This window comes from Athene noctua, chromosome 1, assembly GCF_965140245.1.
Source record: "Athene noctua chromosome 1, bAthNoc1.hap1.1, whole genome shotgun sequence".
NCBI classification, from domain to species: Eukaryota; Metazoa; Chordata; class Aves; order Strigiformes; family Strigidae; genus Athene; species Athene noctua.
This window is the reverse complement of record NC_134037.1, coordinates 169,322,763-169,466,941: the sequence shown is the minus strand read 5'-3', so window position 1 is coordinate 169,466,941 and position 144,179 is coordinate 169,322,763.

The window sequence follows — 144,179 nt, the reverse complement described above, 5'->3', positions numbered from 1 at the left end:
TCCATTTCCCTCCTTTCTTTGCTCAATAGGATAACCAGCTGGTACGGACTAGCTGCAGCTCAGCTCAATTTGGGAGTAAATATTTGGGTTTTAGCTGGGTAAATGAGAGCGCAGCACTACTTTCTTCCCAGCTGCCATGCAGCCGCATGCCATTCATGCTCACAGTGGGGTTTCTGCAGGTCTTTGGCTTCCAGAGTCACATATTAATAGTGGAATGCCACCTTGCATTGGAAAAATGTATAGCTGTGCTCAGATATGCCTAGAAAGGAAAAGTTGGTTTGACTGTGCCGGACAGTCATTTAACGCAATGACTGCAGACAGTGCTCAGGACCCGATTTGCAGCCCGTACACTGTCTGTGTAAGTGTAGTCCCAGGGAGGAGAGGAGGTGGCTTCCAAAGCAGTGGAGTGCCCACAGAGCAGAGACCAGCCTGTGGCTGAGGGCTTGATATTGAATTGTGGCTTCTTTGCTCCCAGATAGGAACACATCAAGTAGAGGTAGGAATGTGTTATATTTCTGTGTTCTCATAGGACTACCCTTTAAGGATGGTGGAGATGTCCTCTCTGAGCCTTCAGGCAGTCCTGCAGTGGATGCAAGGGGTGGGGAAAGTGCTAGTGCCAGCTAAGGAGCCCAGGTCTACCCATTGGGGGTAAGACCATGGCTGCACAGGTTTTGTTGTGTTTTGCTCCTCTTCTCTGAAGTGTGGGAGTCCTGTGGAAACCTTTGGGAACTCTTTGATGGGGTTTAGGCCTGAGCTGGTCTTGCCTTGTTTCTGTGTGCTCAGAGGAAGAACAAAAATGAATTACCTGGACCTTTAAGGCAGATTCTGTATTTTTTGCATAGGCCTTTCTGACCAGCAGCAGACTGAAGAGTAAAAGCACTCAGTGCACCTACATGGAGACAAGTGGCTCAGTTCCCCTGCCTCAGTGCCCTTCTCTGAGACTCCTGGTAGGGAGAATCCATTCTATGGATGCTCCTGGCAGGGCCATTTGTTTCCTGCATGGGCACAGTCCATCAAATCAGCACTGTCATCTTGCTGCAGAACATGGGGCCAGGAGCAAACTAGTCCTGCTTCACCACTGAAGAAGAGCAAGCTTTCTGAAAAGACATAATTAAATTTCCTTTCCATACAGTCAGTGAAGAAGATTTTACCTTGGGAAGAAAGGAAAACTATTCTTTTGTTAGCTTTGTCCAGAGACAAAGAAAATCTTTGAGGTGTTTTCTGACATGTGGCTTCTGTTAGGCTTCAGCTAGCTGAGCTGTTTTCAAGAGCACTGGAATGTAGTTTCAGCAATAGTCAGTCAACAGAAGTGGAGGCAGTGAGGATATTCTGTTGTACAGAAGTCCTGGATGAAACCACATACGCTGTGGTTAAGATGTCAAAGAAAACAGATTTAATATATTAATGTGAATCCTGGGAGCTGAACTACTGGAATCTGGTTCTGCCCTGAATGATGGAAAATTGGAGCCATTGCTGGATGGGGGATGGTGCTTTTCAACTCCAATTTCAGACAATTAACTCAAACTCATCTGATGAACCTTTTACCTTGCTGATGAAAAAAATTTAATTTCCCACCATTTTTTAAATTTACTGCTCAGAATGCAGAAGTACTAAATTAGAGATACAGCTTTTGCTTTAAGCCAGTGTAATCCTTTTACAACCGAAATATTCTGTTATATAGTATTTTGACCACACCGTGTGTGTGTGAATTTGCTATCCATAATGTATTGCTTAAAATTTATATTTGCCTGTTTCAGGACAAATCTGTTAAAAAATTCTAAAAAGAAATTACGCAAAATAAAGCAATTTACACTTTATTGTCCTGGGTGGAAAATGCTTGAGTTCTATTTCAAAGCACTTTGGAAGGAACCAAAATGGTTCAGTGTCATATTACTATGGCGTAATTTTTTATAGGCTAGTTAAATTATTTTCATGAGACAAAAAAACCCCTTTACACTAACAGTACTATATTTGCAAAGGAACGAACAGTGTGCTAACATTGTACTGACATCATGGAAGCACACTGCTCTGAATGAGCTAAGTTTGGTCTGGGCCAATACAGAATAATGACTGATGTTTTGATAACACTTCAGTGGCATGCAACAAGGATTGTTATCTCTGCCGCAGCAATGAGTGATTGCTGAAAATCTCAGCAGAGAAGAAAAAAAAAAAAAAGGCAGCATTTTTGGAAGTATTCTGCTTTTCCCAAAGATTGGGAGAGCGAACTTAAACTAAGGGCAAAGATCAGTCTTTATGAAGGTGGAGGTAAACCCTCTGTTCAAAGTCTGCTCTCAACTTGCTGAGAAGATTCCCATTGCTTTTCAGTTTTTGGACCAGTCTGTATATGAAAGAATTACTTTATTCCTACCTCTGGTGTGAAGACCATTGAGAAGTCTGCGTGAGGGAACTTGGCGTCATCCTGCTGGTACCCATGAGTATACTTTTCTGAAAAGAGAAGTTCCTGTTCTATATTGTCTCCTAACAACAAAAATCCCTGAAAAGATCTGGTCCTCCATGTGATGTAATTTGCTTATACAATAATTTTCTTCTGAATGAAGCCAGGAAAGAGTTTCTTGTTATATTTCAAGGAAGTTAGGCAATGTGTAGAGTGAATATGTCAAATAATGGAGTTCTAGCGTATAGCAATGAAGTCAACACTAATAAAAGTTTGTTGGCTTTCTAAAATGGTCTTGTGCATTAGAATGTCAAATGCTCTAGGACTTATAATGCAAGAAGACAAGATGTTTCCAAGGCAATGAGATGAGGCTAATTGAAATGTCAGATAACACGAGTTTAGATTGTTTGAAACAGATCTTTATGTAAGATAGTAAGATCTTCATTAGAGGGCCACAAACTTAAGTTTTTCATAAAAAATAATCTTAACAATTTTTTACATCAAGTCTGATCTCTGCTGCATACATATTTGGATTGATATATCAAAATACATACTGCCTTTAATGTTCCTGCCAAACCTGAGCTGTGATGCATGGAGTTATTCCCTACTTGGAGGGATGCTTCTGTAAAACTTAGCTAATAAAAATGTGACACAGCCAGTGACTGATGTCTGTTCTCCCAGGGTGTGTTAGCATGGGACAAACACAGCATACACATCCTCTTCTTGACACTGAAAAATGAGACGCATCTAGTAAAAAACACAATATATGCTCTAATGATCTTGCAGTGACCTTCTTATCATCTTTCTCCCTCCTTACACACCTTTCTCACCTCTTGACTCTTTCCCTTCCTTCCCTTGTAGGCTCTGAGCCTACAATTCATCTTGCAATGAGGTCCCTGCTGCTTACTGAACATGTCCTGCACTTGCACACAGGCCCCTGGCAGGGTCTGAGCTTCCTCTGTGGGAGATCTCAGACTGCTTTTTGCCAACTTGTACCATAAGAGGACAAAGAAAAGAGCTTGTCCTGGTAAAATAAAGATATCCTTAAAAAATCGAAACAAAACTCAGCAATGAATCCAAATCCCAGTTCTGGCAACCTGGTAGTTTGACAGTGCCAGGCGTCAGCCCACTATTAGTCTTTTTCTGGCTAGAGATGACAGATCTCTGTTGACAAGCTGTAGGACTTATTTCAGGAGCTGGCACCTGGCTCCCTGGCATGTCCCCCTGACGCCTGTGTCATGCTCCTTGGAACTGCCTTTGATTCTGCAGAGGTTACAGCTGGAGCGAGCTGTTTGGTGCTCCCCAGCCCACCTGCTTGGGAACCTTGCTATTTATTTCCATGATTATGTGCATGCTGTCCCCAGGCCCGTCTAATGCTGAGCAGAGCCTGCAGAGCTGGCAGAATGGGTGTCCCAGTGCTCACACGCATGGAGCACAATGTGGAGGTTTCTCACCTTTCACCAGGGGGCTGGAAGGTGCTTTTGCCTCTGTCTTAGCCTCCCTCTCCTCCTGCATCCTTCTACACTTTTTCCCCTGATCTGTTCGTTCTCGTCCTTGCTTGGTGTCACAGTCAGTGTCACAGGACCACTGGGTGCCTCCCCAAAGTGTGAGTCCTCTCTCCATCCCTTCTTGCAAAAGGCCATGGCATCTGATCTGGAGCTTTCCTGCTCCCACTGCAAGAAAATATTTCGCATTTTAATATCTTTACACATTTTTAGAAATAATTTATGTATGAACATACACAGTGCTTAGTAATCATTTCTCAGATGAATGTGGAATTTTTCTAAAATTAAACTATCATTCTTTTCTCTTCACACTTGGCTGTCATATCTTTCTTAATGCAAATCAGTCATTGACTAGAGACACCTACTGTAAGAAGCTATTTTAGCTGTCTGATCAGTTATAAATTGATTTTTAAAGTGAAGACCGTTTTGGGGGGAGATAAACTGGGATTGGTAGGGAATGGAAAAAATAATTCAAAGGGGAAGTTTTGCATGTGAATGTAAGTGACTATTTACCTCTATCTCAGAGCAAAGACTATAATCCAGGAGTCCTACCTCTCTTTCCTCCTGCTTTAACTCTTAGAGCCCAAATCCTCCACCCACTCCAACCCTATACAATGCAGAGCCCCTGGGAACCAGAAGTGGGTACCCCAGGGCAGAGCCCACGGCAAACATATTTTCCATTTCAGTCTCCATTTGATACCAGGCAAAAGGAAAGGGGGAGATTATCTCTGAAGGAGCCTGGCTACTCTTCTGCTCTGAAGCAAGTCCCTTAATGCAGGAATGAAAAGGCAGCTGTTATGGTTAGTTTCAGAGAAACCTTTCTCCACCGCAGTATTTCCCCCTGCTATGCTTCAAGTACTCATCAGAGGGAATATTCACATTTTCTGAGCAAAGAAAATGGCTTTGCTACAACAGTAGTGCTCGCACAAAACAAGAGCAAATCAGAGAAGATTAACTGGGTGCAACTTGGGAAGCTGGAAAAATGGTAGCTGTTGTCCAGTTTTCATTTTTCTGATCTTTATTCTTCAGGGCCAGCTCTGATATTATGTGCCGGGGCTTAAACAAGGAGCTTAATTTTTAAGGCATGTCTGACTTCTCTGTTTGCATTTTTCTTTCTGTTGCTTGCACTGCCAGTTCTTAGTATGTAATTAAAAATATGCAAACAGTGGCTGAGTTCTCAAATGAATTCAGTTTGAGTGAACATGCTTACAAACTTTAATGCTTGCATGCTGTGCCTACAAGAATATTGGGTAAGAGTCAATTTTTAAGCCACACAGATAAATAAATATAGAAATCAACTTCTACCTAGAAGTACTTCTGTGCTTTGCTGGTTTGTTAAACCATTTCTTTTTCCCTGATAAATTACAGCTAAGCAACACTATTCAGATTTTGATTCTTTATGATCAATCCACCTTGCCAAAAACTCTGAATGCTGTTAATCAAATACATTTGAACAAACAAATGCATGTAACAGTTGCAGCATGCTTGTAGATATTCAGAGAGCAGAAAAAGAACCTAATAAATCAAATCAATTACAAATCGCATGTTTGCTGCATAGCTCTGTTGTCCCCTGAACATTTGTAATTGGGAGCTCAAAGCCAAACATCCTTTGTTACTTTAGTAAAGTTTAGAGGCATGTTTGTTTAATGACTAGACTTGTGATTTCTCAGATGTGAACAGGATTTTCTAATATGCTCCATTTAATACAAAATGCAGGGCAGTTATAATCCTTCTCTACACTTGAGTTCGAAACAGAGTCCTTCAATCAGATTGCCGTTTTGGAGTGAGGCCAATTGCTAAAGAAAGTAATTCTTCCTTCTCCCCACCCTCCCTTTCACTTATTAAAAGATACCCCTTGCCTGGCTTCTAATGAAGGTCCCTGGGAACCCAGCAGTGCAGCCTGCATCAGCAGGAAGGTGTGATGCCTTTGGCAAGGCTGTGTGGCATAGCCAGAGCCACTCTGTCCTACCACACTGTAAGGGGAAAGATCTTCCAGGTTCCTTGATAGCTCTTCACATCAGCTGTACTCGAAGCTGTATGTCATCTGTTTACATCTTTGCTGTAACCTATGAAAGTCTGTTTTATTAAGAATTCAGCACTGGTGCCTGGGCTACAAGTGAATGCAAATACATGATTTGGGCATAACTGCACAGGAGCAGTTGCAGGGGGACAGCCTAAGGGCTTGCCTCTCCACTGTCCTGTTTTACAGCAACAACCAGTGAGGCGAGGAGGGCTGGTCCTGCTTGTTCCCCTGAATCAGGAGACAGATGTGTCATTTGCAGCTGGAGAGGGAAGGACGCCTCTAGGTCCATTAGCTGTGCACTGTCCTGTGAGGCAGGAGCCAAACCCCCACTGCATCCCACACTCTCACCACACAGCATGGTCCACCTGGAAGTCGGTCATGCCACCTCTAGGATTTCTGTCACACTGATTGACACGGCATGTTTTGACTGTCTCATGGGTACCCTGTGGACACGGGGTGCCTCTAGGCAGTGCAGTACTGCAAATCGAGTTCCCACGTGTGTCTTCCATGTCAGGGCTGCCCCTCTGCTTCACGTTCTTTCTCCTCCTGTTTTGGGAGACAAAGACTTGCATAGGCTGAGAGTGTGCTTCTTGTGACCTGGGACCTTGACAAGCTCATGCATGGAGGTCTGCCAAGTCACCTGCCTGCAGCAGCCTCCTCTGCCTGGCTTAGCTGGGTGAGGTGCTGCAGCCTGAGGGCTGGAAACGGGTGGATGTGAATGCTTCTCAGGTCACACACTGCACTGTCCCATGCTCTGCCCAGCCTCTGCCTTTCTGCCATTGATTTCTTCTTGGCTGCTAGGTTGGAGACCAGGATGTTCATGTGATTGCAGTGATGGGTCTGCAGCTCCAGTCCAGTTGCTGGCAGTCAGGCCCTCTGCTACATGTACACACATATACATATACACATTGGTCTCTCTGGGAGCTTGTGCAGACCTATGGTCACTCTAGTATCTGACTCTCAAACACCTGGTCTGGTTTTCAGCCCCTGACCTATGGGTTCCCTGATAGCTGGCTCCCAGATCCCTTATCCTACATTCACTCACACAGGACTGATGTTCCCTAGTGAAACACAAACACCCACTGGCATCTCCAGTTGCTGGCACCCCAGGCATATGGGTGCTCTGACCCATGGCCTGATTCCTGCTGCTGCACACCCCCCCCGTACACACACACACATGCACACAGAACAGACTACCTCACCCAGGAAAGCAGCTAGAAATGCAGTTTAACTAGAAGACTGTGGTGATCAGGCACAGGGCATGACCAAACAAGTATACTGACCAGCAGCCTGTTTACATGCAACTGGATCCTTTTAAGCTCTTAACTCTGTATTTTTCCACACTTATTTCTTTGCAAGCAACCTTCACCCTTCTGTTCTTGCCTTTGGTCTTTACCCTTAATATCCCATACGTCTCAGACATTCCCACTAACCCTTTTAAAACATCCTGCAGTAAGTTATACACCATTCCCCAAATGCTCATCTCATGAGTCCTGTATACCTGCAGGCAGTAACCCCACCCAGCCTGCAAGGCTGTTTGGTGAGAGCACCTCCCCCAGACTTCTCTGACTCCTGAACCACGGCCAGGCTGTCCTCTGCTGAGGTCCCTGGGAGTAGCCAGGTCTGGGTGCTATTGGGCTTCCTCTGCCTGGTACTGTCCTCTGCCCATCTCCAGGCCTTTGTGTTTACAGTGATTAGTGCAAAATAACAGTTCCCACCACTGTAAATCTGGGTGGCTCTTGGAAGAGTAATCCCTGAGTGTCATTAAGTAATCCCTGAGTATTAAGTGTCAGCAGATCCACAGTTTGATCTTCAGAAATAGCGTGAATTCTGAGTCTTCCATGTTCCTTTAATAGACTTCATCAGTCAACAGAGTTTTTACAGTCACATGTGGAAAAAATAATCTTCTAAAGCATATTTACCACTATTTTTTAGGAAGTCACGTTATGAGGCTAACAAGGAATGTGAACAGCATTTAAATACTAAGCAGGCTGGGACATCATGCATCTCATCCAGTAACTTGGGAGAGGAAGACAACCCTTTAGTCTCGGTAGGCAACCTACCATCAACTTCTCAGCAGGATTTTGTGCTACTACTAAATGTTCTTCCTTCTGTGCACAGGATAGCGCATGTGAGCAATGTTGATAGCCTTCAGGAGGTGACTGGGGAGGATACCTTGTATTATATAAATGGAGTTGTTGTTCTAGATCCAGAAAACCTATAATTTATTGCTGTGAGATGCAAGCAATGAACACTTGACACCAGAGACAGCCTGCAGGGTTAGGGATAGGATGAGCCCTCTCAGGTTACAGACTAGCAGAGCACACCAGGGATGTAGTGCATGCAGGAGAGTGCCTGGTAAAGACATTCATTTGTCGTCATTTTAAAAGCAATCCAGTAATACAAGGTTCAATACTCCCATCTGGAAAGATGTTTTGGGAAGCCATGGTTGTTCAGACCACCTGCCCTCCACCGTCTCCCCTGCAATAGGGAGGGACATTAGGTACCAACAACTCTGGAAATACTGGAGCTGCCAATGTAAATGTTTTTGATTAAACTCTTTGCGCAAAGGCCGTGTACGTAAATGCACAGGGTACATGGAAACATTCCTAGGATGGTGACTTCAAAACCATTTGCAATCTTCTGTTTACTATTGGCAAATGTTTCCAGGAGACATGTTTGTAAGGAATATGTGTAGAATTTGGCACCATAGCTTGAGGTGCTATCCAGCCGCTGCTGAAGGGATGGCATAATACCTGTGTTGTCAGGCTTGACACAGTTCGAGATGAAGCACTTTAGACTGGCATAGAATTAATTCCTTTCTTGACTACAGAATAGTCATGTTTGATGTTGCCCACTTGGAAGAGATGCTCAAATGGATCAATGATGGTTTTGATAATATCTGCTAAGAGCATTTTAACTCAATTCTTTACAACTACTCGTTTTTATAAATCATGCATCAAAGTATAATACAGACATCTAAAAGATATTGAAAGTGAAAAGCTAATAGCATTTTCTATTTCTTACATTCAAGTTACAGACTTTATGTTGGAATTAATGTAGTTGTCCAGAGAAGCAGATCAGATGTGATGTTTAAATTCCTTCAGTACCATATTATCTGGACTTCTTGCATAATAAACTACGTTGCAAGACAGATCTACTGGTTAGCCAACCAGCTGCCAGAGCCATCTTAAAAATGACTAATACTTACCAGAAGCACTGAAACTGGTGAGGAATACCATGGTGCATCTACTACAAGTATACAATCTGTGGTTGTAGCTACTGATTGCAGGACTCAGCAGCAAAGAAAAATTGAATGAGTTGCTCCTCCAATTCTTGGTCAAAGACTGGGAAAAATGAAGATAAATGATATGACATCATTCCCTAGAGCACGGGCACATGTTTCTATATCAAGCTAAGTAGCAACCACTGTGAGGAACTCAACTTCTTAAACTTTGCAGTGAGGAGGCAGGTGCAAAAATTATTTTGCTTGTCCTCCAGGCCTTGAATGGTGGATAAAAATAGTCATAATCACTGCTGAAAATAGTGATCTTTTTTTAGTTTAGCAAATCTATTTCTTGCCAGTGCACTGGAAAATTGGAACACAGACCTGGGACAGATTCACTTAGAATAATAAAGTGTGTGTTGGCTTGGTACTTGCATATATACAAGACAACGATTGTCTGCATGCCTTTTAGAGGGGCAATAATGTTGATGTTTCTGAAGACAGAGGAATTCTGGGAATTTAAAACCTATGTTAAAGGAGTGCACTTAAGAGAATTTTGCTGAGCTTGGGCAAACATGGGAGCTTTCATCACAGCTTTCAAAACCAGCAGGAATTCTCGAGTCATCTATGTACCCCTGAAATTGAAACAGCTGATATCAAACACTGCTGTTAGCAACTCTGCTGTGACAAATGGGGTGAAATAGGTTCTGGTTAACTTCTGCCATATGAAGAATATTTACACCAGCTTGCACTGAGAGTACTCTACCAAGCACAAGACTGGAAATAATCTTGCAACAGGCATGTTACTGTCACCTATTTTAACAGTGAATGACTGGATAACTGATGCCAAACAGAATGCAGTCAGGGAGTGCCTGGACTACAGCATCCACAGCTACTATGACTCTTAAGAAATACAGTTGCACATTTTGCTGCCAAAGTGAGGACTCTACGTGCCTTAATTATGAACTCAAGGGGAAAAAATACAGAAGCTGCAAACCTGAGGATGCAATTAAGACAAATTATGAAGAGCAAGATAGAGCTCAGAATAATTTTGCTGAAGATGGAGAAGGGAAAAATCGGGAGTGGGAATCAAGGGAAATATGTAGCTTTTTTCTTCTATATGTAAGCAACGAGTTTTATGTGGTACTCTCTTATATCTGTTAATAGTTTTTTTCTGAGCTATACATTTGAAAACTAAAAAAAAAAATAAATTTCCGAATGAAAGGATTCTGACATTAGGTATATTATTAGCATTAGTAAGCCATCACTTAGAAAAGGTTATGTCTAGATGAAATCTATAGAGAAAGTTGCCACCAAAACACATCATTATTATTTGTCATGTCAGACGTTACAATTGCTGAAGTTTCTCACCTTAGTTCATGAATAAATAGGCTGCCCTTTTTGTCATCAGAGAAGCTGAGTTTGTTGGCCTTTGAGGAAGGCCTGAAAGCACATACTCATTAGCCACTACTTCTTTTGGGTGGGCCTATTTAAAGGTTTTGATGTGTATTTTGGTTTTTGGAGCTTATTTTTGCTAGGCTGGTACATGCCATTTTTATTATAATTTGTTGCAAATACGTCCACATTATATATAATTGGTATATGTGAAACAGATGTAGAGTTACTACTAATAATAGAAATGTAAATAGCAATAATACAAAAAGATAGCTACCTCCGCTTTACACTTCTAAAGAGTAGCTGCATTTCCAAAATAATTAGCCAAATAAAATTGTCGTTGTGTCTAGAAATATTTTTTAAATGTAAACTTTTTCTGTAAACCTTCATCTGCCCCTCTTTCCAGCTGAAATGGTGCAGCACAGAAGTTGATTAAAGTTCTCTAACAGTGAATCTACAGGTTAAATCCTATTGTTATGTTCTTTTTTATTGAATAGTAAAATGATGAACCGTGCTTATAATACGTGATAGAGCGATATTCCTTTATTAAATTTTGCAATTTAAAGTTAAGAACATTTTGGTTAATGGAAGGTGAAGATAGTATTAAGGGACTTATTATTTATTGGTGATTTATACAGCAATGGGATTGTATTGTAAGGCACTGAGTTAGAAAAATTGATATGTTAAGTCTCCTTAACTCTCAGACACTGGAAAATTGCCCTTGGTTCTCGTTGAATAATACACATTGGCTGATATATGCAAGGTACAAACTGTGTATAGATTCATTTAGAACTCCCAGGTGTGAGAATTTGAGTGTTTTCAATGGAGAGTCTATTATCACTTGGTAACTGAGAACATTACATACGAAAAGTATGGCATCTAAAATGAGTCATCTTAAATCCAGACAGTTGGCTGACCATGCCAAATTCAGCTTTCTGAGCTAATCATGGCCTTTATTTGCCTTTTTTTTTTTTTTTTTCCTAATGGTAGCCATTTCTCAGATGCTCTAGTTAGATTTTTGCCTAGTAGTGATGTTAATTTAGCAAGTTCCTATTAGAGATGTGGTGATGTTCTGTTGCTAAAAAGCAAGAATTAGGAAAAAAAAAACCCTTGTTGGTGGCATTATTTCACCATTTGTAAGATAACTCATTCAGTAGATTGTAAATTCTGCAGAGCAAAGACTTTTATGTTTGTATTTGTAATCTGTCATTCAGACCAGTGGGACAATGTAGTCCATAAACAACAGTAACTGAACACTAATTAACTTCAGATTATAGGGTGAATAAGAAATTCAGTCTGCAGTTTTGCTTTCTAGGCATGGTTGTGTAGGATTTTATATGGAGATTAACAATATAGCAGTAAAAATTTTAATGTGATCCCACGACAGGAAAATATCCACAGTCAGTCTAAACCAAATGCCTCTGAAGACTTTCTAGACTTTTCATTTGTTAATGTAAGTGCTGGTGGTTTATTCTGAAAAGCTAGTTCACATATTAATCCAATAGCTAAAAAAATATTCTTTCCTAAAATCTGATACAAAAGAGTAAGTGCTTACTAGGCTGCATCAGCAACACAAATTATCTAGCATGGAGGCAGTGCTGTTTTATCAGAAAAAGAAGGCATATTTCCATGATAGTAATTTAATCGATTTTTGTAACACATAAATATAAAGGATAGTGAAAGTCTGAAGATGAAGATAATGAGAGTTGCTGAAGCTCAGGATGCCAGAATTTCAATGCTGAAAGATATGCAACAACCTTTTACTCTTCAGGTACGTTAGATGAAGCTGCCTATGAGAATGAAACCGATGAAAAGTCATATTTTCATTATTTTATTCTAATTTTTATTATTGCTTCAAATGCTGCTCTCTTTAATTATGGCAGCAGATGTTGGCAGTACTGTACAATATGTGTCTGCACAATATGTGTTCTCTCACATTTTGTTCTTGCAGAGAGTGAGACTTGGATTTATTTTTATTTAAAATTAAAGAACAAAATTTATAGGATGTTCAATAACTGGAATCCTTAAAAAGTCTCTTTACAAGACATGGGGGATGTTCAGTGTTCACATACACTGTGTAATGTCACAGGAAGTGTAGATTCTTCCTTACCCTCTTTCTTTCTTCTTGATGATGCAAGGATATTTTTTGAACAAAGAGTAAGTGACAGACAAACACATGTATTTTGTAGCTTGCTCGAAAAATAGTCAAACATCTGCCATACAGTAATACTGTGATATGAACTGCAGTTAACTAAGGATTGTCCCTATCAGAAAAATGGATAGATTTATTGAAGAAACCCACAGAAGATGCAAACTTTGTTCTGGCCCAGTCTTTTTTCTTCCTTCATCTCTCATTTTGTATGTATATGAATATATATATACAATGTCACTCTGGGACAAAAGGTGGAATGAAATGACAATAATGTAGAGATATGGACCCTGGGCAACATTACAAAAAATACTGTGTGCCTGTGAAATCCAGATCCTCTTTTCCAGTGAGATCTGGGGAATGCCAAGTGACTTAAGACAACGTTTAGGCTTCACTGGCCCTGTGTTCCCTCGTCTGAGTGTGATGCCATCTAAACAGTTTCCACCTCCTCTCCTTCCCGCTGACCTTCCTTCTCTCCTGTCACTCTCTGTCTTGTTACCAACAAAAATGTCTGATGATCTGAAAAATAATCTGAACTAGTTTTTTCCGTATGGATCTGTTCCCCGACATGCCTCCTAGTGTGACCACACACAGCTGTGCCGCCATGGGGGTAGGAGAGAGAATGATTTTAGCTGGGTGATGTACATCTGCCACTGCATGTGAGAGCGTTGCCTCAGTCATTTCTACCATTTCTCACCTTAATCTCACTCTGACAATTAACTCATCAGCTACTGACACCATGTCTCCTCTCATTCTTGAGCAGCTTTCAACATCCACAGAGTTTGAACCTCTGCTTATAGTCAGGAAGGTGCTACCCAATGAGCTCTCACAGATGCAGGCCAGGCTCTTTCAGCCACGGAAGGGCTGCCACATTAAGCATCAGGGAGTCTCTCATGCTGCAAGTTGCCAGTGCTGTTGTACACTGTGAATAAGGTTTGCCCATCAGGGCACAAGCAGAGAGGTTTGTGACACTGAATATCAGTGCCGTGTTCTTCCACATCGTGAGCAGCATCATTTTGCTTCTCGTGGTTTCCTGGGCTGGTGGCTGTCTGCCCCTGGTTATGGATTGGAAAAGCTTGCACTGCCTCAGCTCTGCCTGTGCATGTTTTGCCCCATATGCAGTTTAAGGTTTTATGTTCCCTATCAACACGTCTATCACCATTTCTTGATCTTATAACTTCAGACAGCTCCTTCTCTCTATGCTGTGTGGCAACATGGAGGAGCCCTGGTGTGAAGGAGAAGAGCCACACAGTGATCATAATGACAGATGTCTCAGGTCTCTTCTGGTCAAGATGGATGTACAAAGTAAGCTAGAGCACATCTGTGTATCACATGATGTGAAGATCTCCCAGCTAGACCAAGCTGGTAAAGAGTGTTGTGTCTGTGCTTCCCTTTGGGGGCATCAGCCCAGGGCTGAACCTCAACTATGCAGTCCTTTATCCTCTTCTGCTGTACAAGACATCCATTTGTGAACAGTCTGCCCAAGACAAGTTTCTTATGTGAGACATCTTCAGACCTGGCAGATGAACATTCCCCTCACGCTGCCATACCTCTCCTGTCCTCCTGTGTCCTGCACATGCCCCATTGCTGGTGGCTGTCAGTCCTCACCATGGGCAGCAGCAGGGCTGTGTGGCAGGTGCATCTGCCCAATGAAAGAAGAGCTTCTTGGCTGCTGCAGTGTAGCAGCTTTTGGCTGCCTTTGTTCTCAGGGCCTCGTGGCAATTGGGGCTTTTGGCCAATGGGAGCCACTATTGACTACAGGTCAGAGTCGACCTGGGTATAAATGGAGTCCCCTGGGAGCCATTTGGAGCTTGTCCCCTTGAGCAGCAAGCACACTGGGGTTGAGGACTCTCCCTTTGGGTCAGGACGCTGCCCAAGGAAACTCCTCGAGGGGCCTTGGGTCAGGACACTGCCCTGAGCAGGTACTCAAGGTTGAGAGCCCTCACTTGTCAGGTGAGTGATAAAGTGTTTTGGGTTGTCATTAAACCCTAGGTAGCAGGGCTTTGTAAAGCATTTGGGGTTGTCTTAAACCCTCTAGAGTGCTTTGTTATGCATTCTGGGTTGCCGTTAAACTCTAGAAAGCTGTTCTGTTCTCCTCTCACGGACATTCAAACCTGTAATTTACAGAGCACTAGTTACCTGTGTTAATAATTTTTTATTATTTTTGGTGGGTGGCTGTTTAATTGAGAGCATCCGTAACAGGCTGTGACCCTCCTGGGGTGGCACAAAGCTGGTGTTTGTCATACTCCAAGCTTGGTTGCTGTGCTGGAGCCAGCCAGTGAGACCAGCCTGCATTTCAGCTCCCAGAAGCCCCAACCACAGCAGGGGCCCTGACTGATTTGTCAGTCTTGAGTCTCTGCTAAGTATTGAGGTGACCCAAGAAAACTTTAGTACCCATTTGGGGACTAGCTGGCAGTTGAATGGCAGCCTTGAACATGCCGTTAGCATATAAATGATAGTCTTAGGTGAGCAAAATGATCAATTGATGTTAAAGTGGCTTTAAGGATATGTTCTCCCTTCTTTCTGGTGAAAGCCAAGACCCAAAGGTCAAACTTCTGTCATGGAAAAAGAGATAGGACCAGAGACTGCCCACAGGGGACAGCTATTGGCTCACAGAGGGACATAAAATGTATTCTTCCCACCCACTCAGTTTCCTCCAAGTCAATGAAATGACAGTCTGACCCTTTTGTACTGATACCCTTTGAAAAGGAGTCAGGCTTGCCAAAAACCTCTGTTAATACACCAAAGGAAAAGGAAGCAAGTCGTAAAACATATTTTGGATTAAATAGTAACATTCTGTTGTGCACATCTAAAACACAGTGGAGGGAACACAGTGCTGCTTTGGAGTATGACTAGGGACATGAATCATGGTATTAGCTCAATATTTGCCCAAAGAGTATAAACCCCTAGGATTCAGGGAGCTAAACTTTGTTTATAAGAACTACATAAGGAAATGTTTATACTGCAGCCTTGTTTGTCTTAACATCCAATTCGTAGGCTTTCCTTATACTCCAAGTCATTTTTTGGTGTTATTTTCTTTCTCTTTGAACAAGGAAATTGTACAAATAACACAATAATGAAAGAAATTCTCCACCTCAGAGAGAGCAAACCATTGGCAGCATAATAAAATTTGACATTGTCATAGATCTGGGTTGGCAATATTGACAATAATAAGCAACAGATCTTTTAAATGTAGATTTAACACTAGATGTCAAAAAAAGTGATGACTGGTGCCTGGCAAAGTTGCCTCAAGAAGAGTTTGGTCAATCAGGTAAAGATCATGTGGAGTCATGCAAGTCAGTCGGCTGACTCTGAAAAATGGAGTATGGGGTGGGTCAACAAGTTGTTGCCCTTGTGGTGTTGGGAGAAGAAGGTACGGGATTTATGTTGCCTGTCTGATGGCTCTCTGGTAACTTGTGACACTCTTGGATGCTTCAAACCAGTTCTGAGAAGGAACAATGTTTCCAGCAATCCTAATATATCGGTCAAGTTTTGGAAAAAATCCGGGCAAGTGGGAAAAAGACGGAGGTTTTCCTCATGACTTGTCTGGACAATTTAGTGCTCTGTGTTGGTTTTGACAGATGATCAGGTGGCAAGCACCTTCTGGGACATCAGTTCTCCAATGTGTATTTCTACCCTACTCCCAGTACTTGTGTCTCCTGTCCCAATGGCAAGACGGATAAAGGCAACAAGGGCATGAATGAGAAATGAGTGGAATCATCAGAAAGCCTGGGAGATGTGAAGACAACTGGAGATATTGGAAGGCAAAATGTTATAGACAGGGACATGGAGGATACTATGAAAGGACTTAGGGGACATGTGGTGAATTTATGATACTAGAAGCAGAGAGGGTTTATTTGAGGTGGAAGAAGCAATCTGTGGGACATTGAACTGCAGAAAATCAAGGTTCAGTAGTTCTGTTCCTCAGGGAGCAACTTGTCTTCAGAGCTTGACAATATTCCATTGTGGTTAAATGTGTCTGGAGGGATTGGTTTATTGCTATCATGATATATGGATCTCTTACAGATACTTATCTTGGAGGTTGTGAAGGGGTTCAGTTAGCAATGGCAGGCTATAAATGGGGAGGAGAAGGATGTCAAGCTTAACAGTAGGGAGGAAGGAAAACTAAAATAATAAATATTGATTTGGAGTATGCCTTTTATTATCTCTGAGTGAACAGGAAAATGTTATAATAATGTGATCTTTATGTGAACCATAAATTATCCACGTGAAGCTTTTCTGCATTGGTGTTGACTAATCAACGAACCATTCTGGAGAACTGTTTGCTATACTGTTCATTCAACAGCTTGAGTTTGTTATCGTATTTCATTGCATTCCTGTAGGCTGTACATTTTTATTAGTTTATAGTGATTTGTGGGATGTATGCCCTGGACTCAAGGAAATCACTTTTATCAGATGGTTTGAATCAGTAAGAGTCTTGTCCTGAGTTCAGTGATCCTTTGATCTGTTCCCTATTGCACCGTGTTGTATAGCTGAAGAAAGCTAAGTAAATCCTGATAGTAACAGGTGGCTTACAAAGTTAAAATCTTTTATGTGGATCCTGAACATATACTGAAAGTGAATTGTAAAACAAGCACTGGATATGCAAATTGAATCCTGCATTAACCTATCAGTGAGAGGCATTTCTGGAATAACAAATGTAATTTTTTGCATCTGGAATTTATTTGGACTTCATCCCTCTCTGACATCACTTTTGTGGTTCGCCAGGGAAAATTGTGTATGGGCAAGCCTAGTGAATTTGCTGTTACCATGAAACGCTTCCAAGAAGGGATGTCAGCAGGAAAGCAGGATGGATTCCATGACCTTCATCTCTTCCCAAGAAACCTGAAACAGCATTGGAACCGAAACGAAGGCATGTGCTGGACTAGGAGCTCTGTAGAGGACACAGGTCCTTGGCCACATGCTGCTACACAGAGTGTGAGTGTGTTAGGTGTGCAAGGCACTTCGCTTTCCTGCAGGTGCTTTCCTGTGGACCACATTCCTCCCCTCACCCCTGTGCAATATGGGATACCCACCCAACACCACCTCCTTCCTGAGACCTGTGGGCCCCTTTGCCAGTTGGCCTCATCTCCTCACATGTTCCCATGAGGAGTGGCTGGTTGATGACTAGGATGGGGAGGAGAGAGGGCCAGGGCTGGTCCAGCACTGTGTTAGGTGGGCTAGCACCTCTGCAGCCTTCCCAAGGAGACTCAGGGATCTGAGGGATCCCAAAGGATGCCCTGATGTGCTGTGCTTACCCCATGGTCTGCCCCGAGTCCCTCTCTGCCAGCTGTGGTCACCACTGCCAGCAGTCCTGCTTGAGGGACCTACACCCATCTTTTGTGTAGAAAAGACTTTTCATTTTTATTTTATTTTTTATTTTACCCTTTCCCTCCTTTGCAGGCTCAAGCCAGGAGCTTCTCTTTAACATGGAGTTTCCACTCCTCTGGATATGCAGCTCAGGGCTGCATTTCTCTGTGTTCAAATTGACGTGCTAAGGTTTCAAGACCCAGGGATTACACATGTGGACACCTCATTGCTTCAAATTCATTAAGAAAGCCAAATTATTTTTGTTTAAAAAGTGTTCTTCATATGGAATAACATGAAAAGGAAAGCAAGATTTATTCTCCAAAAAACATTCCACAAGGAAAAGAGTAATGTGGCAACTTGTGATTCCTTAACATGTAGGTCACATGGAGGAAATATAAATGATGGTATAAATACCAAGTTTTTCCCATTCCAGAGTCAGGAAGGAAAAGTCATCCAAAGAGCCAGTGCAGATGTTCACCATGTGGTCACACATCTTTTTTTTTTTTTTTTTTTTTTTTTTGTGGTCTGGCAAACAGATCATATAGTTATTATCAGTATTTTAAGAATTAACCAGATGTCAATGCCTTAGTTGCATATATTGAAGCAGATATATTAAAGTTATTTGTGATTATTAGAGTCATTTTTTCATGCTACCTCCAGAAAGGCACAGTGGGTTTAGGATACATCTATCCCGGCAGTTACTTGTCTGTCAGCCACTCAATTACATTTTTGTCCCATTTCCATTTTTTTGGAAAAGCTTTTCTCAGATTCAGCAATTGTAGTGCTATTCTGAGCCTAGACAGGTCTGCTTAAGTCTGGGATATTTTCTGATTTCTGTTGTTACCTTTTCTATCCTACAGGTCTTGGACAAGAGGCTGACTGAGGTGATGCACCTTCACCTGCTCACAAGCATTTATATGTGACCTGAAGGAGGATTTTCTTTAACATTTTCCACTTCAGAATTCTACTGTTTTGCTTACTCAGCACAGGTTGTGAGGCTCAGGCCATCTCCTGACTCTGTGTGGGAAGTTATCTGTATGCAGGAGGTGAGAAAGTACATTCACTTCTACTTGAGTTACCTGAATCGTGTAAGTGAAATCCTTCTTGGGCAGGGACTGTATGGGACCTCTTGCAGCCCACTCTCCCAGGTTGACTAGAGGCAGAAGGGAGCAGAGAAGTGATGGACTACATCAATGCAAGGGAGCACAGGGGCCACACAGCACTTACAAAGAGTCTGGCAATAGATCCCTGACCTGGCACCAGCCCAAGCCTGAGAGGGCGTGAATTCCTTCTGCTCACAACGGAAATCACTGCTACCACAGCAGAAATCTGCTATTGTATTTGTGTGAACAGGAGGATAATACAGACAAAGATCAAAGCCAATTTACTGGTGCAAAGTCAGATTGCAACATTAGCAATAAAAGAAGGGTGCTTTGTTTTACTGTAGAACATATTTTTGTATCTATGACTTTCCATTTATACTATTTCTTCTCTCAACTTCATGAATTCTTATATTTTTCTTTCTGTTTATTGATCTGTGACATTTGTGTGCATGTGTGATTATCTTATGGTATAGTTTGCATGTACTATGTTACATGTGCCAAGAAATAGGCTGGTGGAAGACTTTGAACATGAAACACATTTGAAAGGCCTGAGCTTGCACAATGTTTGAAAATCAGATCCCTGTAAAGTCCCCCATGTTAGATGCTTAAAAATGAGGGCATGCAGAATCAGTGACCACTTTAAAAGATGTATTTTTTTTCTTAACAGATCTCCCTCATTAAAGAGGAGACACTGTAAGAGACAAATTATGGGGTTTATGCAAGTTATTTTTCTCTGTTAGAGCATTGCTGCTTCGAGTATTCAGGAAGAGTTGTTTCTACTGATGCTCATTACTCCAATGCAAATAACCAGCATCTGCCACAGTCAGGATTTTTCCTGAATGTTGCTCTGTCTGTCGCTACACAGTTTTTCAAAAAGAATTTTTGCAAACTTTTAAACCACCAAAGTCTGATTGCTTTGAAATTTTAACAGTGTCAAATATTTCTTTGCAACTGGGGACAGTAAAATGAAAGCTGAACAGGCACCTCTGCCCACACAAGCAAATTTTTTTTTGCATTTTCAAATGTTTCTGCTGCTGGTTGCTATTGAAACTTTGAAAAACCTTTCCAGTGCTTGAAGTATGACACAAAGGAGGGACTGTTTCATTTTTCTTCTTCAAATGTGAGGAAATTTCAAAATTATTGAAGGCAATAAAAAAGAAAATGAAAAGCAAACCGGAACAATTTTGATATTATCAATTTTACAGTATCAGTGTGGAAAGGAAGGAGAAAAAAAAAGGAGGAAGTCTCTCTCTGTGTATGTATCTTGATTTTGATAGGTTTCACATTTGATTTTTTTTTTTTTTTTGTGAAAGATTCTGATTTGCAATAATAGTAATTTTTCTTTGAAATCCTAATCTTAATTTTCAGATTGTTCTTGGAATAAATCTGGCTTGGTTTTTGGAAAAAGGAATCCTTTCTAGATATGAAGTGGAATGACTTTTGCTATCTAAAGAATTCTAATTTTGGACAGTTAAATTAGAAATAACTAATAATATGATAATTGATTATATGTATTTGATTCCAACAATCGTCCCTCCCTGAATTATGAGAGAAAAATTAAATAAACTTGCTTGCTAGTAATAACTACCTTGTGCCTGTTCCTGTAAGCCGAGACTGTCATCTGCAGACATGAATAAAGACTGCTAATATTGTACTCACTGAATTTCAAGGAAATTTCTTGCAATGTGTAAAAGTAATCATGTACAAATGTGTTTGCAGATTGGGACTGTATTCTCACCCAAATATATAATGCAGTTTCCAGGTGGTAGCTATCTGATATTATGTCTATTTTTGTTTTAACACAATGAATACTCAGAAGCAGAGTAATACTGCTTTTTCCTTTTAATATTGTTCATGGCAGAAATCCAATTTATACAGTGCAAATAATCATTATTTCCAATGGGCCAGCGATCTTTCCTGTCGAGAGCATAACCAATGTCTTCTACTCCTACTTGTGTCATTCATGATATTTCAGTGATGTGAGTTAGCATATAAAACACATTACCCATAGAAAGATTGTGGGAGGGGAAAAAAGAGAGAAAAGAAAACAGGGAACATGCCTAGTGCTGTGAGGCACAGGGAATTAAAAGCAAATAACAAAGCAAGTGGAAAAATCTGACGAGGAAGCTTAATACACTGAAGAAGTACTGAGAGCTTGTGGCCCTTGGGAAGCATTGCAGCTGGTGTCTTGGTGGCATCCCTCAGTCTCTGCACATTATTGATGTGAAGTTAACTATTGTTAAACAGCAGTTTTATGAGGGGTTTGCCACAGTCCCCAAGCCCTTTCCTGAATCCTTTTTGATGTGTGAAGAAAGGACTTGAACGGTGATCCCTTTCTCACCTGGAAGGCTGTAGGGACTTGGTGCCAAGCGCAACTCTTCAATTGTCTTTTGAAAAAAGACTCCAGCAGGATGCTAAAACAAGAGTGCGTTTTCATCACTGACTTTGCAAACGGGAGTGACTCATGTGCCATCTGTTTTGTCCCTCCACTGGATCATATGCGCTCCCTATTTGTGCTGGTTAATATATTTGCCATCTATTAAAGGGAGAGGAAACTTTGGAGCAGTCAAAACAAACATGACTGAGAAAGGCTGAAGTTTTGAAAGGGGCTGGTGGGAAAGCTGCTGCCACTATCACTTTCCACTGAAATATACAGTTCTAGAGCAAGGACATGCGAGGTGACAACCCACTGAAATTTTCTGACAACAGGTCAGGGATTTCTGAGTGTCTGAGGCACATCTGTATTATGTAGAACAGTGCCTACGTTAAATCCGGAGTACTAAATGAATCAAATCAGGCCTGGGCTGGCAAACCCTGATCCTTTCTGGCTATTGTTACAGCTTCATGGTGTGCCGGGGTGGCTGTCCTGCTTCGGAGCCTGAGGTGGTCTCTTCAGCCTGGAAGGGTGAGGACTGAAAGGGAGTTATGACACAGTGTGGATTTGTGAGAGCTATGGAGAAGGTGAGCAGGGACTGCTCAGAGTTGCCCAGAAGATGGCATTCCTCAATGCAAATACTGAGTGGGGCAAGAAATGAAAAGCAGCACTTGGCAGGTTCAGAAAAGCCCAGGAGCTATTCCTCTACCCAGCACCTAGCTGAATAGTGGAACTTGCTGCAGGACACTGAAATCTTATCTGGGTCTTAAAAGGTGCTTAAATAAATGAAAGGAAGAAAATTTCCATCAGAGGCACTGAAATACAATGACAGCACTTCTGGCTCATTCTGCAGCATAAAGTACTTGATGTTGGCACTAAAACTTGAAGTCCAAAATCACAGAATCACAGAATCGTCTAGGTGGGAAAAGACCTTGAAGATCATCCAGTCCAACCACTGACCTAACACTGACAGTTCCCAACTACACCATATCCCTCAGCGCTATGTCAACCCGACTCTCAAACACCTCCAGGGATGGGAACTCCACCACCTCCCTGGGCAGCCTATTCCAACGCCTAACAACCCCTTCTGGAAAGAAATGCTTCCTGACATCTAGTCTAAATTTTCCCTGGTGCAACTTGAGGCCATTCCCTCTTGTCCTATCGCTTGTTACTTGGTTAAAGAGGCTCATCCCCAGCTCTCTGCACCCTCCTTTCAGGGAGCTGTAGAGGGCGATGAGGTCTCCCCTCAGCCTCCTCCTCTCCAGACTAAACACCCCCAGTTCCCTCAGCCACTCCCTGTACCACCTGTGCTCCAGACCCTGCACCAGCTTCGTTGCCCTTCTCTGGACACGCTCGAGTCATTCAATGTCCTTTTTGTAGTGAGGGGCCCAAAACTGAACACAGGAATCGAGGGGCGGCCTCACCAGTGCCGAGTACAGGGGCAAGATCCCTCCCCTGTCCCTGCTGGCCACGCTATTGCTGACACAAGCCAGGATGCCATTGGCCTTCTTGGCCACCTGGGCACACTGCTGGCTCCTGTTCAGCCGGCTGTCAATCAACACCCCCAGGTCCCTCTCTGACTGGCAGCTCTCCAGCCACTCCTCCCCAAGCCTGTAGTGCTGCTGGGGGTTGTTGTAGCCCAAGGGCAGCCCCTGGCATTTGGCCTTATGGAAACTCCTCCAGTTGGCCTCAGCCCATGGCTCCAGCCTGTCCAGGTCTCTCTGCAGAGCCTCCCTACCCTCGAGCAGATCAACACTCCCACCCAACCTGGTGTCATCTGCAAACTGACTGAGGGTGCACTCGATCCCCTCGTCTAGATCATCAATAACGATGTTAAACAGGAGTGGCCCCAACACCGAGCCCTGGGGGACACCACTCGTGACCGGCTGCCAACTGGATTTAACTCCGTTCACCATAACTCTTTGGGCCCGGCCATCCAGCCAGTTTTTTACCCAGCAAAGCGTGTGCCCATCCAAGCCACGAGCAGCCAGTTTCTCCAGGAGAATGCTGTGGGAAACGGTGTCAAAGGCCTTGCTGAAGTCAAGGTAGACAACATCCACAGCCTTTCCCTCATCCAATAAGCAGGTCGTCCTGTCATAGAAGGAGATCAGGTTTGTCAAGCAGGACCTGCCTTTCATAAACCCCTGCTGACTGGGCCTGAGCATCTGGTTGTCCCTCATGTGTTGCATGATGGTACTCAGCATGAGCTGCTCCATCAGCTTCCCGGGCACCAAAGTCAAGTTGACAGGCCTGTAATTTCTCAGATCATCCTTCCAAGCATTCTTATAGATGGACGTCTCACTGGCCAATTTTCAATCTGTTGGGACCTCCCTGGTCAGTCAGGACCGCTGGTAAACGATGGAAAGTGGCTTGGGGAGCACCCCAGCCAGCTCCTTCAGCACCCTCGGGTGTATCCCATCTGGTCCCATAGACTTGTGTGTGTCTGTGTGATGCAGCAGGTCACTGACTGTCTCCTCCTGGATTGCAAGGGGGATCGCTCTCCCAATCTCTGTATTCTGGCTGAGGAGGCTGGATTGCCTCAGAACAACTGGTCTTGCTATTAAATACTGAGGCAAAGAAGGCATTAAGCACCTCAGCCTTCTCCTCATCACTTGTTACCATATTTCCTCCTGCATCTAGCAGGGGATGGAGACTCTGCCTGGACTTTCTTTTGCTACTGACATAGAAACTTTTCTTGTTATCCTTGATTGCAGAGGCTAAATTAATTTCCAGCTGGGCTTTAGCCCTCCTGATTTCCACCCTGCACAGCCTCACAGCCTCTCTGTAATCACCATGTGTGGCTAGACCTTTCTTCCAAAGGCTGTAAACTCTCCTTTTCTCCCTGAGTTGCAGCCAAAGCTCACTGTTCAGCCAGGGTGGTCTCTGGCGTCAGCTTCTCTTAGAGCACCTGGGGACTGCCTGCTCCTGAGCCATTAAGACTTCCTTCTTAAAGAGTGCCCAGCCTTCCTGGACCCCTATACCCTTCAGGACTGTCTCCCAAGGGATCCTTTCAAGCAGGTGCCTAAACAAGACAAAGTCAGCCCTCCTGAAGTCCAGGATGTCAGTCCTGCTTAGCTCTCTCCTGACCTCTCTAAGAATAGAGAACTCGATTATTTCGTGATTGCTGTGCCCTAGCCGGCCTCCAACCTCCACATCGTCCACCAGTCCTCCTCTGTTCACAAAGAGGAGATCGAGCAGGGCACCTTCTCTGGTCAGTTCTCTCACCAGCTACGTCAGGAAGTTGTCTCCTACATATTCCAGGAATCTCCAGGACTGATCCCACTCTGCTGTGCTGTATTTCCAGCAGATGTCTGGGAAGTTAAAGTGTCCCACAAGAACAAGGGCAAGCGATCGTGAGATTTCTCCTAAATGCCTATAGAATATTTCATCCACCTCTCTGTCCTGGTTGGGTGGCCTGTAGTAGACTCCTACTACAACATCTGCCCTGCTGGCCTTCCCCCTGAATCTAATGCAAAGACACTCCACCTTGTCTTCTCTACACTCGTGCTTGAAGCAATCATAACAGTCCCTGACACACAGAGCCACCCCACCACCTCTCCTTCTCTGTCTGTCCCTCCTAAAGAGCTTGTAGCCATCAATTGTCACACTCCAGTCATGGGAGACATCCCACCATGTTTCTGTAATAGACACCACATCACAATTTTCCTGTTTCATCACAGCTTCAAGCTCCTCCTGTTTGTTACCCATGCTGTGTGCATTGGTATACATGCACTTCAGATGGGCTGATGTTTTGCCCCCTTCCCCCTTCAAATCTAGTTTAAAGCTCTGTCAATGAGCCCAGCTAACTCCTGCCCTAAGATCCTCTTCCCCCTCCGGGACAGGTGCATTCTGTCTAATGCCAAAAGGTCTGGTGCCCTGTATACCAACCCATGACTGGAAAATATGAGGCCCTGATGGTAATACCACCCTTGGAGCCACAAGTTCATCTGTTGAGTTCTACTGTAATCTTCCTCATCCATCAATCCATCCCCACAACTCAAGGGATGGGGGAGAACACCATTTGTGCCCCTGACTGTTTAATCAGTTTCCCCAAGGACCAGAAGTCTCTCTTCATTGCTTTAGGGCTCCCGGTGATGTCGCCACTACCTACCTGAAAAACCAGGAGAGGGTAGTAATCCTTGGGTCTCACTAGAGCAGGGAGTTTAGCTGTGAGGTCCTTGACTCGGGCCCCAGGGAAGCAGCAGACTTCCCTATGAAGTGGTTCTGGTCTGCATATGGGGCCTTCGACACCCCTCAGAATGGAGTCACCCACTACAATGACCCTTCTGGGGTTCTTTTTAGAACTCGTATTAATACCTGGTCCAGAACAACCCAGCCTTGGTGGATCTTGGTCCTCCTCCTTCTTTGTCTCATTTTCTTCCCCCTTCTCTTCTTCATTAAAATCACTAAGCCTTATAACAGACTCAAAAGACCAATGACAAAATAAACTGGAAAATGGGATTACTGGCACCTTGGCCATTCATAGGCTGTCATTTTATGAGACTTTTTGCCTCTGGGGTCTTAGTGGTCACTTAAAGAGTCCACCAAGAAGATGGTAATAACCCCATCTGAAAAGAAGGGCTATGCTGGGGAGTAGCCAGAGCATGGCACACTCCACCTGTTTCCTAGACATTGCCTAAAACTACCGTAATATGATGGTGACAGTGCTTACTAACAGGACATTCATAGATGTTATCATTGGAGGAATGGATTTGAAGGATGTGCCACTCAGTGGATAAGGAATTGGTTGGATGATTGCACTCAAAGAGTTGCAGTCAACAGTTCAATGTCCAAGTGGAGATCAGTGACGGGTGACGTTCCTCAGGGGTCAGTATTGGGACCAGTGCTGTTCAACATATTTGTTGATGACATGGACAGTGGGACTGAGTGCACCCTCAGCAAGTTTGATGATGACACCAAGCTGTGTGGTGTGGTTGACACACTGGAGGGAAGGGATGTGTCATCCAGAGGGACCTGGACAGGCTTGAGAGGTGGGCCTATGTGAACCTCATGGAGTTCAACAAGGCCAAGTGCAAGGTCCCGCACATGGGTCGGGGCAATCCCAAGCACAAATACAGGCTGGGCAAAGAGTGAATTAAGAGCATCTTAGTGGAGAAGGACTTGGGGATATTAGTGGATGGATAATTGACTATGAGCCAGCAATGTTCATTTGCAGCCTAGAAAGTCAACCATACCCTGGGCTGCATCAGAAGTGTGACAAGCAGGTTGAGGGAGGGAATTCTCCCCCTCTACTGTGATCTCATGAGACCCCACCTGCAGTGCTGTGTCCAGCTCTGGGGCCCCCAGAATAAGAAGGACATGGACATGCTCGAGCTAGTCCAGAGGAGGCCATGAAGATGATCAGGGAATGCCTCATGAGCATCTCCCTTAAGAGGACAGGCTGAGAGAGTTGGGGTTGTTCAGTGTGGAGAAGAAAAGACTCCTGGGAGACCTGACAGTGACCTTCCAGCACTTAAAGGGGGACTATAGGAAAGATGGGGAGGGACTCTTTACCAGGTAGTGTAGTGATAGGATGAGGGGTAATGGTTTTAAACTGAAAGAGAGTAGATTCAAGTTAGATATAAGGAAGAAATTCTTTGCTGTGAGGGTGATGAGACAGTAGAACAAGTTGCCCAGAGAAGCTGTGGCTGCCCCCTCCCTGGCAGTGTTCAAGGCCAGGTTGGATGGGGCTTTGAGCAACCTGATCTAGTGGGAGGTGACCCTGCCCGTGGCAGGGGCTTTGGAACTAGGTGATCTTTAAGGTCCCTTCCAATCCAAACCTTTCTATGATTCTATGAAAATCAGTAACAACTTAGGCTCTTCTTAAGCATTGCATCATGACAGTAGGCAAAAAGTCTAAACAGGGCCAAGGAATGACTTACTAGAGCACAGCCTGCCCATGGAGCAGCCTTCCCTCAACAAACTCCATCTTCCCCTTGGTGCCTTGCTGTCACTCTCTTGTAAATCATCCCTCTCAGGTTTTAAGATTTTATATACAAGTATATTGTGACAGAAGTGCAAGACATACTGTATAAATGTGTGAAGAACACATCTTGAATTGCCTGCAGCTTCAAGTCCTATCAGTGGGCAACCTGACTCGGTCACATACAACACCTCAGAAAGAGCTCTCAGGTCTGGTGACATAGTTCCAAGCCTCCCAGCTCAAGCCTAGACATGAACCAGGATGTGTCACAGTCTTGCTCTAACTGGTTTATGTTTCTACTTAATGTTACCTAGCTAAATGAGAAAGAGGAACAAACTGTACCTATCACCAGAAAAATCTCCCTCGGAAACAGTTTCCAAACATATGCATTAGGTAATGAGCCTATTTCCCTGACTATGTGTCACAGCACTCAGTGCTATTCTGGTTGTATTTCGCAAGCTGGCATTGCTTTTTAATACACTCAGTCCTGGTCTGCTCTGAATCAGTTGTTCTGCATATTCTCAGGCTGCTTTTGTGAGAAACTGCAGTTACGCTGGGCAGCTTCTGTCAGCCCCATGTCATGCTTCTTGACGGAGCATGATTTTCAGCTCTCTCTACTTTTTCATTTTCACCTTTCCTACCTCTAGCTATGTCTTTTTGCAGTGTGGTGCAAAACCTTTTCTAACGAGAAAAGGCACAGAAGACATCCCAGTGGTCCTCACTGCGATTCCTTGCCAGAGACAACAGCCACAAATGCACAGTGGTGTAATTCACTGCAAGTATGAATACATTCAGAAAATATGTGCAAGGTGTTGTTCAGAAAGCTCAGCCTTTTGCTTATGAAATCTGCGAGATCTTCTTGTGCATTACTTAACAGTTAACAAGTCTTTTTTTTTTTTTCCCCCCTTGCTCTGGAAACATTTGTCACAGTGGATTGTTTTATTCAGGGCTGCTGTATGTAAAATGTAGAATGTTAATACTTTATTTGGCTAAACATGCATAATTTGGGAAGGCAGGTGAAGTGATGGATTAATCATCAAGCTTTTAAATTTAAGTCTTGTTAGCTGCAGTTTTAAATGTTGTTTATTCAAAATTACAGTGTGGATGCGATGTCTAAGTGGAAGCTCTTTGCATATATAAATTACAGCTGCTTTTGCTGTTGGTAATAAACTAAAGGTTTGATTTTAAATCTGTGATTTTCTCTCATACCTGGATGTTTAGATAGACTTATCACAAATAACCCAGTAGTAAATGTACAGCTACTGCAGTGGCAATAACATTTTCCTTCTGCTTTCTATGAATGTCTCTAAGGCTTGACTTACAGGACCTCTCCTGCTTGTCGTGGGAAGGTAATTACATCTGGATACACATCTCACCTTTGGCATCTATTAAAATGTCTAACTCTGCCAGTGTTTGTGATAGAGGATTTGCGCTGTGGCTTTCTGTCAGCCACGAGTTCAAGCAAGGCAGAAAAAATGTTTGGCCACTGTCAGCCCATGGATGAGCTTGAGGGAAGCTCCCATCACTCTCTTGCCATTTCCTTGAGCTTTCCAGCTCACTTGACATTCAGGTATTTGATACATGAAACTGCATGTTTGAGTTGGGAGTGTGGAGCTATGTTCCTGGCTTTCCCCTTCTCCGTCACCTCTGCAAGCCTGATCTGCAGACCAACACCCAACCAGACTGGGCTAAACAAGAGTTCCACAAGAAAAAGTCCTTCTTCCCTGCTGAGGAAGATTTTCTAGTTCCTCTTCTGAAAAATTACACACATCTGGATACATGGCTATGAATCTTTGGCATAGAAATAAATTGAATCCAATTTTACAGCTCTCATTGAGTAGGGAAATCACCCTTTATGCAGCTCACAGCTGTCCCAAGTCACCTTCCTCAGTATCTATTCATAGATTTTATGCTCAAGACATCTCAGTTTCAAAAGAAATTATTCTTAGGAAAGAATGCACCATTGTCTGGAAAGATAGGGATACTCCTGCTTTGAATTTGTGCTGTGGAAGAGAGAGGTGAATATTAGTCTTGTCAGGATGGCTATTGAACCAAAAGAATGGAAAAACGTTCACCTGATTCTGAGCCAAACCCGGTATTTTTAAGGATTCTTTTGTGAAACTCAAATGCTTTATTTAAACTAAAAGGGGATTTTTCTACTTCATTTGGGAACTATTTAATCCTTTTAACCTTTTCCTGCTTCAGATTTTCTTTATATAAATAGTGTAATTTCAGAGGAATTGTTTGTTTTGATGTCAGACAGAACATGTAGGTATTTCTGAAATGAAATATTTATTAAGCAGCATCCAAATACAGTGTTCTGATACAATATTCCCACTACTTTTCAAGCTGTATTTCATAACAAATTTTTTTAGATCCCAGGGATGTTTTTGCTCAGCTGAGGCAGGGACTGGTCTGGGTCAGGCAACGACAGTAAGCAAAAAATCCTTCCTAGAAGAGTTAGAGACAAAAGAGTATTTTGAGAAACAAATCCTTCTTCCTTGACCAGTGCTGGACGGAAACAGTTTATTAAATGGTCTTTAGTGTTGCTGGATGATGCTCTTCTATATTCTACTCTTGGGAACTCATATTTCTTGTCTTTCAGACCTGAGGAGAGGTTCAAAAACCCCGTGTTGCTAATTGGTATAGCAAGCTGGCACATAGTTATTTATTGCCAGAGATATGTGCTTTTCCTTAAGGGATCCAATGTTTCAGTTTCACTTGTGACTGCCCTGTTTAGAGGTGAAAGCCATGATGTCTGGGTTCAGGCCTAGCCTGTTCACAACACTGAAGATGAGGTGTGAGAAAATCAACTCAGCCTCACTGCAGCTTGGGGACAAGGCGCTGCAGCAGCCTTGCTACCCCTAGCAGTACATAACTTGACTTTGTGCATCCACCTTAGTTTGTGTCCACTTCAGTGTGTCTTTGACAGGAGCAACTCTGGAAAACAACATTTTCAGCAGTCAAACAGGAGGAGATGAAGACTTGCCAGCATTTGTCATCTGACAGTAAGTAAGTAAACAGGTTGGCAACAGCTAAGATTATCTCCTCTCTGCTTGGGACTGTGTTATATTTCAGCTGAGCTTATGACAGAAGAGAAAAGCTTTCATTTATCTTTTATCTTCAACTTTCACATTGCTGTGATTTGAGACACTGAGGTGCTTGTAGCTGGACCACGCTGGAAGGTGTTGGGGTCCAACAAAGGACTTATGGGGAGTCACATCACTGTGAGGCCACACACAGACTGTGCCACAGCATAAGATCATCACCTCCAAGGCAGCTCAGATGCCCTCTGTTCCAGAGCGTGAGGTTTGACCCTGCCATTGATTGCCCTCCTTGGAGGAATTTCTTCTAAAGTGCCTTTTATCTGCTTTTCTCTTCCTAAATCGCTGTTGAAATTGTTCATAGCTGGTTGTTTAGTTTGTATTCAAACAGGTTTCTTGCACTGAATAACCACCATCCTATATTAATTATTGGAACACAATGAGGAAAAGAATTGAGGAGAAAAGGAATCAGCTGTGAAATTACCTATTCATAGCATCAGTTTCCTGTATTTACCAAAAAGTTTTTCACTTGCTTAGATAAAGGTATTTTATCCTACTCGTTTGTTTTCTTGCATCAGAATCCTATTTTCCTTCCTTCCTTCAACTCTTCTATTTATGTAATGTTCCTATTGTAATTTACTGCATTGGAGGAAGAACAGCTCAAGCTCAGTTTTGCCCTAGCCTGAGCCTCTGTACTTTTTGGAGGACAGGATTTGTTGGGTAAGTGGATTAGCATCTCTCTTTTTGCTGTCCAAGACCGCATCAAATTGCTGCTAAAATCATGAGAGATAAAATCTTTGGCAGTTAAAAATACATATTTTGGGGGCTGCTGCCTTTTGCATAACACACATTTGGGTCCTCTAGGTGTTATCTGGAGTTTGAGAATTTTATCGGATTTATTTTCAGATTTTTAATAAAGGGATAGACTTCATTTAGGAAGCAAGTTTATTGTCACCCAGCAATGGCCTGTTGTCACTGTGCACAAGAGGATTTATAATCTGCACTTTAGAAGATAAGAATGAACAGAAATTCTGCTGATTGTTCTCCCTTTGGCTCCAGGTTTGTGTCTAGATATCTGAGCTGTAGAAACAGGGAGGTAGAAGCAGATCGACCACTTTGTTTTATCAACCACTTCAATGTGCAGCATTTCCAGTAAAACCCTAGCTTCCCGCTATGTTACTCCTGTTCCACATCTGCTTCCCAGCCTCACTCACATGCTGCCCTTAGCTTTGCTACAGGAAATACGTAGCAGCAGTGTTGATCACAAACACTACTACAGACTCTTCTATTTAATCAAGAGCAATTGCAAAATGGGACTATGTCTGCCAGACAAACACATGGTCCAGGTCAGCAATAGGTTAATTAAAAGGAGATAAGCAAGGCAGGAAGTCCTGAAATGAATAATATTAGTTGGCGTGATCTTGACTTTGAAACTTACTTAATAGTTTTCCTTTTCAGACAGTTTGTTTATTTTCTAAATCTTAATCTTTTGGGCAAGGAGAAGAGGAGATGTGATTAAATGAGATTAAATGGCATTTAATTCACTTTTTTTCTCTTTACAGCTGCATGCCCGATACTCCTTGTGTTGAAGTCAGTGTTCTTGAATTTGGTGGGGACAGACCAGGAGCCTTGATTGAATTCCAGTGAAGAGTGCTCCACTTTCAGAATTTCAGAATTGTGATGACACTGGATGCAGCAAATTCACATTTAACAAGGGTAAAAGACTGTGTGTTAAAGTACAAGCCTGTGCATTTGCTTAATTAAAGTTTTGAGAGTCATGGCAATGGGGAGGTAGGAAGGAGGGAGGGATGGAAACCTGCAGCCAACTTGATGCATTTTGTCTGAGAAGGACAGGAGGTGACATTAAATCTCTCCCAGGTCTTGCCACCCTTTTTTCATGGGCAGGATCTATGCTTGCAAATCCATAGCCGAATAGTTACCTCTTGGCTTATGCAAGTGTCAGGCCTGGTTTACCTTATTGCACACTTAAACTCTCATTGCACAGAGAAAACATTTTTCTTCTACAAGTGGGACATGCCCTTACTTCGGTGACACAGCTAACTGCCTGGAGGTGTGGATGACCTATACAGGTGGCTCAAAAATCATTACAGAAATCTATTAATCAAAATAATTTGCAAAGTGTATTTTCAAGGGGATGCAGCATGTGAGTAGCAACCATCTGTGGTACAGGGTTGAGGGGGAGATGCAAAGAGTAAAGCATGTGGTGTACCCTGCATCAGGGTGTCAGGATGCTAAAGAATGCCAATTCACAGTCTTAGCAGACCTGATGTAGTCTTGTCAGGATATAACTATCCTGACTGGGATGTCAATATTCTCTCAGTTATATAGGCTTATTTAGTACCCCCTGAGACAATGAAGAGATGCTGACCGGCTGATTGCCAAATCCAGCTTTCCTTGCATCATAGATATTTCAGACTCAATGATTAGATTGGAAAGCTATAACTCCTTCAGCCACATACAAATGAAGAAAAGAATTTATTTTCTCTAGAAATCAGTTCCTCTATGAGATGAACTTCCCATGACTTTTTGTCAGTAAGAGGTATGTTTGCTGCTGAGTTGTATTCTTCACATATTGACTATGCTTCCTATGAAATTACAAATACATTTAACATGAAATTGGCCAAATTTCACTATCAATTTTCTCATTTTCACCTTTGGAGAAGGATCTCACAATGCTTAGTGATTGGGCAATCGAATGACTGAAGAAATTCAATGTCAATAGATGCAAAGTGATGTATATGGGTAAAAGGCACCCTAGCTACATACAGAATGACCGTTTCTAAATTAGCTTCTAATGTTCAGGAAAGAGATTTGGGAGTCATTACTGGTAAGTCCCTGTGAAAATCAGTTCATTGCTCAGCGGTAGTCAAAAAGATTATTAGGAGTTTTTAGGGAAAGAATAGAGAGCAAACAGAAAAAAAATAGTTATGCTACCACATAAATTCATGATGCATCTGCATCCTGGATATTATGCAGTGAACTCATCACCATAGCTCAGAACAGAGAGCTAAAAGTGGTCCAGAAAAATGAAGCAGCAGGCTCAGTGAATGGAATGGTATTTATGTGAGGAAAGGTGAAGTATACTGGGTATTTTCAGCTTGGGGAAGAGATGAGGCCTGATAACATCACGAATGAGTAATGGGTAGTTGAGGAAAGAGATTAATTATCATTCCTGCAATTAAGAATACAGGCTGATGAAATAATCAGCTGGACTTTTAAAAAGGGAGCACTTCATCGCCCAGCATGTGGTGAAATTTGCAACTTGTGGCTACGGGTTTTTATGGAGACCAAAATAATAAATGGGTTCAAAATCTGATAGGGTAAATTCGCAGAAGATAGGGCCATCTCTTTCTGTTCAAAATAATGTTCGGAATGAACCCCCCGGCTCAGAATTCAGTGATGACTAGAAGCTGGGAGACAGGGGAGGGTCACTCAGTGTCTGCATCACTCCTCATATGCTTCACTTGAGAGTTTCCTTCTGACCACACTTAGGGTATAAAGCCAGGTGAATCTTTGTTTTGCCAGATGATGAAAATATGGCTGTTCTTCCATTAGGCTTTTGTGTCATTAAAATTCATGACTGAAGTATTTATTTATATTTATTTGTATGCTTTTCCACATCTTCCATCACCATATCATGTGGGTGACCCAAATGCATCAGTGATTTTGCACCTCACAGCTCTTCAAAACAGTAGAATAACAGCCCAATCCCCATTCACAAGGGGATCCTCCCTCTAGGAAAAGTCTACTGAGCTGGGAAGGGCCCTCAGGGACTGAAAACCACCTTCCTCCTCCTCCTCACACTCTGTGTGGTGCCCTGAAGAAATGACCATGCAGCACCTTGGCCATGTCAGCCCTTCCCCTGCCAGGCCTCCCAAAACTGGCTGCCTCTGGGCTGCAGCCAGTCCTTATGCCTAAGCCACAGTGAGAGAGGAAAATAAAACCCCTCAGTGTGGCAAAGCCCTCAAGTCCTTACTCAACACTGAAGTGAAGCTTACGTGGTTTGGTTGAAGTCCAACAGCACATCTGTGAAAGAGGCGGGAGCTGGATCCAACCCTTTTCTTGCTTGGATAGTAACCTGTAATTACAGCTGTCAGTGCAAGACACCTAATATATCCTTCTTCAATCTTCTTTTTGCTCTTGGTGTAACTTTTTCTTGTATCCAGTGTGCCGCAATTCTGGTTTTTTCCCTTTACAGCAGTTAGTTTCCCGACGTAGTCCCTGACCACAAATGCTTTTGAGTAGAACATCTGGTTCTAATGTGAGCTCTAGAAATGTTACTTTCTGCAGTATTCCACTTTTCTCCCAAATGATATTTTTCCTCTTGTATTTGCCCAGAACAGCTTGTAAACTGATCAACGTCTGAAGCAACAAAGGATCCATTTGAGAACAAAGATTTCAAAAGCCACATAAGTGGTTTCCCAGAACTTGGGGCAATTGCAGGAGAGGTATTTTGCAGCCTGGCCATGCACACAGGAATGCTGTGGGACTGCCTTCCTCCTGTTTCTCCTTACTGGCTTTCCCCACTGCTCCTACCAGTTACCATAACTGCAGACCCAATCTCAGCTTGTTTCCTTGCTGGTGATCCACCTTTCTATCTTCTCATTTTTTTAGTGCTCCTTCACTTCTAGCCAAACCCATTCAAATGTTCAGAGGAGGAAATATTGCCACCCTGTTCTGTTGTTTCTCATTGCCATTACAGCTGCTTTTTCAGAATTACTAGCTTAGAAGCCTTCCTCCTTTATGTGAGTAAACAAACCTTCACCTACTTACAGGGGGAGTACTACTCTGCATAAAAGAGGCTGTGTAGTCAGTAAAGTGGAGATACAGTATGAAGCAGGAATGTTTAATGTTCTTCCAGGCATGGGAAACACAAAAAAGCCAGCTGAACTCTAGAGAAAACTGTAGTGCGCTTCTGGTATGTTTGTAATATGGATGATGTAAATAATATATGACTCCTGGAAGGAGTGTAGGAATATATAAAGTTTTATGTAGGGGAGCATTGCACGCATGTGGGAGATTCAGATGGATCTATAAATCACGGGCTGGATGCCAAACAGTGCGATGGTGCCCACTGTAAATGGGGCTCAGGGACTGAGTTACTTAAGTAATTAAAGTCAATTGTGACTCACATGCTGAAAGGGTAAATTGTGCACTGCCACAATCCACCAAGTTATTTAACTTTGGAAAAACAAAGCTTCGCAGTGATTGGGGAGGAGGATTTATTATTCCATTGTTTTATCTTTACAAGTCAAGCCGTAGGTAGATATGATCATGGTTTTTAAGTTTGCATGAGTGGGGTTGTCTTACCGGCCAAGCACTTCATCATTACCATAAAGCATGAAGAAATACAGCATGATTCAAACCCATGAAAAAATGTAGCTTAACCATTTAAAATCCTTTAGGACTCTTGCCGTTGAAAGGTGAACAAATCTATGCATGTTCTGAGGAGCCTGCTGTCCAGTCGTGTCTGTGTTGGCAGCTGTGCTGCAGCTGTGCAAGGTGGAGCTTCCTCTGGTGAGGTGCTCCCACCCATCCCAGGGTGGGCATGGGAGGAGCACTGGGTGAAGGAGCCTGGGGTATCAGCCTTCAGGGAACTGAGTCTGAAACCCCACTCAGCTCCCAGGAGCCTTCCTCATAGATTTCTGTGTCCTGGAAACTTAATTACTGGTTTACTTTCTGGAGCTGGAGACTTACTTTTCCAACTCTGTTCTTTGAGCCACAGCTGGGATCTGAGCTCTTTCTGTCCAGCAGCCCTGTCTCTTTTGCACAGCCACTCCCAGATCCCTCTTCTTCTCATTGAAAAACAGAAGGTAGAAGAGAAGGTTCCAGCTCAGCCTTTCCCTCCCACTCCCAATTCACCCTTTTCATAGTGTTTCTCCCTCCTCTGGACCAAAAGAATATGCCTAGTGCCTCTTCCTAAAGGATCTGCAGCTATCCTTTTTTCATCTGCTCATCTCTCCATTTAATGCTGAACATGACCATGATTTTTTGCCATATCTGTCTCTTGATATTTTAATCTGGCCTGAGTTTTGAAGCAGTAATAAGCAATAAGAAAAATTATAAAATAGTTTGTCACTCTTGAAATAAAACAGAATTGTTTTTTCTATTCCTCCAAGGCCATATACCTAATTAAGCTTCTTGGACACCTGAGAGAATGCTTACATTGAGATTATTGTCTGATTATGTTGAAGTGATGCCAACAGGACAGAGATTCCCTCCATAATAATTTGCATGCTTTTGAGGCTGTTTAGCACATGGTAAATATGATGAAATAGAGGAAAATGATTTGTGTGGCTGGAAGTCAATAGAAATCTCAATAATTTTACAAAACATGTCTGGAAAACAAGCTGGCTGGGATAGTTGCACCAGAGAGACCTTGGTCACTTTGCATAGCAGCCTCTTTGAAACCTTACTCTTAGCTCGGTCTGGTCTTTGGTGGTCACTGCACAGGTGCTGCATGGAGTGTCTGGAGCAAAACTGCTGCTGTGCTGCACCATCATCTTCCCCTGGCAGCTCTAGGAGTACAGTGGCGGTGGGAAAGAGCTTTCATTGTGATGGAAAAGAACCAGGGGAATTGGCTGAAAGCGATTGGAAGGAGCAGGGATGCCATGCTTTGGCATTTTCTGAGTCTGCATGACCTTCTTTTCGATATAAATAACCTAGCAGACAGGTACAAAGTAGCCAAGGATTTTGTCTGCTACTTTCTCAGGGATCACAACCCTCCATCACCCACTTAGTGCAGCTCTGCGGCGCTTACGGGATTTGGCCCCAGGGTCCCTGCGCAGTAAGGAAACCCCACAAGCAGCGGGCTGCTGCCGGCACCTGGCCAGGAAACTCTTCGCAGAAGTCAGAGGGATCAGGTTAGAAACTGCAGCAATTTAATCACTGTCTTTTGTAAGAAATGCTGTGACAGAGAATTTTGTCCTCGTTTATTAAAACTATTCTTTGATCTGAAAAGAAAAAATCTCATTTTATAGGAATAGTGTTTTATAGAAAAGGTATTTTGAACTCATTTAGACATAGCTGGCATATTTTAATTATAGATGAACACTTACTTTAGCACTTTTTAGTCATATTTTACTCCTCTGAAAGCGTGGCGGGTCTGAGTCAGCAGGATGTACAGCTGACTCCAGCCCAGGGAGGAGGCAGGGCAGAGCAGACTCTGCAGCCTCCAGATGTTGTGCACTATTTTCTTTTCAGTGGCCTTTTGTAGCCCTCTTGGAGACAGAATGATATATAGATTAAGGGATTTTTTTTTTTTTTTTTAAGATAATCTAGATAACAAAAATGACTAGGAACAGTACAATTTCTGCTGGTTTGACTCAACAGTCTCTGCTTCACTTAAAGCACTGAGAGATTATTGAAATAAGGCACATGTCCAGGTTTCACTGAGGAAACTATTTTAAGCTGTTTTCATAAGGAGGAATGGCTGTAAGAACAAAGTTGGATTATTATGAGGGAAATGGCACAAATCAAAACAAACAAACAGAACAGGAAAACAGAGGGAGTGTGATTTTGTTATCAACTTTGAACTGTCATTTTTGAGCAGATTAGAAGGTCAATGTTTTGGACACGTATCTAAAAGACTGACATTTTGGAAGGAAGTGAAAGAATGAAAGAAACCTGCACCTGGGTACAGAAATGGGGTTTTGCTGTGCTGCAGGGAAGGATGGCAATGCAGTGGAGGTGTGGAAATGAATTTGTCTCTCTCCAAAACACAATGTATACATGCTATATCAACATGCTCTTAAAACACTAAAGATGCATATATTTTTCACAAAAGTCTCGTTATTTTACCTGTCATTGTGATTTATGCCACTTAGAAAAAATATGGCTGCAGTTGGAACAAAAAAAACATATGGCAGACTATTGCCAAACAAACACATATAATATAGACGCCAAAAAGCTTTTGTACAAAGAAAAGGAGCAGAAAAACAACCTCATTCCCCACTGATACCTCTATGTGCTTTCACGAGATATGTACCTGGCTTTTAACCTCCCTTTAATCCTTATGAAGAGACTTGCTCTATTGCAACGTGTGGTTGTGGTATTTCCTAACACATTCAGGTTTTAAAAAGATCACAATTTCCAGAGATAAATATGCCTAACCCTCTGGATATCTCTGGAACTGGAATTAATTTTGTTATCACTGTATTTTACACAGCTGTAATATTGTGAGACAGAAAGCAGCTGGCTTGGCAGGGACTGTCATACCTCAGAAATGGCCCTTATAAAGGGCCCTCATCAGTCAGGGCTAAAACCCGTGTCCTGTTCATGCAGTGTCTGCTGTTACCTCAGCCCTTCGATGGCAACCTCTGGAGTCACCCTTACTTGGGCAAGCAGGATCTTGCTGGGTGGTGGGTGTGGGGACGCTCTTCAGGAACCTGCGATTATAGTAACTGTTACTTATTTAAGAAGATAACTGTCTTATAATTTTAAAAGTCCTAGAGCAATACCACTGTACCTTTATGTGAGAATAAGTGAGGAAAGAAATAAAAATCTCTCTCTGGCTTTTACTAAAGAGGGAAAACACATTTAGTCTATTGTGGAAGCATTTAATCTAATGCAGGCTACTGAACTGCACACCAGATACAACTGCATGCAGCTGGTCACATGTGTGTGTGCGCGCACACACATACATGCACAGACACATGCGCGCACACACTGCCAGGCACTACAAGCAGTGCCGGAGCATCAGACGCTGAAACAGGACTGGGAGCTCCATGGAGAAGTAGTGGCTGGATGAGGAGACTACGACAGCCAGGACTGTTAAGAGAGGAGCAAAACTGGCACTGAGAGCAGGGAGAGAGCAAAACTAGGGGTTTGGAGGAACATTCTGGAAAGAAGGATGGGACAGTTGCACAAGGCAATGGAGAAGTGCAAGGGTCAGGGGACTGATAGTGGCCAGGAAGGCATCCGGGGTTGCCTCTTGTCATTCTTAAATTCCTCTGCTTCCATATTGTCCTACTTCCAGAGAAGGTCTATGAATGGCTTAGCAAAATGTTTGTTTTAGTCCCCTCTAAAACAGATAAATGTTGAACTTACTGTCCCTGCCAGCCACCCTCAGTTTCTGGAGGCAAAGATCTGGACCAAGGACTATGCCATGGTTCCAGGTTCTCCACATTTGGTGTTTACCGATCTGACTCCCCAGGCTGGGACTGATGTATATTTAAAATAGCAGATTAAATGTTTCTTGCTTCCCATCCCCCTTTTCCCCCACACGTACTCTCACAAACATGCTTAAGCAGCATGCTCAGCCTGCATAGACAGACTTCTGCAGGTCTGGAAATGTGAGTATCTGAGCTCAGCTGCTGGTCCTGTCACAGGACAAATCAGTCCCCTTGTCTGCCGAAGCACTCAGCCATAGCTGTGCCAGCTAGGAAGGCCTGAACTTGGCTATACCCGTTTTTACTTCTGTCTGTATTGTGGACACCTACTGCAAAAAGGGACTGGGATGGATTATCTGTATGTTCATCCATGATAAAATGAGGAACTTAATTGAAATTTACCATGGATGTGGTAGGTCTTATTCCACACAGGAGAACTTGCATTAATTGATTGTGTTAATCACATCCTCCCCTATTCATCTTAATCCCTACATTTAATTTTATTTGGGTTGCAGTTCCCTTGAGGAGCTGTGCTTGATCTGAGCACAGACTCAGTTAACTTTCCTGACATGCCAAGGGGAGTGGAAGAATGCACTGAGGACACGGCTCAATCCAAAGCAGAAAGGACAGAAGGGAGAAAAAGGAAAAGAAATCTAGATGCAAAACTAAAGTACTGTCCTGGGGTTTATCATTATAAAAATATTAAATAGCTGTGCCTATTCTAGGAAGTAAAACAGATGGGAGCAAGCTCTTTCTCACTGAGGAATGTGAGGCATTCCTACTTCTTCCCATACTGTTGTGTTTTCTTCTCCCAGGGAGTGAGTGTCCTTGCCCATCCAGCCAAACGAGGGCAGACATGGCTTAGTGCTGCTTCTGAACTGTGCACAGACATTGTGAGGCAGAGTGTTGATGGACATGAATCTAAACCATGCCAGGGAGTGCGCCAACGTGTAAACACTATGGACGTTCATGAGGGGTGTTTGAGCTCAGGCCATGACCCTGTTTGGTTTGCTAGTATTGACATAGCTCATGGGTCTCCAAACTGTAGGCAGTACACTTTTATTTTCTAAAGTCTCTGTGCTTGCAGAATGCAGTAAGGGGCAACTGCTAGGTGGGAATTTCAGTTCCATCTTTGAAATTTGTCACTTTTGCAACTTCAATTCAAATTTTTAATATTACTCTAATATAGCTTTTTGTGATATAATTTGCCTTAGCCTCAATTTGGAGTTGAAGGACATTAACCCAGTAAAATCTTGGAGTAATAAAAAAAGCCCACATAGCCTTTTTCTTCATCATTTTTTGTAAGTGAGGTAGTTAACAGGGATTTAGAGTAGGTGATTTTACCCTTGACAATAAATTGGCAATCATTTGTGATGAGGCAAATAGACATTCAAGCTGGGCAGAGCACAGCTGAATTAGAACCTCAAGAGATTATAAAAGAAACCTGCTGATGTGTGGGTTTTGACTTTCCGGTGTCAGCATTAAGCGACACTATTCAGGTTAAACAAACCTTTTTCTTTGTGGAATAAAGCTTTGCTTCCAAATGCCTTTTTGTACCCAGTGAGCAAGACATGAGAATTTGTGTAGATAGATAGATATAAAGCTATGCGGCTAATCAGCATGTTTGAATATTAGTGCATGCACACACACCCACACCCACACCCACACCCTCCAGCCTCCCAAGTTTAGCTGGTTGCAGTAATTGACTTATAATACAGTTATAAAAGCACAAGCACAGGGTGTATAGAACAGGCACATGCTGCTGTCACATATAAAGAGGGGGTAAACAAAGCAACAGCCTAATGAAGGACTGGTTACAGCCATCCCCCTGGGATCTGGTATCCAAACATGGGTGGTCACAGGTGCTAATGGTGTGCACTACTCTGAGACATGGTCACAAGAGGCCAAGCAGCATCTTGTGCAGCATCCAAGCAGCATCCAAACAACCTTTGTTCTCAGACAACAGAGCAGAGAAAACTTTAGACAATAGAATGTAAATAATTTCTTAAGCTATAGCGATCTTGATATCCATGCAACTGGTGGAAATCCCCTTGCAGGACCTTCACTGGGCAGCCCTGTTTGATTTCTTGCCACCAAAACCTAGGAACATTCCAGAGGTAATAGATTCTGACACCTCACACCATTTTGGCCCCTCTATTGTCCTTGTTAGGGACAGGCTCCCTCTCTGCTACCCTTCCATGGAGAGGGATGCTCCAACCCAGCTGCCCATGGGCTCATCAGCAGAGTGGGTTTTCTGCAGATGCTCCATGCTCTCATCCCACAGCAGAATTTCACTTTGGAAGTCACCATAGATCTATATATTCTCTGTTCGGAGGTACACAATGCTGAGAGCCAATGTACTCAAGGTACTTTGAAATAGACTTTAGAAACTTGACAATTTTTAACTTTAGCAGGGATGCCTTTATTGATGATGCATTTACTATTGCTCTCTCCAGGCAAGTCTATTAATACACTGATAATGCTTCATCCTTGATCTGTTCACAGATAGATAAGCAGACTGGTACCAGGTCTAATTTCCCTAGCACAGTAGCATAAATTATAGCACAATACAAGAAATTCCTAAGGATCTGAGCAGTTAATATAATCCCAGTGGAATTAATAAATATGCTTCAAGATATTCCTTGTGTTGTAGCAGATTAATTTATTTTTATTAATGTATCACATTTTTGAATGTTGTAATTACATCCTAGCTCCTGGAAAATGCTGTGATCCCTGCTCCAAAGCTCTTAAAATGTTGTTAGTCACAAGCCTATTACTGAGTTTAAAGAACTAAGAGAGTAAAGGGAACAACATGAATCTGGTGGAGAGGAAGATTACAGCTACAAGATTTCCTGTTTTTCCAGGGAATCCTAGCTGCATCACAAGATTTAGCATCAGGTTTTTTTTCTCCTGATAACATTAGATAAGAAGACACTCATGTGTTGGCATGCAATGTGTGAACTTCAAAGGGAAAGGGTTTTGAACAAGGATAGAGTGATGAGAGCTTTCCAAGAGAAGTGTCCATGAGCACCCTAGGCACTTTTTTAGAATAGATGTCTACACATTCCAGTTGTTTTAGGCAACATTGGACGACTTGCCAGTTTATCTAGGTCATGAATTGGCATGAGCAACAGACAGCAGCATTCCTCAACCTGGTTCCTTAACCTCTACTGCTCCTGCTGTGCCCTGTGACAGAAATCCTTGCTGCCTTCCCAGCCCGAGGATGTGCTCATGATCAGTCCTTGCACTGGCGGAAAGCAGGTGACAGGGCCTTTCACCCAAAGCTGTTCAGGGCATATGTGGTAGGGGTGGAGCTTCTTGCACTGGGCTTGACCGATCTCCACTGCACAGTCTTCCTATGCAAGACTGTAGATGAGGAACTATAGGCCATTTTAAATGCTTAGTTTACAGCTTTCCTCAGCGTCTCACTTTTGTGCTAGGAGTTCTGGTTATTGCTTAGTGCTGACCTACAATTCATGCCTATGTTGTGAAGAGAGCTAGAGATGGTCAAGACTCTTCATTCACAACCTTTACAAAAATTCAGATGACTGCTTTGTCAAAATGGCTTTGGAAATAATGGGGTTGGTTTGGGGAAGGGTGGAAAAGGGCAGCTATTACTAAATGTCTATTTGGCAAGCTGAAATGAGGAAGTTTTGGAAAAGTCAGGAGAAAATAGTTATTAAAACATAGGTTTTTCTGATCTTCTCACTGAGTTTTTGGTTTGTGAAGAGCAGTCTGTTAATGACATTAAAAAAACGCAAGAAGAGAAGGAAATTCTGGCTAATCTTAGATCTGAATGTGGATATCTCAGCCTTCTTTTCTGTTTCCATTCCTGCCTCCCTCCTCCTTCCCCTCTCCCTGTCTCACTCCATCCTGAGTACTGATACCACCATAGTTCTTACAACTGTGCAAATTCTTGTCCAGCCACAGTTCAAACTAGACCCAAACAAACAATGACACAGTAATGTCAAAACAATAGCCTTTGAGATTTGGCTGAGCTGATTAAAAGAAAAGAATTTTAAAAGTACTTCAAAAGCATGAGTGAATTCAACGTAGCCAACAACACAACAAATAACATTTTTATTTACTTAGTTCTTCTCTTTTTTTTGGATGACTTTTGCATCAAAATTGTTGCTAGTTTAAAGTAGGAAAATCCCTAGCTATGTCAGTATAATGTGCATCAATTAGTCACCCAGAAGTTGGTGCAATTCTATTTTGATCATGCAAAAAAGTAATAGCCTAAGGGTATCTCTAAAGGGGTACTAACATGCAGCCTTAACAACGTTGCTAAAAATACCTCATAGATGAGCATATCTACATAGGCCATAGAAAACTACTGCTCCCTGAGGAGACAGGTAAAGGAGATATCTTAATGAATAAATCTGTGTGGGGTTTTTTTGGAAAGTGTTTCATTGTTTTTTTTAGCAGCAACCTAAAAGGCATTTAAATATGAGGATATTCTTGTCTAAAATATAAAAGGAAGAAGGACAAGAAGAAGATATATAGTAATCAAGTATAAGCAAACATTACAAGTAAATTTTTTTTCTGCCTAGCTTTTCCCCAGATACAGATGAAAACATTATTCTGATAAAGGCACAATAGTTTGTTTTGAAAGCAAATTTCAGGAATGTGAGAGGTAACTGAGTTGGCCCTAGCTTTTTGCCATTCTGGCCACCTTGTTTCTAGACATTGGCTGACCAAATGCCGTGGAAATGTCAGTCCTACAAACGCTTGCCTCCTCCTTGAGCCTATTTGGCCCAAGGGAGGACTGATGATTTAGGCTGTTTCTACACACTGCTTTAAAAAAAACCCCCAACAACACCCAGTGAACCACTAGCAGTGACAAACCTGAGGCTGGATGGAGTTCATTACCTGTTATTTGGGCTCTTTAGTGTTTATGTGTTTTGCACAAATATCATACAGTCAAGTTTACTTATTTCTTACTTACAGCCCTACCATGGGAGAAGGTGTGCTTATTTGTTGACCTCTTCTGAACACAGGAATTCGCAGCTATAGATTGGTACTTGCAAGAGCAGTGGTGAAGAACAGAGATGCCGTTTGGGGAATGCAACTCGTCACCAGCTGTTACCAAAATTTATCAGGCTATTACACGGCAGTATTAAATCACAATTATGTAATTTCAAACTCTTGCCTTGTCCATGTGGATGCAGATATGGTGGTTGTGGAGTGTGTCACTACTGCCTGTGACAAACCACTGGGCCCTAGAGGGGTCAGGGTGTGGTACTTTGTCAGAAATGCCCCTCTTCTAAAATGGGGACACACTTGTAGCAACTGGGAGGAAAGCACACAGTGTGTTTCTCCTCATTCTTTGGGAACATTTCACCCTTCTCTTTGTTATTTGCCATGTGGAGAAGTAGCAATTTTTTGGTGCAGACATAATTGCAATTTCAGTTTTGATTTGTATTACCTGGAAATCAAACTAGAGCCCCCAAAGGGCAAGGGGGCCTATATGACAGCTCTCTCGAGTCCCAGTGGCTACAGTGTGTCTGTCTATGTGGAAAATATTTTTTAAAACATGCTTGCTATGAGGACTAAATGGCAACATGGGCTGCCTGCCAATAACCTCAAATCTGTAGTGAGAAGTAATTCAGTCTGCTTGCAAGCTGAGCTCTAGCCTTCCTCTCCTATATAGACTGTCAATTTCTCTGTGATTTACTAAGACCAGGTACAAAGCATATCTTATTAAGGCAACATCTTCCAGTCCGATCATGGTTCTTAAAGTAAAATGCCAACATTTTACCCACTGACTCCCCAGCACTTTTCAGGCCTACTTTTAAACTTGATATACTGTGGTGAGTACAGGTCTTCATCACTGGTGGTAGCTTTCAGCACAAGTCATTGCTAGATTTAGCTGCTGCTCTCCATATATCATCAAGTAGCTTGAAGCAAATTCATTACCAGAAGGTTGGTGTGTGCTCTTGCTGCATTTTTCCAGCTTATCTAAATTGTTGAAATAGTTCAGCAACAAGCACTTAAGAGTGGAAGTCCAAAAGTATCAAGCTGAGTTTCAGCTGGCTGGTAAATGAAGATACAAGTGATATTTACCACTTGCATCTTATCAAATCCTGTACCAGAGATGACAGGACATCTCCTTGAGAAAGCCCTTTCTGTTCTCACCAAAAGCAAACATGGAACTACTGAAGTCAGACATGGGAGACATTTCATGACCTACTGTAACAACTGGCATGTGTGGTCTTACAAACCTGTAGTCTGAAATACATGTGGGTGTTTCTCCTAACTGCATTTGGAGCAGACCCTTGGAGGCTGCAGTGCCACTGCATCTTTCAGACAAGCAGCATTGAATGGTGACATGACATCATGGTGTGATGGAAAGAAGGTGAGCCTCAGAGAAGCTGTAGAATTGCCCAGCTCAACATTCAGTACGGAAAATGAATAGATGTCTAACCAGTGCACACGTTGAAGATTTGCAAGCCTTTAGTGCTGGCATGCCACATTTCTGTGGACTTGGCAATGAAGGTATTAAAGCCTGGCACCAGTGTTTGGTCAGTCAAGTTAGGAACTTGCTTCCCACCCTCCTGCTGTTAGTCTTTGCTGTTACTCGTGTCTCTAGCCACATCCTTTGTACAGTGCATGATAGTAATTTTATGTGTTTGCATAAAATGTAGCTTTCAGGTGCTACTTATACTGAGTATAAAGAGGGTGCTTAAGCCGACCTAACAGTGGGCTACTGCCAAAATGCGTGGCCCTACTCCCCTTCCCCCCATCCAAAGAGCAAGACTGCTTCCTCCAGCTGCTTTGTTTGCACCGGCACTGCTGTGTGTTTGACACCATGATGTGCTAGTTCAGGGAGTTCAGCAAGCAAAACACACACTGAATTGTTGTTTGGCCTGAGTTGGCTGCTCACAAGGTTATATCAATGCTGGCTGAAGCGAAAGAGGTGGGGAAGTGTTGCTGGGGGGAGGGAGAGTAGACATACTCTTTTTGGCAGAAGAGATGTTTCATCACAGTGGATTTAGGATTAAATGTCCCTCTGCTAGACTGCAGGGAACATCTCCACAGTGAGTACATGGGCTGCTCACAGGGAAAATGACTAACCCGATCATTATTCTCCGTATTCACATTCAGGAAAGCCTGGAGTTCACTGGACACACAAATGGTGATACCAGGCTCTGTCTGGTCCTAAAGACAGGTTATAAGAGATAAAAGTCCCACAGGTTGCATGATAAAAACTCATCTTGATTAAAGATTGAGTTTATCAGCTGCAGGTAACACTCCATGTGATGTCTGAGCAACCTGCAAAGAGAGATGGGGTCTGTAGGAATGGGAGCATCCCCAGGGCAGCACCCTGTTTTGTGCCTTCCTTGCCTAAGGAGCTGGAAAGCAATGAAGGTGTTTGAGTTCAGCATTAACTGCTCAGGCTTTCCAGGCTCTTAAGGCTCTGACTGTGGCTCTTGGAGCTGAGACAGGCCCTGACAGCACTTCAGCTGGATGAAATAAAGAGAGCAGCAACTGGACACAAGCCAGGATGCAGTTAGTTGAGTGTGCTTCCTTTTCATTTTTACAAATTTGTTCCAAGACTGTTTTATTAAGCTTATTCTTTCTTTGCAGAATGCTGGTCTAGTTTGCAGAATTCTGTTCTAGTTTTCAGAAGGGTTTAAAGCTGATTGGCAAACTGTTTCACCCACAAAAAACCATTGATCCCAAATGCCTGTCCACTCCTGTGGAGCCCAGCAGCAGGCGTAAGTATGGGGTACTGGGGAGATGAGGGGGATCTCCCCTTTGAGAGACACAGGGAGACAAGCTTTAGCCAGCATACCTTGTGATTCAGTGGGGCACTGGGTGGGCTTCACACAGGGTCTTTTCAAATATGTAACAACCAGAAACAGGGAAGGACATGTAGTAAAAGCCAGGCAGACTTAGAGCTATGGTACTATAACTCTGTAGCATAGCCGTGGTTGAGTTCCCTGAAATTTAAATAAAGGGAGGCTTCCTAGAAACCCTGTTGTGAAACTAGCCTTTTTTTCTGTGCTCTTATGGTTGGTATGGGCTGCAGAAACACCTCCCTGGCAGGTGGGGGGCACACCTGAATGCAGGGAATCCCAAGGAAGTTTGGGGCCATCCGTTGGCACAGACGGGCAGAAACTGGGGAGCTGGAGCACACGTGCAGCCTCCCGACAGCCAGACTGAGGGAGAGAGAAGGATCCTGGTGGAATAGCAGCAGCTGTTCCTGGAGTGTGCTTCACAGAAAATAAAGTTGCTGTGATGAGAAAATTAGAGGCCAGAGTGAGGATGCTAAATAATGCTGATCTCGAACAGCTACAGACTGAAAAGGAAGAGTTTGAAGAAAAATGGCAGAGGACCAAGTGGAGGGATATTTAAAGGAGGAGTAACGAGACATTTCTGCGTACTGAAACTCAATCTGCAAGTGAAGCCTTGATTTTAGGCATAGAGTAAGGGAAAAGTATAACTGTAGGGAAGGAGTTGTAGGTACACACTGAAAATATGAACCACCCAAGTGTCTTCCCTCAGACACTGGGAGAGGTACTGAGCAGCATGGGACTGTGGTATTGTTGATGGGAGCATGGGTCTCAGTATCCATCATAATCAGGGCTTTGGAGACTGGTCCTGCAAGCTGCTCAGTGTTTCCACTGATGTCAGACATCACAGACATGGGAGCAGAGAGAAATGCATAGCAGGTCCAGGATCAGGCCAAATCAAAGCAGAGGTAAGGATTTCTGGGAGACTCACTGTGGGGCAGCACATAGATATCTTGGTTAACAGGAGGGTATTTAAATCTGCATTGAGATCTTAGTCAAAACACCAGGGCTTAGGATGTGGAGCATAAGAGCAAGCGGGCTTAAGTAATTGATGCAACTTGAATCAATTTGTATTTGATTTGGTCAACAAGCCCCAGAGGATGTGTAGATACGTGTGTGTCAGAGGGATAATAGATTATTCCAAGTTAGGTCAAATGAGAAAGGAATTGTCTCCGTCCAAGATCAGACAGGTGCTCATGTTCAGGATGGATTTATGAAGCTTTGTGCTTAAAGGATTAAATATGGACTGCTGAGTTAATGCCTGCATCTCAGTTTATGGACTGTAACCTCTAGCTGAGCATAAACATTTTAAACAGGTGTGCAAGCTGTTTGCCTCAAGCTAAACCAGTGTGAACCACTCCTAAACCAATCTAAACATCTTATTCGAAAAAAGTTTCAAAAAACATCTTATATTTTGCTGTTGCTGGATTGCATCAGCTTAAAATTCACATTTCAATCGAATTGGTGGAAATTCACCTAAAGTCTACTCTTTAAGCGATATGGTTCTCAGAAATTAATCTGGCCTCATACTGAAGATGAATGAACAGGAGAGGAAAAAGCTTTATCCTAGACAGTAATCTTGAGAGTGACTCTGATATTCTCCAAGTTTAACCTAATATGGTGCCACTGATACCAAAGCATATATTCTTCCTTTACATAGAAATAAATTTGATCAGTGGTTAGACTGTTAATTTGGTATTATTCAACTGGATGTAAGGTTTTTATAACATTACCAGTTTATTAATAGTTGAAAAATGTAACTTTACATTAGTGTCAGGGATGTGGGGAAGAAGCAGAATGAAGAATGGAAAAAGATGATAATATTTGCTCAGGGCAGACGATTAAAGAGCAATCTACTTTAACAGTGTCACCTATATATAATTTCTCCTGTCTAACATTGCCACAGTTTTCCACACCTCAGGGGCAGAGTTGGCATTCTTAGCAGAGCTCCTGAATGGTTTCTTCTTTCTATGAGGTGCTTGTATTAATGTATTTTATTGGGGTTTTTAAAATTATTTTTCTGGAAAGCAACAAGTAAACCCACCCCCAGACTCTGCAGAACAATACAAAGGAGTTAGTTCTGTTGCTGGCAGCAGGGAGTTGAATGTTGTTGCACAGCCACTGCCTCTCTGCTCCGAGGCAGCAGAGTAGGTGCATTGCTTTGGCAAGATGACAACTCCTACTTTGATTTTTCATACACATGAATGTATTATAGGGATTTTCTTAAAGATACCAGCTCCTCTTTCCTGCTTATCTATTCAGCAAACTTTCCTGCATCTAAGAGAAAATGAACCTTTCATTTTCAGGAATCTTTATTCTTTAAGTTAATGTATGTTAAAATATTTTCATGTTTAAAAGGCCTAAGCTCCTCACACTAATTTGTACAAACACTTGCTATAAACATGTGTCTGAAATGAGATATGATCTTGGGGTAACCTATGTGCAACTTCTTTTGTCTCTCTGTGGTAGCCACTGGTTTCTAAAATTCCAACATTGTTGTACTTTCCTGCCAGCCTGCTAAATTTTGTCGTGTGACAAGTTCCCTCCCCCGATTATTAACTAATCACACTACCACATCAGTGACACTGAATGTATATTTGACGGAGGCCGTTTCTAATGCAATCAGTCAAGACACCTGTTTTTTTTGGCTCGTGTCTTTCATTTCAGCGCTGCCATACTGAGGATGCCTGTTCTTGGTGGGGTTCGCTCTTCTTGGAGCTGACTGCAGAGTTGCCATTGACCTCCATGAGAATGTGATGTGGTTTTTTTTGCAAGGAGCCTCCAGTTAAGAGAAGTTATTCAGATGAAGTAGGAAACCCGTTGCTGCTGCAGTACAACACAGTGTGGAAGTATGGATGTATGGAAGCATGGGATTTATCTAGGGATGGAGTTTGAAGAAGGTCATTAGTCTATCAGGTTTGCATGTTTTTGAAGTTTTCTGGTTTGGTTTGGACTTTATTTCTGTTATCACATAAATTACAGAATCTGTTATGGAAAATCTTTGAAATACTAATCCTTATAACTGGGGATAAAAAAATTAGATGCACAATTTACTTAGGGACAGAGTTTCTCTAAGGGTGTGCTCGCTTTGTGTACTTTGTATTTTATAGCCCCAGCCTGTGACAGATGCCTGTCTATCAAAGGCACTGTGGATCTACAGCTGGATTTAGGAAGGCACTTCAGATATGCTGTACACATGAAGCTGCATCACCAGTGCCTCACCTACAGAGGGAATAACTTCATGGGTATTTTTAAGAAATGTGGCCTCAAAGCTGTTGGGTTTCATTCAGAACCTTTGTTTGCATTTCGTAACCAGTGAACAGTAATAAGCTTTTCACTCCTGATGGTAGTTGTGAATAGGATAAATGATCTCCCAAAGGTGCATGTTGACAGATTCCTATTTTTAGCTTCTGCTTCTTTTGTCTGTCTGACTGGAAATTTTACAAGAGGGCTCATTGCCTTGGTATCTAAAAACTTTAGTCTTTTAACTGTCCTCTTTGGCCTCTGGTATTGGCTTTTGAGTTAGAGTAACCTCTGTGGATAAATATAAAGCTAGTTTACACAAGGAGTATATGTCAATCCATGCCTCCTCCTTCTGAGGCTCAGACAGAGGTGTCACTATATGGGATGGACACATTTGGCAATTCTTAATGTTGATTTGACTATGATTTGCTTTTTTTATTGCACAAAATTTAATTACATAGCATTTATTTGTCTCACAGGAAACTGCTTTTAATAATATCTTTAATACTGCTTCTAGATCTACTTTAAAAATCCTAGATCTGAACTGTAAGGCTAAACATTTATAATGTAAGCTCTATATAAGAAATTCTGAGTTAATAATAACATCACTTTTCATTTCACTTCATTTTTACAAGCATATCCTTCACTGGCATGATATTACAGACTAGGCTAAAACAGTCTTTCTCTTTTCAAGTCTGCCTTAAGGCCTGAAATTCAGCCCAGGCTGATGTGACCAAAAGTCACCAGCCATTTGACTTCTCTGTGCTCAGCTACAAAATTTAGAGCTGTAAGGGACAACTGTTTGGCTGTCTGTCATAACTGGCATCTGTGTTGAAAGTCTTAGCAACAATTTCAAAGAGGGAGCTATGGGTACCAAATGCAAAAGCTCTCTCAGCCCAAGACTCATCACTCATGCTCATAAAGCTGTCTGTTGGTCTCCATAACGTATATGATTTTTTTTTTACACTGGTTGTATGACAAGTGGCTTCCTAATTTGGGACTAAGCAGAAGCACTGTTTACTTCTAGCCCCTGAAGAGGCACAGGTTGGGGAGCTGAGGGTTTGAGAGGGGCTTCTGCGGAGACCACATCTCCCAAGAGGTTGCAACTATAGGTAAACCAGAGCCTGTGTCTAGAAGGGCACACAAATAAGCAGCACATGATAAACAGCTTGGGAGAGACAAACTACCTGCGGGCCACCCAAAATAGGACAACAAATGACCAAAATGTTTTAGCAACACTTTCAATATGACTTCTTAGGAGGTCTTGGGGGAAAACCTAGTCAGCCTCATTTTACTGAGATTTTTTTTTTTAATGGTGTATGTGATAAAGTCAAATACTTCAACATCTTCCATTGCACTAGAAAAAAAGAAGGGCCTCTGAAGAGTTACTCTCTGCTTTCTTTGTTTTCAGTATTATTGACTGTAAGAAAATTTTGAAAATCAATATGTTGACAGAATGGGCAGGAGCAAATTTTGAACTTGACTATTGGGAATTTTTTCCTTGAATGCTTCTTTTACAGAGAAAGGAGAATGATCAAGTGGTATAAAAGTTTTCAAAATCTGATGGATATGCAAGTGAGTAGATGGATTGTATAAAAATCTTTTCATGCTTTGTAGATCAGGGATTTCTCTTTGACAAAAGAATAAATAATACTTTTATATTTTCTTCAAGTAGTTTCAGTATGAGACTGAGAAAAATGCGCATAGAAAATCTAGAATATTAGAAAAGTGATACCTGAGGTGTTTAATTAGCTTTCATCCTAGAGTGCTCTTTTTTATGTATAAGAGATCTGAATTGAATTTCTTGTATTAAAAGACTCCTGGTATGAAAAAATGCAGCCTGCTGAGTAAAAAGATCCTTCTGACATGTACAGAGCTTCTGAAGATCCTTTAGCATGTAGTTTGGGCATATTTAGACCTTTCCTCTGAACATATTGAACAAATAGGTAACTTTGTCAATGATGGGAGGTGAGAATACTTTAAATGAATCATGTGGAGCTACCACAGCTACTTCTTAGCCAGGTGTGTGGGCACTTGTCTCTCTGAAAGCAGTACTCACCAAGGGAGAGAAAAGTGGCAAGGCTTGTAAGGTTTGATGGCATCACTTAAAAAATGAGACTTGCTTTTTTCATTGCCTTTGAATCCCTTTCCTACCCTCTCTGTCAATTATCATGGCTCACATTTTCCTTGTGGAAAAAAAGAAAAATCCATCCAAGGAAGGGAGGTGATCCTTTCCCAAAATATTCCAGGCAATTTTGATATATTTGAGAGCTGGTAAAGAATAAATTTTTATACTGGGTTGGTGGGCTGGGATATAACAGCTGCTAGTTGGAAACAACGGGCTTACTTTGCAGATAGCCAACCATAATCAACTTAAAAATACAACCTATTGCAGTTGCTTTGACTGAACATGCATGTAGGCTGGCCAGAAGAGCTGGCGCCCAAAGCCACAGGGCAGCATAACCTTGTCTCTCTTTTCCCAGGTCACAGCTCAGTTGCAAAATCATGATTAATTAGAAAAAAAAAAAAAATCAGTTCAACAGAAAATCCTCAGCTCTGAGTTTCTAACCCAAAATCAGTACCCAAGGCACTGTAGGAACAAGTCTTTGCCTTGACTCTGTTTTTCTTCCCCTGCACCCTCTGGCATTGGTTCCTGGCTTGTGTTAACCTCCGTGTAGCTGAGTTGTTGACAGCTCCTGTTCTAAAGACAGATCAGAGACTCTGCAACTTTCCACTGTCTCAGTTTGGTATTTTAAGGGCAGGACTGGGCTAACCCGTGCTTCTGTATGAGGTCAGGCTGGGGAAGATGCTAGCAATTCCTCTCATTTTCCCTGGAGTAGATAAAATCCTTGTTCTGCCATGTACAAAAAAAGGTCTAGCAATTTCCCTGCCTGCCTTCTTCTGCTCACTCGCCTGCAGGGAATGACTTCAACGGTTCATCTGACAGCTATAGTGTACCCTTCTTCACAGAACATGACCCACCCGGTGAATAAGGTGCTGCTCAGCCCTGTGCACATGCATTGAATCCTTGAAAGAAATGAAATGTTGCTTTCTTCAGCTTGCCGAGGGTTTGCCAGCAAGCAAAACCTGGTGAGGTTTCTGCTCATTCAAGTATGAAGTCTGATTTCTCTTAGCGGAAATGGTTGAAACAGTGCAGCTGGTTTTCACAGGGAGAAGGGGAGGCAACAAGATTTTTTTGCCTTTAGAATTGGAGTTTTGATTTTGCCTAACGGAGCCATAAACACATAGCTTCTCTTCCGGTGACTGAGGTATTCTCCACACCAAACTAGTAAAACAAAATACATTTGTGACTAGGACAGGGCAGCTAGTAATGTTGGTTCTGCTTCTGACAGCACACCCCACATAGGCTCTACCTTCTCTTCAAAATGTGTATACACCATGGGGGAGAGGGGGGTGTGGGCTGCAGCTGAAGCTCACACTGCTTCCGTATTGTTCTTGTGATGGAGTTAAGAAAAGACTCAGCTGGTAGTTTGCTGAGCTCAGGAGCAGAAGCAATGGACTAAGTGCTTCTGCATTTAATAAAGAGCAGAAGTCAATTACAGAACCACCCAGGAGCAAGGGTAATTGGGGCAGGGGATTCAGTGGCAAGTCTTTGCCAATTCTCTCCTTTGTTCAGCACAGTTATATATTCAGTTGTATATATAGTTATATATTCAATATCCTGAATGTAGACCATGCTGCGAAAGAAATCTACCTCAAGCTTGAGGTTTAAAAGCAAACTCACATTTGAATAATTCCAATATAAAAGACCTCCTAATTTTTATTGGGCATGTATTTTTGCTTCTTTCCATGGTTGTATAATGCACATGAATGTGAGGGAATTCTTTGTTCTCTGTATTGAGGGTGCTGTACATCTGTGCAATGCAGAACTACCTTGGATCATTCTACTGACATTAAGAAAACCAGGCTTTGTCTGCAGACTATGAGGAGTGCCATCTACCAAAATGGTGAGAGTCTCATTGTTAAGAAGGCAGAAAAGTAAATTTTAAGGTGGGCTTTTGGTTTGTCTGACTGAATTAATTATAACTCTTGCTGGCAAAGAAACCAGAACAGCAGAGTAGATATTCAAAGGCTTATGATGATCAATACTGCAAAGTGATAAAGCAAATCCTGAAGCGGGGAGCTAGGAGCACTCGGGTCTTTTAGCTCTGCTTCTCACAGGAGGACACTGATTTCTTCACTTTGTTAGAATCTGCTGTGTCACTATGTATCTTCTTTGGAAATATAAAGATCCATGTTATTATCATTACTGCCATGTCAGGTGCTATAGAAACCTAGAATAAAAAGATGCCCACTTTCCCAGAAAATGTTACAGTATCAGAATGAGAGGCAACTGTCAGAGGCAGCCAGGAGATAAAGCAACACAAGAGTGAGATTATTTATCAGCAGAAAAAAATGGTAGTCTCAGCATAGCAGGAATTTTTGAACCATCGGTATTCATTGCTGCTGCTGAAAAAAATCCCATTGTCTTCAAAAGAAGACAACTTTTGCTTTTAAGAACAAATGCACAGGGATGACCTGGTGCAATACTACTACAGAGGGGTCCCTAAAGCCTCTTCAGGTTGCAACTTGCTTTGGTTACTGCTTATTTATTTATGTGATGACCACTCACAGTTTTAGAAGTCTCAGGCACAGTCACACATCACCATCATTGGTATGAAAACTTCCTATTGATACTAGACTAATAAAGAAAACCAATTGAGAGCATGTGTGCACTTGCTGGCTACTGCTGGAACTGCTAAATGTTGTGTCAAGCCAAAAGATGGTTGATCTTTGTAATGTGAATCTAAGGCTCTACTAAACTGTGTTCCCTCTACTTGCTTGCAGAAGTCAACATTAACATGTGTGCTCCAGACACAAACCCAGAGTGTGTGTTATTGCTTCAGTAATGCCACATTGTCCATTTGTAGCCAAGGTAATTCATGTACATGTAAGACCTTACAGTACATTGTCTGAGCAGGCATTGGTGTTTTGAATGCTGGGTTGAGCTTCACATCATTTAACTGTCACACTATAGGTACTGACCCCACCCCCAATCAGCCCTGTGAATCACCCTGTACTGACACCATCCCCCCCCCCAATCACCCGATCACTATAGGGCACCCTGGAAAAACAGGCAGTTCATGGGTACAGATTAAAAGTCACTTCTGAGCAAGAGAAGCAGTTATTTATCTCTCCAGTGTGGATATCAACAACATACATATATATATATTTGGTCTGATGATTTCCACTTTAGATCTTGCCTGTGTGCTCAGAAGAGCCTTGGTGAGCAGCCTGAGTGAGGAGGGCTGGCCAAGGCTGGCCACCCATGGGTGCTGGGCTCTCTTATGACTTGGCCTTATGACAGGATCATTGCCTATCCAGCCTATTAGGATGGTGGAGAACAGGAAGGAAGAGACATCTGAGTCTCCTGTGATGCTTTTTGGCATGGACAAAATATATTTCTGGGACCTTTTAAATTTTTCTGTAATGATCATGAACTGCAATTGGCTGAGCTTGAAAAGGCACTGGATTTGCTGGGGAATGTTTACTTCCACAAATGGAAGAGATTATATCATATCCAAAGGATGTAATTTGGATGTCCCACTGGATCCCAGCCAGGACTGTTTTCCCCTTCAGGCAGTGTCAGTGCTGCATGAAGGGACATCACCTGACAGGAGAGGAGCTGTCTCCTCCAGCTGCCTGATGGGCTGGGGCCCTTTCGCTTTGTCCTGTTCCAGCCAGTGAGCAGAGATTTAGGCATGAGGTGACCCATGCCCATGTGTCTGCTGGTGTGACAAAACCACAGAGAAGTAGAAAGAAGAAGTGAATGCCATGGACAGCCCCGTGATTTTCCCAAAACATAGTGTCCCTGAGCATGCAGCAGACCTCTGCCCCATCCCTGAGGAGGATGCTTGCATCCCACAAGAGCAGGGAATTTCCCCTCAGCAAGGTGCTGTGCACGTATAGCACACAGAGGAAAAATAGTGGTACAAGTACTTCCTTAATGGGACCTTTAATGAGCCCAGGGTGGAAGGAAATGGTAGGCTTGCCCTTTCCCATTGTTGTGGTGTTTTTATGCCACAAAAAAAACCAAAAACAGATGTGTCCTCCCCATAACTAGGCCTCACGGGCCAGCTGGCCCCTTGCCCCCTGCCAGTAGCAGTCCTGCTTCCCAATGAAGCCCTGTGCAAAGGTGCAGCAACACAGTGGGCTGCTTCTTTGCTGGGGGCATAGAGATGCTTAGAGGTGATGGAAGAAAAGAAGCCAGATGAGGAATAAATAAATTCAGACAGTCCTTAGCAAAAGTGATGAAGAGGGGCACGGGGACCCTCTTCATGTCACCTGTGCTCCCCATCCCTGCAGCCCTGTCTCCTTGAAGCTGCAGGAGGTTTGGCTGGTTTGTGTTCTGCTCTGCTGCTCTTTACTGAAGGGTGGCCTCCTCCTCCAGTGAGCAATCAGTCAATGGTAAATGATAAGGGAAGGCCACTGAGGCTTCACTAACTGCGTTCATTACAAACGTTGTAATTGTAAAGATTTGCTATAATTCAGTTAGCTGCCCTAAAACCCTTGGCAAGCCACATTATTGAAATGATTATTGTTACAAGATTGTTGTAAATTGGAGTCAATCATCCAGACGTGAAATTGTCTTTTTTATATCTGTGTGGTAGGCAACAGTCTTCCTCCTTCTATTTCTTTAAATTAAAATCTCTTGTTTATTGTACCTGAAGTACCGTATTGGACAGGGAGATCCCTCCCCAAAAAAGCAATTAAAACTTCTCATCTCCTCAGCAGTGGAGCACTGAGTCCTTCTAATCTGAGAGCTCACACTGTTACTCCAGCAGGTTTTTTGATGCTGTAGAAAAACAGCTGTTAGTGTTCGCATAGGTACAGCTGACTTTGCTTTGCAGTCCAGCTGGACTGGACCAGAGCATCTCTACCTACACCCTGTGGGAATGGCTGCAAAGGAAGCAAACTGGCCAAGGAAAAACATTGATGGACATTTCCACGCACATGTTAAATGAACACATCACAGAAAAGTAATTCATAAATGTTCTAAATTTCAGCTGATTCTTACTGGTTATTAATTGATGAGCTGCTACGACAGCCCATCAGAAGATGGCCTTCTATTTTCAGAAGAGGATCCCTGGATGTGAAGTGGTGGAGAAACACTGGACTAGCCCATCTCTTGAGGCGTTGCAAGTCTTGACTCCTGCCTGCTGTTCAGGCCTGGTGTTTATTGCAGTCTGAGGAGATATGTGATCCTTGCTGCTGCTGGTCCCACTGTGTCCCTCTGATGCTTAAACTGCCATAACAGTCATGCAGGGGATCTTCTGCATGTTTAAGACACGTCACCTCTCTTGGGCAAAGGCAGGTGGATGACTGGAGATTATCCTGGGCATTATAAATGCCAGTTCAAGGGTGGGAGTTGCTGTGTCTCCTAAAGTGATAATGTTTTGTGTGCTGCATAAAATGGCTAAGAGATACCCCAGTTAGAACTTTTTCTGAGGACTAGATCATTAGCTGTGGCAGGATTGATATGAACCCTCAATGGGAGGGGTTCCTTTTACTTGATCAGAGGTGCAGATATATAAGCGTAGGGTAAAATATAGTTCAGCATAGTTGTTGGCAGTAGCTCTTTCAGTGTTTATGTGCCTTTCCTGAGGTGGGCTGCTGACTCAGTCAAAAAGAAAAGCCATCTCTATTTTCTGTGCACCCTGTAGGAGCAGGGCTTTGGGAAGGAAAAATAACTTTATATCAGTGGATACCTTTTTAGAATGCATAGCCAGTTTCCTGTCTAAAAAAGGACAAGTGTCTTTAATCCTGGATTTGTACCTTTGGAGCAAAAAGAATCAGTCCTTATGCTTCTTGTAGCTCCCTTGTCAAGTGGTAGCACCTGATGCTGCTGTGGAAATTGTGGAAACAGGCACTTCAGCCATTCCTTGCAAAACCATTAAAATTATTCCTCTGAAAAGCAAAGGCTCATGTTGTTTTGGAGACGAAAGCATAGTTAGATCCCAGCATCCGTGAAGAAACCAGCAGGAAAAGGGGCAGAACACTGTTGCCTTCTGCTCTCAGAAGCAGAGGGATGTTCTTGCTGCTTTCTGTCCGTGTGGGAGCAAAATTGCCCAAAAGTCTCCTTTCACCTTTGCCTGGTGTAGAGAAACCATGTGGGGCAGGAAAGTCTGGAGTGGGAAAAGGGGAAAACCCCAGTGCTTCTGGTCTGGGCATATGTGGTCTGCCATCTTCACCTGGTAGAACAGCGAGGTGCCCTGCCAGGGATCACCCCACTGCTCTTTCCATGTAGAAGACCTCCCTCCCCCCTCTAGGTGGATCAGCTCTGAGGAGATATGCTTTGCCCATTTTTCTCCCCTGTGGAGAAAAAGGATCATATTTTAGGGGACACCCCTCTGCACCTTCTATTTCTGGCTGACAGAAAGCATAGATTGCCCCTATAACCTGTCTCCACACACCACCAGCTAGAGCAAGGGTGGCTGTGACAGACACACTCGTAACTCTTTTTGGACATATTTCTTTTTTTTCTTTTTACTTCCCTTTACTGTCTCTGGATGCATGCTGTCACCATGCAGTGTGCTGTGCTACATTAGCAGCATGCAACCTGCCAGATGAGGGAGAGCTTCAACCTTAATTGTTTAGCTTTGACTTTTCCCTGCTCTCAGGGTCACTCAGAAAGTTTGTTGGTGTGTGACTCTCAAGGGTCCTTCAAACCACTACAGCATTCATGAGCATCAGTCAAGTACTGCCTACCACACCTCTCCTATCTCACACAGAAAAGCAGGTGAATTGACTGTGGGGACAATGAAGGATTTTGAGAAGAAATTATAAATTATTTTCTTCCTAAACAGAAAAGGTGTCATAACTTCAGGGAAGAAATACGACATCAGGTCTATGGGTCCTCCTCCTACCTAGAGCCCAGGAGTCAGTTGTGGAATTTTAATCATATGAGCCCATGCAATACTGAGTGTGTTCTGTTTACTTCAAATTTCTGCATTCAGCTGAAACTGATGGTATTGTTGTACCAATGAGACCAAATATACTAAGTCCAACCCATTACCTCCCCTGGGGGAAGGAAACATCAAATGTCTTGCAGATGAATTTGGGGCAAAGCTAAAAATGAAAAGTTGCTAATTTCAAAGTAGACGGTGAGAGTGCTGGTCAAATTGAGAGCCTGATGTATTACTGATCTGAATATAAAGCTCTTTTTTTGTTTGTTGTTGGTCTTTTTTTTTTTTTCCCCCTGAATCAAAATGTTTCAAAGGCGTTTAAATAAAACCGAAGTGATATAATTAGTACAAGCCCATGAGAAGTGATTGAATTAGTAAGTACAGCCAGTGCTATGGCTACATAATGGATGCCTTCAGTTTTTATTAATTACATGTTTGAAAATCTGGATTAAACAACCAAACTAATAAGTCAAAGCACCGATGTAAGATCCAAAGGACAAAGGGATTGTCACTCTGTATAGCAGGGCACCAATTCAGTGCTTAATTGATACAAAAGCTGTAATAACATGGAGCATGTTTAATTAATAAAACTCCTAACTGGTCATGAAACTTTGAAGATCTTTTGGTACTGAGAAATTGCTGTAGCTTACATCCACTCTGCTACAAAGCCTCAGGTCTTTGCAGGCCAAGTGTGCTGGTTAGTAACCGTATGCAGGCAAAGACTTCACGGAGCCACCTTGCAGTAAGGGGTGAGAATGGCTTTTGCCTCCTGGGGAGGTGAGCTTTCACAGCTTGTAGACAAAGGGCTGGAGCCCAATGAACCTCGTTCATGGAGAAAGAGTCATGTGTCATGAAGACTGCTTATGCGAGACAGAGCAACAGGGTTGTCCCAAAAAAAGAGCTGAAGAAATACTTGTGTTAAAACTAAGGCATGAGCAACCTCTTCTAACATCGATTAGGAAGCACATTTTGGTGGATGGTTGTGCCCCTCTTTAATGTGAGTGTTGCTCTGGGTCTGAAGGATGCTGCATGACAGGTAGTAAGGCATGGGGCTTTCTTCTCCCAGACATCCCACTCTGGGATGGATCTTACTGACTGGAGGGAAACTTCGCTGAATACAGGCAGCACATGTTTATCAGCATACCACAGAAACAAAACTCATACTTCAAGGAGTTTTACCATCCATCTAGTTAAAAAGATGGGAATTAATCTTGGGTTTTTCTTTCCATTAAGAGGGGTAGGGCAAAATGTGGAAAGCCCCAGCAGTCAAGGTGAAGCAGCTGAAACATTTGGTGATGTGTCCTCTTGGTCATGAGCTCCCAGTCTTCCTCTTTACTGCTGACTCCAAGAAGCACTCATGGACTGCTTGTCTTGAGAAGGGGCTCTCTCAGCATTTTCTAGACTTTCCAGGCAGAAGCTTTCTATATTAAAGGAACAGTGTTCACTTTAATGTTTCAGCCATATGCCAGAATTTATCATCCTTTCCATTTAAAACAGTTCATTTAAATTTGATCCCAGTCTTGTGCAATAAAAAAAAATACATTTAAAGGTGAATGTAAAAATTATTGAACAAATATAATAAAAGGGCAATTAAAATGATCAGAGTGAGAAGCTATAAAAATGCAAGAAACTAATTCTAGCAATAGCCTCTTAAACTGTTGCTCAGCAAATATATTTAATCATGCAGTTGCCATTCCTTTTTTACCTCTTGCACAGACCTACATGAAATACTATTAAATCAGGGATACATTGTGGGTATTTTTTCTCTAATACTTACTAACAGTCGTAGGAAGGATAACTTGCTATTACTATAAACTTCTCTTACTTTTCTCCAATTTGACATACTCAGGGTAGCAGTGCACTTAATGAAGAGAACCTCATTTGACATGTCTTTTTTTTTTTTTTTCCTTTTTTTTTCCTTTTTTTTTTTTTTTCCCAGTGAATATATCTAATCCCTTTTTGTAAAGCTCATGTAAGTGTTAAGCACCCTGAATGTCCCATATAAAAGGACCCCAAAGCTTAATCCTCTGAATTACCAGCTCTGGTTTTCTATATGAACCTGCTACCTCCAAGTTTAACTTGGTGCCCTCTGATGTTAAAGGAGACAGTGGCAATAATTTTGTTTTCCCTTTCTTGTTCCTGTCTACTCACAAAAAACCTCTGCAGAAGAGCAGTCAGGTCAAACTGAGTACTCTGCATGAGGTCGTCCTTCATTTTAAGATTAATGGGAAAAAATTTATAGGGAAAATGTCTGGCCATCTGTAATGCTAGCACTAGAGAGATGCTATATAGACAGAGACTGTGTTATATGGTGACCAGGGGCCTTCAGAGGAGGTGGAGCTGGACGACTGAACCGGTTCTTGGAAGAAAGTTAGCTTCAAACTGCAAAGACACTGACAGGAGATGTGAAGAGAAAGCCTCCATAACCATATTAATAAGTTTGAAACCATACTGATCAGAAAGTAGTTTAGCAACTGAATTTGACAAATAAAAATATTTGTTCTCCATATCTTGCAAACCTGAAAATACCAGATCCAGTATGTTGTGTAACTTGAGAGCAGCATTTATTCTGATGTACATTTTTCTTTGCACCAGATTGTTAATCTGAAATGTAATGTAATTAGCAGGTGTGTTGTAGTGAATCTTCTGTGTCTTATGGCTGTGATCAAAGGTACAGCAGGCTGTGAATGGTGATTAATGAAGATACATACTCTGTTTTTTCAGTGAGCTAAAGCTGAGAATTTGGTTTTAATCCTTTATAAAGACAAAATCAAGCAGCAGCTAAGCCAGGCAACAAATAAGCAGACACTTCTTTGTGTGTACGAGATACAGCAAATAGGATAAAAGCTATTTGTGGATTTAGTGGTGTTTGTTGTTTAACACCTACATGCTCTCTAATGGCAGTTGTTGCTCAGTTAATGCATTTGACTGGTTTGGTTCACTGGCTCGTGGCTTTGCTTTGTGGAAACATTCAAAAGCTCGCTGATGAAAGGAGTGCATCAGAGTGAAGATGAAGATGGGCTGGAGGTTTTGAAGCTAACTCAAAATGTCCTTATTGTAGGAGGGTGGCTAAAGTGTCTGATTTTCCAGAGTTGCTTTCTGGTTTTCTGTATGGGTGCTTAGTAGTTAAAAGCCCTTGGAGTGGTTTGTGCCATTCATTGGCTACATCCAAGATGATAGCCTCTGCTGTGTAGCAAAGATCTGTGACTTCATGGTAAGGGCTATCAAGAAGATTGTGGTTAGCTGCAGTGGTTCCTGGGACCTATAGATATTTGCTCCTGCCGTGACCCATCAGAGCCACAGTCATGGGGTCAGGGCTGCGCTGCGAGGAGTGGGGCAGCGATGGTGGGTGGCATTGCCTGGAGAGTGCCAGGGTGAGGGGGGACTGCAATGCTGTGCTTGTCCCAAGCTCTGAAATAGTTCTTGATTGCCCCACGACCAACCAGCACTGCTAACTGTTTTTCTGAGCTGCCCTTCAGTCAGTTCTAGGGTCAAGGGCCTCCCTTGGCAACAACCTTGGATAAATATAATTTCTCTCCTGTCACAGCTATGTCTTGGCATAGCAACTGTTTGCTTGAGAAGGGACCACTACTGAGGGAACAGCATCTCCCTCCTTTCATCCTTCTCTGTAACGTCCATGTTAAAGATGTGACACAAATGTTGGTTTTGTAGGAAAGCTCTGGCTAAAATCCTGGCCCCACTGAAGTCAATGGCAGCATTCCCACAGACTTCAAAGGGACCAGAGTCTTGTCCTTCGTCCTTCTGTTCCCAGCCTCCTCATCCTGGAGAGGATGTTTGCTCAAACCAACAAATGTGATATATGTATGATCCTAATGGAGATAAAAAGATTGCAGTGGCTTGGGAGTGCATGGAGATGTGAGGGATGGGGTCTTCTCTCAGGAGTAGGGCCAGCTGGCTTCCAGACACAGGTTATTGGGGAGGGTCAGCTAATAGTGTTATGATAAATGCAGGGAAATAGCAAAGAGAAATGTCCCAAAGCTTGGGGGTATTAGAAAATTCAATAATAAACTCAACGTCTCTGGCAGAAATCAAATTGACACAATTTAGGAGGAAATATGCTGGCATTCCTCCCTTCCCCTTTCACTTTTTTATCTTCTTTGATTTTTCCAGCTGGCTCATCTAGTTGAAATTTGAACTGAGTCTGACTTCAAGTTCCTTTCAGGATTTTGTGGAACACTTTTACATAGTAATCTGTCTGTCTGACATCACTGCAAGATTGTGAAATCTCTAAACCACAGCTTGTCCCTGCTGCCACAATGAAAACATAAATGATAACAGTACCCCATTACCCCTTTAATGGTTGCAACACAACTCTTACTTGTGGTCTCCATGATTTGGGAGAGAATTATATGCACTGTCTGAATTGTCTAGCAGATATAATAGCAGACCAACTTTGGGAATTCAGAGGGAGTGGACCATAGTATGAAAAAAACCCATGAATAACAGTTAAAAAATGCACCGTGTTAGCAAACATTAATAAGTAAGTCCTAACTGTAGATGGACTTGAATCAAAACTCTGACTCCATCACACCGTGAAGCATGGTGGGAGTTGGAAGCCCAAGCCTGTATTAGCCATCATGTCAACCCCTCTCTCTGTAAAGGATCAAATCAAACCCACAAAGATCAAGGTCTGTCAGTCAAGAAGTCCATCAGACATGGAGACCAAAATGGTGTAACCTGAAAAAAGACTCCTTTGTTTTGAAGCATGGAAAGACAAAGACAGTGAAGAAAATGTATTGCAGAGGTGTTTTATTGCCTTGTCAGATAATTTCTGTGGAGTCTATTTTATGAGGTTTGGCCACATTTTTACATTACTTGTGAATAAAGCTCCCATTGTTCAAAGGGAGTCATCTGGTGACTCATGAATTTCTTCAAATGCTGCTTAAAAAAACCCTCATGTGATACTGAGAATGCTACTATATATATAGCTATAGGCCAACAGAAAAATGAGCCACTTCTGAGCTTGATCAGTTACTGGACTGGGGAGTCTCAAACAATTCAAGATTGATAGACACAGGGAAGAAGTGAGAGTATAGTATCACCTCTGCTTCGCATGGTAGATAAATCTCCTTGATTTTGTGTCACAAATGCTGATTCTGTATTTCCAGTTTAGGACTTCACTTGAAGTACGAGTTGAATTTAAAGTGAGTCTAAGTTATTTTTTAATGAATGTCTGCGTTCTCCCTCCTTGAGCGAATGCAAGTGCAGACATGCCTTGTGCAGAGCTAACAGGGAAGTCAAAAGGATGCTTAGCTGGGCAAATAACTGCTTTACATGATTTACCTAATTTTCTAGGTCAACCTGGATGAAGTGAGTCTTTCAAACGTATCTTCTTTAGCAGCTTCACAGTTGTGTGCCCAGGAGGCTCCTGGGTGTGCTGTATGCCCACAGCCGAAGCAGCACACTGCTTCTGAGGGAAAGTGCGCTTCCCAGTTGGGTGAAGGACTACAGTCCAGAGCTGCAGCTGGAGTTATTTTCAAAAAGTTGTTCCTAGCATGCCAAACCGCTCTATAAACCAGCCGTGGCTTAACTTCTAACCTTAAACATTTCATTTAATACATTTCCATTGTACTGTTCAACCTATATATTAACAAAAATGTTAAAGAACGCCAAACAGTCTTAACCCTCTCCAGAGGAATGTCTGGTCATCTTGTAGGTAAGTTTTTGCCATATTTAGCCCAAACTGTGCCTAGTGGACATTTGGCAGAATTACTTTGATGTCAGCTATTGGATCTCTCTATTTTTCCTCCTCTAGATTCATGTTTCTTCATCTAGTATGTAATGGGCATTTTAGAAATACAGTACATCATCTCTGGTAAAAACTGGTTGAATTAAGTAGAGCAAAGACCCATGTTAAAACCCTACTAAAAGGTGTTGGTAAAGATATTTTCATAAAATGTTTTTAACTCTTGGGGAATACCTCTACACTCAGTATTGACAGCTGGGAAATGCATCCTGCCTGGGGAAGCAAAGAATGGACCAGTTTGTGGAAATCTGATCGCAAGTTTATAAGTGAGAGTTTGAGACTGGGATTTTATACCCATTGTAATACAGGGGGGACATACTGCATGGGCCAAGGGATGTGGTCTTTTACTGTGTCTCCTACCACTGCATACCTGTGGAGCATCAAGTTCTTCAGGTGTTCTCTTGCTGGCTGTGCTAGAATTTGAACCAGAGCTCTTGGGAGCTGATAGGTATGTGAGAACCGAGGGCAGTGCTCCTCTGTACCTGCTGGGAGAAACACATACATTTTGAGTAACAGGACAGAGGGGACCATGTAAGAGCTATTCACAGCTGGGTTACATGCCTTGGCCTGAAAGGAGGTTTGGACAGAGCAAGTCCCACAAGGCCATGTCAGGGAACTGGAGATCTGCATCCCCCTTTCAAGAAGCTTTGACATTACCACATATCCCACAACATATCTTCTCTGGCAGGCTTTACTGTATTTCCTATTTGCATTCTACAGGTTTTGCTAGTGTAGGGCTCCATTCAGGCAGATGGTTACTGTGCGCCTGGGAGCACAAATGAGGAGCTGGAAAGGCGAGCTTATCCTATATCAGATTAAAAAAAAATGCATCTTCTCTGGCAGCAGGGACTTCAGGAAAACTTGGCAAGATCTTCTCCCTTTTCTACAGAACACTGAAATATTAGCAGGAAAGAAGAAGGGCAGGCAATCTCATTATAATCCCTCTTTGCCTTAGAAGTAGGGAGTCAGGAGACATCTGTAGGTGGTTCCTCTGGGAGCTGGATAAGGTGGTGTGTGCACTGACCATAAAGGCCTAAATAGCTGATTAAAATGTAGTTACATACATTCAGGATGACCAGATTTTCAGAGGTGCTGAGACTTTTTAAATGACTTTGAAGTCAATGGGATCTGTGAGACTGTGGTACCTTTGGCAGTTAAGCATAATAAAACTGAGCCATGCCTTAATACAGATCCAAAAATACGTGAAAATAAATACCCATCTCATAACCTCAAATACTGAGCCATTTTAGATGCCACATATCAAGAAAAGATCAAAATGAACATAGTGCACAATAACTTAACTTACAATATTTAGTGAACATATTGATATTTCCGTCCTAAACACTGCACCTTTAACAAGGACACAAAACTATGAGCAATTTACATCCAAATCAATGCATTGACTAGACAACGAAACTCCAAGTTACTGAGCAACTCAAAGTTAGTGTATTTCTCCATGTAACCTTTTGTATTAGCAACAGAGTCCCAGTTACTCATGTGAATTCAACAACGAACCAGTCAATAGCTAAATATCCCTATAGGTTTGCCTGTGCTCTGTTGCAGTATGTCTGATCGATAATCCCACGAAGCTTCTTCAGTTTCAAAGGGCAATACTTGATAAAATCCTTCTCTGTTTATGTCCGCTTTTCCTAGTGTCTGCATGCTGTCTGTAGCCCTGTGTACTCTGTTGTCATACTGTGCAGCATGGGCCTGACCACAGGGCTGGGTCAGTAAGGTCCATGAATAACACATCTGGACACAACCCTAGCATGACCCACTTTATGTAGGACATTGGAAGGAAAGCATCTGAAAGCTTAGCCTTCTGACTCTAGGCACTGAAGTAAAGGGAACCTGTTACTTGTTCCCAGAATTAACTTTTTAGGTGAATATTGAGTTTTCGCTTCTCCTGCTATGGTTACCAGGGGTGGGTGAAATGCAGCCCTAATAATTTTATTTCAAAGAGATCACAGGCAGTATCAGGTGACAGTGACTTTTCATGCCTGAAGATCTGAGCTACATTTTTCATTAATGTAACTCCAGCCCCAAATGCTGGAGAGGAAAAAACAGACCTCAGATAATTCCGCAGAAAGTACAGGGTATTACACAGTGGTAACATGGGAAAACCAAAACGAACTAATTCTTTATCCAGCTAAAATCCTGCTGCAATTCAGCTACAGATTCCATAATTCTGACTAATGGTCTTAAGACATACACCAAGGGGCTCCCATTGTCTACTATTCCTCCCTTATTCATTTAAGTGTTGGCCAGTTTCAGAGTCAGGGAGATCCCTGAAAGGATGAAAGTACTAAGTGACAAATATTTTCCATTTTTGATCAATGACTCTGAAGAAGTCTGACTTGGATACTTGTTGTTAAGGAGGTGAAGTCATCTACTATGGAAGTCAGTGCTCTGGGAAGCTTGTATATGTTCTCCATGCTTGGCAGCATTCCCCTATTCAGTTCCAGTTTGTGGCCTTTTTCAATGTCCTTACTTAAAGCTTCTGCTTGACTTCATTCAACCCCCAAAGCAATTCTGCTTATTTTACTAGCTAAGGAAATACTGGAGCTCTGCTTCAGAAAGGGATGATGTTAGCGTGCAGCAAGCGCCAGCAGGTCCCTAGGAGCCGAGAGCCACAGGGTTCTCCATAGGGGCCCCCAGGATCTTACCAGCTAGGGCCCATCCCACCACCCCCAGCAAGAGGAAGCCACAAGATCACAGGCAGGCTCAGGCAAGTCTCCAAATCACCAAGTAAACTCATGGTGATGGGATAGGTCCAAGGTCAAGCCAGGAAGTCAATCCACAGGTCAGATCCAGTGAATGACAGGCAAGTCCACAACGACAAGGGAGGCCCAAGGTCGACCTGGAAAGTCAGACCTTTGGGCAGCACCCGCCAGGCAAAAACATGGTTGTGGCTACATATTAGTTTTTACAAATCGTAGATTTAAAAATTGTAGAATCATATAACCGGTACTGTTTGAAAAGTTAATGTATTTCTTCTGCATTGGTGTATTCAGCTTACACCAAGACATTGCTTGAGAGTCCTGGGTCAAACTTTGCTGTATTAGTCACAGTGATAACATGGTCCAAAGAGACGTTCCTTGCCCCAGAGACCTTAGGTAGGGATGAATGTTTATATCTGTAGTCTTATGGGGCAGGTACAAGGATACAGGTGCTCTGATTTCCTCGAGACACTCAGCAGTGTATGGTACTACAAAGCAGAAAAATGCAAGAGACAGAAAATTGCCCTAATTTATCTGGTACATGTACAATCTCTTCAAAGGAGAGTATTTAGTCTATTAGATACATCTGTAGTCTTGCTCCAGCCACTCAGTTGTAAGGGGGTTAAACTGGAGGCAAACAGTGATTCAATTTTATGACCAGACTGAAAATACAGATAAATCTCTTGCTCCTGTGTGCTAACTGTAATGCATGCCCAAGTGCAGGATGCTTTAATTTGGTATAATAGCTCCAGGTCTGGACTTACGTATGTGCACATCAAATTACTCCTTTTCAACCATAAAATGTTATTCAAATAATTATTTTATTAGCATCATCATCTTTCTATATGGAAATGTGGAGCATATGGCAAGCTCAACAGATGCCTATAAGCACCATCCAAATAGTGTTATTAAAAACAAAAAAAAAGAAAAGCCATTACAATTTTGGCATATTGGCTGAGAACACTCAGGAGGCTGAACTGGAGACTGCTGTTGCATTTGTCATCCTGCTGATTGCCTAATGTGAAACACAGAAGGCCAGTGAAGTGAGAAAAGTGAGATACTGTGGAGGACCAAAGCCTGAGAACTGGGACTAAAAAATTACAAGCAGTGACTTACTGTAAATATGTACCAAAAGTGCAGAAAGCCAGTTTCTTTCTGCCAGGGGACAGGCTGCTGGCTGGGAACAAAGCTTCAGATTTCTGAGTGATTAGACACTTGCAGTGTTGTGGATGCCACGTCCTAAAAGTCCTGGAGGAAGAATATGGGCAATGTGTCTGCCAGCTGATTCACAGGGAGCAGCTGCAGAGAAAATGTCTCTTCCTGCTCTCCCAGATGGATGAAAACTCTTATGAAAGGACCCCTACAAAGGAGGTTGAGCTTCAGCATAAACAGTTGGGCTTCAGCCTCCAAGCAGATTTGTGAAGAGATACTGTAAGTCCCCAGATGGAAAAAAAAACCCTTCCCAGACTTCCTGAATATCCTGTTCAAAGGGAAGGCTGCTTCTCCTCTCTGTGACCTGCCTGTTCAGGGTAATGTAGGGCACTGGGAGTGAGGCTTTGAGCTCTCCTAGAGCAGGAGCTGGTGCCTGCAGCTGCTGGTTTAAAATTGTTGTGAGGGGCTTTTCTGAGTGAGAAAGTTTCTTCCTGTTCCAAAGGTGGGGACAGAGGAAGATAAAAGGTGCTGCAAAGAGGAGCTCAAGATGGGAAATCACATTTGAATGAATGTCCTTCAAAGAGCAGAGAAGATACTTGAGCTGAGTGTTTATTTATTTATTTATTGGGGGGAAGCTGCTAGAATGAGGACACTCCTGATTAGTTTTGCTGATTTCTAATATCACTAAGCAGTGCTTTCTGACAGAGTGACTACAGGGAAATACCTTTCTTGCTATGGAAATACCGTGGTGATTTACATCAGTTTAAGGAGCCCTGCCTCTGCAAGATCTTCTCTAATTAATGAGCAATAAGAAAATGTTCTTGGTTTTTTTTGAATAGGGAATGCTCCTGGTACACAACATGGTGATTCAGGCACTGCCCTCTCAGGATTTCTGGGTATCTTGCTGGGTATTCAATGGCAACACACAGGTAGCTGGGACTGAGACAAGGCAACTGGCTTCAGTTTTGAAATGTTCATGGATTTTGTATCTTTAACTCAATTTTGGTGACAATCAAAATTAGGGAGGGTTATGAAGGGGGTCTTAATTTCTCTTTCTCGGGAGAGCCATGGGAGTAAGAGAGAGGCGTATGTGTATCTGAGAGAGAGAGAACATATTCTTCTTCTAAATTCCATCTATTTCTGCCCAAAATTTGTAGAGAACTGTTATGTGCCTCCTCCCTGACTGCTTTTGGGAGGCATAAGCAGGATGTAAGGAAACAGAAACGATTTGGATAATTGACTTTACTGCATATTCACTCAGGCACGGGGGTGGAGAGTTTACACAGCTTGTGTGGGGCTGCAGGCAAGCGCACTTGCTGGAGCATGAAGCAGGATTGACCAGGAGCACCATCTCCACCACAGACACAACCAGGTACACAACGCACTCACAGATATGCACTGTAACTCATTGAGCCATGGTATGTGACTGATGAAAGAGATAGATTCACTGTTAATTTGCCTTTCCTCTGTCTAATAGCCCATATAATGTGTAGTTTAAAGATATACACATGTTAATTAGGAGAGGTTTTCTGGATGGGAGTCACAGCTGCATGATGTGAAATTTCTTCAATTAATGAAAAAATGTAAGGGGCTTGTTTACACAATTCAGATGTCCAACTTCAGCTACATTGCCATGAATGGCTGAACTTGTGATGGTCCTTTCTTCCTTCATAGTAGGTATCTCTCCAAGAACTTTTAATGCTGTCTGTAATACTAGTTGTTAGGCTGCTCTTGTGTTTGTGTGCACAAAAGCTTGACCATTTTTTCCATCAGTAGCTGTTGTTTGAATAAAATATGTTGTTACACATCCCCTGCAAAATTTGTTTCTTGTTCTTAATATTTTCTCCCAATGATATTGCTAGTATTATTTCTAGAGCTCCTTCAGATTTCTGTAGGTTTTCTCACCCTTAGATGAGTAATGATTTATTCTCCACTGCCTCAAATCTATCATTGTTTTTGGTGCATGTTCCCCTCCTCCCTTATAATACTTAAATGATTTGAAGATTGTTTTAAGGAGATCTCTAGCTGTTTACCTCTGTGGCATTCATTATCAGCAATTTATCATCTTACTGTACTTTTTTCCTACTTCCAGATGTGTACAAAACAAATAACTAATATTAAGTGTACAATAAATGCATATTACAGTGACAAATATAAAATGAAATCTCATACAGCATATATTCATTATTGCATGCTATATAATGTCAGTTTATGCAATGCAGTTGACTATTCTCTGTAGCACACAGGACTTTTGATCTAACAAAACCAGAGAAGTAGCTTTTAGGAACTATATGAAAACCTTACTTTCAACTTAAATTTTCCTTTTTCATGGTTGCATTTTTGAAGATGAGATACTAGAAAGCCATGATGAAGTCTTCATCATGAAAGATGACCTTTTTTGAGATACCAGATCCTGTGTGGTATGTACTTTAACCACGGCAAAATTGCTTATGCATCTATTAGCACCTTTAGATTCAGATCCTACCCACTTGGTACTATCAGGTGAATGTTTTGGCTTGCCTGATGTCAGTGTGTGCTAAGATCCATTCCAGAAAATTCTAGACAACCTGTGAAGAAAATGTATCATAGGCTTAAGACTCATGAACCTTAAATGCTTTGGAAAACCTTTAGATAAAGTTTGAGAAAGACATAGGCTTACCCATTACAAATATTGACTAGGTAAAGGACAAGACTCAGCAAATAAGACTTGATAGAGTCAGTTTAACTCTTCCTATTATGTGTACATTAAGTAATGCCTTCCCACTTTAAAAGGTTTCATTTTGCACTCATTGACTTGAAGAAAGTTCCTGTGGTCCTGCGGAATACTGAGAGAGGAGTTCAGCTTGCAACAGGAAGATGGTAATTTTCAGGCTGTCACAGAAAAGCAAACTCTGGTGGGACAGTGATTAGGGCCGAAGTATACAATAAACCTCCACAAGCAGATCAGAAGCTGGTCTGGAAATGTGAATGGTCATATTAAACTTCTTTATTTGAATTATCAAGTTTATCAGGAAGTAATTACAGGTGTGAGGATGGAGACTCCACTAATCCTGGTGCAAAACTAAGCTCTGAAACAGAAAAGTTGGAGAGCTGTGTGAGTCCTCAAAGCTATTTAAGAAACAGAAGGTGGATCTTAATATTCATATTTGATGATTAATCATCTGCAGCTGGTGTGAAACATTCACAAGTGAGAATAAAAGGAAACCTCCAGTCCTTCTGGTAAGGAGATAATTGGGTGGTTATAACATTGCAGTGACTGCAATGAAGTTTCATGTTCTTCAGGGCCTTGGTAGACACCATGGCTGTGCCAGCAGGACAGTCCTGTGCATGTTCTGTAGGTGGTTATGCCATTACCAGGATACGCAGCGTAACTGCTCTTTCACAAGCATGTTTCCACTGAGACAGTTTCCAAGATAGTAGCTCATTTTTTACCTGACAACAGGAGTCAGAAGACAACTGCTGCTTAGTAAATCGCAGAAGAGAATTTATCTGATTGTCTAAAAAACCCCAAAACCAAATAAACCAAAACTTGGTAGACCAGCAATTCCACAAAATATGAATGTGGGCAGGAAAGTATGTGTTGATACCAATGTGATCACAAGGAAAGATGCTATGGGTAGCACAGAAAGAGGTGAACAGCATTTATAAACTTTCTCAGGCCTGGGGCTAGTCGGGATCTACCCTGATTTACACTATCTGAGAACCTGCTCCATGATATATAACTGTAGTGGTTGCTGCTAGTTCTGTAAGTGAAGCTGAAATTCAGTTCAAGGTGACTAGGAAAATCTTGTCCATGTCAGTAAAACAAATTATCATAGAAATCAATGGAATTTAGGAAATAACTGAACTATTGTCCAGGTCCAACAATATTCTTCATCTCTTTCCATTACCTTTGTACTGTGAGGAAATCAGCTCCAGGAATTCTATCTTGGTTATTCTTGGCTTTTTCAGCCTGACCGTTTAGTTATTTTATACCCTGTATCAGAAGTACATAGTGTTCATGGACACATTTGTTCTATCCCAGGTGTGTGTAGAGGAATATAAACATAGAGGTTGTGGTGGCACAGTGATTCATAGCGATTCACCCCTTTCATTTTCCTCACAGAAAATGCAGAAAGTAGGGGAGAACCAGGTGTCCCACACCAGAGGTCTGATCAAGCTCTGTCGCAGAGCATAGGGAATGGTAAAAGGGCTACATTACCTTCTACCTTCTTACTCTCCAAGTTCCCAAAGGCTGGGTCCCAACATAAGCAAAGCATCTCTTGGGTAGTTCACCTATGTCAGTCAATTATGTTGGCTGAGAGCTGTGGAAGAGCAGCCTGGCACTGATACCCATTTAGCCTGAGTATCAGAGATACCCAAGGACGCCAAAGGAGATGTAAGGCTATTCCAATTCTGCGGCTGTCCTGTTAGCACAACTGTGTGATAGGATATACCTAAATACTGCAGACTTTGCTTTGGTTTCAAGATGAAGATAGCCTAAACAGAGTGGAGATTCAGATCTTCATTACTAAGAAATAACTCCACTACCCTTTTCTTATTCTGTCAGCCAAGAGAATATGCTCTCTCCTTTGTTGGCGTTTGCTCTCAGGAGTGTCACTGGACTAAAAGAGATGTACAACAAAGTGCAATGCTATCAGGAATAGTAATATATGAATGTATATATGCAGGACATTGTCAGGTTATGTGATAAAAGAGTTCATCTCTGCGCACACAAAAGAGCACAAAGGAACAATGACAGGCAGGGGAACCTGAATTATACTCTGAGCCCAGTAGCCCCAGGCCATTCACAGGAGAGCCCATAAAAAGCTCATCTCCATGCACACAAACAGCACACATGCTTATGCACATGGATGAAGGAGCACAGAGGGGCAATGGCGGACAGAGGAACCGCAGTCTCCCAGAGGAAAGAAGCTCTTACCACCACCATTGTCCCATTTCAGCTGTGCCAGGAGAACCTCAGCCCCATGGGCTGGGGGACATCCACCCACTGCATCAATGGAGAGGCTCTCTGGGGCGCCTTGCAGAGTGAAGGGATTGATACCTGCATGGATATGGTACACATTATGGAATGCAAGGGAAGAACACTTTGGGATTGCATAGGACAGTATGGGATGTTTGGGGAGGAACCAACTGTGGGGAAAGGGAGGGATCAGGGTGGTTTGTGGAGGAGCAAGGATAGGAGAATAGAGGGTTAAAGGGACAATAAAGGTCAGCTGTGTGTGAATAGTGGCTGGTCAGTATGTCTGCCCATGCCCCACACCTGATCAGCAGAGTCTGTCCTGTCTCCTTATTAAGCTCCTTTTCAACTCTTGGCTGAGGGGCTCTCTGTTCCCTGTACATGTGTGTGGGTCTGTATGTCTGTGGGTCTGTGTCTGGGTGTCAGCAGCTGGGCTGGCCTCAGTGTTTAGGGTGCCAGTGACTGGAGCGAGTGCGGGTGTTTATGTCAAGGTGTGATTGCTAACTCCTGTGTGTGTGTACATGTAGTGTATACGTGCCTTTGTGTGTCTGCCTGCTGAGAAAACATGCTCAGACTCGCTACGCTTTGGATCTGGGGACATGGAGCTGCAGCAGCCTCGCCTTCATTGATCTACTGGATTTGCTGACTCCCTAGCAAAGAGGGCTTTGGATGAACAGGTTATTTATAAATTGCAGTAGAGTGGAGGGATGAACTAGGAAAATGATCTACATACCTAACAAGTCACAGAGGAGAATGATCTGTCATTTGTCTTTCTTCAGTCCCAAGGGAGTCACAGACATGCTATCTCTGGGGTTCAGCAAAACCAGAGCACTTGGGCTCTTCTCTCTGCCCCATTTCCATTCCCTGACAGTGGGCCGGTCTTTCTGTTAGTGACCCAAAACTGACTAGACCAGTGTGCCTTGAACTAATTCTGGGAGCCTCTGTCTTGTTTTTGCTATTGACTTTGCATTTGAAGGTCAGGGACCACCAGCAGGGAAGACAAGCAGAGAGGGTTCAGTGGAATATAAACTTCCTGAATCTGGGCCAGAGACGATGCTAATGACTTACACGTTACTTTTCTTGCTAAGGCAGTCATCATAAAGACAAACTTATTCTCCTGAATATTGAAGAATCATGCATTTTTTATTATGCATTTTCTGAACATGTATTTCCTGACCGCATGTTTATCTGTTTGTAAAATAATGTTTATCAAGAATGTCAATGGTGGTTGATGGGATCTTTCTACATAGCTGTCCATGTGCTGGAAGCATAAAGGTGCTAGCATGAATGCATTGGTGAGCAAGCATGTGAACCTTCATCTAAAGCAAGTAAGGCAGGGTGCATACCTGTGAGATTTCCTCTGATTTACTAGAGGTCAAGTTATATAGAATTTGATGTCAGAGAAAATCATGGAACACCACAGAGAGCGGGACCATTCTCTTCCACTCTACATAGCTATGTCCTGAAGGTTTAGGCACTCAGAAAAGTGCCTACGTTGAAGCATGTTAGGCATGGTGAGAAAGCAGGCTTGTCATTGAGACTTGCAACATACTTATTTCTGCTTATTTCTACAGGATAGCGTGTCCTTAGAGACAACAGGAACATGAGGACTTTTAAATTTTAAATTAAAGATCAGTAGTGTCAAGAAATGGTTACGGTTACAGAAGTCTGTGACTGGTCCCAGCAAAGTAGAAATTCCTTTATGCGGGGAAGAATCACCTTCACCTGCATACATTGATCAAGCAACCACAGGGTTCCAGACCCTCACAGGAGGCCTGGACCCATACATATGACCTTACTGTGAAGTCAGATCTTGAATTTGTGATGTTCCCTTGCATCTATGGATGCAATTCTCTGAAGCAGAGCAGAAGACCTTATGTGATGATTGCCTGTGCATTGGTGGCCATGGAGGGCTTGCAGGAAGTCAGAGGAGAGCAGTTGTGTTGCATGATGGGTCCTCTGTAACTGTAGTTGTTGAATTATACTAAACACCACAAGAGTCCCCCTGTAGCTTTCCTAATGTTACTTTTCACACTTAGTTTATCGAAATAGACTTGATATCTTACTGTGTGTCAAGTGATAGAAGTGCCTAGGACAGCCAGTGTATAAAAGGTGCAAATCCAGATATTTTGCAATGTTACAGAATCACAGAATCATCTAGGTTGGAAAAGACCTTGTAGATCATCCAGTCCAACCATTAACATAACACTGACCATTCTCAACTACACCAGGTCCCTCAGTGTTATGTCAACCTGACTCTTGAACACCTCCAGGGATGGGGACTCCACCACCTCCCTGGGCAGCCCATTCCAACGCCTAACAACCCCTTCTGGAAAGAAATGCTTCCTAATATCTAGTCTAAACCTTCCCTGGTGCAACTTGAGGCCATTACCTCTTGTACTATCGCTTATTACTTGGTTAAAGAGGCTCATCCCCAGCTCTCTGCACCCTCCTTTCAGGTAGCTGTAGAGGGCGATGAGGTCTCCCCTCAGCCTCCTCTTCTCCAGACTAAACACCCCCAGTTCCCTCAGCCACTCCCCGTACGACCTGTGCTCCAGAGCCTTCACCAGCTCCGTTGCCCTTCTCTGGACACGCTCGAGTCATTCAATGTCCTTTTTGTAGTGAGGGGCCCAAAACTGAACACAGGAATTGAGGTGCGGCCTCACCAGTGCCGAGTACAGGGGTCAGATCCCTTCCCTGTCCCTGCTGGCCACGCTATTGCTGACGCAAGCCAGGATGCCATTGGCCTTCTTGGCCCCCTGGGCACACTGATGGCTCCTGTTCAGCCGGCTGTCAATCAACACCCCCAGGTCCCTCTCTGACTGGCAGCTCTCCAGCCACTCCTCCCCAAGCCTGTAGCGCTGCTGGGGGCTGTTGTGGCCCAAGGGCAGCCCCCAGCATTTGGCCTTATGGAAACTCCTCCAGTTGGCCTCAGCCCATGGCTCCAGCCTGTCCAGGTCTCTCTGCAGAGCCTCCCTACCCTCGAGCACATCAACACTCCCACCCAACCTGGGGTCATCTGCAAACTACAAATCACTGCATCTAGATCATCAATAAAGATGTTAAACAGGAGTGGCCCCAACACCGAGCCCTGGGGGACACCACTCGTGACCGGCTGCCAACTGGATTTAACTCCGTTCACCACAACTCTTTGGCCCCGGCCATCCAGCCAGTTTTTAGCCAGTGAAGTGTGTGCCCAGCCAAGCTGTGAGCAGCCAGTTTTGCCAGGAGAATGCTGTGGGAAATGGTGTCAAAGGCCTTGCTGAAGTCAAGGTAAACAACATCCACAGCCTTTCCCTCATCCAATAAGCAGGTCGCCCTGTCGTAGAATGGAATTAGGTTTGTCAAGCAGGACATGTCTTTTTTCATGTTACCCATGTCTTTGCTGGAGAAGGAATGTCATCACAATTTCCATGCTGAGAAAGCCTTAAAGAACCAGTTAAAAGGAAGAATAAAGACATTTGACTAACCTGACTACTTGACTAAGCTGGTCTCTGGGAGTGCTGGTCAACAGCAATCTGAATATAAGCCAGCAGTGTGCCCAGGTGGCCAAGAAGGCCAATGGCATCCTGGTTTGTGTCAGAAATAGTGTGACCAGCATGACTAGGGAAGTGATTTTACCCCTGTACTTGGCACTGGTGAGGCTGCACTTCGAATACTGTGTTCAGTTTTAAGCCCCTCCCTACAAGAAAGACATTGAGGTGCTGGAGCAAGTCCAAAGAATGTCAACAAACCTCATGAAGGGTCTAGAGCACAAGTCCTGTGAGGAGTGGCTGAGGGAACTGGGGTTGTTTAGCCTGGAGGAAAGGAGGCTCCGGGGAGACCTCATTGCCTTCTACAACTACCTGAAAGGAGGTTGTAGCAGGGTGGGTGTCGGTCTCTTTTTCCAAATAACAAGAGGAAATGGCCTCATGTTGCACCAGGGAAGGTTTAGATTTGATATTAGGAAAAATGTCTTTATGAAAATGTTTGTCAATCATTGGAACAGGCGGTCCAGCGAAGCGGCTAAGTCACCATCCCTGGAGATATTTAAAAGACATGTAGAGGTGGTGCTTAGGTACATGGTTTAGTGGTGGACTTGGCAGTGTTAAGTTAATGATTGGACTTGATCTTAAAAGTCTTTTCCAACCTAAATATTTTTATGATTCTATGATTTTTACTTGTCAAATTGCAACATAATCTTAACAAGAAAAAGAAGGTAAATGTCCTACTTCTAAAATCTGCCTCTTTTTGTAAGCACATGTATGTGCATGTAAGTAATAAGTTTCAGACCTGATCTCACTATGGGATTCTCTGATGTCTAATAAAGGCTGAGTTCATCCTCTCTCCTCTCTTGGCTCACCTGTTTCCTCAAAACTTGTGCGAACTATGTGTCAGTGAGATCTGTCCAGGTCTGTCAAATGTGGTGGTGACTATGTATCAAGGGATTCAAAAGTAGCTGGGGACAGAGGGGACAGATACACAGACAGGAAACTTGATTACACAAGCTTTAAAATGTGGCTGAAAATAGTTTACTGATACAACAGTATATGTCTCCTTAACATCACAGAGCCATGTTCTACACAGTGGAGAGATCCTACAGACAAGAATGAGATCCAAAAGGAATTACAAAATGTCTCTGAAGTACTAATGACCTAAGGGTAAAATTATGCAATGCCTGGAGACCTCTCCTCCCTCCTGCCTTCCTGTCTTGGTTTGGCTTTGTTCTTATCTGAGCAGCAGTTTTGCAAAAAATGAGTGTTTAACAAATCATGTTATTTGGGAAGACAATGAATATTGCAGGAGCACAGTAGATACAGACAGTAGGCTTTAAAACTCAGATTAATAAATTATCAAATAGTAAAAGTAGAATTCTGTTGAAAAGAAAAGACCCAGGTACCTGATAAGTTGGTGTCATACTAGAATATGATAGTTTGTTGGCTCTCCCTGCTCACAAACCTGTGTTCTAAGTAGAAAAATTGATATATTCCTGGATGACTTTTGACAGTTGTTCTGATAGTAGAGTACCCTGATGACTTGTACCAGCCAACTCTGGTGAAAAAATACCCTGAATATATCAGGGAAATACAATTTTCTGTGCTACTTACACATGGTGTTGGTAGAAAAAACATGCAGAAATGTTACCCTCTAACCATATTTAATGTTGGGGCCCTGAGGGCACTAATAGATCTTAATTTCCAGACCAGCTTCACCTGTGGCATCTACCCACATTACCTGCCCATAAGCCTAGGAGCATATTTAAGGCCAGTTCTGGTCCTCTGCTACCTGTTTGAGTGCTGGTCTGCAGCTTAGAAGCTCAGCTACAGCTGTGTCTCTGTCTAGTCATAAGCCACATTGATCCAAACCAGAACCTCCAGACTGACTTCTGAGCTGGCCTGTTGGGCAATCCTAAGACCTGACCTGTGGATTGACTTCCTCCCTTTGACTTCGAACCTTTCTCATTGCTATGAACTTGCCTGTTGATCTGGACACGTAGGTGGGCCTGTCCACCGTCTCCAGGTTTGACTTGTGGTGGAATGGGCCCTGTGGGAATCCCTTGTGGCTTCCTGTCCTGTAGGCCATCTTGATGTGCCATCCTACTGTAGATAGTAGGCAGGCAGGAGACTAGACCACTACTTGCTTGAGTGGTGAACCAGCCTGACCACAGGAAGTGCGATCTCTTTCCCAGGAGCACACCTAGACCCTGCTTTCCTTACGCATACGTGGCCTGTGCAGCCCCAGGCATTTTTTCTGCAAAATCAATGCCTACCTTTCTGTTAGCCTTGTGCCAGTGGGCTTACTTGGTTTGCTCTGTGGCACATTCCTATTCATCTTTTCCTTCCTTTAGTTTCCATGGTGCAGGGTAGTGCACTATAGGAAGTACTTTGACCTTGACCATGTGAGCTTATGTCTTTAGTTGCTGAAGTTATAAACTCTGAATGAAGCTTTTGCACCTTGGTTACAGATTTAGTATCTAGCTTGGATTGGATCACGGATGTTAGACTGACAAAAAGGAATTAAACAAATTTTTAATTGTTATCCTGCAATTCCATTCAGGTTGATTCAAAATCGGTATCCCATTTGGCAACAGCTATTTTTTAGCATAATGTGACCAGTACATGGAATATTTACTCTTTTGGTTTGACCCTGGAGCTAAGCCTGAGAACAGTACAGCATAGGTCAAAAGTATAAACTGCGGATGATCAACTGCTGATCCACTTCCTGTCTGCCTTTGTCTTTTATCTGACTGTGTTCTGTAGTTGTTGCTCATCTTCAGCTGCAGGAAGGACTCCTTTGAGTGACCAGGGCTTCCCACATGGTCTGGAGAGACAGAGAACTAGGCTTTCTTTCCAGAATCTAGTAGCCACATAGCATATCTGGATAGGCTGTCGACGTTTACGTCTTCTTTTGCCAGATAGAAATTACCATGGAAGTGTTGTTAAGGGAGGAATGTTATGGGTAGGTCTTGTTTTAACACCTGGGGGTGAGAGAGCTGTTTTAAACCTGCTTGCTCAGGCTGCTTGCAGACTCTGGAAGACATTGTGACATCTACTGCATTTGTTTCCATTGTCATGCTCTACTTTATGCAGAAGAACAGCCAAGATGGGAATGACTCTCAGTTCCTGAAGCAGGGCTCTGTAATGGCTGAGTTGGCAATGCCTGTGATTGCATATCCTGTCTACGAGCTGGTCCCTTTCCCCGTTTAATTCCCCACAGGTTTTCAATTCCCACTGACTTTAATGGGCTTACTTTCTTAGAATTTGTAAGATCCGTCCTTAAAATGACTTATATTATCACTATAGTTCACGGACTTGAAAGTTGATGTGGTTGCTATGGTTTTACGCAAAGGGCAGAGTGATGTCATTGCTCTCTCTTTTAAAGTGATCAGCAGTCCTTGATCGGTACTATACTTACAATATGAATATTTACGAACAGCTGTAAAGAGGCACAAAAATAAAAGCATGCAGAACAAACTGACAAAGTAGTCCCACTGTGTCCTTCAATATAACAGCAGTCTGCAGATAACTGAAGCCTTTACAGAGTGCCTCCTGCCTTGAACAAAGTGTTTGCAAGGGGTCATGATGCACAGCAAAGACAAAAGCAGCTACAAACCACAGTGGTACATCAAATGTCTTTGATGATCAGGAATTTCTTCATCAGATCCTCATGTAATGAGGCAGGAGAAGCAATACCATCTGCAGCTTTCAGAGGAATGGAGAAAAAGAATATTAACATTACTCTTTTGCACTGGAGAGACACAGGTGGACAAACATTGTCACAAGCTAGGAAAACGTTGCCAAAGCAAGTGAGTGTACTGCCTCTGATAACATTGTTGATGATTCTATGGTGTCCCTTCAAATCTGTACAAGGGGCTGACACACACCGAAGGTTCACTGCAATTGTAAGTCTTTGGTAGGTGAGATGATGGGTAGATTACACACTATAATTGTGAGCAATATGTGGCTTCTCGTGTCTTTTTGGGTTAAGAAAGGAATATGCATTGTATGGGATTAAACTTTTAAGAACCTCAGACTTTAAATGAAGAAGTTCCCTGGCAGTAGGCACTGTTAGCTGGAGGCTAAATTATGCGGTAAAATATCTCTTCTTGTTGATCTGTTCTGAATACCAGAGACTCTTAGATGTCCTACTCCTGGACCCAGCTCTGAACAGTGTCTGCAGAGGTGCAGGGACTTACTCTGAACTATGTGCTATGGCAGGTGCTTTCTGTTTCCTACCTCTCACATGGTTCTTTCACTAATATATTATGTGGTCTATATATTGCCAGAAGAGCTGTATTGCACACCCAGCACCCAGTTTACTCTTTTTCTGGAGGGCTAAGTACAGACGTTTATTTCAAAATAGAGTGTTTCAGGGTGGAAGACCATATGGTCCACTAAAGCCTATTCCTGTAAGGCTTTAAAAATAATCAAGCCACTCTTCTATTGTTCAAATTTAATTACTGACAGCACATTTCCAACCTCCTCCTCTCTTGGAAAAGTGTGTCCAGTCATCTTGCAGGCATTCTTTTTACACATCCAATGCTGACTTTGAATATTTGTTTTGTACCATAACCACTTTTCTAAACCGACAGCCTGTCTACGGAATGTAATGTGTTTGCTACCAGGGCAGGGAGTGTCAGTCTATGTCCCCTTGTTCACAAATTAGGCACTATCTTAAACAGCTTACCACATCAATCTGTTGTCCTTTTCCTCCTAGGACTTCTTTACCTCTTGCAGTCTCTTTATTTGCTAAGCCAGAGGCCACCTTAGGCAAATCTTTTTCCTTGAATCATGCTCAATATTTTTCTTTGAGCCATTGGTTGTGGTTTCTACCCTACCGGTCCTTCCCTAATGTGTAAAGGTGGGGAACTAAACACCACTTAGCTAATATGCCTTGTGATCTTGTCAAACCTTGTGACAATATAACTAACACTGTGTTATTTTACTCACCTGTATTATATATTACATGTCAAAAATAAAGTAAAAATAGCTTGAAAAGTCTAATTTAAATCTCCTAGCATCAGAAAATTCAGCATGAAGGCTGAATGCTATCCTTTCAAGAGTATACTAAATCCTACTTATGCATCCCTAGGTTTCAAAATATGTGTAGTAATATCCAATAGACCTTATCACACTGACAATGAAGACAAATGAAATTGTGCCCCAATTGAAGGTGCTAAAGGCAGACTTGGTGCACATAAAATCATACCGTTTTGGCAAGACTGCCTGTTAATAATTCCTAGGAATCAGAGAATGAGAACTTATTAGTAAAGGTTTTTTTGGTTTTAACTTATTTAAATTCACCGTATTATACAAAAGAGATTTGAGTGCCTTCATGGCATTAATTAAAAATGTTAGTAACTTCACAGAGACTGAACTTCAGAAAGCTCCTTGCTTTGAAAGATTCTATCAGTATAAAAATAAATTCTTTATACTTAAAATGGAGAGCATAATAAAATCCATAAGGATATTGCTTTGCCTAAGGCAATTGTGAGTGGTAATCTTCTGTTGATTCTGTTGGTGCCAGTATTTCACTCAGGGACTCAGTGATAGGGAGTGGGAAGGAAATTATTTGTTTTATCCCAGAGGAGTTTTTGAGATTTTTTTTTTTTGCTTGTGCAGAGTAGGGAAAGAAAACTGATACTCTGAAAGTTTTCAAGGACTGGCAATCTGAAAATTATGTATAATTTAATTTTTAAGTGCCTTTTTAGAGGAAATTAGTAGAAATTATTGGACAGAAGTGTTGCAAAATAGGAAAAAATCCCAAAGTTCACATTTTAAATATTTGTATTTTAAAACGTGTGAAAGGGAAATCAGCTATTGAAAAGGGTAATTTATCAAAAATTCTCAATCAAAATCTAGGCTCAAAAATTTTTTCACAGAATCACACAATGGTTGATGTTGGAGGAGACCTCTGGAGGTCATCTGATCCACCCCCCCTGCTCAAATTGCATCACCTAGAGCAAGTTGCCCAGGATCATGTCCAGAAGACTTTTGATTACCTCCAAGGATGGAGACTCTACCACCTCTCTGGGCTACCTATGCCAGGACTTGATCACCCTCACAGTAAAAAAGTGTTTCCTGGTGCCCAGAGGGAGCCTCCTGTGTTTCAATTTGTGCCTGCTGCCTCTGGACCTGTCACTGGGCACCACTAAATAGAGCCTGGCTTCATTCTCTTTGCGTCTTCCCTTCAGACATTTGTACGTATCGATGAGATCCCTCCCGAGCTTTCTTTTCTCCAGCTGAGCAGTCCCAGTTCTCTCAGCCTTTCCTTACGGGAGAGATGCTCCAGTCTCTTCATCATCTTTGTGGGCATTTGCTGGACTCTCTCCACTGGGTCCATTTCTCTCTTTTACTGAGGAGCCCAGAATTGGACCCAGTACTCAGGGTGTGGCCTCACTGGTGCTTAGGAGAAGGATCACCTCCTTCCACCTGCTGGTAATATTCCTCCTAATGCAGCCCAGCATACCCTTAGCCCTTTGTGACAAGGGCACATTGCTGCTTCTTGTTCAACTTGGTTTCCACCAGGACTCCCACAGGGCCTTTTCTGCAAAGATACTTTCTAGCTGATCAGCCCCCAGCATGTACTGGTGCTTGAAGTGGTTCCTGCCCAGGTGTGGGACTTTGCACTTGGTTCCTGCGACCCCAGTTGCCCAGTCTGTTGAGGTCCTTCTGGATGGCTACATGACTCTCTGGCTTATCAGCCACTCCTCCCAGTTAGGTGTCATCATCAAACTCGCTGAGGGTACACTCTGCCCCATCATCCAGATCATTAATGGAGATGTTGAAGAGGGCTGGACTCAATATTCACCCCTGGGGTACACTGCTAGTTACTGACCTCCATCTAGACTTCATGTCACCAGTCATCACCCTCTGGCTGTTTAGTCAATTTTCAGTCTGCCTCTCTGTCTGCTCATCTATCCCACACTTCATCAGCTTCTCTTTGAGGATCCTAATGCAGACAATATCAAAAGCCTTGCTGAAGTCTAGGCAGACAATATCCACTGCTCTTCCCTCATCTACCAAGCCAGCCATTTTTGCTTTTTAAAAGTAGAGAAGTGCCAGCTGTGAAAGGATTACATTGACATTGCATGATGAAAATTGAGAAATGTGTGGAGAATATTTCTAAAGTCCAACGGTAGCCTTTAATATGCTTCTTTGTACATAAGGTGTATTGTGCAAATATGTATGTGAAGTTTACATGCTAACATAGCAGTCTTGTCTGAATATGAAAAAAAAACAAATAACATAAATGAAATAGGTTTCAGGCTGACTGGTATAACCTGGTTTTGAGTTGTTCTTCACTGTATTCTTACCCCCTATATAAGCCTCATGCAGGTCAGTCAGTCCAGTTATGCTGCAGCTGGCCACCTGTAAAGCAGAGGTGATTCTTCTTCCTGTGCCTGTCCCTGTTGTCCAGATTGCAAACTGTGTGTAAACCTGCTAATCCAGGTCCTCCTGCTTTATCCTTCTGCAAGCTCAGTGTTTAGTCCAGATGCATCTCCATCAAATGTTAGAGATACCTCCTCCATGTTCAGAGATAGGTAACCCAAAGCTTTAGAGGGATGGTTGAGGCAGAGAGCTGGACCACCCCTTCCTCTTCTTGGACAGCAGTGCTAGGTCACAAGCCTAAATTACCATGTTGAGTGGAGTGAGGAGAGCCAGACTACAGACAAAGAAGTTTCTGTTTTGCTTTGAGACCTTACTAAGTCCCCAGGGAGCTGCTTTGGGAATTTTGGGTGTCTCTCAGAAAACCTCTGAGGAAAGTCAGGATGACAGCTGTTGCTGGGTAGGGAGAGCTAGGGGAGTCATGGACTCCTGGCAAGCCCTGGCACCTCTCATGAGCTCTGTCAGCTATTACAGATTAAGGGATGCATTAAGGTTTTGGACTGAACTGACTCATGATAAAGCAGAGGAAAGAACCCTCTGAGCAGCTATGAAGGGGAAGCCTATGTAAAGGTCCACCTCAGGGCACATGTCTGTTGTCCATCATTGTCTTTCACAGAGGCAGTAATGGCCATTGCTCATTATGTAGGCTGAATTCAAGCATTTTTGTCTTCACAATGACATATGAAAACTGCCTACAAAACACCCTTCTTAGTTAACATTGCAAACAGATATCTTTGTTCTTTTTTTTAGTAAATATGCTTTGTAGTTGTATTTGATACTAGTAATTTCAAACTCCTTCATGTAGCAGTTCAACAGATTTATTATATGTGTCATAAAATTACTTCTTTCAGTGCTGTGCTGCACAAACCCATTCCCAAGAAGTTGAGATGTTTAAAGGTGAGTACGCTTTCTTCTATAGGGAAAGCAGCACAAATACTTACCTATGCCTTCCTAACAAATCATCTTCCTCCACTCCTTCTACAGGTTAATGCACTTAGTCTGCTGTTTCCCAATCCCCCACTGTGTTGCTCTTCTAAATAGTTTCAGCAGCTGAGTTAAGGATATCAATCAGCAAGTTCACCAAGGAAACCCAAATGTTAACCTTATGCCCCACAGAGAGATATTATCACTCTGTAAGGAACTATGGGTCTTTCTTTGTTGGTGATACAGAGGATTTTCTAATCAACACTACCTACCACAGGAACCCCTTTGTCTCTTCAAATATAGATATGTCTGTTTTCATGGATCTGATTTGATAGGTCCTTCTGTCCTTCTGTTTAGATGTAGATCTCAACAGCTGAGCAAACCTGAGAGAATGAAAACAACCAAAGAGTTTCCAGCTTGATATCACAGCTGCTGTGGTTGCAAACACTATACAGAAAGGAGTTCATTCCTTTCTTTTTCTATAATTAATTAATTTGTAATTAATGTGGATCTAGCCATATCTAACCATTCAATCTTATGACAAGGCAGCAATCCCTTGCTTCTAACAAAACTTAGTCTCTGTTGCACCCACAGACTTCAGTCTATGCAACATCCATCAATATGCCTCCTCAGCAAGGAATCACTGTGCCCCAGCCTGTATTCTACACAGGCTCCTACTATCAGATGCCAATTCCTTTTCTGGGTTCTGGTCCCTACTCTGTAAGCCATAGACTGCCTGTGACCATAATCTTCCAGACAGCTCCACCTGAGCCAGCTGAAACCAAAAATAGGAGTCTTGCTGAATTTCCATGTGCAAAATCTTACCTGGAGATTGGGAAGAGCCAACTGTAGAGTGAAAAGTAATTTGTCAATCACAGCATGATTTGTTTGTCTAAATATAAGCATGTAAGTTCACTTCAGATACTCTCATGAATGGTTTGCAGATGTTTGCAAAGGACTTGGAGACATGTTCATCCAAGCCATACCTTCTGGAGAGACAGCTAGTGGCTGGTCAGGACATCCAAATAGTAAATAAAATCTCAGACACTTACATTTACGCAGTTGAATCCTCCCCTCAGAAGCAAAGAACAAGAATAGGAAAAAACCTCAACCCTGGTGTGCTCAGTAACAGCAGCAAATCATTCCAGAGAGTATAGCAGAGGATGGCTGCATCTGACCTGCTGGCACGAGAAAAGGCTGCGGTGTTGCGCATTCCCTGACCTTCCCCATTTCCAGAAGGGCAATAAAGTCTAATGTTCCCCCTGATTGTCAGTCTGACCAATAAGCCTCGGTGTTGCAGAAATAATAGTAATGAACAAAAAAAGTGCTGGTTTATATATATCAGTTGGTTTTGACAGGATTTGTCACACAAGCACTCACCATTGAGAACAGACTGGATTATATGTTCACACATTTGTTCTTGTGCCCAGGTACTGAAATGAAAATGTATCACACTGGATATAGCTTCTGATTTGGGTTTCAGCATCACAAGCCCAATTTTTTCTCATCAAAGTGAGACACAAGGAGATGGAAAAACTCCCAGAGACTAATAAAAGAACTTACAGACCCTGTGACTTTGTTATGAGAATCAAATAAAGTGAAAACAGAGATACAAAGGGTATCAGTCACTATCTGAGCAGACATCACTCTGGAATTCACTAGACATACTGAAAAATGTTAAAGTTGTCTTGGGACCACATGAAAGATGAATAGGTTTTATATAATTACAGTTTTTTGCATGAATTTTCTATGTATTTACTTGACTTTCTGTTTATACAGTGTTCCTGTTTCAACCCCTAGGTGAACAAGGATAATTTTTTTTAAAGTAAGTCCACAAGCTTACTGACTTGAAAAAAAGTCAACCCAAAAGGGAGAAAGTAGACTTCCAAACCTTATTTAATAACCAATGTGAATTTTTGTTTGTATTTTTTCCTTTTTATGTTTTTGTTCAATTAAAGATGGATTCCGAGAATGTTGACAGTTCTTCTTCCAGAAATAAGCTTTTATGTTTGGTTCTCTTTTAATGTCATTTGATCCTCTGTTGTGTTTTTAACAATGCGAGAGGAACCACTAATTCATCCATTATTTATTTCTTTTTTTTGCTTTGCTATGTTTTGTTTTCTTCTTTTCAGTCACTGTGTTTTAACATATTTTTGCCAAAGTGTTTCATTTTTTATTTCTCATATGTCTTTGGCAATGTAGTAAATGAGGTTTTTATTAATATTTAAACTTTTTTTTTCTTTTAATGTAATACTCAGAACTCTCAATGTATATAATAATACCATGCATTCTCCGTAATGTATAAAGACCTGCTGGAGTGACTTGGGAGCTTGGGATCAAACCTCACAAATGTCTCATTTCAAGGAGCATTACTTACTGTAGTCTTATTGTCAGTTCCATTGCACATGCATTTGCTCTTTCTGGCATAAACTGGTCATAATAATTTACATTAGAAATGCCAGATCATGGAACTGAGGTTGCATAAAGAATTCTTGTTATTAAAGAAATGGCATTTTTAATTATTTAATTTATTTGCTATGCCTTTCAGCCAGGACCTTTGTTATAAACTCTTTCCTCTGTTTGAACCTTTGCAAGCAGAGGATCATACTTGCAGTGCTTATCCTGGGAATCATAGCACATATTTTTACTATTTCCCCCTGAATTTTCTGATGTTTCTCCAAAGTTCTACTCAGATCCTAGAACTGTTAACAAGACAAAACCAAGGTCAACCCCCCAAAAGTATGCTAAGAAACAGGAAAAAAAAAAAAAGTTTGTATGTATTCAAACCAGTCTTTGGTTTGAATAGATATGATCTCTATCTTTTGATCTAATCCTGTTCTGAATCTGGCTGTAACATATCAAAGTGCTTAAAATCTACATTCAATTTTCAAAAAGTATTTAGAAACTTCATTTTCATTAGAGACTTAGGAGACAAAGCTATAAAGTTGTGTGCAAGAAAGATATTTTTTATATACACCTTGATAACAATTTATAGCAACAGGGTTTTAATTTACAAATACAATTCAGTACCTTAATAGTGAAAGATGAAATTACTGTTCTGATTATTCCCAAAATGAATATTCTGGTTTGTAAATTATGAATTTAGAGAACACCTAAAGAAAATTAAACATATTCTGATATGTCTGGTCAGTGTGTCAAATAGCCAAACTACCCTGCAGTTTTACTGTAAAATCAACTTTGCTTTTAAGTATGTATTTACTCCAGTTTTAAACTATAACTACTAGTTGTGTTTACATCACACAGCTGGAGCACTATATATTCAAGAGAAGGCAATCCGGAAAGTAGATCAGGAAAAAGACTACGTGCTTCTTTTAATTAATAAATATAAGCCATCTGCTCAGTGCCCATGAACACCAACAGTGCAAACAAGTTTCTGGAAAGAATTTTATTCCAGCAGTTACTGCAAACTCAATTCTAGTTTACAGTGCACCTATTTCAAAATATTATAAATTTACACTTTCTGAAATGTATCTTGTCAAGAAAGAATATTGTGTTTATGACTGGTATAAAACAAGTACTTTAAATGAGCTAATCAGCACTCATACTTCACATTTTAGAATTTTTAAAAATATAAAGTAAGATAACTCCTGTGGTGTTACAGGAACATGAATAATACATATTAAAATGTTTTGTCCTTGCAAAATACATGTACTTGGCTGTACTTGGTTTTACTAGAATGCCAAGTTCTTTCTGTGACATGAGCTGACTCAGAAAACAGTTTGGTCATTTTAATATTAAATCAGTGCAGAAATGATGCTTTTGAGACTCCAGAAGTGTCTGCTTTCTCCCTAACCCAAGCCCAGGCTCACTGCTCTACAGATACATAGTGAGATTCATATTCCTTAACTGGAACCCTGCAATCACAGGGCTGCTGAGGCAGGAAGGCACTTCTGGAGATCACCTAGTCCAGCTCCTTGCTCAGAACAGGATGAGCTAGAGCAGCTTGCCTGGGGCTATGTCCAGTCATCTGGGAGGTATCTCCAAGGATGGAGACTCCACAAATGACTGGGCAATCTTCTCCAGTGTTTGAGCACACTCACAGTCAAAAAGTATTTTCTTATGTTTAAAAGGACTTTCTCCAAATTTGTGTTTACTGCCTCTTGTCCTGTATCACTGGGTACCACTAAAAAGAGCCTGGCTGTGTCCTTTTTTTCACCCTCCCTTCTGTTATTTGTATACATTGATAAGATCAATCCTGACAGATTGGAAATTGGCCAGTGTGATGTCCATCTATAAGAATGCTTGGAAGGATGATCCGGGAAATAACAGGCCTCTCAGCTTGACTTTGGTGCCCGGGAAGCTGATGGAGCAGCTCATGCTGAGTGCCATCATACAGCACATGAGGGACAACCAAATGCTCAGTCCCAGTCAGCAGGGGTTTATGAAAGGCAGGTCCTGCTTGACAAACCTGATCTCCTTCTATGACAGGATGACCTGCTTATTGGATGAGGGAAAGGCTGTGGATGTTGTCTACCTTGACTTCAGCAAGGCCTTTGACACCGTTTCCCACAGCATTCTCCTGGCAAAACTGGCTGCTTCTGGCTTGGATGGGCACACGCTTCACTGGCTAAAAACTGGCTGGATGGCCGGGCCCAAAGAGTTGTGGTGAACGGAGTTAAATCCAGTTGGCAGCCGGTCATGAGTGGTGTCCCCTAGGGCTCGGTGTTGGGGCCACTCCTGTTTAACATCTTTATTGATGATCTAGACGAGGGGATCGAGTGCACCCTCAGTCAGTTTGCAGATGACCCCAGGTTGGGTGGGAGTGTTGATCTGCTCGAGGGTAGGGAGGCTCTGCAGAGAGACCTGGACAGGCTGGAGCCATGGGCTGAGGCCAACTGGAGGAGTTTCCATAAGGCCAAATGCTGGGGGCTGCACTTGGGCCACAACAACCCCCAGCAGCGCTACAGGCTTGGGGAGGAGTGGCTGGAGAGCTGCCAGTCAGAGAGGGACCTGGAGGTGTTGATTGACAGCCGGCTGAACAGGAGCCATCAGTGTGCCCAGGGGGCCAAGAAGGCCAATGGCATCCTGGCTTGTGTCAGCAATAGCGTGGCCAGCAGGGACAGGGAAGGGATCTGACCCCTGTACTCGGCACTGGTGAGGCCGCCCCTCGATTCCTGTGTTCAGTTTTGGGCCCCTCACTACAAAAAGGACATTGAATGACTCGAGCGTGTCCAGAGAAGGGCAACGGAGCTGGTGAAGGCTCTGGAGCACAGGTCGTACGGGGAGTGGCTGAGGGAACTGGGGGTGTTTAGTCTGGAGAAGAGGAGGCTGAGGGGAGACCTCATCGCCCTCTACAGCTACCTGAAAGGAGGGTGCAGAGAGCTGGGGATGAGCCTCTTTAACCAAGTAACAAGCGATAGGACAAGAGGGAGTGGCCTCAAGTTGCACCAGGGAAAATTTAGACTAGATGTCAGGAAGCATTGGTTTACAGAAGGGGTGGTTAGGCGTTGGAATGGGCTGCCCGGGGAGGTGGTGGAGTCCCCATCCCTGGAGGTGTTTGAGAGTCGGGTCGGCACAGCGCTGAGGGATCTGGTGTAGTTGGGAACAGTCAGTGTGAGGTTAATGGTTCGACTAGATGATCTCTAAGGTCCTTTCCAACCTAGCTGATTCTGTGATTCTGTGATCCTCCCTGAACCTTCTCTCCTCTAAGCTAAACAGTCCCAGCTCTCTCTGAGTCTCCGCATGTGTACTATCCTCCAAGCACTTAATCACCTCTGTGACCCTGTGCTGGACTTTCTTCAGTATGTCTCTGTCTCTTGTCTGCTAGGAAGCTCAGCATCAGACCCAGTACTCCAGATGTTTCTCACTAGGGCTGAGCAGAGAGGAAGGATCACCTCCCTCAACCTGCTGCTGATGCTCTGTCTAATGCAGTCCCGGATGCTGTTTGCTTTCTTTGCTGCAAGGGCACATGGCTCGCTTGTCTGTCACTAGGTGCTCACCAGAACCCACAGGACCTTTTCTGAAAAACTCCTTTCCAGCTGGTTGGCTCCTGCCAGTGCTGGTACATGGAATTATATCACCCCAGGTGCAGGGCTTGGCATTTCCCTTTGTTGAAATCTGCCAGGCATCTGTCAGCTCATTTCTCCAGTTAGCTGAGGTCCCTCCAAATAGCAGGAAAACCATCTGGTGTGTCAACCACTCCTCTCAGATTCACGTTGTTTGCAAACTTGCTGAGGACACACTCTGTCCCATCAATCACCTAGATTATTAATGCAGATAATAAACAGTATTGGCCCTACTATAGACCCATGGGGTACACCACTAGTGACTCTCCTCCAGCTGACTTCATACTGCTGCTTACAACCCTTTGAGCCTGGCAGTTTGGCCAGCTTTCAGTCCACCTCTTTGTCCACTTCCCTAGTCCATACTTAATCAGTTTGGGAATATGGATGTTATAGGGGTCAGTGTTGAAAGCCTTACTAAACTCAAGATAAAAAATATCCAGTGCTCTCCCCTTGTCCACTGAGCCAGTCAAGGCTATCAAGTTGGTCAGTCATGATTTTCTCTTCAGAAATCCAATCACCTTATTTTCCATAATATTTGGAAACAGTTACTGGAATTATTTGTTCCATCACATCCCCAGGGACTGATCCAAGCCTGACCAGCCTGTTGTTCCTCAGGTCCTTCTTGACAGTAGCAGTGACATTTGCTTTCTTTCAGTCCTTGCAGAACTTCCTCCAGTTGCCCCAATATTTCAGAGATAATTAAGACAGGCTTTGCAATAACATGGGCTAACTCTTCCAGCAGGATTTCTTCAGCTGCCTGAAGAGAGCCTCATCTACTACTTCTTCCTGATCAGGCAGTTTGACAATTGTGACGATATGAAGGTGTGGATGCTGTCTTTGAAGGTGAACTGAGAAACTACTTGGAGTCCCTGTCCAATGTGGGACATCATCCCACCTTCCTCTGAAATCCTATAGTGCAAGTGCAAAACATCCATATTTTTATATTATGTTAAACATCCCATATTTTTTAAATCAAGTCTCCCTCTTTACTCTTTCAGTAGAGGAATTTTCTGTATTTTTCCCCTGCTATCACATGATTTATTATACCCCTCACACAGGTAGAGCACTTAGAAACTCCTGCTGTTAAACAATTCAACAGTAAAAGTGCTAACCCTGTATTAGATGTGATGTCACTTCATCCCTTCTGTTTCTCCAGCTGTTTGTATTTCATATCTGGGTGACGTACATGGAATCTCTCCCTGGGGGAGGACAGCATGTCATAAAGGTCAGGTAAGATGCTTCTATAAGAAATTAAAACCATAAACACAATGCCTGAGCCTTTAAGTAAGTAACTGAAGAAGTGGAAGTAAACAGCTCCCAGCAAAACAATATTTTCAGAGCAGTCAAACCAGTCACCTGTTGCTCTGTTTCAGCATCCTTTGGGCTGGGATGATTAAAATGGCTCTACAGCATCTGGAAAGACTATTTTCCATAAAAATCAATGTATATATTTTTTTGTTATTTATAATTATCTTAACTTTAACAATGTCATCAGGTAGCAGTCCTTCATCTAGGAACAAAAAGGAGGCTTTAGCCCTAATAACTTTGTAGGTTATGGTTTTTGCCAGTCAGCTGACAAACTCTTTCGATGTTGTTTGTTTGTCTGAGATACAGATGAACCCCTCAGATACATGTGTCATCATTTACCAAATGGTATACATTGTCCATATAGCAACCCACAATAGTGAGATGCTGTTTGGCATTTAAAAATAAATTTAGCATTGCCAATTAGTCAGTCACACCTCTGGTAACCTTATTCAATGTTATGGTGCTAATCACTTCTGGAAGGCCTTGACATATTTTATAATTGAACAGCCAGGCTTGCATTTTGCTGCAATTCATTCATATTTAAGTGTGACTTGTTAACCACATTAAGTTGATTTCTCCTGAAGGCTGGTGGGAAGCATGGAGTCCTGACTGCTGTGCTTGTATGCGATTACAGTATTCCAGCAGAGTACTAGGAGGGTAAAGGATTCTACTATCATTTTGTGAGCTAAATGAAAGGTTGAAGATAGCTCATCTGTGGATGTACTCTTTACTGACTGACTGGTATTGGTTGCCTGTTTCCTTTTGCTTTCATAGAATCAGAGAATCACAGAATAGTTTGGGTTGGAAAGGACCTTTAAAGGTCATCTAATCCAACTCCCCTGCCATGGGCAGGGACACCTTCCACTAGACCAGGTTGCTCAAAGCCCCGTCCAGCCCTGCCTTGAACACTGCCAGGGAGGGGGCAGCCACAGCTTCTCTGGGCAACCTGTGCCAGTGTCTCACCACCCTCATCGTAAAATATGTCTTCCTGCCTGTCTATCATCACGTGTCTTCCTGCTTGTCTAAAACTCTGTTTTTTTGGGGGCATGGATCCTATTCAATTTTATTTACATGGCCCTTAACAGAGTGCCACGACTTTAACCTAATGCTCTAGTATCTTTCCATCCATTTTCCTTCCCTATTCATTGTTTAAAGGGCTTGGCAGCTACAAGAAAGGGATGTAATTCCTCACGTAGATTACAGAGTAGCATTAAGCCTGCTTCAACAAACCTTTGCATTGGTAGCATCATAGTACATATCCCTATGAAGCACAATCTTCATGTGAAATTGCATGTAATTGAGATAGGCTTATATCAAAATGTAAAGACAAGTATCCACACTTCCAGCAGCTCTCTGCCATGCCTGCTTGGACTTACTTTCTAAAACCGGATTAAGCTGCTTGAATTGAAATCTGTATGTCATTCATGGCACTGAATGGAGTTACAAAGAGGGTCTATATGCAGCTGAGACAAAGCATTTTAAGGAGATACTGTTTTCATGGGACTTTATGTCCAGAACTCTTAGGTGCCTAAAGCAGCAATGTTCATAAGGTTTTCAGAGGGTTAAAGAGAGGGAAAAAAACCCAGTTCAATTGTGTGACCCTTTAAATACTACCATCAGGTTGGGAGGTACCTGTTCTTCATGTATTGCTCAGTACAGTTCCAGCTCTCAGTAGAAACAATCTGTTGTTTATTCTTGCTGGACACATTTGAAATCTGGCACATTTTGAATTTTAGTGCCTTGAATTTGAAGGAACCATGTAGCATTTACTGCTTCCATTTCTCTGTGCAGGACATGTGAGCCATGAATAAACAGCCCCTGCAACCACTCTGCAGCTGATTCGCATCATTTTCAATACATCAAACCAAATTCTTACTGATCAATGGGGTTCAGAGGAGTGGCACGTAGGTTGAATTTGACCTGTTGCACCTTTGTACCATAGAGTGTTGGACACTCTTCTTTCTCCTATAGGCCCATTTAAATTTAAACTCCTGATGCTTAGTAGTTACTTTAAACGAAGAAGGTCAGCAGTTCTCTGCTACAGAGTAAGTCTGTTCTTATTCCAGTCCACTGGAATAAGTGTCCACTTTATGAAGAGAAAATTGACTACTTTTGTTGGGGCATTAGAGCATAAAAATGTAATTAAATCTGAGATTGCTGTTTCTTGAAAAAGGTGAGAAATATATTGTCCAAAATGAATTCTCAGATTTGATCTTTGGTGGAACAAAATTAATCTCTGAGTCTCAATAAACCCTTGTTCTGCTGGAAAAGATCCCTGTTTATCACTGGTCAGCAGTCTGGCTTTCAAAAGTGCCATGACAACAGTAGGGCCAATAATACTTCCTAACCTGTTTAAACCCTATTCAACAAAAGCCACCTAGAAATGGGATTTTTCTTCCAGCAGAGGTCCCAGACAGGTAGCTGTTTGTTAAAACTGTAGTGTTCTTTTTTCAGCTTTCACAACATCTGTCCTGTATTTAATTTGCCACTTTTGCAGGGTGCAATAACAGCAGGCACACAGACAGAGCTATTAAAAATGTAAGAGCTATTCCAGTAAATCAGTTAGTTTGCAGTAAATCAGTTAGTTTACCATTATTGAAGTTCTGTATGAAGAGAGTCTTGCTGTTGGCAGAGCAGGATTTTGTAATAAATAATACAAAATATTCTCTGTTTTTTTAGAAGGGATTTTGTAGAGAGATTTCAGCAATAAATGATTTAATGGGATACGTGATGATCAACGGAGCTGCCTTGTTGCATCTCAGAACATTGAAAATCCTGGTGTACGCAGAATCCTTGGAGAACCTCTGCCTCTTACAAGATTGTTGTTAGCAGCTGGCACTTTTTTCTATTTTTGAAAAGGTGAAAATCTGAACTTCTAAAGCTTGTAAACAGTTCAAGAGAACGAATTATCTTTCCATACTGGAGGCTGCAGTAACATCAAGTGAGATACATTATGGTTAGCAGAGGCATCTGCCTAGATGGGCAGAGATCCTTTGAAGATCAGAGTGTGCAGAGGAAATGATTCTCTACTGGAAAGGGAGACCGCTGCAGGGAATTCATTGGGCACACCAGCAGACAACATCTCAGAAATAGATGGGTTCCATCAAACAGATTTCATGCTTTGCAGAGGACAGAGGTGAGAGTCCATTAAGACTTGGGGAAGTTGGACAATCTAGAAAGAAGAAAGACATAAGGTATCATCCCACTTCCATCTCACCTCTCCAGCATAGTCTGTTGCCACCAGCAGGCGTATTGATATGCCAAAATCTCATAGATGTGGTTCTGCACTCCCCTCAGATACAGAAGCTACCTGTGTCCCACAGGTTGGCTCTACCCTAAATCAGTTACAATAAAAAAAATTTTCCAGTCCTGTATCATTCTTGACATTCTCAGGTTCTTATACATTCATTTACTTTCGTTATATTGTTTAACACAACCAGATTCAACAGCAGTTTCATCAGTGACAAATGTAAATTTAATATAAAATCTCTACATTTATTCTGCTTATACATCTAAGGACCATACTAATTCTATGAGCTTCTTTCCTCTTCCTTATTTACTAAGCATTTAGTTTCCTATCATCTGCATATTTTGAAGATAAAGGTGTTCTTTTATTCCAAACTGAAAAAACTACTCAAAAGCCTAAGGCCAGGGGCCTGTCCCTGCAGAACCTCATTAGAAACACCCCCACTCGACTGTAGTCTCCTGTTTACAGAAGTTAAAAAACCATTTTGGAATTTGTATGCAAATCAAGACCAAGAAAAGAGTAGGCCTTGGAAGCTCATGAGTGGATAATCACAGCAGAAAGATCTGTAGGAAAAGATCCTGTAGGAATAGACAAAAGGAGTGATCAACAAAGAAAACTACATCACATGATCATGAAGTATCAGCATAGACAAACAGCATCTGGGATTACAAAAACCAGTTAAGGGGAAAATGAATGAGGCCATTTCCCCAGGGGATGTTATGGTCCTACACCTAAATAAATACTTCATCTTTCAGAATGAAAATGGTTTCTATTTGAGTAAATCAGGGCACAGATGCTGGTTAGTGGAATGAGTGTAAGGAAATACAATTTACAGTTCCTGAAGTGGAATTAAAACTCATGGAGATTAATTCACCTGGATCAGATGTCCTGGACAGTGTTCATCTTATACACTGAATGAACTAGCATGGAAACTGCAAAGTTTTTTAATGAAACTAGCCAGTTGAGAGCCACAGGAGTAGCAAATACTAGATGTGCTGTTTACACTATCAGAAGGGGAAAAAGTGACAAGAAATAACAGGCTTATTTGTATGAATTCAGTGGCATAGAAGATTAGAGAACAAATTTTAGAAGAAAGTATACTTAAACACATGAAGATAAACTGATAAAACACAACTTGGTTTCACCAAAAATAATTTGTGTCTGACTTGCCTTACATTTTTCTTTGATGAGATAAATGATTTCTTGGACAAGAAAAAAGTAGATTTAATTTATCTAGATTTTTTTTTCTATGGTATCACACAAGAAGTTATTAGTATTGATGAAGAAGATGTACAGTGTTTATAAGGGGATAAGACACAGGCTGGAAGGCAGATAACAGTCTTGTAATGAAAGGAGCATCATCCAGATTGAATGGGATTATTAGTACAAAGGCTCCTTTTGTGACTGATACTCAATATTTTCACTAACGATAGCCAGAATAATTAATCCTATATCCCTTGCATTTTGACGGTGTATGATGGTCCCAGTTCCTTTAGCAGATCAAATAAATTATTGGAAAATTTTGGGCTGGGTAGAGGTCAGTCTTCAAGGACTGGTTTGGGAAACAGTGTTCAATGTCTTTTATAGATTACCTTGACAGAAAAAAAATGGGTATTTGTTAAGGAATTTAGGAGGCTTTGTCAATGCAGAGATAGATAAAGATATTTAATAGAAGAATAATGTAACCTTGAAGACTAGAATGATGGAAATACAACAAAATATAATAATATACAGTGAAAAGCCATGACTTTAAGTATTCATATGCAGTCTGCTTCCTGTACAAAGGGTTCTCATCAGTACGAAGTAGATGAGGAGGAGAAAAACCCAGGTGACAAGTTCAAAATAAATCTTATTGAGTATATATGACCTAGACTAATTTGAGAAAAAAATGTGAATCTTTAACCTGAGTTGGCTGTTTTTTCAGATTATCCTCTCAAGTCAACTCCTTCGAATTACAGCCTACCCTCTCACAGAGATGGTAATCTCTCATTTTACTGAGATCCTTCCACTCTGACCTGAGGTTCTGTCATGACAAGGTCAGCAAACCAACTGCTCTGAGTTGAAGGGAAGATTCCAACCTGACAACCTTGTAACAGAAGGCTGTGGTATATGCCATAGTGGATTATTCAAAGGAGTGATAAACTGCTACTGAATTTTATAAAACACAGGAGATTGTGAAAACAGTATCTCTGAGGAGTTTACTCAGACAGCAGGAAACAGTGCTGGAGGCAAAAAGAAAAATATGAGTATCCAGGAAATATTAGTAAAAATCCCAGGTGCACAGCATGCCTCTGAATGTTCAGAGTGCTGGCAAATATTGACTCCAGCTCTAGCTGCTTATTGTGACTGCTTTGCCAAGTCATAATGATGGAGGGTGATTATTTGGATTATTTGCTTTTTTTTTTTTTTAACATCTTTCCTTGTTACAGATGGTTAATTTTTCTGTGGGAAAAAAAAAAAAAAAAGATAGTGCTAGAAATACAGCTCAACTATTCAGTAGGCTACAGAGAGCAAAAAATAATCTGGGGTTAAGTTTTCTCTAGCAAGACTCCAACGAAGGATTCATCGGTTGGAAGTGAGCATTATATCATACTTCCCAGACTATTCACAAGATTAAACCAACTGTGCATACAGTAAGCTCTCTTTACAGATCTGAGAGCAGCACAGGCACTGAGACCCATTTGTTTTGGATGGTTTTCAAGATATAGCTATTGTTTATATTGTGCAGTGGCCCAGGGCTGTGAAAGAGGAAACTGTAAATTGTAACGAGCAAGCTGGAGTGTGCACAGAGCTGTGCTCTAGGAAACACCAGCTTTCCAGCTGGAAATGGAAGCATTGGGAGCAACTGCAACAACAGTTGGGATGTTGATATTGGAAGCGGGCTTTTATGTTATGAGGAAAAGAAACAAAAAAGAAAGAAAATTCTTCAAGGTGATATGGTCAGCTAAGCCTGGTTCTGACTTTGCTTCCAGGTGTGTTATTCAGCCCAGTTCTGTTGAAAATAGTGGTGAACAGCTTGTGAAAACAAGATAATCAGAAGCAGATTTGGGCAGTAAAGTATCTAAGTATCTTTTTTTGTTTGTTTGTTTGTTTTTTTGTTGTTTTTTTTTTTTTTTTATTTTATTTTGTAGGATCTGAATTTTTATTCAGAAAATTGCATTCTGGCAGCTTGGTAAAATTCAGTATGTGGCAGGATCAATACATTATATAAGTATTAGGGAGGCCTGTTCAGAGATTATCTGCTGGCTGTGGGCAGGTTGTTGGGGAGGGAACCATGAGATTGCAAAAGCTGTGACAAATGCTTGATCTTGCACCCTGCCAGCTAAATGCAGGACAGACGTATTAGTTGTTTCCCACTTGAGTATCTTTACTCTCTGTTGTCCTGAGGTAGCCTAGTTATCAAAAGTGGGGAGCAGGAGAGAGAAGAGGATTGTAGGAAATAGTACATGAGGAAGGTCAGTAGTGAGGAGCAATGAGGGCTGTAAATGGTCTGGCATATGTCTGGTGTTACTAGAAGGCAGCTGTTCAGCCTCAGCTTAAAAAGAAATCTATGATAAATCCAAAAGTGGAGTCACAATGTGGAGAAGCATGATATTTGTCCAGTCAAGTAAAATCATTGGGAATTGTATAGTGTGCTAAGCAAAGAAGACAGTGAATAAAACACATGTGCCACATCAGCTGTAGCCTGGCATGATGGCAAAGTCAGAGGCAGGAGGCAGAGGCGAGCATTAGCCGTGCAGGCTGAGCCCCAGCTGAGGCTGCAGCCCCCTCCCTGAGGTGGGCACCAAGGGTGGGTGCCAGGTGAAGGCACAGGCAAGCTCAGGTCTGAGCTTTGCTTGCTCTTCCTGCAGAGGGTAATATCCTTTTCCAAAATGTTTTTATTTTCCATTATTAAAACAAACAACCAACCAACCAACCAATCAACCAAAGGGACCAAGTTTCCATATATGTGTTTTGCTGGTCTGGGGTCCCTTTCTCAAGGCACGTGTAAGGATGGGTAATGGTGTGGTCATCCTGCCCAGCTGGCTGGGTCCCTAGTCCTCTGCCCCGGCCTCCTGAAAGCCCAGCTCTCCTCTCTGCAGGACCACTCTGTTAAAATGTACTGAGCAGTGGGATGGTTTCCTACTAGGAACCATTTTAAACAGAAACTGTTTGTAGGACACTATGATGAGATAGTTGAGCTCTATTTTAACCATACCAGTGTCCTTGCTTGCAGGAAGTGTTGTGATAAATCTTCCCTCCTCCCAGTCCCTGTTGAACAGGACTCATATCTGAACATTGTCATGCAATACTTCAACAGGAAAAAATATGAAGAACCCTAAAGAGGGAAACCAATGGGGAAGTGAGTGTCACAAGCAGTTGCTTAGCTGAGGTGCTTGGGAATAGAGAAGTTTTAGAGACTGTCACCTGGTGTTGCTATTTCTACCAAAACCCAGCAGGCACAGTGATTTCAGTTTAAGGGATTGAGAAAGTGGAAACTGAAAATTTAAAATGAAGCAATATGAAGGAGCAATGATGTGACTGGACCCAGACAGGCAGCTGGAGGGATGCCCAGTCTCTCTGCAGCAGAATCTAAGTGGAGAGATTTCAGATCTGCTTGAATACTGCTCCTTTCCCCATACAGTCACTGGTTTTGGTGAGCTTAGAAGATGGGCTTAGCAGATAGCGTGTTTCATCTGCCTGGAAAGACATTTAACAGCACTTCTGACCAAGCTTAAATGAAAGTTAAGGGGACTGTCCTTACTACCTCGTGAACAAGGTATACGTTTCCCTCCACTCAGTCTGTGGGGAATAAGACTACATATTCTCCTGCAAGAAATTAGTGTTCAGGAGATCAAGTGGCGTGAATCAGTGCATCTTTGTGGGCTGTAATTGAACAACTTCTGTTCACAAGGCTGATGTGTTTGGCCTCTTGACCTCCAAGACTTCTAAGTCAGAGATTGTTTATAGCCAAGTGCTGACCTTCACCTCTGCTTATGTTCTCAGTCACCTCTAAAGAAAATGAATGTAAGTACTTGAGTGATTGGCTATTGCACAAGTCTGGCAAGTTTGAGGTTTTGAGCATGAGAGTTGCTCTTTTGTGCTCCTATTTCATGCTCTGCTGCCTTTTCCCTGCTCTGAGATCCCACGTTCCCCTGAATCCCTTTCTCTGGGTCTTCTCACATATGGAGATGCCCCTGTTGCGTGCCCTCGACCCACATGGACCATCACCTCTGCCACACAGCTTGGTGCGGGAGTTGCACGTGCTGGGAGCTGGAGCAGCCTGAATACGGCTCCCATATGCTTTTTCCTAATAGCAAACACGGAGCGTATCATTACTGAATTCACACATAGACTGCTAATAAACACCCACACTCATATCCTCGAAGAAAAGATGTCATGACTCGTTTCATCGTTTTCACTGTTGTCAGTGAATATTATCTATTTATGGGGAGTAGCTCTGGTTGGCACGGTGAAGGCACCAGTCTAAAGGCTGATTACATTAAGCGCACTGATATTATTGTCATATCAAAACAGGACTGGTTGAACATCTTCATTTTATAAAACTTTATGACTGTAAATAGATCTTTTTTTGACAAAACTGATCTTCTTGCCAAGAACATTCCTTTGTGGAGTATTAAGAGGAAAATATGCTTGGAAACTCACATTTCAAAATGGGAATTTCTACCTGAAAGGAGAAACCAAATTGCTGTAATGAATTTGGGAATTATAAGGTGCTCATCATACACTTGAACCTGTGCCACCGTGGCCAGTTTGTCTCTCATCATGTCATTCTAGAATTAGTAATTCTCAATTCTCTTTGTCTCATCTGGGGTCTCGTACACTGAGGGGAACCCATCCCACCCCAGGACCCTGACCCACAGAGGTGAATGAGGGTAAAGTCCTGTCTGTGCAGATCCTTTGACACATTGTGGCAACCCTTCTCATCTCAGGTTTGGAGTGTTTGAAAATGAATACTATGATTTTTATTTGGTGGTTTTTGAGACACCTCTAAAATTTCCATAAAAAGTCAATAGGATTTTGTAATCTTCAATTGCTTTTGAGTTACGTATGAATATCAATGTTTTTTGTCAGAGCAGAAATCTTCCTGGTTTTGAAGTAGCTTTAGCTCCGTATTACATGTATAGGTCAAATCCACAGCTCTTTTTAAGAAAAGACAGCTTCAAGTCTGTTGTCTTTTTTGTTTCCTGCACAACAGAGATTCTGCAGCTTCACTTTTCAGCATTCAGCTGTGCCAGAAATAAGGCATGTCTATGAAAAACTGAGGGTTTTTTCCAAAACAATAACTTTCAGTTAAAGACATTGTAGAGAATAAGATTAAGGGTTAGGGGCTAAAATTCTCGAATGCTGCTGGGAGAGCCTCCTGTGTAGCTCTGTGCTAGCAGTTACTTAGACTTTTCGTTAGATTGATTGGGAATTTTCTATTAAATGTTTGTTCTTTTGCTGTCAGAATAAAGATTTTTCCAAAAATGTAAAAGTATCCAAAGGGAATTTTCTACTTAGATCGAAACATTTACTTTTTCCTTAAGCCATCAAAGTGAAATATTCCATTGGTGTTGAAACTAAATCATCATCTTTCACTTTTTTAAATAAAAAGGGATTAATTTTGCTTGGTGCTTGGCACTGAACTGCAAGTGCTGCAAAGAAGGTATGATTCATGTTCCCAGCTTTCCTTAGGGGTGTACTGCAACTTCCCTGAGACCCCTGGCTCTCTCCTAATATTTTACCACCTGATATTTCCCAGGAACTGAATGATTCAGCTGAGCGTTCTGAAATTATGTTGGAATTTACAGGTATTTTTGTCCCACAGAAAGCTCTGTTAATTACTCTTTCCTTTGATCTGGGATTTAAAAAAAAAAAAAAAAAGGAATTTCCCAATGGACAGATATTGTGATTTTTTTGCTCAGCTCAGTGGCCTCTCCAGCTATTGCTCAGTCACTCACTTTTGTGAAAAGGGAAAAGAAATTGCTCCAAACATAAGTGCTTTAGTGTGGTCATTGCTTCAATTTGAATTCAATTGCACTTAGAATAAGCCTTGGAGAGAGTTTGACAGATACATAATATGTTAGATGACACAAAAATGTAATTATTATGTTATGAAATGCATTAACTGAGGGTTTCTGATGTAGTAAGAAAAGCAGCAGTCCTTAGAAATGGATATTCCTGAAGAATAAATGGTAGGCAAGTACCAGGAAAATGAGACATATATTTCAAATTTCTTTTAATGGTTAATTTTGGCTCTAAAAATAAAAATGCTGATTAATTACCTTTTTAAAGCACTTTAATAATGCCACTATTTAACCTTTACAGCAACCTAGTGGAGCGGCTGAGTTTTAGTACTGCCAATTTAGAGATAATTAAGGAGGGAATGTGTTAAAACTTCTTCATTTTGGATGCCTTCTATGTTTTTAATGCCCACCTCAAGACATCCAGTGGCTGAAGAGCCTCTGCACTTTCTGTTGGTCTCAGGCTGAGTTGTGGTGCCTCAAAACATTTTGCTCTCGAGGCCCCTGCGACAACCTGTGTCCGTGGGCATCCACAGTGATAGACTGCTCCCAAAAATGTACCCTTTTGGTGGTGTTGCTCCATGAAGAGTGAGGTGGACAGCTGTCAGATCAGATCCTTCAACAGATACAGGGTACAAGGCATTTATCCCAGCTTTCCACCCCAAGTGTTGTTCAACTGTTTCCAGTGACATGTTAAAATTGGCCCCATAGTAAGATGGACTGAGAGTTAAGGTTTGATTTTTGGAGCAGGAATCTTTTTCATGTGCACCTGCAGAAGAGCAGAGGTCAAACACCCCCAGCCCCAGCTGCCTTTGGTAAGTGTCACAGAGGGGTTTGCATCCCCTTGAGCATCGCATAACACTTGGCCTCAGGTAGCACCTCTGCAGTCCTCAGCTCTTAGGGTGCATTTTATCAGCTTGAGATACCTGAAATAACATCAGGGCTGTCTAATAACCCACTATGTTGGGGAGAGGGTTTTTGCAGGCACCTAGAGGCATGTGCTGCATATACTGGAGTGTGACATAAGGGTTTGTGAGATTGAAAAAATTCTGTGATAGTGTTGGACAACTGTATAGGCTGCAGGTAGTCAGCTGTAGCTGCATATTCTTCCAGAAGCTGCTCCTGTAGCAAGCGCAGCCAGGTTGCTCCCCATCAGGCACTGAGAAATCAGCAGTGAGGGTGGTCAGAGGTCCAGTGCTCCCACTCACTCCCTGACCATCTCCTAGTCAGCGGGGTGGATGCATCCAGCAAAGCTGGCCCATTTGGTTGCCACAGGCACAATCACAACCATACCTCTTAGGATAGATGAGAACAGTGGACCTGTGGTAGTTGATAATCCTAGAACTACTGTAGCATGTGCTTTACTCCTGCAGTCCTCAAACAGCTTTCCCAACAGCTTTCCCATAGCCTGCTCACCAAAAGGGAGGTCTGAGGTCTTTCTTAGACTTGTCCTGGTGTTTTCACATGCCAGATTGACTTTTCTGAGGACAATGAAAGCTGAGGTCTTGTGTTAGGATATTCCTCATCTTGCTTTCAAGGGGTGCAGACATTATGGCCATCATTAGTAGGAATCTGTGTTCTCTCCTACTAGTTTCAAAGTAGTAGAAAAGAGAGGGAGGGAGGAAAAAGGGCCAAGAGGATACTAGTGTTTAAAAATATTCTAGCAGGGCTTATATTCTTGCAGAAAAGCCAGCAGCGATGGAGAAAGTTTGAAAGCATACACACAAAGGAGCAAGTATGGGAAAATATGTGCCCTTTCCTGACACAGATTAATAAGAGAAGGAACATACTTTAAGTCAATGGATAAAGCACTTGTTCATCTGAATGGCATAAGTATAGTTCTGGAAGGAAACCAAACATTTGTCAAATCTGCATATTTTTCCAGTTAATTAATAAATAAAATGAACTGTTGGAAGAGGAACACAGAATCTTTCCTGTTTAAGGTCTACGTAATTTGGCCACCCACCTCTGATGATGACCAGCACCAAATGTCTCAATTAAAACTGCAAGAAGCAGTTCAGTACTGGGTTATGAAATAAATGGCAAGGCCAGTTTCTTCCTAAACTTCATCGATCAGAAGTTGACTTATACCTTAATGTAAAAGGTTTGTTTGCTATTTCTAGGTTTTCCAGCTCTCACAGTACATGGTGTCCTTGAACCCCCAACTGTACATTTCTGTTACTAAATCTCAACTTTCTTTAAAACAGTTGAACAAATAAACAAAACAAGAAGAAAAAGAAGAAAAATAAGAAAAAGAAAAATAAGAAAAAGAAAAAAAAAAAGGAAAAGAAGAAAAAGAAGAACAAGAAGAAAAAGAAGAAAAAGGAGAAAAAGAAACTGACAGCCTTCCCATTTGTGGGGGATAACTTGGCAAGAGATTTCAAAGGCTGACATGAGTTCAAGGCAAGACTGGACAAATGTATAAGAAATAAATGCATTGTATGTTACTAATTACATAGAAGCCACTTCTAGCACAGCAACTGTCTCTACTTGAAAACAGGTGGAGACTGGAAGAGTATGAGAGGAGAGTATCACATGTTCCTACACTTCCCTTGGGAAGAGCAGCTATTGGAGTCAAGACAAAACAGACTTATGGTCTGATGCAGAATGGCCTTTCATACATTAGATATCATTTACATTTTGAAAAACCCTCTCCAAATTCATAAAGCTAAAGCAAGAATCTCATTATTTATGTTTCATTCACAAGCTAGTTTTGGTATATTATCTGGAAAAGCTGTGGATTTTTTCCCCAACGTTTAGGACTGACCACATCTTAGAATCTTCAGGTATCATAATAGTCAGTGTTGAAACAATGGATACTGTAGTTTTAGAATGATAGCATATCATACTATTTATATTATTTTCTTTAATAATAGTAAGAACGTGCTTCACCGTGATAGAAATTATCATTGAGAGTTCTTTTTAAAAATAAGAACTAAAGAAGACACTTTTATTCTAGCAACAATTCAAAATAACCTTTTTTTTTTTTCTTTTTTTTTTTTTTTTCTTTTTTAAATAGGAGAAAAACGGCACTGAACTATTGTCAGGCAGTGATTGCTTTTACTGCAAGATTGACACCACAGCACAAAGTTACATTCTCCCCCAGGAAACCACTTTCCCATGTGGCTTCAGTAGAACAATGGCTTGCTGGAGTTGAGTGGGTGTTCAGTGCTCTGCTGCAAAAAGGTCGTGGCTAAGGAGAACCACGGTGTGTTAAATAGATAGTGGTATCGAGCAAGAGCCCCACAGCAATGCAAATTTGGAGGGAGACAAAAAATGTGAGAGAGAAAATGAACCTGTTAGCTACTCATGATAAAAAAAGACAGGTGGAATTTGTGCATGCCAGCACAAATAGTGTTTTTAAGGGCATAGATAGCATCTTCGAGGACATTTTATTTTTATTTTGAAAATTTTAATACGGCTGATTAACTTCAAATGGGATGTACAGCATAAACAGGCAGAAGCCTGCTGGTGAAATTAATTATTCACCCTAGGAAGGGACAAGGTGTATATGAGGATGCTCCAAATGGGAAAGGGGAGTCTGCTGTCTGGAAATGTCTAAAAGCAAGGCATAACCTGAGTTCTGTGTGGAGTTCTAGAGGTTTACATTTGGATAATGATTACATGGGACTAAAGTTAAGAAGGCAGCAAGATGCAGCTTGTGCAAGTTTCTTTGCACTATGTGAGGGTACCAAAGTTACGTCACCTGAGAAGGTCTCATTTCATGAAGTCTGTACTGGATGAAGAAGTTTGTGTGTGGTGTCATCTGCTGTAGCAGATTACAGCAGAGACAGAGCTCTGGCTGCATCATGGTAGAAACAATGGTAAAAAACAGTAACTAGAAAGCTAGAAAGGAGATGGTGAACTCTTTTAAAACCTCTGTAGGATCATCTGATAGCCTGAACTCTGTAACACACTGACATGAAAGAGGCATACAAAAAACCGAGTCAGACTCACTTTGGCTGGCACAGAGGTAGTTCTCCTTGGCTGGAAGTTAAAAAAGAAAGCTCAACCCCCTCAGTGGTGAAGCCTTCAGTCTCTTCCCAGCCATACTTTAAGTACCTTGCAGGTGAAGCAACAGGAAATTACACAAAGACACTTAATTTTACAGCTTGCTGCACCCTCATTGTCACATTTCTGTCTAATGCAGTCCTGTGGAAAGCAGCCTTTGCAGTCCTGCTGCCACATGGCTCTGGGAACTGTATAGGCACTGCAACAAGGACAAAGTTGGAGAGACCCCACATGTATGTTCTCCCTCTCTAGAGCGAGCATGTCCTTCAGGTCAGGAGGAGTGCTGCATCATTCGTTTTGGGGTTTTCTCTCTGTGTGTGTGTGTGTACGTGTGAATATGAAAGAGAGAGAGGGAGGAGGAGAGTGCTCAGTTTTTTGTGTCCCTTAATCAGGAGCATTGTTACCATGGCTCTGAGAAGAATTCAACCATCATGGAGATGGCTGTCATCACTCCCCCATGATACAGCTTTCTGACTGAGTTAGAGGTCAGAGTGGGAGGCAGAGGACCTACATATCAGCTCTGCCTGTTAGAGAAGAGAAAATAAAGTGCTCATGAGTCACTGCTCAACATGTGCCTGTGTACGCTTTTCAAGGCTCTCCACTCTGGACCCTCCCCAGCCAGGATTCAAGGCCGCCACTGCTGGCTGTGCTGGACTCCCAGGGCTGCATCCTTCTTCTGGGCAACTGGGCATGCAACTCTTCATTTCATGGCTGGACTGTTTCTTGACTGAGAAAAAAGGGAGAGACAGTCTTCTCCCAGCTACACCCGCCTTCTGCATCAGCATGATGTGGTGCTCACACCTGGATGAGCAGTGCAGACGTTATTGGTGATGAGCCACTTCTACAGCTTCACATCAGAGCTTTCTGACATGAACAGGGCAGCTCAAGCTTCACAGGTCTGTTTGTGTCTGTGCTGCCTACATAGGTATCCATCCCTGCACCCTGTGACCCACTAGTACCCTCCACCCAACTTTCTTTGCTTGCATCTTGGGATTCAAATTGTAAGATGCAGAGAGATGGGCAGAAGACAACGTAAGTTGCCATGAAGGTACAGTCTCTAAGAAACTTATTCAGGTGTTATTCTTGAAGAATCAAAGAGAGGTAGGAAGGGACAGCAGGAACTTACTGACTTCTACGAGCCAGCATCCTTCCCCAGTGAATGAGTGTGTGTGAACACCTGTGATGGCATTTTATAAACACCAATTAATCCTGAGCTGGACCAGCCAGTGGCCTTCACTTCCTTGCAGGTGACTCAGACCAATACGGGCTGTTTGTACATTCTGGCTGGGTACCTCACCTTAGCAAACACACGATGCACAGACTGTCTGTGTGCTGCTGCTTTGCTTACCATCTGTGAGGGTGCAGTTGTCCACAGGCTGGTCCCATCTCTTCCTCATTGTAGGCTCGATATGACCACAGGACCCCATTGCTACTGATGATAGGGAAGAAAAAGGCACATAATTGACTTTGTTTTGCATCGTTTTGTTAATAAGTCAGCTGTAAGGGGAAATGTCATTTAGGCATCACTTTTGAGACAAAAGATTTTTCCTGTCTAATTTAAAGCATTAAAATCTGCCAAATCTAGCCATTAAAACTCTACATGTAAATTCAAGCCATAAAGTTACCCAAACACTTAAAGCTTAAGTAAATTTGCGGTAAGATGTACCTAGATTTATTCCACATATGGCTCCCTATGGGTGTTTCACAGCTAAATCCCTGTGCATCTTATATCTTATTGTAAATACGTATACTAATGATGCATAGAAATAGCTTTCACAACCGTGACTCTCCAGTAGTTTTTGTTTGCATTACTTTTTATATTGTATTATAAAAGATCAGCAATGATTTAATATTGAGGAAATCCTACCACTTTTTTATGGCCCTCTATTGAGGAGAGACTAGCACAGAGATCTGCAAACAATGGTTTAATTTGCCCAGCCACTGTATCTCACCTACTTGCATATCAATAATAGTCCATCTGCTGCTGACAGTCTGTTCCAAACATAGTCATATAACAAGTAATAGCACTATAGTAATGAAACACATCAAAGCAAACCATCCCATAAAGAACACAAAGTGCTCGTCAGGGTAGGTTTGAAAATACTTTGTTTGCATGTAATCTTTTTTTTTGCTGGTATTATTACATTAGGAATGAGGCATATGTGAATAATTGCTTGATGCCTGAGCAGAAAAGTTAATATTTATTCAGGGGAATGGTCTGTATGGAGAAAGATTGATGCAACTGGACACTAGTCTGTCACCAAAAGAGGTTTTTAATATTTTGATGTTCGTAAATTTTTCCTGAGTGTTATGTCTGATTTTGCTCCCTTTTTTCTTCTGACCCAAGGGTAAAAACCAGCATTTTACAGCTAGACTTAGCAGTGGAATACCTATTGGTCTGACAAGAAGGGTCATGACTGTGTCTTCCTAATCCATGCTACTTGAATATTTAACTCCAGGATGCACTGAGAAACTTTGCTCTCAATTATGTTTGACACACGTTTCCTCTAATGATGAGTGAGCCAGGAAAGAGCAGCAGCAGCTGACAGAGAGAAAAGTACCAGCGCCACCTAAGAAGGAAGGACTGCAGGACCCCTAAAGACAATGGAAGATGAGGAGATCTGCTGAACACTGTTCAGACCTGTATCCTCTCTGCCGTTAAATAATTAATCAGGAACACGAAGCCTTTAGGTGCAGAGTTATATGTCCATATTAGTGCTCAAGCTCTTTTTTTTTTCGTTGTACAAAAGCTTGCATCTGAAGAAGTATGCATACCTTATGATTTGCTTAAGGTTTGTGTAGTTTTTTTTATTCATCCTAGTGGGTTTATTCCTTCAAGAAATTATGCTAATGGAATTCTGGGTATAAGACAGTTTTGTTGCTAAAATGAAAACACTGAACTATGTGCTTGATGGATACTCTCATTTATGTGCAGCAGTCAAAACTTCTGTGTAAGTAAGTGATAAATCTTTAAATATTCATAAAAGCCCTCCAATTGCTATACCATTCCAGTGATCAGTATTACACTATTCCTCAGGTCTGTTTTAGTCCAAGTGAAAATGACCAGAAGCCTCTGAACTTTTTTCTCTTCTTCCTCATGGATGCCCTTCAGGCAGTGTGAGAGGTGATCAGATAGACAGCAGTCCCAGACCATCTCATGCGGAAGGAAGAACCTGTGTTAAATAAATGAATAAATAAATACAGACAGAAACAAAATGGAAATGGAAATGAAAAGAAGGCAAGGCAAGGCAAGGCAAGGCAAGGGCAAGGGCAAGGAAAGGCAAGGGCAAGGGTAAGAAGACCAATACTGCACGTGTCTCTCCCTTCTGGTCAGTGTCTCGAGATCAAGGATGAATGAGGCTGAGCCCCTGTGACCTGTAATGCTGGATAAGATACTGCTGAATCACAAAGTAATATGAATTTGATGTGAGTTAGGTGTAGGCACGTGACTTCATTTCTGTCCAGATGATCCATACACATGATATGGAGTCTATGCTGGCTTTCTGCCAGCTCTGGCAGAATTGATGCTGCCTGTTCAGGGGCATAGCATGGTGTGAATATATGACAAGGTATGAAGCTTGCCTGTATGAACATAACCTCTGGATATTGTTTCAGTAGATTTGAGTTGGCAGAATGAATTTATATTGGATCAGTGCTTTGCATTATGTGGCCACAGCATTTCTGCTCCTATGTTGGCAGAATGAATTTATATTGGATCAGTGCTTTGCATTATGTGGCCACAGCATTTCTGCTCCTATGTTAGCAGCCCTGAAGTCAGATTCATTGTATAGTCCAACCATGGCTTGAATTGGCATGGAAAGAAAAGCTATTTAAGGTCATGGTTGTGGCAGACTGCTGGATCTCTTGAGCAGCTTGTGTAACTGCTCCACAAGCTCTACTGGCTCCAAGCATTGTGGTGTCTGAGTCTGTCACAGTATTTATTTCTGAAAAGGGGAAAATAGATGGAGAAATACAAAGGGAACATGTTTCCACAGGTTGCTCATTTATACCAAAACTTCATCCAGCTATAGCATGTGGTGAGCTTGTGGTTCAAGTGGATTCTGCTCTCCAAGACCACATTCTGTAAAGCCAAAGACCTCTATTTCAGGCACACTTCTGTCTTTAAAGAGAAAACATTATTCGTTAAAATCAAACCCTCTGTTGTTGAGATGTAGCTTTCCTGGGACTTAATTATATCAAGTTTAAAAGGACAACAGCCAAAGATGTTAGGCTTTGCCTCCCACGAGAAAAAGTTCCATTTCCATAATTTTAAATTACCTTTAAAAATAAGTGCTGGGAGAAAGATTTTGGAATAATTCTTTCCCTGGTTGGGAATTAGAAATGAATAGATCTGTATTCTTGCTTAAATACTGGTAGAAAATGGGTCACAAAGTTTATAATCTCTCTATGGTCTAATAAGGGCAGAGGACACTAGCTCCCTAGATTGCATCTAAATGCTTCAGGGCAGAGGTCTTTCAGTCTAGACAGACACTAGCCCTTTGTGGGCAGAGGAAAGACTTTAGGGTGACTAGGGAGAATAATTACTGAAATATTTGAAGTTAAACTAATATATTGGACTTGCCATCATAGGCATGTTTTTGATAACATCTTTTCCACATAAAGATTTTTTTTACAGTTAGTATCAGTGAATTTATTTTGCCACTTCTGTCTGGACATAACATCTACCACAGATCCAGGGATCACATAGAGTTGCCTGACATCCTTTCTCCACCAGACACAGCATGAAAGCAAGCCCCTATTTTGAAAATTAGCTTGCATGTATACAAGTGTAGAATAGTTGTCTATTTAGCATAAAAAATATCCTGAAGTATCTAAAGAGAACATATTTTTTATTATTATGGGAGAAAACCCCTAAAATGATTTTTCAGAAGTCTAGTGGGACCAGTCTAGCAGACGTCTTCAACTCATGCACCAGTGTTCACGTTCCATATGGAAAGAGCATGTGGGAGGTGCAAAGGTTTTGGGGACAGGACAATAAGACAGAACTTCTACAGGTTTGTGCTGGAGCTCTAATTCAGTCTGGAGGTCCTCTGATCAGACTGGATATGTATTACCTGCAGGAGAATCAAACACAAAGTCATACAAGGAGCCATTCTCTTACTATGTTGGAAAGACCATATGTATTAGGAATCCTTCCAGGATGGCATGAATCTCCTTATCTTATAGATAACACTCAATCAGTCCTATGCCACGTTAAAATGCAGCAAGGTCTTAGGACTAAGGACTTCTAGTATAAGACTCATGAATTAAACCAACTTCCTTTAATGTAGGTAGGGACACTTTTACTATCTTTCTCTGAAAGTCCATTTTGAAATGAACTGACAAGAAAAAAATCTGTATACAAAAATGTGCAGCCCTCCTTTGTCACTTTGTGGAATACAATGGCAGCAAAGTCTGAGACTGTCGATTTTCAATGCAAATAAGAAATGTGCTCTGCAGGACTTATGACCTCCTCTGTGTAGGCACAGGTGGAATTTATGGAGAGATTTCTTCCTCTTTTAAAGTTGGCACTTAAAGAAATCTACCTTAATTGGTCACTTAATAAAGTGCTTCATCTTGATGATTTTTTTTTTTCCCTCAAAGAAGCAAGGAAATAAATTAAAAAAAAGAAGCAACAAACAACCCACCACCAAACACATCTTAAACATTTGCAGTTCCATAATATTTGGAAATACACATGTATTTCACTCCAGCATTTAGCACAATTCTGGAGTGAGAAAAAAACCAATTGTTCTTCTGATATAGTGCAATGTTATGCCTTGACATGATCGCATTTTAAAAAACTATTTCACTTTGGCTGTAGACAGACACTGTCTTCCATGCTGAACTCTGCTGGTGGAAAAGGATGTTCACCCCAGCCTGTGCTCTGCACTACCATGTAGCTAGAGGTTATTGTTCTGTATCTGTCAGCACAGGCACTCATATGAACACTCCCTAGCTTGCTTCAGTTCAAAAGGCACCAGCTAGCTTCAAGAAATCAAGTGGCAGGTGTTTGTTCACAGAGGTCATCTTAACTAAATTGCTTAGGGAGCAATCAGACAAGCAGCTCTGTTAAGAGGTAGCAAAAAATCGGACGTGAGAGGGGGTGATAACCTTACTACCAGCACAGCTGCTTGTAAACAAATGTTTGTCTGTCCTGTGTGGGACAGATGGCAGGTTATCTTACCTGACTACATAAATTGGATGTGAAACTCTGTGAATGGGAAGAAGAGAAAAGCTTGTTGTTACAGACTATGTAATATAAATCATCCACAAGTATTCACTCAAGTATTTGCTTTGAGAAGATTTACAGATTTAACTTTTTTTTTCTTTTACAGAATACTTTTGATTAACTAATCAATCATAATAAAACATGTTTCAGCGGTTTCAGGTAGGTACTGTTACGTACATCTTCCCATATTTTAATGGCAAATGCCTTCCTGATAAAAGGTATTCGTGATTAGATGTAGTGGGGAAACTTCACATTGATCAAAATCCTCTTCAATGAAACTTAGTTGAAGACAAAGGAGATAAGACAACAAAGAATATGATATTTGCTGCGTTTTACAGCAAATGTAAACAATCCTAAAGAGGAAACCAGAAAGTCAGTAGGTACATTTCACTAGTTCAGAGAATGGTACAGAAGAAACATAAATGTGCGTGGAAAATTTAAACACTCGCTTCAATCTTTGGATCTCAGATTGCTCCTATGGTTGCATCTCTCTCTAGGAAGTTGAATGTGCCTGGAGCTGTTGGTGCTGAGCCCAACCAGTATGGCCCACATCCATGATGTTATATGCTCTGTTATCCTCTAAAAATGCTTGTTTGAAGTGGTCCCTGGCTCTTCTCTGGGGACTGCTCAGGAGAGTGCTGGCTTGACCTGTACCAGGGACTGCTCTGCCCCAGCCTGGTAGAGGTACTTGAGCCTCGATGTCCAGGGACAGTCTTGCATTGTTTAATAAAATAGCTGAAGGAGGTCGCAAATGCTCAGTTCCATTATATCCCTCAGCTTGGAAAATCAAAAAGTAAAGAAGATGTAGATCTGATGCTTAAATAGGATCAGATTCTTCAAAGACAAAACTATTTTTCTTCTCAGGTGTTCAAGAAATTTCTTCTCCAAAAGAACCCCTTCTTTGTTCCCGTGTTTTAGAATATAGAAAACATGCAGTACTAAGGCTTGCCCCCCTTATTCACACAATTTCCGTCTTGCTAGAAATCAAAGTACCACAGAGGAGGTGGAAGTTTAAAAGTATCTATTCTCTTACCATTAGAAGATGTCTTTTGTATTCTGTTTCAACAGCTTTGAATGTGAAAAACAAAAGAATCTATTTCTAAAAAATTATTCCCTATCAAATGTAATTATAAACCAATTAAACTCTCCAGAAGCTTGCTTTTTACCTGTAAGAAGTAACAGCTCACAAAGATCTTCCACAAAGAAAAACTTTAAAAGCCTTTGTATATATTTATTTATTTACATGCATGTATACTTCAAACTTTAAATGATATTGCCCAGTTCACTCATCTGCTGGATGCATTAAGTATAATTATGATTGCAGTCACAACTTTAGCAAGACAATAAAAGTGAACCAGTTCACTGAACTGAACAACAAAATCCTAAAACATGCCTTGGGCAGAGGTAATTTACTTTATAACAATTTTTAAGTATATCTGTTAGTGCCAAAATTACCCTTCTGTATTTTCTATATCAGTGCCTCTTCCTGGGTCCATTTTAAAAACTATTCCAAAGCTAAATACAAATCTGGGTTTTTTTAATGAAAACAAATAAAACATCAGTTCTGGTTATTTAGAAAAAAATATTCTGGTCAGTAATACCAAAGTATTTGCTCAGTAATACTGAAGGAAACTAACAAAAAGTATAGCAAACACATCCTGGGTATAATCTTGATTAAGTCTCAGGTATTTTTTCTAAACAGCTCCATGGATCAATAGGATCTAAACTAAGGAGTTGAAGTCCTAGATCTCAGGAATCATGAGCATACACAGTATTTCATGGTCATGTCCCATTTTGATTCAGAAACCTTCTCCAACCACCTATCTTCTGCAGTTAAATGAAATCTGTTTTTCTGTGGGCATTTGGTGTTGTCACTAAGAATACTTATTTACCTGTTTATTTGTGTCTAGCCTTTGCAAAAAAGTTTAAGGGGAATTCCCAAGTTTTCTGGATGTTTCCACTTTGCTAATATCAAGTAAGTTCTACCACCAGCTCCTCCCAGCCTTCAAACTACTGCTCAAAACATGTAGCTGTAGAGCCTTTCTCATGGGCACACACACAGAGTTTTCCAGTTGAATTTGATGGACTTGCATGGGCATATACCGATGGCATTTGGGCAGCACCTCAGAGATCCAGATCTTCAGTTTCTGTCTGAACTTGTAGAGGGGTAAGCACCTTCCTAGCTATCACTTTGCGAAAGTGTGACAGGTTATGAGACACTGAAAATGAGTGAAGGATTTCCATGCAGTGGTTAATGTAAATACCTCCCCGTGTTTGCATAACACATCAGATAGGCAATTAAATTAAAGAAGGGCTATATTAAAGGTGCCAGACGTCCCTAGGTACCATGTATTACACAGCTGTGCTACACATGCATGTAAAAGACAGTTTTGCTGTCCTTGCTGCACATGCATCATAAACCTGACTCAGCTGACACTGAATTTGTGTGACTTCTGCCATAAAACAGTGCTGAATTAAAGAAAGGTACAAAGTTGTCAGATGAACAGATTCTCATTACTGACATAAATGACCTGTATCATGGCATCAAAGACACTGACCTGGGGAAAGGATTGTGCTGCAAGTCTGGACCTGACTCTAGATCCTTGCTGCTGCCTGAACGTCAGGTATCCCACAAGGCTGGTTGAGAAGAGGGAGGGACGCCCAGACATTTGGCACACCAAGAGCTCTTTGTGTTATTCTGATCCCAACTTAAAAAAGTGGGGAATGTTTTATGTTTGAGGGTAAGTATGCTTCAGCAGAGTCCCCCCAAAACTGCTCTATAGATCTGCAGCAGGAAATTTACATGTTGGTGAAATATTTGAAGAGGTTTGATTTCAGCTTGAAGTAATACCATGAGCAATCACACAGTTAATTGTACATCAGAGTGTTTGCCAATCATCCCATCACACTGATATACTGCTTGCACTTTCCATCCAAGGAGAAGACGTGTTGAAAGAGCTGTCAGTGGGACTCTTTGCGTCCTTTTCTCTCTTCTCCTTTGCTGCAGGTCTATAATGCCAGCAGTCTCCTGCATTGCTCTAAGTTGTTTTTACAGGGCTGTCTACAGCAGATGTTACAAGCATTTTGCATTCACTGGCATTTTTCTCTAGGGGCCAAGCTGCACTGATGAGGGCTTCCTCTTTGTCTGGAAGAAGAAAACCCCTCACACTAAAAACATCACCTGATTGCCCCCAGATATGGTGTTTTATGCAATGAGAGAGATGGTGGATTTAGGCTGTGCCCATTTTTACCCTTGCACTGTCCATGTAACAATGGCCAATATTTACTGCCTCTGCGTTTGTTATTTTTGTTGTTTGCAAACAACATACCCTTATATGGCTGCATGTAAAAGCTATCTCTGACACAATCAACATCAAATCTAGCTGATGATGCATTTTGTCAAATAGATTGTGGAGGTTTTCACCATTTGCTGGCTTTCTTCAAGAGATAACATGGCAAAAAGACCTGGAGGATTTTTTAAATAAAATTTATATTTTGGGAATTAAATTGTTCACATTTGTCCATTTTTTGCCTCTGTGAATTATCTGCATTACTTGGAATATAGTTGGAGAGGCAATTCAAGACATAATAAAGTTTGTAGGAATATACCTGCTTATTGACCCTGGTTCTTCTCGAGTAATGGAAGACTCTGTGGGAAGTTGTTTGTTACTAACATCTCTTTCTTGTTATGTGAGTTACTGCTTTTTCCTTCTCCTGGCTTGTTTGGGTTTTTTTTTTATTCCTCTGTGGAATATTTTTTTGCTTTTACCACTAGCCTGGATGCATTTTCATCAACAGTTTTTCTTTTGTAAGAACCCTAACCAATCCTAGTCGTCCACACCCTCCTCTCCCTTCAGAGAGACACCAGGTGAGATCACACTTCCACAGATTCATATAAGGTGCAAACATTTTCCCAAAGATTATGCACTGGATAAATCTCTCCATTTCAGCACATGGTTTATTACCAAATATATTGTCTGTCTACACATGCAGGAACAGATAACCAGTGATTTATATTTTCATAATGACTACAGCAGTGATTCATTTACTCTGTAGTGTATTGATGTCAGGGCAAAAAAAATATATAAAAGGGGAGAGAGATCAAGGAATGGATGGCAATAAAAAAATAATACAAAAAGAGAGTAAAAAAAAGCCTGGACAGACATGAATACTTTCAATGACCTGAGGAAATCTGTGGCAAAAGAGTTTTGTATTTGCTGTTGGTTTTTGTCACCTTCTCCCTGTTACTTTTTCTGGATTGCTGCTCTAAAAAATATGTTACTCATGCCCAGAAGACACAAACTTTCCTCCCTTGGGAGGTTAACTTTAGTGCCAGCATGGTATGGTGTTTGGAGTCATGTAATGTGCTCACTAATGTTCCTGCTTCAAACCTCACACTGCTCAGGGCCAGTCCTGACCCCTGAGCAGAAAGCTAGAGGGTCTTAGTGGAGCAGCTAACTGCAGGTATGTGGCTTGTCAAATTACAGAATCACAGAATCGTCTAGGTTGGAAAAGACCTTGAAGATCATCTAATCCAACCATTAACCTCACACTGACAGTTCCCAACTACACCAGATCCCTCAGCGCTATGTCAACCTGACTCTTGAACACCTCCAGGGATGGGGACTCCACCACCTCCCTGGGCAGCCCATTCCAATGCCTAACAACCCCTTCTGGAAAGAAATGCTTCCTAATATCCAGTCTAAACCTTCCCTGGTGCAACTTGAGGCCATTCCCTCTTGTCCTATCGCTTGTTACTTGGTTAGAGAGACTCATCCCCAGCTCTCTGCAACCTCCTTTCAGGTAGCTGTAGAGGGCGATGAGGTCTCCCCTCAGCCTCCTCTTCTCCAGACTAAACACCCCCAGTTCCCTCAGCCGCTCCCCGTACGACCTGTGCTCCAGACCCTGCACCAGCTTCGTTGACCTTCTCTGGACACGCTTGAGTCATTCAATGTCCTTTTTGTAGTGAGGGGCCCAAAATGGACTTAGCTCAGAGCTGTGCTACAGGTCACTTCAGAATAAGTTGCCGATAATGTTTCCACACATATGAACAACATGCTTTAAATCTTTGCGGTCCATAAGAATTCCTCCTTGGTTCTGTAAATTTGCTACAAATTTTACATGTGCATTTTGCATGGCATCGGGTGCTTCTTACTCTTTTACTAGATAGAGTGGTTGCTTTTCAGGCTGAACATGCATTTAGTGTAATTTGGGATTTCTTTCCATTCCTGAAGAAACCATCATAAATTTAGTCTATTCCAATGCCTTACTTGGGGGTAATCCTGTAGCTAGTTATTTTGAAAGACCTTTAAAAAATCTGCTACAGAAAGGCATTATTATGCTTTAGGACACTGCACAAAAGAGGCAGTTCACAGTCACCTCTACCATGAAAATCTTAACTGAAGTTGGTAAGAATGCTATAGCCAAATCCTTCATAAGTGCTCTTTACAAGAGTGCCTAATTTGGTGCTGATCAGCTGTTGGCTCATAATCACATATATGTGAATCTTTGTTCACGAGTTTATTCACACAAAGAACCAATGCTGTGAATTCTTGTGGAATGTGGATGTGCACAAGTGCGTGCATCAGGAAGGGAAGTCCTGCATGGGTTAGGGAGTCAGAAGATAGTGACCTACCCAAATCAAAAAAACCACATAGCTAGTGCTCAAAACTAAAATACTATGAATATTTGCTATGCATACTGAATTATTAATTGAAAAAGTCTTGGTAATAACCACATTCATGAACACTAAATACATTCACCAGAACTTTGAAAATAAAAAAGGAGGCTAAGGTTATCAATACATTGTTCAATGTTTCTACTTTTAACTCTGGAGTATTTGGTGACAGCATTGTTAAAATCAGAGAGGGAATTTATGTGATAATACTAAATAGGTTAAGGAAGATATAATGTCAAGACAGTATATTCTGAAAGAACCTCATATCATTAGGAAAAATAGTGATTTTTCTCTCCATAACTTCTTTCATAACTTCTTTCTGCAGTGCCAATCAAATCAGGTTTCTTTGTTGGTTACATGTGAGCTGAGATCTGCTATATCTACTGATTCAGAAATATTTAGTGGTAGAAAGCATGTCACAGACAGACTTCAGTAATTTTTATTTCAAAGAAAAACATAGTTTTTAGTTAATATAAAGCTATTAATGAATTAATTAAAAAACTTGGCCAGTGATTTCTGGTCAAATCAAAATATTTCACATAAATATTTTCATTTTATTGGGTTTTCTCATTTAATATGGCTATTCAGAATGGATTTTACCTATATCTTATTAAGCTTTTTGAAAAGTAAAATTAAAGAAATAAACCGGGGAATATGTTCAGAATAAAAAATTATAAAACATAATTCCTTTTCAGTTGCCTAGTCTCCCATCATGTAGACCGAAGCCAGTTAGATAGTTTTTTGGCTGGCAAACCATCTTCTCTGTTATTCGCCTATCTTTAGTTACCTCAGTCATACAGCGAGGGAGTTGCTGTTTGCCTTTCAAATTAGTGGGCTTGTTTTACGCCCACTGCCAAAGTGGTGGGGGACAGGTTTTATGTTCTGCAACTTGCTGTGCTGCAGATGCATTCTGGATGGTAGGTGGGGGAAGGCTTTTCATGGGAAGTCAGGCAGGTTTTGCGCCACTGTCTTGTCCTGGAGGAATTTCTTGAGGAAGAGATGTGTTTCACTCTGTCATCAAAGCTTCCCCTAATGAAGTCAGCATACTCCCCTGGCTTGCATCAGAAACACCTCCGGGCAGGGCTGTTCTAGGTGTCTGGCAGGAGACAGTTTGCTCTTGCCTGATCCAGCTCTTTTCAGGCTTCTCATTGCTGAGCTCTGAATCTTGTTGCCTATTCAGAGGACAAACTAGACGTATTACATGAGTTCAGGCAATTATGCATTAAATGTAGGCAACTGTGACCTTTTTCTGCTGCACCTGACCAACATTCTTATTTCCTGATCTAAAAACTGAAAGCTTTCCTTGTCTTTATCCCATCTGATGTGCTACAGGATACAGGTAAGAGATTGGAGGGGTTCCAACGAAACAGTACAGTATATATTGTTTGTCAGTGAGCTGTCAGAGCTGGCAGGCACAAGAAAGAAGACAGCATTGTGAAGAGCTGAGCAGTGACTTTCAGCCTTCCAAAAAACAAAGCAACAATTGCTCAGCTCAAACTAAAACACTGGAAATAGTATGGATATTTTTAAAAACTGTGGATTGTCTTCACAGACAAGTACACTTTCAATTGAGCCATAAGAATTAAGCATAGTATTGTTTCTGTCAGAAAGAAGGTTAAATGTGGTTTAGGTGTCTTACAACAAGTGCAAATAAAGCAAAGGGCCTCCTGAGGAACCACCAACACATGGAATTGGAATCATTAAATCACCCTTTGCTCACACTTCTCACTGTGTCGCCTCCTTCAATAATGGGAATACAGGGAGAGGAAGGCACAGACAAATCTGATTCAGTACTGAACCTACATGTGCAAGGAGAAATGAATTGGTGGAACCAGATAATACTGCAAACAAATCCAAATCCCAAAGCACGAAATGGGTCCTCTCTAATATGCTTGTTTCTTGAACATTATCTCCTTCCCACTCCAATCAGCAGCTGACGAGGACCAATAAATGCCAGCATAACAGCTCTTTGGAGAGATGTATTGGCATCATTTTGCCTGTGGGAACTAGATGGAATTGCAGCATATCTGGACTGTTTATTTTCCTTACTTTTAAATATTCATATGAATACTTCTGAAGTTTTCTTTTGCCCATTGCCTTGAATGAAAGATAGCTTTTTGTCATTAAATGACTTTTCATTTGGTGTTAATATTTCTGCCAAGAAAAAATAGTTTCATTTTAGCCAGGATGCTGTTGTTTATAAACTGGCTGACAGAGAAGCACAACTGCCTGTGAAATGTAGACAATGACCATCTCCACTCTAAAGGGTATTCTGCCCTCTCTGAAACAAGAAAATGTCAGCTGCAGGCAGAACAAGGGAGATCTAAGTCAAAACAGTGCTATCGCCTTCACCTTCCCTGAAACAAAGAGAAGATGTTGTTCATAGGCACTGGGGATTTTTGGTTTTGCTGGTTTGTAATGTTTTCCAACCCCAGCTTTCAGTACTCTGTGCTTTGTTTCACTGAATCCTTCTCCCTCCTACTTTCTCTCCCTTTTCTCTTTCCAGTGCCTCCATTTCCTTCCCCTTCATGTCCTTACAATTCACGTTTCTCATGACATCTCTCTGTTCCTGTATCCTCCCAATCTCTTCCCTTGTGCCACCAGACAAACCATGATCGATATCTACAACTTTTTAGTGTGTGCCTGGTTTTGCCCATTTCTCCCATATTTGGCCTCCTTCCAACCCATCCTCTGCATGTCACCTGTCCATGTCCTTCTGCTATTAATGCCACTGTATACTCCCTTTGACTGTCACTACTCACTTAATCTTGCTGCTTCTCCTTACCTCTCCTTTGTCATCCATGTCATGTCTGAAGAGTATAGCCAATGAAAATATGTGAGTGGTTTTTTTGACTTTTGGTGCTTAGAGACCTCTATAGCTTTGCCTAACATTTTCTCTGCAGAAATCTTTTCCTTCCTTCACTTTCCCCATCTTGATGATAAGTGTGGTGGCCTGAAGCTCTCCTCTCCTATCTTTTTCTTTTTTAAAAAGTATTGGTTCCTCTTCTTCACTCCTTCCATATTGATGTTATGTATCACTGTCCTTTGACCTATCTCCTCCAATTTAACCTTATTGCCAAAATGTAACTCCTGGCTCTGTCTCTTCTCCTTGTTATCTTCTTTCATGCTCAGTTTATGTAACTTCAGTGGAGAGCTTAAGGACTCTTCTGACCCTGTGCTCAATTGACTTCTACTTGGGGTTTAAATATCTTTTCAAGGAAAGGACTTCAACCACTGCTATCTATTTCTGATCACACTGACTGTAACACATCCTTTCCTTTAACCATATAAAATTCATGCTAAATTAATTTGTCTTAAGCTTATTGCAGTTGTCATGACTTTTACAGTCATACCTCCAACCAGCCACCTTCATCTGGAATTGTGAAGTCCTGTTTGCATGCCAGCCACAAAGCTGTGCCAAGTTTTGTTGTCCTCCTGGCAACGTTCTTCTATCTTGTCCATTTTACCTAGGAGGAGTTTCCAGAAATTTCAGAGACCTTGTTGAAATTCTTGTCTGTGGGTGCCCATAAGACAGAACACAACTGAGGTTACACTGTTTATTACTGTTTCATTATTATTTCATGTTCACCCATCTGTTTGCATCTAGCCACGGTCAGTCTTACTGAGGCAGTTTCTTCTCTTTTGTTCAGAGCCTGTACCATACCCAGGTCCATAAGGCCTCGGTCAATGACAAGTGATGCTTACTCTACTGCCAGTGCAAGCACTGAAGACAGCAAAATATCACTAAAGGTATTGGCAACACTTGTATGAATCTTTTCTCCCATGCACTCAATTTTACATTTTTTGAAATGAGTTTAAGATGTTTGCGATCATACCAGGAACAGGATCCATCATGCTGGGTTTTTTTATTTGAAGGGTGTGATAATTTCTGCTGTACTTCTTGATGAGACACAAACTTCATCCGAGGCTTTTAGGTCATTACTATTACTCAGCCTCCTTACTGTCCAACTCCAACTGTTCATAAGCAGAAGTCATAAATCCTAAAGCAATAGTTATTTTAAACACCTCTGAAACATCAACAAGCATTTCTGCTATCAATACTGCTAAAATTAGGTTAAATTAAAGTATGACCACTCAGAAGAAAACTAATTTTAATTGGTTGCTTGAATTAAAAGTAATCTAAATAATTAAATATTAATCAACACTGTGAAGAAATTTGATAAGTTTTCTTTTTAGAGATGTGTCTGATAAAATGTATAGTTCTGTTAGTTATTTGAAACTGAATGCCACCACCCCCATCCTAAAAGTGAATCTCTTCATATTTTTTCTTAAGCATTTTTCTACCTCAGATTTTTATTTTCTATTGATCAGAAGTGTTTTCATTCATTTTAGACTGATTCAAAAATAGCTGAAAATAGCTTAAAAAAATTCTGATTTTGATCAGTTTTTGACAGAAAGTCTTAAAACCCAATTACTTTTACATCTCTCCTATCATTTAATTCCTACACATAGAGATCATGGCTTCAAATGTAGTATTAGTAGAAGAAATGGAACGACACTTAAAGGAAACAACTTGTCTAAATGGCTCCACGGTAGAGAACATAACACAGAACAACAGAAAACATAGAAATGCATCATTCTATCTCTCTAATACTTCCTTTTATCTATAAGGAACCCAGCAGGTTTGGTAGCCTTTGGAAGCCTTTTAACTGAGCCCCATCTGCCTGCCAATTGAAAATGCTACATGCCTTGCATGGAAAGCTGCTCTCAGAAGATGGTTCTTGATGCAAGTGGAAGAAGCACCCCTCAGATTTCACTTCTGTGCCTCAAATGGTGAAAAAACTGTCATGGTGACAAATATTTCCTGAAGTACAATCAGAGAGCAGCACTGGGGCTGATTTTTCTGGCCCCTTCTTCACCTTGCCTGGACTTAATCCTACCTTGCCTGAAGTTTCAAGGAGATTATGTAGCATAATGATTATTTTAGGCAATGTTAAAGTATTTACAGAACGAATCTGAACAAAGGCAGTAATATGCACTCTTTCTTTGTTAATCCATATGGTTAACTATGCTTAGTTTCCAAATCTATGTTACCATCTAAGGAAATGTCTAGATAAGCTGTTCGAAATTGAACATTGATGGATGTTTCTTCAGTTTGCCAAGTACACTCCCATACACTGGATAGTGTCTCCTTTTCTCCTGTTCAGCGGTATCTTTCCCTGCAGCTGAGTGAGCTCAGAAACCTGCCTGTCCTCTTTCATGTACCATTGCCCCGTTGTGTTAGACAGTCATAGCTGGATGGTGTAAAAATTTAAAGGATACTCAGGGCTCAGACATAGACCCCAGACAGTCATGGCTCCCTAAATAGATCTCCATCTCTGCAGGGGAAGAAGAGCTCATCTCACCTGGCCATCACTGGGTATGATCTCAAACAGCTCAGTGGACTTACAAAATGAGGTAGATGAGGGACCTGGTTATCACCGGTCAGGCTGTGGGTCATGTTATCAGTATTTGTAAGTAAAAGACAGAAGAAAGGCTTGGGGAGATCTCATAAAGGCTTCCAGCTGCCTCAGCTCAGTGCTCCTTTGTGCACTAGCACCAGTTTTGATTGGAGGTTTTGGGCACCAATAGCTTGGCTCTTCTCTTGAAAATGGGATGTCATGATTTGCCAGACACCCCATAGTCACCCATGACTAGCTAGACCTTAGAGTAAACACAAAATAATTCAGTAGAGCATATTTAAGAGAGCAAGTAAGGTATGTTAGGGACAGCTGTAGAGAGAAAAGTGAAAAGATAAATGCCATTTTAAAAATTGATATCTATACTTTTTCTAGCTTGAGATAGTCTATATCAATACCATTCAACTGAAAAGCTATCTGGCAGTTTCCAGATCTGTCAGATGGTAGCTGATTCTTTGACAAGGTCTGTCTGCAGAATTGCTTTTCCCAAGAAGGAAACTGAGCTGGAGACAAGTGTCTTCTCCCATGCTCTTTTTCTTCCTCAGCTTCATTTTAGACTCAGATATAGCCTCGAGGGTTTATTGCAATTCATACACTTGATACTTAATGAAAATCTCAGGTTCTAATACTTCCTAGAAAGAATCATTGATTTCTACATATGCTCTTACATCCCTTGGGCATAATGATATGGAGTTACTAACTGGGTAGACAGTAAACAAACCATTTACCAAGGTGAAAGCAACACCTACTGAAAGACTTGATACCTGACTGCTCTATAAACATGTTCCTTACCCATTATGAGTGAAGTTGTCCTTGCAGCCAAATAAGGAAGATTTTAGACTTCTGTAGTAATTTATGCACCTTTATAACATATGCAAAAACCACAGACATACACAAGAGAACAAGAAATGTGGCTCCTTGCTAAGTCATGGCGGAGACTAGACATGACGTTAAATTAGTAAAATCTTGTGCGAAAGTCTGTTTGAGTCAAATGTCTTTCCAGATAGAAGACAACCAGGCTGAAGTGCATTGAGGTATCTTGAAGGTTTCCACACAAAGGCAACAATCTCAAATGATTAAAATTGATTTGAAATAGCAGAATTAGGCAACTTTAAAAAAATAATAGTATTGTTTCAGTTGTTTAGCAAATCTTCAGAACATGCTTTTTTTTTTTTTTTTTCCATTGGCCAGCAGTAGTAACTGTATCTCTTAGAAGTTGCTGAGATCATGAGATCAATCAACAAAACCAGTCTGCAATCTTAGTGTTTATTGATTCAATTGCTTTTCCCCAGCAAAAGCAATTATTACTGTGTTACAAAAGCCAGCTATTCACTGTTTAGTATGTGCACCATTGTTTACTTTTCACGGAATAATTGATTTGATCTAGAACTTAAATATCCTTTTACTACTTTGGGTATAATTTTTTAAACTAATATGTGTAGCTATACTTTCTCATAACTTTTGTGAAAATGGTTAGGGATGGTGTTCCTGGGATTAAGTTACGAATACAAAGATTGCTTTGAAAGAAAGGAACGAGGAAGATTAAATGGATGTTGATATTATATACCTGTGGAAAAATCTGGAAAATTTAGAGTACGGTGATCATGTAGGGTACTGTCAAATAGTCAGAAAGCTCTCTTTGTTAACAACGGAGATGAAATATGAAATTACAATACTTTCTTATATTGGTATGGCTGTTTTTTTAAATCCTGAGAAACAGGAAAGAAGTAGTGAGGTGAACAGGATGATATATTCTGCATAAACAGAAAACAAATAACAGCATCATCCCCAGACAACAGTGTCCAGGTCTCACAGTTTGAGACAAATCACTTAAACTGTCAGTTTGCTGTGTTGCTAGAAAAGGCAACTCCAAGGACGAAACCTTTATTGCCTTGAACAGTGTAACTTTCTGTTGTGCATCGGTTGCTGCTCCTCAAGCGAGCATTCTGGACTTCTGCTATGTCATTCAGCTCCATTCAACCTTATGAAAATCCCTATAGGGTTATTATTCCTAGGAATTATCAATGGACATAGCATAGTGCACAAGCAGACCTCCCTAAACTAGAGTACGTAAGCCTTTTTTCCATGGAGAGCAGCTGGCTGCAGCAAAATGACAACTATTGTCAGAGGTCACAGGGCCCACTCATGCTGCAGGACCACATAGCATGCTGAAGTGGCATCACTTGGAAGCTGTCCATCTATATGGCAGGGCACAGATGAGCCTGGGAAACCCCACTGTAAACAACTAGAAATGACTCCTCAAAGAGACATCTTCCACCCTACCTGACCTGACCTGGCCTGCAGAAGGTATTTCTTGCCCTGTATACTCATGTTTTAGCTAGGTTTCATGGACTACACATTCAGGGCCTAAAACCCTTGAGCTGTCTCTTGGATGAGAAATGAAAAGTCAGCCATACTCCAAAGCACATATATTTTTTACATAAAAGTATCTTATTCAAAATGAAAACTGTAAATATATATTAAAAATAAAATTACTACAGGGTTCCCCTATGACAGAGATGAGAACCCAGCCCTATCGACATGCAACTTGCCAAAACCATAAATAAATTGATCAGTGTATTTATTGTCCTAGACTAATCAAAGTTTAAAAAAAAAATAATCAAAATCTGTCTAAAAGTCAGCCCTTTGGGATACTAGATGAGGAAAAATTTTCATGGGCTTTCTACCATTGTTTATCTATCTTGATACAACTTGTAGACATCTCTTCAGTTTGGTGCCAGAATAAACAAAATAAAAGTTAAAACAACGTTGCAAGTATGCCAGTAAGTTTCTTTCCGGCTCATCTGATATATACAGAGGTAATTTTTTTACTCCTTCCCTTCCAGTCGGTATATAGAAGTAGCGTGAGAATACTAAGCCTTTATTTGCAATATGTTGACAACAGCATTCCAGCTACACTCCTACAGAGTTGCATCATTCACTCATCAAAATCAGTGCTAAAGTATGCTTGTAAGCAGGTATTTACAATGTAGAAATTACAGAACAAATGTCTGTTGAGCTCTGAAGCCTGATTAATATATTATGTCACAACTAAATCTGTGTAAATATCTGACTTTTCATGAACTGAACTGGGGAAGGAAGTAGAGTTCAAATTTACCCAGTCGTCTTCAGATTCTGTGCTACAGCAAAAAAGTGGTTTTATATGCCGAGTCCAACAAGGTATTTGCTTTTGAACCAGACAAATCGGTTTTCTTTCTTTGCTCTACATTTTTTTCATCCTTTTGTAAGTTATTTGAAGGTAAATTTCAGAATGAAATGTCATTGCAAAATGCTGGATCTATGTGTAACCAAATATTTCAACTTTTTCTGTAAAAATAAAAAAATCACAGTAGTTTTTGCCAAATCATTTGGGGGAATTTGACAACTTACGTCCGTAGATTTTGGACGAAGAAAGTTGCATCATTCTGCTGTCTTAATAGTTGATGGCAGTGTGTGGGAATAAAACTTGTACCCTTTCCTTGTTTCATATCCTTTAAGCTTTGTAGGTTTTTATTGCTGTTGAGTTTTAAGGTAGTTTGTGAATTGATTCCCTTCCTTACTAGAATCCTTCCCAATTTGCTCTTTGCCACCCCTCTTTTCTTCACCTGTCTTCACCCAAACAATTATTGCTTAAACATTTCAAGGGAGAAGTGACCCCTAGAACTATGAGTAGGACTGACTTTGCGAAACAAGCAGTATGATCACTGGAGAAAAAACAATACAGGCTCAGCTGACGACTTTTCTGTTGATACAAATGACCGTGTCCCTGCAACAACCTTCCAGGTTTTTTTGATATCATATCTATAAATCAGTCTAAGAATCAATTTAAACTTGACTGCATAGATAGACAAGAAGATGGAGAGGATTGCTTGTTCTTCAGCTATTAATACAGAAGGACACATTTTCTGTAATAGCCCACTCTGTATTTTTATTTGATGTACAGCTTTTTAAAATACTATACTTCCAAAAGGCTGCCTGGCAAACGGTAAATGTGATCATCCTGCACGTGAGACCAATAAAAAGAGATTTTTCAGGCCTCTTAGTTTATTTCTATCACTCCTAAGAAAAATCTTTTCATAAGGCAGTAAGTACATCAGCAGTCAGTTCTTTTCTAAGAATGCTAACTATATTCTCACTGTATGAATTAATTATAATTTCTTTTGACTATGGTGATAATGTTTAGAGAAGTTATCTCTCAGGTCAGATGAAAAGGTTTGACTTTGTGTGACACACTGGAGTGATTTGTTCTCCATTGTGACATTACTATTCCTAGTGGGAACTTTGTGAAGAATTAAAATCAAATTAAACTGAGAAAGGGGCCCCTCTCCACTGACTTCTTCATTTAAAACATTATATAGAGAAGCTCCTCCATGGTGTGTCATGTACAAGCAAGCAATGAAACAGACACTTTCTTCTTCACAGAGCACCTTCCGAGCAACATCATGGCACGTGTTCCCTGAGCATACTTTGCTGTGATACAGCTACACTGGAGACAAATTGAGATGAAGGTGCAAGTGGGAGTTATCAGTAGAGTTGCACCTGTTTAGCCTGGTTCTGAAATTCCCTTTGATGTCTAAGAGTCTGAAATGCAGCCTTAATATGCATGCATATTTGGGGAGACTTCAATCTGCAGGAAAAAATGTGGGGTGCAAACCTCTACTGAGTTCTTCATTGCTGCCTTGGAGGAAAGATGTTTGGGAGCTGAAGCACAGAGTTTCAGATAATCTCCAGTTTTGCAGAGAGCAACAGAAAAGCAGCAGGATCTCTGAGGTTACACCTACCTTGCTCCTGAGCTTCCCAGGATGTGGTGCACTGTGAAGCTGAAGAAGCATCTTAAATCTATTTCCTATGGGCTGGACCTGGATTTAGGCTGCTCATAAATGCTTTCTGGCTTTATCGGTGGGTGACCTCAGACCTTGTAGGAAGGACCTGAGTCATCTGATATGTGTGAAGTTCGTTATGCAGCATCATGAAAAAGCAGATGGGATACGTGGAGGAGACTGGGCCAGACAAAGAGATACAGCACCCATACACACCAAGTTAATCCACAAGAGATTTTTAGGACTTTGGGGAAGCCAGAGCTATGTACTCTGGCTAGCAGGGAGGCCCAAAGGGATGCTCTGGCAAGACATTAGTATGATAGGTTAGTGAATTTGGCCTTAAAATTCTTTTGCTTACATGTCTTACTGCTACTTACCTGGCAATTTACATGAGAGGGAAATAAGCAGCTCAGTCTTAGTTATATTTTTATCCTTCCACCACTATTCAGAAATTAGTAAAGAGCATCTGAACTGCCACGAAAACGTAAGATGTGTTAGTGAAACTCTGAATTAATCCAACACAGTTTATGAATTAGACCCTTTTAAGACACAGCACATTAGTCCTCATGGCACTGGCTCTGGCCACCAAGACCCCACCTCCATGGCCTCCCCCCACTACTTCTCTACAGTCTGCTTTCAATGGCTCAGTCACTGATAAGCTGGCAAAAAATGCAAGACTCGGAGCTAGGGGGATGTAAAGCAGATAGTTTTTCTGCACATATCCCAAATTTAGGAGTCCTGGGAAAGCCTCTGGATGACAATGAACTCATCAACTTCAGAACGAAATGCAAAGCTCATTTGATCTGATTCAGCTTCCCTGTGAAAGAGTATTCAAAGCAAAATTAGATGGAAGATAGAAGGAAAAATTGAGATAAAAAATGCTAGTGGAGAATAATTACTTTTCAAGTTGGAAGGTATTAAGTGTGAACTGGGAAATCTGGGTGTGTGCATCCCTGCCAGGAGAGAAGCAGACAGAAACAGAGCCCTAAAGCTTTAAGCATGATGGCTGCAGCTGGGAGATACTGTACATAGAATGCAGCCGTGCATGATTGCAGTACTTGGAGGAATCAGCATGTTTTGCTCATCCTTCAGCTATGACATTGTTTAAATAAAATAAAATTTAAAAAAAAGCAAAAAAGAAAAGAGGAAGAAAAAATCCACTGCTCTGGCATTCTTTTGCTGTCAGGTGTAGGAATGGCATGCTTGGGGCAGAAATAAATGGCTCCAGTGTCCTCTTTCAGGTCCAGCATTCCAGCAAATGGCAGCAGAACCCTTCCTCAGTGATATTTGCTATGTATATTCCCCTCCTTCAGTGGGGGGTTGAGGTGGAGAAAAGTGGTGAAGGACACAGCAGTTATTGTACTCTTCTTCTTCTCTGCCTAGCAGCAAGCTGAGTGTTGATCAGATCTGAAGGAAGAAGGGGTAGGAGAGCTCATTGTGCCATTGCAGCCATCCTCACAGTCGCACACTGTAGAACTGCCAGTCTCTTGAAAGGAAAGCAAACAAACACGTGCTTATCAAACTCATTTTCTGGCCCTCTCTTTTTTATTTCTTGACATGTTAAAAGAAGTCTTTGTTCTCAGCCTTAAACCCAGGGTCTTTTGTTTTGAAGATTTCCAGTTTCAATAGTTCAATTTTAGTTCCACCTTCTAATTCGTATTCCTGGTATCAGCTGCTAAGAAGCCAGCTGAATTATTTGAATTCATGCTGATTTAACGTTACTAATTGAACTGCCAATTGCTTTCCAACCTTGTATTTTTTTTGAGACATCAAAACCTGTGATAGGTTTAAGATCCTCAACACTTAAAAGAAGGAAAAGAAGGAAGGAGCAAATAAGCCAATAAACCTGGGTGGAACAAATTATCTATTACAATCAGTTAACTGTGTTATTTAACACTGTGCCTGCCACAAAGAAGAAAATCAGCCTTTTCATTCTCTGTAGGTGGCTCTACATGTATTGCAATAAAAGTATATGGTGCTGTCTCAACCAGCTCAAAGAATGACATGGAGCAGCATTGCACCGAGTACAGTTAAAGGCAGAACCTGGGGAGAGGGGAAAGCCCTCGTTCCCATAGTAACCAGTGAGCCATTAAGAAGATACACACCTCCAAAAGCTAAATTAAAAAAGGGCTTTTAACTCAACACTTTTTATTTAATTTCGGTGTTTTTTCCTAACTATTACAATGTTGAGTGTGTTGTATTGACTGCTGCTAGAGCTCTGTAGCATTCACCTTAAACAGCTACCACAAAGAAGCCAAGAGCACACTTCTGAGTTAAACCACTAGTAAACAGCTTATAACTAGAACCAAATCTCCCTCAGTAGGTGGACTGACCACCTCACAACCTTATAATAATTTAAAAGAACTCAGAAGAGAAAGAACCTTAAAATAAGGGGGGGGGGGGGGGGAAAGGATACCATTGCTCTACATCCAGTTTTTGTGTCTGTCTTACTACCTGCATGAGGGGTGCAAAGCCAAAATAATAATAAGGGTAGCATGGATGTAAGGTTCATGCAGGTCTGGTACCATGACAGCTTTTTCCTCTCTCTGTAATAAAATAAGTTATGCTCATATAAGCACTGATGCAATTATATTTACTCTGTGCATTGGTATGTGTGTGTGGGATTTGTACTTCTGTAATTATATTAGTATGTATAGCAGACTGCATAAAGATAAGTTCTTAAAATTATTTTCAGGAGTCACATTTTCCCCTTGAAACCTCCAGCCTTTGTTTGCTGTTATATAACCACATTTTGCTTTGCTTTGAAATATTTTCTCTTCTCTGTTGCTGTTGGAAATACCCACGCAAACCAAGAGGGGAAATGGGCTATAAAGGGAACAAACGAAACAGTATTGACTTAAATTGGTTTTGGTCTGGTTCCAAATGTTGCCAAACACACGAGATAAATACATAGAGTGGATAAAAACTGTCCCCCTCTCTCGCTTGTTTATAGTGCAGTAAGTGTAGGTGCCAGTTACAAATACTGTAAGTAAAAAAAAACAACAATAATGCTTGTACTGCTCCTCATAATACTTACACATGCAGACTGCTTGTGATTATGACCTGGATTCTGAAAGATATTTAATATAAACACCTTTGAGGACTTGGTGAGAGTCAAAAGTACATGTAGGTACAGTGAAGACAACACAGTCTTCATCGTATTTATCTCAAATATCCTCTATTTTTCTATTTTTATCACCTATTTACTGTTGACAGTCTTAAAATTTTCATGTCATTTGGGCCCACAATTTTACAGTTGTGCTTTACTGATAAACTGAAGCTTGTTTTACACTATTTTCTGGAGGCTTAGTTGAAAACTGGACTCTGTTATAAAAACCTGTGTCCAGACATGCACATACACATCCGTATAAAGGCTATCCTTCTCGAACAAATTTACAGCCAGGTACTTAAAACCAAGACAAGCATTAGAAATGAAACATGACTAGTGCTTCGTAAATGGAGAACTGGGAGAGAGAAGTAACGGCATGTCCAAAATCACATGGGAGACCTGTGGTAGAGTTGAAGACAAACCATTTGACTGAGGCCTTATCCTATGCATAAATAACAAGATTCTTCTCCCTTATCTTGGGCCATGCCCTCACCTTGACACTACAGCTACATGATATCTTCCCAATTTTCCTTTAGGGTGTTTTCTTTTAGGGTAATTTATTTTATGGAATTTTAGGCATCTCACCTTTGAATTCCACCCTAAACTTGCATCTAAGCCTTTCTTGCCTCAGTCCTTGAGTAACACAAATATCCTTGGCTGTGCTTCTCCTCTCCCCAAGTTATCCCTTGCCGAAATCGTCTGCCAACATCATCTTTCCTTCTCCTCCCTTTCATACTGTCATTCCCTGCCTACTAGAGCTTCGAACCACTGTTTGTAGCTTAAAATTCCCAACTTCATCATTAAGACTCTTAAAACTAAAATGTCTTATTATCCCCTGTGTCAGCACATTGTGTCCTGCCTTTTCTGCCTTGCTACCAACGCTAGATTTGAATGCATGTGTGCTTCCTTTATCCAACATTGTACTGTATATGTAGGCAAAAGGCTTGAAGTGCATAAATTGGGTGTTGCTGCTGTGAAGACATTTGAGTTTAAGAGAGAAAAGAGCAAATCACGATGCCAACATTGTTGCCAGACTTCATAATCATTGGAGAGAAGGGGCTGCCATGAGTAAATGTCACATTTATAGCAGACAATCTGAATACAGTCCTTTATACTTTCTTCAACCTTGACTTTATGGATGGATTGTCTGAGAAAAACTGAATCACTAGGTCATTTCCTCCTTCTCAAGAAACATTTTTACTAAGGTACCTGGAGGAAATGAGCCATTACGTTGGAAAGGGCAGAAAGGTCACTGGGGCAAGCTTAGTCTGAAGGGAGCGTTTTTATGCACACTCCCTATGTTGTCTCTATAAATTGTGAGATCTCAAGGCAGGGCATGTCCATAGCTCTGTTGGAAAACACTCCTAGTGAGTGATACTGAAATACTATCATTACCAAAAAAGAACAGTGGTAATATTTAGGACTATATAAAAAAGATCCACATGAATGACATTTACTAAATAGGCTATCGATGCCATCCTATGCCAGCAGGGTCAGACTCATAAAGCACTTAGGAGCCTAAGAATGCCCGAGAATACCTAAATGCATTGGTGAGTTTGGACCCCAGTCTACATTTTTGCACTTAATGTGCATAATAGAAATATTTCCTTACTACGTTTAATGGATCTGAGAGCAAATTAATTTAGAAAAATAAATTCAGAGAGACTTTTCTGAATCAATATGCAGCATTTCATATTCTTGCTAATGTGAATCATAATGCTGGAGCAATATTCAGCTGCTGTAAATTGCCATAGTTCCACTGAAGCCAATAACGTTACAGTAACTTATTTCATCCGAGGATGTGATTTTTACAGAATAGCCCTGACCTTATTTAATAGTAGGATTTGTTTGTTTGTTTTAATAAATGGGGGAAAAAGGGCAGACTCCTGTATTTGCAGACAGAATGAAGGGATTACATCTGCAAATAAACTGGGGATACCAGTAACAAAACTAGGAATGTCAACAACAAGTGTTTTGTGAGGAAAAGAGCTCAATCACAGAATAGAAATAGGAAAGCTGTGCATCTTCTTTTGTCTTTCCCTCTTTAAGAGACAACACTGAGTTATGGAAACACGTTGGAGACATTTCAAAAATTTTTATGTTGTTACCTCATTCACTAAAACTGCAATTACATGCATGTCTCAGTGAGTTTTTCCTGTAGCCTCTAGAACTTGTCTTTAATGCTGGTTAGAAAGAGAATTTCAGAGAAGGGACATATATACAAAGGGATTTTTCTTCCAGCACAAACTGAAAACTTTGGGAACTGCTTGTTGAGTTTTCTAACCTGGGATGGATGTTTCTAGGACAGAAGTTCCAGTGGCCATGCATTCAGTGACTCTCACTGATACTTGGAGCAAATTTATGCTGTAGCTTCCACAGCATCCTGTGAGGATTAATTCCCCAGCCTTGTCTGAATGGATTTTTTCCCTCTGCTTTCAAACTGCTGGTTGATAATCTCATTATCAGTCTACCTGCTGTTGTATTGTGAGAAACAGTGAATAAATCATTTCCTATTCATCATATCTACCTCAGCCATATTGCATCTTTGTCATCTATTATCTAGTCTATTATTATCTGTTACCTTGTCTATTCACTCTCCTTGTAACAAAATTGTTCCGTAAGTTTGGTCTTTCCTTCTCTGTCTTAGTTTCAGTACATCCTTTTGAGATGGGGTGACGTGAATAATAAGTACTCAATGTACAGTAATAATATTCAGTAACATAAAGTTATTTGATTTTTTCTCTTCTCCTTTCCTAATAATTCTCAATACCTTTGTTTCTTAGATAGTTTCTCAGCATTGATGTATCATGTACTCAAAGTATTCAAAGAATCTCGAACAACTCCAACTATTCTTCTTAAATGACATTAGGTAATTTACCATCTAGCTGCCTATATATAATAACCTGCACATACATGCATACACGTACATACATATGTATATCTGCATTGCCTGTCATGTAAAAGCAGAATGTTATCCTTCTGCATCATACTGCAGCTGCTAACATGGAATTAAATACAAAAGCTTATGATCCTTTGAAATACTTCATGGTCAACTTTAGATTAGCCTTTTCTGAATAATTTTGTATCAGCTAATCTTATCAATGCCCTTCTTATCTGCTTCCTGCAACATTTATGAATATGTTGAGGAGCACTGGGCACAGCTCCAATCTGTTAGTAGCACTACAAGTGACAGCATTATACTGTGAAGAATCAAATTATTCTCATGTTTTCTTTTTTTTTTTTTTTTTTTTTAAATCAGCTACTAATTGATCATTGCTATTTATGCCATGAATATTTAGTTTTCATAAGGCCTTTTGATAAAGGCTCTGATCACCATTTTTTTTTGTGATCTAAGCAGATCATATCAGCTGTAATGTTTTTTGTTCCTCACCTCTTCTGAGAACTGTATGATATGTGAGGCATGACTGTCCTTTTCAAAAGCCATGCTGGCTTTTCCCTGATATTTCTTACATACTTTTTTTTTTTCTTTCATTATTATAGTTGCTAATAATTTTTATGGTCCAGAAACCAAGCTTGTTGGTTGCTAATACTCTTGATAACTCTTCAAGCCTTTAATTAATTTTTTTGCTAATGAGTACCAAAATTAACTTAGCCCTTAGTAGTTCAGTAATATTATATGGATTTTTTTAGGACTGTCCAATGCATAGAATTTGATCTTCTTGGGTTTTCACATATGCCCAGATCTATTTTAGTTAATTTTAATTGCAAGTGTGTGTGTGATCCAGCACCACAGTAAAGGGCAACTGATAGGCAATTCCAGTGGAAAATTCTCCTCACCTAGTTTAGATATCAGTCTCTCCATATGTTCCTTCCTTCTCTCTTTTAGATGTTTAGATGATAAGCACAGTCCAGTTTCCCAACCTTTAGACAGCAACAAGCAAATGAATCAAACCTTAGCACTTCAGTTCATCAGGTTGCTCTAAAACTTAATTTATGGACACTTTAATTTGAAGCAGTGCCTCCTTTGTTCACACAATGTCTCCATGCAGAAGGAAGTTAGTTGAGTTGGTGATAACACTTAGTGTCATAGAAGATCCTCACTTTTCTGGGACCTCAAGTTTTTCACCATATTTTTCTTCCTTTAAAGGTCTTACACCCCTTGCAATGCAGTTCTCTGGAAAAAGCACCTTTTCCAAAATGATTGTTTATCTCTTCCCTTCTCACTTGTCATTCCTTCTCTTGCTTTGCATATAGACTACTAATGCCCTCTGGTAATGATAACACTGCCATGCACTGCTGCAGTTAGCCTGTACCGAAGGCACATTACTCTTCTGTCTTGCCCTGACTGCAGCAGCACAGTTACAATACCTTCAGATTTTTCTATTGTGTTTATTACTGTGAATGAGTTTAGTTCCAATGAATCATTAGTTCCAAATGATTTTCAGTGTAAAAACAAGTATTCCAGATTCTACCTCATTTCCCCCTCTGTCTCACAGACACAAGAATGCACATAGTCATGACTCTTTAATGGTGGATAAAATCACTGTTTTTCCTATGAGAGCAAAGAAATAGTGAGCTGTATTGGGCTGGAAGAAATGGATTTTTTAAAGGACTATCTTGGAAGATATGTGGGTTATTTCACGCAAAAAGTGGGAGTGTAATAATCTGACTTGCTGATGACACATCCTAGGTACAGACAGGGCATTCAGGATATTTTACAGATGGAATTTGAGGACAGAGCATTAGGAACTGAGCTAGTTTCACAATACAAAGTGCATAATCATATATGGACATATGAGTTATAAGGGCACTTGCTGTTGTTAGATGCCTAATATTAAAGGCCCTTCTGTTGGGATGGCAAAGGAAAAGACAAGATAAAGACACCTAACGTCGTATACAGGCTGTCAACATGACAGAAAAGGCAAAGACCCTGGAAACATGAGATGGACTAGGTGAGTTATTTCCTGCGGAGAGAGAGGTGTACACATGAACTGTTGGCAGGTAGAGTATAATTTGGTCACCCAGGATCAAAAACAATTGCTTTAAAGTAAAATGTATGATTGACAAGGGCTATTAAAATGGTTAGGAAAATGGAGAGCATAACATATGAAGGAATACTAGAAAAGCCTGGCTTGATTATTTTACAAGAATGGGGGTGACAGGAAGCATGGTCTCTGTTGATAGACACTTCAGTGGGGTGAATGCTAAATAGAGATAAATCTATTGTGGCTAGGGGGTAATGCTGGCAGCAGAGCAAAGAAGGCACCTGTTATGTGGGAGAAAATGGACCCTGAACATCTGAAGGAAGTCCACTAGCTGACCGGTAGGTGAGCTTTCAGGGGCTTCCACATGGAGTACCCTGGCAAAGAAATGAAGACTTTCTGAGAGGACGCACAGTATTCTCATCACCTGCAGGTGAAGACTTTGAGTTCCTCCTGCTTTTCCTACTGGCTCACTGAGTGTCCTCAGACAGCTTGCTGTTCGCTGGGCTCTCATCTCCACATCAGTAAAATGTAGGTAATTATGCTGATGGCTCCTGTAGGGAAGCTTGAGACCTGCCAACAAACAGGGCGAAGTAGCAGCAAGGTATTGTTATTCTCATTCCCAGCTACTTCAAAGGAAAGCAGAATCTGCCTTTCCAGCCATCAGATGAAACGAAGGTGTATGAGTGGGTGAGAACAAGAGCTGAGAGAATAATGGCTGTGTCACCTGCACAGCTGCAGGCAAAAACCCAAGTATTATTCAGTTTTTTATAGAGAGAATATAAGTTAAAGAGAATATTTATTTACTTTTTAATAATTCACCTCTCCATGTACCACTGATGATGCTTTGAAATTAACAGATTTCCTGACAGCAGGGATTGTAACTCTGCATTTTTTGCTGACATTTTCATTTGATCATTGTCTTTTCCACAATAAACATCTGTCCTGAAATTAGCTCTGTCTTGATGGTAAATGAGTAGCTCCCTTCATGGTTTGTGCCACATTTATTTTAACTTGGTCAGACTGGCTAAAATTAGATGAGTAGTATTGAAATCTAAACATTCAGAGGAGGTCAAAGTTAGACAGATCAGTGTGTTGTCAGCTGCATTTTAAAATCTTAAAAGATAAAAGAAAGTCCTAAAATACTGATGTACTCACCACCAACTAGAGATCATTAATTATAAATAAGAGAGGAAAAATGCAACTGGTCCCACAAATATTTCCAAAATGGAATTTATGCAAACATTGGACACCCACAAATACATTCCTTCGTCTGTGCACTCAACAGTACTTTTTTAACAGGAATCTTTCAAATATCTGTCCTCTTTGGCTGTACCTCCATCCCACGTAGGCTTTCCAAAGCTGGAAAACACCAACAGACTGTCACTGAAATTGTTAGCCTGGATTTAACCTGGCGGACAAGGCTTTTAGGCTGGGGTCAGTGTGGTTTGTTCAGAACATCTTCAGCTCCAGTTTGACTGATGTGGGAAATTCTTGACTATGTACTGGTACTGCTACAGCAGTGGTAGTGCAGGGAGATTTGATTTTTTTTTTTTTTTTTGTGTGAAGAATGTTCCATCCTCACTCTGTCAGAGGATGTTTAAATAAACAATACTAATGTCATTTTGTAGCAATATTTCTTCAGGATAGACTCAGAGAAATACACAGCAAGTATAGTGAGTCTTTAGTTAGTCTTTTCAATGCAAAGGTGCGTTATGTCAGTTTTCTGATAGAAAGACATAAATTTTTGCACATAGAAAAAGAAACTCTATATCTATAAGGGCAGATGCCTCCAGATGCAACAGGACATGATTCTCTATTACTTGCACCATTAAATTTCTCAGGTTATTCAGATGCATACTTGACTGCACTGACAAATCCTACTAAAATCAAAATGCCAAAAAGAAAAAGAAAATAGTTACACAAGATAAAAGAATTATGTGCTCAAAAGCTCGTTAAGATAGTTATAGAGCATGGTCAGGTTTACACTTTAAAGCACCAAAAGGCTGGTAAGTGTTTGACAGTGCTAAGTGTGGTCTTTAGCTCTTTTTGCTAGAGGTTGCCCCTCTTGGCAAGTACAAACATCTGTCTCTATCAGGAGGCTCACTGAACCAAAGCAACACAAAACTTCTGCTTTCAACATGACTTTCATGGTTCCCTTCTCAGTTTGCTTCATCTTAAGGTACTTTCTCCCTGGTGTCTTCAGACAAATCAAGTGTGAAGCATGCCATGGGCTCTGATAATGCTACCACCTTAGCTTTGCTTTGGGGTAGTGTCAGTTTAGAAGAGTTCCACTTAACAACATACATTAATACATAACACAAATAACACAGTAGTCTCAAAATATGCCAGTGGGGCTTCACTACTGCTTGTTTGCTCAGAGCAGCTATGAAAATAATAAAACATTAGTATTTTGAGCTTAAAAATGAAGGGAACACTGTGCATCCATTGATATTCAAAAATCTACATGTGGGTTCCTTGTAACAATGACAAATGCTAGGCATCTTCTGTTCTGTTGCATACACTGAAACTGGAGTTCTTCTTAAGCAATTTCCTGTAAGTTAGGCATTAAGGCTAAGTCACTAGTGTCCCCTCCATAGCCAAAGGAGAGGGAGACACTTCTAGAGGACAAGTCCTTCCAGCTTACATTGTCTTTGTCCACAGTGAGCTGAGATAAAAAGGGATTGAGCCTTTAGACAATTCCACCTTCACCGCCTGTTGCATTTTAACTAAGTGATAGGTATCCTTGTTTTGTAAGCATTTACCTTGAAGAAGGTATTTGTTTTATGGTTCACCAAAAATTTGTCTGTTTAAAATCAAACAAATTTTTCCTTGGCCAAGCCTTGTCACATATGTTGTCACTTTCCCAAACCACATATCATTGCTTACCAGTTACTCTTGGTTTCATGCAATAAGATAGAACTTTCTAACACATTGAACAGCACAGCAAAGGAATAAGTTACCGATGGAGAGCAGCATTCCCATCACTGGAGGATGTTAGACACAAGCTGGTCATTAAGAAAGGTGTCAGTGTGGCTGTACTCAGGAGTACTGACAGTATGGGTAACTTACCCATTTTCCTATATGTCTCTGGAGTCACTAAACCACCAAAACTATAATTAATCCAAACTGACTGAGAGATGGGAAAAAGGGCTACTGCGTGTAAATAGTGAGTGTTTAGTGAAAAAAACAGAAAATGATTCATTTTTTATGTTCCAACCGTGTGCTACTGATTCCCTAGTTCTTCTGAAAAGCTCATTTCAAGATGTTAGTACGGCATTACTTGACAGCCTGCTGCTTTCAAAACTCAGAATTCCTGGTGAGCTGCAGTCTGCAGTTAAGATGTGAGCATTCAGAAAGGACTGTAACTGAATTTAGATGAACATAACTCTTAAATTACATGGTGCTGTCAAGTATTGATGTTTATACTTGATAGCTTTAATATTACTATTTATGTCTCAATAAATTATACTTGCAGAAGTAAAAATGGAAAAGCCAGACTGCATTCATATCTATACTAAACATAAATCTCAAAACATAATTGATATGGATATTAGCAGTGTAATTTCAATAATATTAAACATGTCTATGGCTTGTGATAGGATCTTCTAAATGCAGCATACAAGTAAGAAAGTGAATCAGGAAAGAAATGATTTTTGCAGAAGATCTGGTTTGAATGAATGATTGAAACCCAGGTATTGGATACCAAACACTGATTTGAAGTGAGAAACTTCAGACCTTTGATAAACCAAAGCAAGCTAAACCACATTGTTTTTAATATCACACTAAAATGTGCCTTGAATTTGAGGTTTGAGTATTATTCATATAATTGTTGTGGCTTTTGCACGGAGAATGCTTGTGTTATTTTCTCTGGAGAGAAGATAACTTCTTATTTGCCAGTCATGCTCCACACCAATTGGAGATGGGAAACATCTCCCCAGAGTAAAAGTGCGTCTCTTAAATATTTAAAAATTAGCACACTATAGCAGAAGATATCTGGCAAGTCAACTGCAAGCCTGCTGATGCCTCAGATTGTTTCTGAAATGGCAGGGCACTGAATATCGCCCTGAAGAGGACTGTGTTTTTACAACAATAAATCTGTCTTCAGCTCCTCTTGATGATCTAACTTAGAAGACTGTTGTTCACATCATATATTTGTGCTTAATATGGGCTAGAGGAAGCTGAGAAGCTCATAAAATGAGCTTATCTTTTGTGTTAGGGTGAGAAGTGCTTTAAATTGTTTCAACCATGAACTCCATAGATAGTGTAGCTACCCATATGTGAAATTACATTCCATAAAACGGCAATTTCACTCAAATCCATTAATGAATTTTCTAGCCTCCACGGGTTCCAGCATGGTTTTAATTTGTGTAGAGCATCTGCAGAGGAGGGAATGATTGTTATTTGAAAAACATTAATGTATAGGGACAGACCATCCTGCTTTGTGGAAAAGCCTGAGGTAAAGCTCTGGAAAAGTTGGCAGGGTTGACCCTTCTGACTCCTTGGTGAACTTTCACATATGAGGGAATAAGGTGGTGGAGGGTGAGAGACTGAGCAGCCATGGCTCTCTTGCTTCAGTGGGTGCAGGAAAATTAAGGCCAGGGAGTGCATATAAATTAATTTCTTTTTGATATTCATCCTACAGATTCCTTTAAAAATTTCATTGCTTTACCCTAGTAACCTTTTAGTGTCAACACAATTAATTGCCCTTTCTCCAGGTTGTTTAAAGATGCTTTAAGGTTTAAACAGTCTTTATGGCCTTCTGTGAATGCCATGAAGCAAAACTCTATGGCTTTGGAAAAAAAAACAAGCCCACAACCCTCTGAAAAAAATTATTCTAAAAATACAGTGAATAAATCTTCTTTTAACTCCTTTTGCTCAGCAATTGACATGATTACAGGAGCTGGTAAACAGGAACTGTCTCCAGTATCCCAGCATCTTCAGCATGTAGAAAATATTCAAATATGTTCTGAAATGAACGGCATATCCTGCTGGCATGGCATCCTGGTAAACTTTCATTAGTCAAGACAGGCTTTCACTTTACATGAGGCTTAACAAAAAAATTATGAATACATCCATAGATCATATTGGGAGACTGAAGAAAGTGGTATAGGTGGGGCTTGATGTTAGCTAGAGTCTAGACAAAACTTACAACTTGGTTCATGAAATAGAAGTCCTGGACCTGTATATAAGTGGAAAAGAATATTTTGGGTTTGATAAAGTAATGAAATATTTTTGCTTGGATGGTGTGCTTATCCATCCCTTGTAGATTAGACCACTCAAATTTTTCATGTGTGTTTATATCCTAGGAAACTTATTCAGCATGATTCAGCCCATTTACTAGTGGAGCTTTATGCTGGCATCACATAGTACCAGAGTGCTACAGACTGCACAGTCTAGCAGCTGACTTCTGAGTAGAGTTTAATATTGATTTTGTGTGCATGGAGCCACTCTAGAGCCAGTCAAAATAAAACAGGAAGCCACCTGTTGCCTCAGAATTATATTTAAATCCCTAAGTGATTTGGGTCTACATTGCCTGAAGCCAGTTGATCTTTTCCTATCAGATACTCACAACTGAGGTTATCATCACGACAAAGGTTTTTTTGGTGTAAAAGACAGACATCAATAACAGATTTTCTGAGAAATGTTTCTTATTTTGAACTGTTTTTCCTTCTGCCATGAACATCAGAGCTCAGGTTAGCTAATCTCTCCACAAAAGCGGAAAACACTTCTTTCAGAATTCAGATGTTTGAGGAGAATCCAGAGTGAGGTTGAGATGGGTTGTCATTTGCAAGCTATAACGAAGTCATAGGGTCAGACCAAGTCGTGACTCTACAGACTGGCAGTGACCTCATGAGAGCTTCATGTCCTTTAACTATGGATGTATTAAGTGTAACATTTCACCCAGACTGGTTTTGAGCGAAGGTGTTTCTAAGGTAGTTGGGAAGAAATACCTTGTGCAGCTGCCTCTCTTTCAATTGAGTGTGAAGAATGAGAACACTTAGCTCACATTTGACACATAGCTCACACTTGACATCTTGCATAAATTTTGCCCATCTTTAAATCTATGTATTATTGGAAATGTTCACCATTTAGTGAATTCCTGCTCTTCTATTTGATAATTGAAATACAATAATTAACAATCTGCCATGTATAAGGGAAATAAAGAAGTCCCTCATAAAAATCCTATTTGGGGCTTTACATCCAGCTCCCCTTTTCATCTTGTTTTTGGGTATCTTAAAGGGGAGAAGTAAAACACAACATATATAATTACTCTGGATCTCAGACCACCATCTGCATTCTCAACTCACTGGTGGTTTTTAGCTTTTCCCCTTTCTTGCCTTCTGTCACCATTACTTGCCAGATCTGAGATGGTATTATCCCTTTCCTCTCCCATTCAGA